Here is a 138,683-nt window from a genome sequence, read left to right as displayed (position 1 = left end):
TACATAGTTAGCAAGAGTCCACTCTGTTTGGGCCTAAATTTGTTTATGCCAGTCATACATGCTAATTTTAATGAGGCAATTGAGTGAATTCACCCTTAAACTAATAAATGAAGAGTATAAACAGAATGATCCCAACCAATGGAATTTAACCAAAGAAATAAGAATGTAGGCAAAACAGGACTGTTATTTCTACAAAAATTAAATTGAATGTTTTGCAAAGATTCTATATAAATCCTGTAATTTTTTTAATGCTGTCAAATTAGGAATGGGTAAGGGAACTATAAAATAATGGGAGGAAAAACATTAAAATGAAGGATTTTGCAATTGGATTGCTTCATAAGTGGCTAGAATTTCTTGCTTCATGTTGAAGAACTGGAGCTCTAAGACAATAAAATGTGTGTACAGTTTATGTAAGAAAAACTAAGGTCTCATCTTTCATCAGACCCAGGAGAAAAGGCCTTGGAAGTCTACATCAAAGTATTAGCAGGTTACTACCATTGAAATATTTTGAGTCCAAATAAAACATATGAAGAAAGGATATACCTCTTTTATGATTCCCTAATTTAACCAAGTTTTTCAACTCACTGACCCATTACCAATTCCAATTATATTGAATAGGACCACTCCATCTGTCTCTACCAATCTAAAAAATTATTGTTTCATGAAATCAACTAATTCCAGTAGTCTGGCCTTTCCAAGCCTGGTGTATCAATAAGCTATTTTTCAAGATGTTAATCCAACATTTAGCTTGATTATCTATTTTTGGAGTACTTTTTTTTTACTCCCTCACTGACTGAAAAAAAATCTATCTTCTAAAAGTCAATGCCACCCAAACCATCCAATGTTCATCAAGTGAGATCTTTAAATATTAAATATTAATAATTCAAAAACCAAAAGAGGGAAACCCCAGCAACTTTGGACAGGCTATAAATAATCAGGCACTACTCCATCAGAACTGAGCACTTCAGGGGCCTGGAGCTGATTGTTGCAGAATGTGCTTTCCTGGAAACAGTACAGCAAGATGGTAAACACTACTCTCAGCCCAGAGGAACCACATCTGCCTTCTCTGTCTAATAATAAGTATGATGACCAGCACCCTTAGTGTGGAGCACAGGATATAACTGAAACTATACTTAGATACAAATCTATAAATATCATGAAACCCGTTTCCTTTCCAACTTCTTTATGTGTGCCTCCCTTCCCCCACCCCATGACTTCCTTAGCATCTTCCAAACCCTATTACAAAACTTGAACAAATCAGGCTGGGTTAGAGGCTAACTCCTGCCATCAAAACTCAACATGTCTTTTTTTTTTTTTTTGGCGGTACTAGGATTTGAACTCAGGGCCTCATGCTTGTTAGGCAGGCACTCTATTAATGGAGCCACTCCACCAGCCCATAACCCAATATATGAAGAACCTAGATGCTTCCATCAGGACTATCTGAAAACTACTCTGCCAGCTATGGAAGTAATTGGAGAGGTTCATGAATATCAGGAATTAGTCAACTCTTCTTTGAGATACTTTGCAGACAGCCACAAATCCAGCTGGCTGGAATTTTTGAATCAAAACATTTTATCCAGCAATATATCGGTCTGTAGACTCCTTTTGCAATGTTTTCCTAAAGCAAAATAAAAGTGATGATAATGGGCAAGTATTTCTAAGCTGACTTACCCCTCCTCGGTTCAGCCAGGAATGGAAGGCTACCAGAGCCTTCCACTTCCAGCCCACATTCACTATCTAGATAAAGGCAGAGGTAGTCAGATCCCTTCAGCCAAGGTTAAATTCTAGTTGTCCCTGTGTTTTGATTTGTGTCAAGAATTTCATGGCAGTGATGTTCACAAGGATCTGTAACCATGTGTCACCAGAAGAGATGAATTCCTTGCTATCCAAACGAACATGTTCCCATATACTCTGTTTGGTTCTGGCTGCTTAAAATAAACTCAATAATAAAGCCATGTTATACACAATAACTAAAATGGCACAGTGATGCACTGGCCCAAGGCTTTCTGACATGACTTTTATTCTTATACTTCAACTCACTCTAATTTTGCTCTGCTTTGAACTTTTCTGTTTAAAGAAGATCTCTCTGTAGGCACTTCTTGCTCTGTAAATCTTAAAACAGCCTGAGTTAAAAACAGTCACTCTGACCTGACCAGCTTAAATGACCAGCTCAGGAACAGTCAAGCTCCTTGGGTTCTGCAAATTTCCCCAGGATGGAAAAGCTTTTCAGGTTCCAAGAAACTATCTTTGGAGCATCAGACACAGGAGCCACCCACCAAGGCCACCTTGGGATGTTCACAACTGCAAGCAAATCTCAGGACTTTCTACAATGGTCCACTAAACACTTCTATGGCCTCTGTACCTGCTGGATTGCTTGCCTGGCTTGCTTAGCTTCCTGAGCCATGACACCTCTCCCTGACACTCCATCCCCAGCCCCCAATAAAATTCCCCCAATTGAAGCAACAGGCCTTTGTCTCCAGTCACAGGGTATCCATGGCTCCTCACCTGTCCCCTGGTTTTCAGGAGGGGAGGGAGAAGTCTCTCCACTACCTGCTTCTGAGAAGTCAATCCCAAAATTTCCTAGGTTATTTGGCCAGGACCCTTTCCTGAAGAGATGGTCACTGCTGTCCCTGGTCGTGGGAGTTTGCCCTTGTTCCCATATCTGAACCACCATGTTATTTATTCACAAATAAACATTCGAGAACCCACCACCTGCCAGCCCCTAACTAGTCAAGGGGGGTGTCAAGGACATGAGACAGCCCCCCTTCAGGCAGCATACAGGCTAGTGGGATGGGGAACAACAAACCCACATACCAATAACTAAGTAATTTCACAAAAGAGTGTGATGAGACCAAGAGAAATTGGAGGTGGTAGCAGGAGCTGCTGCCCTTAGAGTGGTCAGGGAAGGTCCCTAGAAGAGCTGACGCTTGAGCTGAGATGTGATGATGAAAAATAGCTGGTTATTCACAGATCTGTGGGAAGAACATTCCAGAAGGAAGGAAAAGTAAGTTTCAATGCTCTAAGAAGAAAATGAACTTTACTTGTGTGTGAGTCAGCTTTCCATTGCTCTGACAAAATACCTAACATAATCAGCTTACGAGGAAAAAAGAGTGTTTGGGCTTGTGTTTCCAGAGACACTAGCCTATGATTGCTTGGCCTCATTGCATTGGGCCTGTGGTGAGGCAGAGTATCACGGTAGAGAACAGATGGTGGAGCAGAGTTACTTACCTCATGGTGGTTGGAAATCAGAAGGAGAGAGGGGGGAGAGGCCAGGGTCCCAATACCCCCTTCAAGGACACACCCCAGTGACCTCACTTCCTCCCATTAGGCCCTACCTTCTAAAGTTTGCTCCACCTCCCAAAGCACCACAGACTGTGGACCAAGCCATTAGTATAAGGGACATTTCATATACAAACCATAACATCTTGTAAGAAGGGCAGAAGAAAGACTGTATGGACAGAGCAGAGCAAGGGAGAGGGAGAATGGATGAGCTTCAAGGGGTAGGCAGGAGCCTATGGATTCCCCAGAGCCTCAAGGGCTGAGGAAAAACCCACTGGAAGGTCATAAGCAAGGAGGAATTGGCTCTGTGCTTTTAAAGGATCACTATGGATGCTGGGAGGAGAAGGGACTGGGGTGGGGTGGGGAATGAGATGGTTGTTTGGATTAGGATAGTAACCACAGAGATGCCATGGGATTCAGGACATAATTTGGGGACAGGACTGCCAGGACCCTAGAATAAAGACAGTAAGACCAGCATCTGTAAATACTCTATCCCTGTGTGAGTAGCACTCTCTCTTTCTTTAGTGCTCTCTCTGTCTCTCTCTCTCTCTCTCTCTCTCTCTCTCTCACACACACACACACACACACACACAGAGTATCCTCCTTATATGAACTAGGCAGGTTCTGGAGCCAAATTCCCGGGTTCAAATTCCATCTCTTCGGCATACTAGTCATAAAACTTGGTGCAAGTCTCTGAGCCTCTCTATACCTGGGACTTCTTCCCTGTATATTACAATTGAATAATTGAAGCACCCTTGTAGAAGTTAAAGTAGTTACTATATGTGACCCATTCAGGGAAGGAGAGCTGCCACATAGCTTCCTACTACTGCTGCAACAAATCACCAAAAATTCTGTGGCTCAATTTAAAACAATACAAATTTATTCTCCCACAGTTCTGGGAGTCAGAAGTAGGAAGTCAGTTCCACTGGGCTCCAGTCAAGGTGTTTACAGGGCTGGTTTCTTTTGGAGGCTCCAGGGAGAATCCATTCCTTGCCTTTGGCCTCTGAAGGCAGCAGTATTCCTTGGCTTCTGGCCCCATCACTCCAATCTCCACTTCCATCATCACATTATGTTCTCCCCTTTTGACTTTCTTACCCCCTCTTAGAAGAATCCTTGCGATTCTGTTTTGGGCTCACCTGAATAACCCAGAATAATGTCTCCATCTCAAAATCCTAACTTAATCACATGAGTACCTTGTCTTCTGCCATACAAGGTACTTTCACATGTTCTGGCGGGGGAGGAGGAAGGGAGGATGCAGGCACCTTTGGCGGCCATTATTTAGCCCCCTGTATATGATAATAAATAAAGGTAAATTGCTATTATTATCATTATAATTCCCACGGCATCCCCAGTCTCCTTCCAAGCTATGTGGGAGAGGAGGGGACGTAGAGAGATCCCTAATTCTCTGAAGCCCCCGGTGACAAGGCCAGAGCTGGGGGCCCTGCTGGCTGACTAGGCAAAGTGTCAGTCACCAGTTGGTCCTGATCAGGGAGGGGACAGAGAGCAAAAGAACAGGAACATGTTCGCAGGCTTTGTGCAGGATCCAACAGGGATGTTGTAAGCACAGGCTAGAGCCTCCTGATGGCGCTGTATTGCGTGGGCTCCTCGTGACCTGTGCTGAAAATGTGGATGTTGCTGTAGGTTGACTCTTGAGCCAAAGCACCCAAAGACAGAGATGCATAGGAAATTTCCTCCCTTGGAAAGGGAGCCTGTAAGAGATTATCAGGAGGTCAGGGAGCCTGGCAGGAGCCTGTGCCCATGGAATGGGACAGAGGAGGCCTCAGAGGAGGGGGTCAGGCTTCTGAGGTCCACTCCCAAGCCCTCCAGCTTCCCTCTGCCATTCTCCCCAGGTGAGCTTCAGCCACAGCACAATAGGTTCCCCATATTTGCCCAAGGGCAGCCGGTCCCTATGGAATTCTGAGCCACTGGGCTTAGATGACGCTCTCCTGCTCAGTGTAAAGACCACATTAGTTGGGCCCCTGAGTCTCCAGGGTTGAGACCTGGGGCGGACACCCTTCTGAAACCTGCAGGTTGCTAATTTAGGGCAAGTCCTGAAATGAATACAGTTCTGCCTGGCACCCACCCTCCTCAGCTGTGCCCATGCAGGCAGGAGAAAGCCCATCCACAAAGGGAGGGCAGCCGCATTTCTGTCCCTCCCCAATCTCCAGCAGCTGCATAAAGGACACACCATGGTGATGTATTCCACTTCTGCCTGGCTGGCCTGGGCAGTGGAGGAGGGCTTGGTGGAGGCCTTTTTCCAGGAGGAGCCAGGGGAGGTTCCAGGCTGTTGCAGGGCCAGGTTTGCATAGCAGAGGTCATCCCCCAGAGACTGCAGCACCTGGAGATGAGGACACAGGGTATTAGTCACCAGATCAGCCTGTGAGCACACAAGACCTCCCCAAGACCTCCTCCCCTCTTACTATTTCCAGGCTCCCCATCCTCCCAGGCCCTGCAGAGGCCATGACTACATGGATATTGTGGCACATAGGGATCTTGGAGGTGGAAAACAAAGAAGTGGGCTGGTATCTCTGGTCCACCCTCTGGGACTCTTACCTGCTCTGGTGATGGCTCAACAGCTGAAAGACAAGAACAATCCAGAATTAGGAAGCTCATTCCTGAGGTCCACAGAGGTCCCCACATGCAGGGAAGAGAAGTGGGTGGGGGGATGGGGAGACTGTAAATGAAGTTCCTGACTCAGAGACAGGGGACCCGGTTCTAATTCTAACCCCTCAGACAACACATTCCAGGGCATGAGTCAAGACACCTCTCTGACCTTCCATTTATCCATCTTTAAAGGAGGAAGACCTGCACCCACTTGACAGAACTGTGGGACCAGTGGTCCTACCAGCCATCAGTTCCCATGGGGTTAAGTTTCTTTCTGAAATATCCTGGGCTAAGCCTATAACTTCTACCAGAAGTTCTGTCTGTTTCTCCACCTTTCCTCTACCTGAACCTCCTTCAAAGGTCGTCTCAAAGTCATGCCTGCTTCCTTAGCCACCAGGCCACCAAATCCCTCCTCCTATGGCACTTGCTTTTGTCTCTCCCCTTGCTTCTATCCCCCTGAATTCTAGCGAGACTCCAGCCAGGCCTGGGTGGACCTGTCCCCTCCCTCCTTGTGTCCTGATACTTGACCCTACCTGACAGGTGGGTGTTCAGTCAGAGGTGGGTTTGTCCCAAACTGTCCCTGAGTGGAATGCATGAACTGGTTTTCAGAAGGTTGCTGGCTCCTGTATTTCTTTCTGCCCTTGACCTTCCCCCCGCTACCAACACCCCCAACCCCCTCCTCTGGAGACAAAAAAAAAGGAAACAAAATGTTTTCTCCCCCATTTTTAGTTTCAAATGACTAGATGGCTAGGAGCATGAAAAGTGCTTAAACTTAGGTCATGGCCAACACACTTGGAAAAAAAAAGTGATGGATAAGATCCACGGTCAAGCAAAGTGGGATGGCACATGCCAACACCTGAGATGCTGAGGCAGGAGGATGGAGAGTTTGAGGCTACTCTGGTCTACATAGTGAGTTCAAGTTCAACCTGAGTTATATAGCAAGATCCTGTCTCGAAAGAAAAGAAACACAGAGTCAGGTTCCCCTTCTATCAGACAGAAAGACTCCTGTGGGAGGGGATTTGGTAAAAGTTCAGGTCCTGGGCGTTCTGAGAAGGGAAAGGGTGCAACTATGTGAGAATGTGGAAGTGAAGCCAGACAGGAGAAGGACTTGGTGGAGGCCAGACCTTGTGATCTGTGAACAAAGGCTCCTGAGCACTTTTTCAAAGACTCTTCTCTGAAAAGCAAGGTCACATGGGATAAGTAGGTCAAGGGAAAGTGCTGGTAGGCAGAGGAGAAGCAGCAGCAAGAGTCAACCCTTTTGATGAGACCTGGAGGGTTGTGTCTTGTGTACCTGAGTGTGGGTGAGAGGTGGGTGTGAGCATGCCTGTGTTACATGAACTCACATGCATGCATGTGCATATACTGACTGTATGCACATACTGGCAGTTTATGTGTTCTGTGTGTGTGTGTGTTTCTCTCCTGTGTCAGCTTGAACTCAGGGCCTCACCCTTGCTGGGCAGGCGCTATACCACTTGAGCCAGTCTACTAACCCTCACTACCTCCTTGACAGTCATTCAGATCTTACTGAAATGCCTAGTCACCCTAGACCGAACTGTTCTCCTAAAGCCATTGCCACCTTTACCTATAAGAGCCAAACCAGGGCACAGAAGGTGTGGCTCAAGTAGTAGAGTGCCTGCCCAGCAAGCACAAAACCTTGAGTTCAAATCCCAGTACTACCAAACCAGCCGGGCACCAGTGGTTCACACCTGTAATCCTAGCTACTAGGGAGGCTGATATCAGGAGGATTGCAGTTCAAGGCCAGCCCATAGTTCATGAGATCTCCCCATCTCCAAAATAACCAGAGCAAAATGGATTTGAAGGTGTGGCTCAGGTGGTAGAGTGCCTGCTTTACAAGTGCAAAACCCTGAGTTCAAATCCCAGTTCCACCAGGGGGGACAAAAAGGGCCAAATCAGGAACCATGGAAGGAAGTGGTTCAGAGAGAAGAGGGCAAGGAGGGATGTGCAAGACAAGCAGCTGACACCAAAACCTTGAAGGGCTCACCTACAAGTCTAGGCTACCGTCTATCCCCTTGGACTGCTCACTGCTAGTGGCCTCTGGTACCCTACGCCTTCCACCCTGGGTAGGTAAGCCCTTGCGCCAGTTAGTTCTCAGTCCCTTACCCCCACCCAGCCAGGCCAGATTCTCTCACCTTTCCTTTGTCGCTTCATCATCCACCAAGCCAGGAGTAAGGCCACCACCAAGAGCAGCAGCAGAGCAGCAAAGATGAGTGGGATGAGGGTACTGAGATCCATAATGCCACGCCTAGGAATGACAGATCAGGGTTGCCTTTTGCCTCACAGCCCTATCCCAGCCACCTGGTGGCAGGGGAGAGCCACATACCGTATGGCCTGCAGGACTGTCATCTTCAGCTAGGAAACCCTTGTTCCTGGGTATTCTCAAAGATGGTTTTGCAAACAGGATAGGAGGGCACTGGAAAGTAGTTCCAGCTTGTCTGGAAGCCTAACAGAAATCATACAGCAATGTGCTCCTAACAGGCCTGTTCTATACTTGTCCTCTCTACTAGCTTGAACAGTGTCCCCCAAAATTCGAGTCTACCCAGAGCCTGTGAATGTGCTCTATTTGGAAAAAGAGTCTTTGCAGATGCCATCAAGTTCAGACAAAGTCATACTGGATTAGAGTGGGCCTTAATCCAATGACTTATCCTTATAAGAGAGAAATTTGGACACACAGACATAGAAGATGCCATGTGATGACAGGGGCAGAGAGTGGAGTGATGTACCTACAAGCCAAGGACCCACCAAAGATCACTGGTGCATCAGAAGCTAGAAGAAAAAAGCAAGGTGGAACATGCCTGTAATCCCAGAACTAGGGAGGTGGAGGCAGTAGGATCATAAGTTTCAGGCCAGCCTGTGCTAAATGGCAAGATCCTGTATCACAAGAGAAAAAAATCAGAGAACAAGTGGGAGAGGGAGAGGGGAAGTAAAAGAATCCCTGGTAATACAAAGATTGGGGCGCTCCCTTGTAGATTTTATGGCAAGGTTTTCAGCAACAGAGGCTTTTGGCAGATCTAAAAACAGTCAAGAGAGCCAAGGAAAGCAAAAAGAGGAAGTAAAGGAGGTTTCTAAACTTCAAGAAGGCCCTTTGCAGATGGCAGGACAGTGCACTAAGAAGCATGACCCGAGTTCTGGGCTTGCAATCCAAAGACTTCATTCAAGCTCCAGGGCCACCCCTCACTGAGGAAGCAATTGAGGCTCAGTTTCAACATCTGTTTCTATGTCTGTAAAATAGGAACGTTTATACCTGCTCATTCCTTTTGGTTGGGTAGTCATAGGCAAGGTCAAAGGAAAAAATGGACAGAGAATCTCTGGTGAACTACTGCCCTAAAGATGTGAGGAATGTCACAACAGTCGAGGGGAAACAGGACTTCCCCAAGCCATCCTCTGCCTCCTAGAAGTTGGTCCAAGAGACCACCCTACAGCCCTGCATCCCTGCACCCACACACTCACACCACGCTGTTCTCATGGAGTACCTACCTATGGCTGTCACCCACCCAGCTTCACAGCTATGTCCCTAGAGCCAGCACAATGCCCATCATGAAGTTAACTTAATAAAAGTGGGATAAGTGAAAGAATGAAGACTAAATGAACCAGCAAAGCCTACAGACTGCACTCTGCTCCAGGGTGAAGGATCTGCGAGGGCGAGAGCAAATAGGAAGTGCCCCCCACACCCATGCCCTCATTAAGGAGCCTAAAGGTCCAAGGAAAGCTCTGTCTGGGGTCTAGAACTTCAAAGACTCCCCCAATGGAGGAGTCTGGCCCAAACAGGCCACAGAGGACAGCATTATTTGAGCTGACTTACCCACCATCCGAGTGGTAGCTGGTCTCCTCCACAGTGACTGGTGCTGTAGACGTGTTGTCCACAGTGACGACTGGTGCTATAAACGTGTTGCCCACAGTGACTGGTGCTGTAGACATGTTATTGGAGGAGGTGGTGGGGATGATGGCTGACACTGTAGTTGGTCCTTGGCATACAAACAGATTACACACTATTCTTCTTGCCAACCCACCCACAGCATGGCACCTGACTCTGAACCTGAGAGTGAGGCCACCCCAGCCAGACCTGGAGCAGTGCTGTATTGAGAGGCTATACCTTGGACCACTCATATCCCCTGGGCCTCTAGGAGAATCCAGGATATCTGAGGCAGGTGGAGCTGAACACAAATCCAGGAAGGATGCTAGAAGACTCAAGGACAAGGGCAGCTGGCATTCAGCTGAACTTCAAACAACTCCACTGCTGTGACAGTGCCTTGGACAGTCTTCCCTCCAGACTCCTTCACACAGCCAGGACAGGAGCAGAGTGGGGGCTCAGATGGGGGACTTGCATGTTGAAGACCTCCCTGAACAAGACCCTACCATTCAAGACGAGCCTTCACTTCAGGCAAGCTCTGAAGCTCAAGTAACGAGGACTCTTTCCTCCGGGGGGTGTTGTCAGGATTCAGTGAGACAATGTGTGCTCTGCACTGGGCCTCAGAGGTCCCACGGCAGTGTGGACCCAAGGATGTGGTGCTGTCATCAGGCTACAGGTGCCCTATGACCAGTGCCCCTTGTCTGAAGGATGGCAACAAAAGAGCCCAACCTTTTGAAGAGAAACTCCTTCAAACCAAGGCACTGTAACCTCTCAACAGCCCTCCCCAGAGTGTCTGCATTCTAGAAGGACTTGAGAAGACTGTCATTAAGTCAAAAGCACGAGTGGCTCACACTGGGATTTCAGGAACCTGGAATGAAGCTATTTGACTGGGAAGGCCTTTGTAGGCCTCAGGAATTAGACCACAGCACCCCCAATTACGTTGGGCTCCTTTCCCCTAGGGTTGGATATGGAATATAAGTGGGGGAAGGGAGTAAAAGCAGCAGCTGTGGAGGTCCTGCCCAGAGCTCTCCAAAGAGCAGGGCAGCCATGGGCCTTGCCAGGGACTGAGATCTCTGGGGGGTCTCTGGCCCAGGGGCTGGAACTGGGGACCCTCGCCTTATCCTCTATTAGCAATAGACTCAGGAGCTGTGCAAAGAAGAAAAGGTTCCTGGAAGGGTGTGACCCTGCTCTGTAGGAGGGCCTAGGAGCCAGGGGACATCAAGAGAAGTCCTTTTCTCCCTATCCCAAGAGGTCCATTAAAGTTGTACAAGACCTCCAGACACAAACTCCCCTGTGACAGGTCACTCTGAATGACACTTCACATGAGTGGGACACTAACACATCCACACTCTTACCTGGATCAATGATCACATTAACCTTGACCCCGAGGTCAATTCCAATTCTCTCAATCCCACACCAGTACATGTCAGTGTCGTCTCTCCTGAGATCCTCCATGGTCACCGTGAACAGGAACTTTTTCTGATCATCCTTGATGGACACACGGTCCTTCTTCACCTCCTGCTCTGACCCACTGGTTGTAACAAGGACCTGGCAGCTTCCCCAGTTAGCTCCTCGACACCACCACTTCTTGTAGGTTTTCCAACTTGAGGTATAATGACACTGCACAGTCAAGGAGCCCCGCTCCAGACCAGACACTTTCTCTGGACCAGTGATAGAACTCTGGGCAGTGAAGCAGCCTGGAAAACACAAATCCATTAAATGTCACCTCTCACTCCATGGGCAGAGCTACAGCATTCTGTGCTGGACAGAGCTCCCACGTCCAAGAGCATCAGGAAAGGAACAATGGTCAAGAAAGGACACACCTGCTGTCCTTCAGCTTCCACAGCTGGAGAGCACACTACGGTTCACAAAAGACATAAAGATGGTGACACTGAGCGCTAATAGCTTCCTGTCATCCACCCCTCTCCACCCCCAGTAACCAATATATCCATTTACTTCAAGGAGTGTCCTTTTGCAACCATCTTTGTGTTGCGCTGGTCTGGAGGGGAGGACACAGCAGAGGAGCCCGGTCCACAGGACATGACCTGCCTGGACTCAGTGCTGATGACCCTCAGGATGCCCAGGTGAAGCAGCTACATCAGAGGGCCATGCAGAGGCTCTTCCTGGTGGTTCCAGTTGTGTCTGGAGGCTCTGTAGTAAACCACCCTGGATGAATGCCTTGGAAGTTGACCACAAAGTGACGCCAACTTTGTCTCCATGTACTGTGGAGCCGACCACATACAGAAACAATTTTTCTGTCAATTGCTTTGGCACCTTCATCAAACACCACACTGTGAGTTATTTATGGATTGTCCATTCCATTCTATTGATCTACCTGTCCATTCTCACACTGATCACACACTGTCCTGACTGTAGCTTCAAAGGAAGGCAAGAAGCATCAACACTGAAGGGCTTTTTTTTTATTTTAAATATGTGTTCTTGGGTAAAGCAAAAAGGTCTGGTGGCATGGCTCAAGTGGTAGAGCACCTGCCTTATAAGCATAAGAGCCTGAGTGTAAACCCCAGTACTGCCAAAAAAAAAAAAACAGATAATTAAAACATGTGCTCTTGTTTGTTCTTTCATTTTCTTATCTTTAAAAGATTCAGGATACAGGGAATTATTTCTTTACATGAATAATTTTTTAAATGGCAAGTGACACTAGGCCATAGAGTCAGGGATGCTGGGAGGAGGGGAGAGGGCTTGGCAGAGGACAGTAGCTCGTGTCATGGCAGTTAGCAAGCAGAGAGAGAGAACACCTGCCCTAGCTGGCTTTCTCATTTTTCCCCTTTTTTTTCCATCTGGGTATCCCCAACCTACTGAATGTTGCTACCCCATTCAGGCTGGGTTTTCCCTCATCAGTTAATCCTCTCTGGAAAGGCCCTCACAGACATCCCCCACAAGGTGTGCTTTACTAATCTCCTAGGTACTTCTCAATCTAATTAAATTAACAATCAAGATTAACCACCATGCCCACGGCATCTATGGCTCACACCTGTAATCCTAGCTACTTGGGAGGCTGAGATTGGGAGAGTGACAATTCTAGGCCAGCTGGGCAACTAGTTCACAAAACCCATCTCCAAAATAACCAGAGCAAAATGGACTGGAGGTGTGGCTCAAGCATAGTGCGCCTGCTCTTTCAGTGTGAAGCCCTGAGTTCAAACCCCAGTCACAGCCCAGATAGATGATCTCAGTGGTCTGCAGTGCAGGCTTCAAACCCCAGTCCCACACACAAAATAAAATTAACCATCACTTGAGCTGAGCATAGTGATATATGCCTGTAACCTCAGCACTGGGGAGGCTGAGTCAGGAAGATCAAGAGTTTGAAGCCAGCCTGGGATGCACAGTGAGACCCTGTCTCAAAAAACAAAAATGAAAAAAAGATTAACCATCAAAGTTGATAAATGTTATTGTTTTTATTTTATAAAATAACTTCTCATAGTATAGTTTTCTTCTTTTTATTAACTTGAGATTACTACTTGTTATCCTTTTCCAATTTGCTATGTTAAAACTGTGAGCCAGGCATGGTAGCATGCATGCACCTGTAATCCCAGCACTAGGGAGGCCAGTTCAAGGCTAGCCTGGGCTACATAGACCCTGTGTCAAAAACAAAATGAAACAACACAACAAAAACTGTGATCATTCTTCTTTCTAAAATTAATTAAAGCATGTTTAAAGCTAAGGATTTACTTTGGCCCACTTTTTAAACTAATACCAAAAATCTCTTTCTTGGACTGGCAGAGTGTCTCAAGTGGTAGAACACCTCTGCCTAGCCATGTGTGAGACCCTGAGTTCAAACCCTAGTACCACCAAATATATAAATATAAATAAATAAATTTCACTCTTTTAAAGTTTACAACTCAGTGAGTTTTATTTGTTTTTTAAGGCTGTCTGGATTATTCAAATTTTTTTATTTTTAAATTGTTATCTTTATTGTTGTGCTGGGTGGGGGTACACTGTGGCATTTACACAGGTTCTTACAATGTATCAGATATATCACACTTGAATTCTCCCCTCCACTGCTCTCCTTCATCCCTCTTCAGTGGATTGTAGAACATTGACTCAGGTTTACAGCCATCACCACAATGTAATTCCAGAACATTTCTTATTATCACAAAAAGAAATCTTACAGTCATTGTCAGTTACTTTCCTTGAGCTGGGTCTCCCAACACCCCCTACCACCACTCATCTGATCTACCTCCACGAATTTGCCTACTCTGGACAGTTCGTGTGAGTGGAGTCATACAGTGTACTGGCTTCTTCCAATTAGCCTTGTTTTTCAAGGTTCATCCATGTTGTAACATGTGACAGTAGTGTTTCAGTCTGTTTTACAGCTGAATAGTATTCCACTGTATGGATATACCACATTTATTTATCCATGTGCCAATGTGGGTAGGATGTTTTAGATTGTTCCCACTTTTTAGAGGTTATGAGTCCATATTGTCATGGGTGTTTATGTAAGTCTAAGTTTTTAAATGGACATGTGTTTTCACTCTCTTGGATATATACCTATGACAATAATTCTTGGGTCACATGGTAATTCTATGTTTTACATTTTGAGACACTACCAAATCGTTTCCCAACATGGCATTGTTCAGTTCTACGAAAGTAGAAAGAGGAAGGAGAAGGCAACATTGCAAAAATCCTGTCATCCTCTAGTGGATACATTCATCCACCCAACTAAAATTTACTATTTGTCTAGTTAGTACCTACTAGAGTTATAGGCTTACATTCTATCAAGGTGATAGGGGAAGAGACAATGGAGAAAAGTATTTGCAATTTTTTTAGGGTCATCAATGAAGGCCACAGTGAGAAGTGAGGACAAAGGAGGATATGAAAGACTGGAGCCTGTGGCTCCGTGGGAAAGAACATTCAAGGCAGAGAGGACAGAAAATAAAAAGTCCTTTCTGCCTAGTGTGTTCAAAGAACATCTAAGAGGCTGTTGTGGTGGGGTAGTTGAGCCCAGGAGAGAAGGGACGGGAAGGGGAGGAGAGGGGAGGGAAAAGGAGGGAAGGGGAGGGAAGGGGAGACTAAGGGAGAGGATAGAGCCAGGAACCAGACTATGAGCACCTCAAAGCCTGTGTCAGGACTTTGGGTTTTAACTGAGTCAGACAGGAGGTCATCTGACATAGACGCCCACCATGTTTGGTCTGAGCGCTGAGAAAGATGGAGTGGAGTTGCCAGACACAACAACGGGGAAGAAAGGGATTTGGGGCAAAGATTTGGGCAGGTCACATTAGAAATTTCAACATCCGAGGGGAGATGTTGAGTGGGCAGTTAGCTAGCTGGAAGATTCTGGTGTCTGAGGAGATGGCGATGTCAGAGGTATAAAAACAGAAGTCATCTGACAGTGAGTACTTTAAGCCAAGAGAAAAGGTGAGCTCAAGAGGAGAGTGACTCAGAAGAGGGAGAAACCCAAGGGCTGTGCCCCGGGGCCCCGCTCAAGTCAAGAAAATTCCCTTCCTTTTTAATCGAACTGCTACACATCCACTTAGTTCTTTCAGTTCTCTACCTGTGTCCACACATCAGCATCTCCTTTCCTTTTTTTTCACTGCCTCCTCTTCACCCTTTCAGCCTCTTGGCAACTTTTATTATTTCCTTCTGCTCCAAATGCCTGAGTCATCTCTCCCTCCTGTCTGGCAAACTCCCGCTTTCCTTCCTTCCACCCTCCACCTCCACCTCTCCCCTTGCTCATAACACACTCATGAAGGAGACAGTCCAACCCTAGATGAAGGACTCTCCAATCCTGAGCAACCAGGGCTCCTCTGCTTTTCCCCTGACCAGTGGCCATCAATCTGTCCATCTGAAATATGACCGGCCTAAGTGGCAGGAATTATGCCCTGGACTGGCTTCACAGTAAAGGGCTCAATATTTTTGCCTTCCAGGCAATCAAACATTGGGGGAGGGAGCAGATAAAACGCACAAGGCTCTCCCTCTGCTAACCACTTTCTTTACCTTACTGAGCCTTACCCACAGGTGCAGCCCCAGGGCCCACTCACCTGGGAGCCAGAAGAAGAAGGGAAAGAGTAGCAGCAGGTTCATCTTCTCTTCATACCAGTCCTCCTTTGTGAATCCTTGTCAGCAGGAACCAACTGTGCTCCACTCCATCTCCCAACCCTCTGCTTTCACTCACTCTCACGCTGGCACTTCCTCCTTCAGCCACTTCCCACTGATGAATAAAACTAAAAGGGGAAGGAGGTAGCATGGGTGAAATTTCAACGCAGTTAGCAATACAAGAAGTCAGAGAATAAAAAGCTTTTGAGAAATACCACTCCGTTCAGAGCCACATGCTTCCCTGAAAGGAGAACTTGGTGGCTCTTCTCTGACCTGTGGATGTCTGCAGAGGTGGTACCAGTGGGTCTGGACAGCCTTATCCCACCCTCCTTTCACCTCAGGGGCAGAGGCGCCTGGCTCCACCAGATGGGCCTGGGAGAGTCAAGGCTGATGGACAAACACCCTGAGCCTGGGATTTCAGGTGTGGTCAAATTCTCAGGAACCCAGAAGGTCACAAGTCCAACAGGGGTGAGGGGGGTTGGATCAAATTCAGAAGCCAAAGGAGAGAGGTTGGAATGAGGGAATGAGGAGGCTGAGTTGGTATCCAAACCCAGACTACACCCTGGTATGGTAGGGCTTGTCTGAAATCCCAGCATTGGGAGGCAGAGGCAGGGCTACATGGAGAGTCCAAGGCCATCCTGAGATACATAGTGAAACCCTGTCTCAAAAGAAATGGGGCGGGGGGGGGGGGGGCGTTGCCCAAGAGTCAGGAAATGAGAGCAGGGATCTACCATCTCAGGTCTCAGGTCTCAGCGGCAAAGGGATTTTGTCCCAAGAAAACCCTGGAAGCGCTTCCAAAAATTTTTAAAATGTAAGCCAGGCACTGATGTCTCACACCTGTAATCCTAGCTACTCAGGAGGCAGAGATCAGAAGGCTCATGGTTCGAAACCAGCTCAGGCCAATAGTTCGAGAGACCTATCTCAAGAAAAAAAAAAAAAAAGTAAAGCTGGAGAGTTTATTGAGATAGAAAAGTGTAAAGTGGGAGAGTAGAGCCCACAGAGAGGGTGCCCCTGGAAGCTCTTCTTGCTAGATGAGACCCTGTGGATGTCTGCTCAGCCTGAATCCTCCAGAAACTTACCAATTAGACCGGGGCTCCTCCCTGAAGAAACCAGCTCATTTTTCCTCGCTTCCATTCCCACCTCACAGAAACTATTTGTCCACCTAAGGAAGAAAGAAAGTTCCAGCTTTGTCCATCTTGCTTCCGTCATTCTGACATGGTGTCCAGGCCCCATCTCCCCACCCCCATCAGGATCCCAGCAAGCCCCCAGGATGGAGCACAGAGCTCATGAAAAGGTCAGGCTCTTCTCATATTTTGCACACTGGTATGTGTTACACACATCCTGTGATGTCTTGAAGAGTGAGCTCCAAGGAGGGACCTGACACCCTCAAACCTCAATCAGAAGTAAGGAGATGTGTAAGAGGATTATTTGCACTGAAAAACTCAGAAGCTGATAAGCCATAACTTTTCCAGGATGTGGCCAGACATGGTCTCTCATTTTATATGTCTCCAGACCATAAAGTATGGGCAACGAGCTGTGGGCAGGACATTGCCCACAAAGAAGGTCTCTTTTCAGGGTACTCTACAAGGCATCAACTTTGGCAAGAGGGGAACACTGCCTTGCAAGGGAGTGACCAAGAATTGAGCAGGTTAGGGAGGCCCTGAGAAACAAGAGATAGCAGCCTTAAGGGTGCATCTTAAGGGAAAGACATCCCTGCCTTTCCTTTCTTGAGCCTGGCAGTAAGAAGTGAACAGAACTGTCAGTCAAGAGCCCTGCCTGTAGGCAGACTCTGATCCTGGCTTTCAAAGACTGGCCCACTCAAGGAAAATTCTCTCTTGGAATCAGAACACAGACTTATCCAAATGGCTGAGTGGTGACAAGACTCTTAAACAAGGGTGTATGGGGAATATGGGAGAGTCAGACTATTTGAGGAGCCTTGTATCCTCAAAGATCCATTGGAGGCCCCAAGCCTCCCTGTGTCAGCCACTAAATTCTGCATGACTCAGTCACCTTCCCAGCTTCCATTTCCCCACTGGTGAAAGAAGGGGTTGAAAAGATTGTGCGAGATTCCCCCTGCCCTAAAGTACCTGTGTTTGTAGGTACATGTGTGTGTGTGCAGGCAGGTGTGTATACACATGTTGTATGTGCCTGTGTTTATGGAAGCTGTGTGTACAGTGTACATTGCATGAGTGTGTACTGGTAAATGTGTGTTGTGTGAGCATGTGTATGTTTGAGTGCTGTCGTGCCTGTGCATGTGTGCATGCATGCATATGTGTGTGTGTGTGTGTGTGTGTGTATGCATACCTGTGTTGATATAGCCATTGTGTTCTTCTGGTTATCATGACAGACACTTGCTCAAGACACTTCTCTTGGTCCCTTTGGACTTGCAAACAGCAGACCATCATTTTAGAACCCAACAATTCTGAATGGTCATGGGCAGAGGAGCCCCTGATGGAAAAGCCAGTGTTCTTGGGTCTTTCCCACTCTGCAATAGAAGTCCCCCTAGAAGTGTGTTGCAAGACCCTCATAAGAAGTACAAAACCCACAGTGTAAGCCTGGTAGAAGTGAAGAAAGGCACAGAACCAAGCCTCTCAGTAGAGCCACAACAGGAAGCAGCATTGGGCCACACTTCCCTGAGCAGTGCAGCTGGGGCTCCTGTGCTTTGCCCCCCCCCTGCCCCCCACACCGCCAGCTCCATTCAGAGGAACTTTAAGGGCTTCACCACCAAATTGATAGTGCTAAAATGTTAACACCCTCACTTGATAGGTCTCCTTTCAAAGCCCTATACCAAATTTTGTAATTTCTATTTTGAGGCCTTTTTCCTTAAAAGGAATTGCATAAACTCCAGGCCCAAGTAAATTGATAGGTGTTCCCTCCCCTTAGATGCACACCAGAGTTCTTCACTTCAAAGTTCTTCTCCCTAAAGAATCTGGGCCTGACTTTGCCCACTAGGAGCAGCAGAAGTGAAGTGTGCCAGTCTCCAACCCTAGCCTGGGACTCCCACATTTGCTCCTGCTCTCCTGTATCTCTACACCTGCCAGGAGTTCAGCTTGGCAACCTGCTGGGTGGATGTCAGAGACACACAGAGCAGAGCCAAGCTGCCTCAGCTACCAGCCAGTGGACCTCAGACATGTGAGGGAGACCAACTGAGAGCAGAACAGATACCCAGACACCCAAGGGATGGACTCCCACTCTGCCACTGAATTTTAGACAGTTCACTGCAGCATTACTGTGGTGACAGAAAACTAAGACCCTGGAGCTAGGCGTGGTGGCTCACACCTATAAACCCAACTACTTGAGAAAACTGGAGATCCTATCTGAAAAACAAACTAAGAGCAAAAGGACTGGGGGGGCCTGGCTCAAGTTGTAGATGAAGTCCTGAGTTCAACCCCCAGTACTGCAACAAAAAAAAAAAAAAAAAAAGGAAAAACTATGGAAACTAGATTTGCTCCCCTCCCCCAGCCCCTATCTGTTTTCCTCTCAGCTCTTCCCCTGGCCTGTTCCGCCTTCCTCCTCCAGACCCCAGTCCTCACCACTACCCTATACCATTCAGATAACAGCCAACCATGAGCTGGTGGAGTCTTCTGAAGCTTATGATTCAAAATTAGCACATTTGTTTAACTTTAAAAACTAGGCACATTCTTTTAAGAAAAAAATAGATTATGGAATACAAGAAGAGACAGAAGGAAGAGAGGGAGGGAGGGAGGGAGGAAGGAAGGAAGGAAGGAAGGATGGAAAAGAGGAAGGGAGGGAGGGAGGAATGAATTTAATTGCCCCTATTTCACCACCCTGAGGAAATTGCTTTTAATATTAATGTTTACATTTCACTCATCTTTTCTCTGTGCAGAAACATATGACTTGTTGCAGAAATCAGAAAGGGGCACTGGGGCTGGGGCTGGGGCTCAAGTGTTAGAGTGCCTGCCTAACAAGTGCAAATCCCTGAGTTCAAACCTCAGTATCACCAGAAAGGGGCACTGATGTGTCTTATAAGCTTATATCACTCCCTGCTCAACAGATTTCTATCGTACACAACACTGTCTACTGTGGGAAAGATGTCTTACAAACAAACACCACCAAGTGTGGTTTTAGAGCATTTGCACACTCCTGTTGGGTACAAACACATGCAGGGAAGACAATTCTGAACTCCTCTGCGTCCCTTGGATTTACACAGTACAGATAATCTTTTTGGAACCCAACTTCACAGGTGTAGGAGTTCCTGTCCCATAGGACTGGTTTGGTTGGGTCTCTCCCACTCTGGAACAGAAGTCCATGAGTGCTGTGTCACCAGTGACTAGATCTGTACCTGGCATACAGTAGGCGCTGCATAAACACTGACATAATGAATGCACTACTTCTACTGTATCAGTGTTCTGCCCCTGGCTGTATGAGCTCTACTGAGTGCTGTAAGGATCAATTGTAACTCCAACCTGTTCTCAGGAACCATTCCTGAACCTTTTGAGTTCCCCTTGGACCCAGTTGCATTTCACCTTTTCTACCCACGTGTGTTATGTTCTGTATTTGACATAATTGCCACACTAAATCCTTACTACAAATCTATGATAACATTCATGCTATTCCCACTTTTCAGGTAAAGAAACTATGGCTCAAAGAGAAAGTAACTTGTCTAAAGTTGCATAGCTAGGAAATGGCACAGTTAGGATTCGAACCCAGGTCTGGCCCATATAAGCATGTTGTCTGCCTCCTGTTGGGTATAGGAGGGAGGGAAGGATGAAGGAGAAGAGGGAGAGGAGAGAGAATGAGAGAGAGAGAGAGAGAGAGAGAGATCCTATTTGATGCTGACCATGAAGGAACCAGAAAGAATGATTGTCGTCAGTTGTCCACACCAAAGTTGTTTTTTCCCAAAATGAAAGAGTGTTTTATCAGGAACTGGAAATAAATTTAACAAGGTCAGTAACTAACACCTTGAACCTTGAACCTTTTCCAAATGTTCTGCAGTCTACGGAATGGAAAACTGGGTCTGAGCCAAGTTCTGGTCCAGGAAATCAGGCAGAGGCAAAGCTTATGTTTTAGAAAAATGTGGGTCTCCTAGAGCATGCACTATGGTCTAAATGTCTGTGTGTCCCCAAAGTTCATATGTTGAAGCATAATCACCAATGTGACCTTTATGGTCCCAAGGGAGCCTTCAGGAGGTGACTAGGTCATAAGGTGGAAGTCCTCATAAAAGGGCCCCAGAGAACTGCCTTGCACACTCTACCATGTGCAGATATAGCAACAAGGTATTCTCCAGACATTAAATGTGCCCATGCCTTGGTCTTGAACTACCAGGCCTCCAGAACTGTGAGAAATAAATTTATTTTGTTTATTAGCCACCCAGACGATAGTATTTTGTTACAGCAGCCAGAACAGGCAAGACAATAGACTGATCTACAAGAATGAGAAGACAAAAGGGTTTTTGGTTTTCAAAACAGAGCATCTGTCATTTATACCACCTGCTCCTCAGTTACCTAAACAGTGTAATACTTGCTAATATTGACAAGTAGAGCAGCTTCAGTTCAGGCTCCATCTGCCCAGAATTGATCTTTTTTTTTTTTTTAACACACCAATTAATAAGCTAGATTTATTTGGGAAAAGAAAACAAGCCATTTGTTCAGCAAGAGCTGGGCTGTCACTAGCATTTGTATGTGCCTTTCCCAGAGTCATCCTGGCACTGTGTCCCTCCCCAAATTTTTTCCAATCACAAAATAACTAGCATATGTTTATTACAAGAGAATAACAAATCACAAATAAGCACAAAGGATGCAATCAAATCATTTCTAGCCCTACCACAGAGGGTAATTGCTGTTAGCCCCTAAGTGTGTATCCAAGTATGTATCTTCTGTAGAAAAGCAATTTATTCCAAGTTCAATAAAGGACTACTCACATATGAACTTATCTCACCAACAGAACAATTACACTTATTGGAGCTTTTTAACATAGGAAAAGTATAAAAAGGAGACAAGGCAATGGGAGGTGTTGAGAATTCTGGAAGTGATGCATGTGTGGGGACCTCTATGCTTTCCACTCAATGCTCACTTGAACCTAAAACTATTTTAATACATAAAGCTTTTTTTTTTTTTTGGCAGAACTGGGGTTTGAACTCAGGGCATCATGCTTCCTAGGCAGACATGCTACCACTTGAGCCACTCCACCAGCCCTATTTTTTGGGGGGTCCTAGCAAATTATCCACCTGGACTGACTTCAAACCGTGATCCTCCTGGTCTCTGCCTCCTGAGTAGCCTGTGTTACAGGCATGAGCCACCGCTGCCCAGCTATAAAGTCTATTATTAAAAAAGAAAAAGACATAAGGCACTGAGTTCAAACCCTGGTATCACCAAAAGAAAAAGAGAAAACATGACTAATAATGCTGACTCTGAAATATTTCCTTTCCTAGTTAGTAGTTTGTCAGTCACTACTTTTTTTCAAAAGAGTGATCAAGCAAATGATGTTAAAAAAAAAAAAAAAATAGAAACAAGCCAGGTGCCCGTGGCTCTTGCCTATAATCCTAGCTACTCAGGAGGCAGAGATCAGGAGGATCATGGTTCGAAGCCGGCCTGGGCAAATAATTCTGAGAGACCTTATCTCAAAAAAAAAAAAATCACAAAAAAGGGCTGGTGCAGTGGCTTAAGGTGAAGGCCCTGAGTTCAAGCCCCAATACTGAAAAAAAAAGAAAGAAAGAAAAGAAAGATAAAATGAGAAATAAAAATCTTCTCTCCATTCCCTACCTGTCACCCCCAAAGCCTCAAAGTGAACCCCTGTCAGCCTCTAAGGCCTCCCTAGAAAAATTCACATAACCAGAGTCCAGCATAGTCTCCTAAGCAAGGTGCTAGAACCTCACCCTGCCCCCCTTTCTTTCTCTTAATGAGTTTCTCCCAAATTAGTCTCCCCATTCTTTTCTTTTTTAAAACAGGGTCTTACTATGCAACCCAGGCTGGCATTGAACTCAAGGTCCTCCTGCTTTTACCTCCCAAGTGCTGGGATTACTGTCATGAACTACTACACCCAGCTGCACCCCCATTCTTTTATCGTTTTTGCAGTAATGAGTAGGATACATATTCTAGAGTTTATTTCTACAGTCCCTACATGCTGAAATATGTGTTTTTATGAGTAATACAGTGAGCATTGATAATTGATAGACACTGTCAGTTGCTCTCCAAAAACGTTGCATTCTACCACTAATGGTGTGTGCACGAGTGCCTGCTCCCCTAACCTAAGCGATGCTGACCATTTCCAAACTTTTATCCAGCTGCTACATATTACATCACATGTGTCAGTGTGTTCCAGAGAAACAGAAAGGAGAGAGAGAGAGAGAGAGAGAAATGTGTTCCAAGGAGTTGGCTTACAAAATCCAAGATCTACAGTGAAGGCCAGAAGCCTGGAAATTCTCAGGTGGAAACTGATGCTGCCATCTTGAGGAAACCAGTTTTGCTCTTAAAGTCTCAATTAATCAGTGAGGCCCACCCAGATTATTAAAGACTGACAGTCTGTGGATGTTAACAGCATCAGCAAAATACCTTCACAGCTGCATCTAGACAACACAGTAAGTGGAACTGCAGCCCAGCTGAGCTGACACATAAAATTAGCCATGTATCCACACTCTTTGATGGTGCGTCTGCAGAAATATTCCTCTGCACGGTTTGTATTCTGAGGGATACTAACCCTTCTTCATCGGTCTTGCAAATGTTCTTCTTCCTTTGACTTTATTTCTGGTATCTTCTGTCCACCAGAACATTTTTGTTTCTATGCAGAAGATCTACCAATCTTTTCCTTGATGGCATTTGAATTCCTTGTCTGGTTAAGAAGAGGACTCGGAGCCACTTTGGGAGCTACAGAACTGACCATTCATGGAGGCTTCTAAATGCTGCCCCCTGAACCTTGGAGTTACAGGAAAGCAGCATCCTTGCATTAGCCCAGCTCCATGGAGAGGCCTCCGATGAAGTAGGATTTACTGTGAGGTCCCTGCTTTTATCAAGGATTGATACAACAGGTGTAGGAAAAGCTTTGCATCTGGTGCAAAATGCCAATTGCCTATTTTGTTACTCCAGGCCCCTCACAGAGGAGTCAGCATAACAGAGAAAATAGCCCTTGATCAAAAGGACCCAGGCATTCTTTATCATACATCCAGTACCACAGCCCTATCTGGTTTCCCAGTTTGTCATGACTGCCAAGAACCCTAGAGCCAAATGTAATGGTCAAACACAGTAACAAGCAGTCACTGGGTAGGAGATTTGCCCCACCCCGACCCACACATACCCCCCTTTCTTCATGCACTTTCTTAGGTGCTACTGTTAACTGCCTCTGGTACATGTGGGTTTCATTTTAAGCTTCCTTGAATCCCATTTGGAAATGGAGAAAGCACAAACAGACATAAACAAAATCACTTCAGAAAAGCAAACACAGACACAAATCATGGCAAAGCTGACACAGACGTTCCAATCAAAACTAGATCAATTAACTTTTAATTAACTGATTAAACTTTCATAAATGCTCTGGGAGAGGCAGCATGCAGTGAAAAGTCTGGAGAAGGGACAGATCTAAGGGACATCTTAGATTTTAGGGAGAAATAGTTCCACAAAGCTGGTAAAATGATCAGCTCAGGACTCTCCATGGGACCCAGATTTTAAAACTCCAGGAGTCATGGCCAGTAGATTCCTGATGCTGCTATATAGACCAATACAAGAGAGCTGGAGGCGTGGCTCAAGAGGTAGAGCATCTGCCTAGCAAGCAGATGCCCAGTGCCATCAAAACACAATACAAGAGCATCACCTGCCCTTACCCAATCCAGGATTCAGCTGACTCTGAAATGTAGTTAAGTTCCCAAGATAGAACTATTTCCTACAACAAGAAAAGGGATGGGAATTCTTCACCCTGAAAAGGAAAAGAATAAAAAGCGAAAGAATTAGAATCTGTTATATCTTTCAGGAAAGGATGAGCTGGGCATGCCCTTCTAGAATATTCTCACTAAAAAGCACTTCTTAAAGCCTGAGGAAGTTAGATCTGAGATGCAAATGAATAAAGCCACTGATAAAGCCACTTCGTATAACAAAACAATGGTGCTCTGTAACCCAGGAGGAAATAAAAGCAAATGGAATTTGGTTCAGAAGCAGGGGCAGAGGGAAAAAAGTCACCATCAAGGGCATCCTGACATTCAACCTGCTCTGATACTGACTCCCTGTGATGATGCCACAGTCAGAGCCCAACAGGGGCTGGGCCCATGGGCCTGATCCAAAGAGGCCCTGGACACTTTAATGCTTTTACGTCTTTTCAAGTTCAGCTACAGTTTCCATCTTCTAAGCCTTTTCACCCTTCAATGCTTGTCACTGGAAAGTGGCTATTGTCTATCTTGAAACTGAGGCATATATCTACTCACTCATCCATTCATTCTCTCTTTTTTTTTTTTTTTCATACTGGGGTTTGAACTCAGAGCCCACACCTTGATCTGCTCCACCAGCCCTTTTCTGTGTTGGGTATTTTTGAGATAGGGTCTTATGAACTATTTGCCCAGGCTGGCTTTGAACCATGATCTTCCTGATCTCTGCCTCCTGAGTAGCTGGGATTACAGACGTGAGCCACTGATGCCTGGCTCATCCATTCATTCTTTCACTTAATGGACAGATGTATACAGCCTCCTAATGCATGTCTATTTCTTCTCTGTTGTCCAAATAGTTCACCTGAGTTTCTAGGCTAATTCTCATCTCTGCTTCCTCTCAGTACAGACCTCTCAGCAGAGTAACCATTCTCCTTTCCCTCAAATCTGTTTCTCTTTGAAATGTCCTCTCCAGGCCTTGCTCCATAGCCAAGTGTGAACTATTCCTAAGGCACACACCACATATCCCGATTTTGCTTTACCCCATGAACTAGTGTTTTTGAACTAGCACATATGGGAGATCCATAGACACTGAGTTAGTTCTGGTCCTCCAAGGAGCAGACACAAAAAGGGAATTAAATGTGCAAGGATTTTGTTAGGGGAAATACCTATGACAGCTCAGGTCACTTATGCCCCTGTGGTTGGAAGTGCACTAGGCACATTCTCATGGTCTCCCCAGATGTTCATTAACTAGGGATGGAAGGAGAATTTTTCTATGCTTTTTTGCCTTTTTCAGTGGCAATAGAAAATCAAGAGTTGGTGTGTGTATCTGTGTACTGTGTATACATGTGTCTGTGTGGTTTTTGTGGGTATTTGTGTGTTCAGAAAGAACCCCAACTCCCACAGCCATCATGGCATCTCAGAGGCCTAATCCAGCTGTGACCCTCACCTCTCTCTCTGTTGCCCCCTTTCAGACCATCCTGGTGGGCGACAGTGGCGTGGGGAAGACATCTCTGCTGGTTCAGTTCGACCAGGGCAAGTTCATTCCAGGCTCCTTCTCAGCCACTGTGGGCATCGGATTCACAGTAAGCACTCATCGGCTAGGCCAGCTCTAGGCCTGGACTCTGGGACCCCCATGTGTTTCTGTCAGGGAGCCTGCTGGAAACAGGTGGGCACTCAAGCAGGACCATTAAGAGGAAGCTGAAGGAGGAGACTATTTCCAGATGTGTTGGGAACCAGGAAGGCAGGGGCCATGCTCTTAGATGGTGCAGGGACTCCATTCCACCTCAAGCCTAAAGATCAACAAAACTCAGGAATAAAGAGGGGTACTGGGCAGGCCACCTGGCAGGAGCTGCGTGACCATCAGTGGAGGGACATTGGAGCCCATGGGAACCCCTAAGAGCCGTCCTCACTCTACCACCCACCCTCACTGACTCACCCTGACTCATACTGCCCCTGCAGCTGCTCTCAGACTCCCTTGAATACCCAGGAAGACCTGGGTCTTCTGTTAGGTCCACTGAATCCTAATGTTCCAGAGTCAGGAGCGAGCAGATGATGTTTCTTGGGCAGTGTAGGTTTTTGCTAGCCTCCAGGACAAATCAGAGCCCAGGGCCTATTAGGTCGCACTCAGGGCTAGGATGCAGTATGTCAGCATGGTGGGAAGAGAGAAAGGGAAAACCAAAAGTAGGCTTGTCCATGGCTTTAGTTGACTGTCTAGGAGGTGAGTAAAAAGGGAGAGCTGGCCAGTACCAGGAAGTCAGCCAAAACAGCAATGTCCAGTTGTACCCAAGACTGAGACCACCTGGACCTCAGGGAAGGCTTAGCTGGGTGGGGCTGAGTCCCAGGAGACCTGGGACCAGGCTGCTGAGAAATGAACCAGATATACTGGTGCTGGGGGCTCACCCACCCCAACCCATGCCTGTCTGTCCTCAGAGTCACACCCCCAGCTCTTCACCCATCCTTCCACCTGTCTGGGTGGGCAGAGAGTAGGTGAAGGTGGGGGTGGTTCTGCAAACTCAAATACACAGTCCACGGACACACAGGTGAGATCTCTGAGTGTTGCCAATAGCTTGGCAAGAAAATCGAGGCCAGTCTCCTATGAGAAAGATGAAAGCATGTGATCAGACCGAGGGCCCCAAGCAGCCTGGGTTCTCACCCTGTCCTCAGGATAAGTCTCCTATACCCTCAGCTGTCTGCTTAGCACTGGTCAACATCCAGACATCAGCAGCTTACACTGAGTGAAGCCTGAGACTAGGGAACACATGGGTCAAGGGCATGACCTTGAACCACAAACAAACCCAACCCTGCTCCACAGCTGATACCCAAACCCAGGGAAATCCCCACTGGTGATGGTGGGCAGGGTAACCAAATTTGACAGGAACCACACAAAGGATGATTGACAGGGGCTCAGCCATAGCCCTACTTGCATACAGAGATTTCCAGCTCTGGCTGTAACAATGTCTGTCCCCCTGGACTACTTTCCCACCCCTCTGTCTAGTGCTAGGGACCCCTCCATTCCTTCCCTATCCATCCCTCTGCTTGGAACAGCTGGGTCTTCATGGCTAGTCTCCCATGTCCTGCTGAGCAAGGATGCTGGAGGACATTGAGGCTCCTTCAAATGTCACTGGTCTGAGGGTCCCTAGAGAGTCTCCCCATACAGCTGACAATTTGCAAGTGCCCTGGGCCTGGGCCTGGCTATCGAGTGGACTAAGAAGGGGTCACCAAGCTCCCACTGGCCCTGCTCAAGAGGTGAAATGCAGCATGGCAGCAGGGAAGGGCATGGGGTGACTATCTGGGACATGTCCTAATCCAGAAACAACCAGGCCCATCACCTCCTGGCTGTTTTGAAATGAAGATCCACTGCTTCAGTAGAGCAGGGCTGGTAACCCACGCTGCATCCTGTCACACACCTGGGGGCTCATGCAGGTGCTTCATGAGCTGCAGGTGGTCCATGAACCAGAATTTGCAAAACTCAAGTTTAGGACTCATCCCTCTGGCCTTGGCCTTAGTCTCCCCTCCACACTCTGACCCTGCACTCAAGGGGCTACATGGTTCCAAGGGCTGAGGTTTTCTCCAGGCCACCTGGACGTCAGGGAGCCCACACACACACACACATGGCTGTGGCTTCAACTGCTCTCCAGGGCCCTCAACTGAATTACCATGCAAGGCTCCTGTGCCAGTTGGCACCTCCTCTCTTAGGAGACTGTGTTACTATATGAGCCATGACTGTGATACAGAAGGGCAGGGGTATTTACTAGCACAGTAATTAGGGGTGCATTTCAGATCTGGGGGTGGTGGGAGGGGTGGGATAAGTTGTGGGGTGTTTATATTTTTATTTTTTATTTTTGCAGTGCTGGGGATTGAACCCAGGGCCTCTTGCCTGCTAGGGAAGTGCAGGACCACTGAGCTACACTTCCAAGAAGTGAGCTACACTTCTTTATTTTACCTTGAGACAGGTGTTTGCTAAATTACCCAAACTGACCTCTAACTTGGAATACTTCTGCCTCAGCCTCCTGAGAAGCTGGAATTACAGGGGTGAATCACATTGCCCAGTTTATGGGGTGTTTTTTTTGGAGGTGATATGTGTGTGTGATGATGATGTGAGGTGTGGGTCACTTTGAGTGGTGTGTGTTTGTGCAGTGATGTGTGATCAATTTTGACTGATAGTGTGATGTGAACAGTATCTGTGATTGCAATGTGATGACAGGTATGTGCCTGGGGAGATGTGAGGTATGTGTGAGTTGGGGGTGTGGAAAATGTCTTGTGTATATGATTTGAGATGTGTGTGCAGCATGAGGTGTGTGTCTATGCAATGATACAAAGCATGTGTGTGTGTTTGTGGTATGAAGCATGTGAGTTTATGGTATGAAATGAGGAATATGTGTTGTATGTGTGGTATGATGTGAGGTGTGAGTGAGTGTGGCAGGGGGAAAGGCAAGCTTCCAGGGTGCTTACTCAACATTACAGTGGACGTCAGGATGCCTGGGTGTTGGGTTCTAGATCAGCCCTCTCCTGAAGGCCACATCTATAGAGAGCCCCTACCTTTTAGTGAGTACCTCTTCTGCACTGCCCCACTCTGAACATCCCTGAGCCCCCTCTGGCTTCTGACTCACTCAAGACTCCCTTTGAACATGCTGCAAGACATTAGAGTGCCCCAGGGGACAAGTGTGGCTCACTCCTCTTGTGGTGCTGCTCACACACCACACACAGACCCAGCATCGCCCAGAGGAAAGCCTGTGGCGCCTCTCCCTGCATTCCTGGCTTCTTCCTCAGTTCAATCAATCCATTCAGACTCTAGCACTGCAATGTGGTACGAGTGCTCTTATCTCTGCTGGTTCTGGAGAATTCCCGCTGACATGTGACCTTCTCCATTCCAAACCCACCACAAGATAAACAGGGTCTTGGTGGAACCCACAACACAAACCACAGCTTGAGGTCAGAAGTCCAAAATCAAGGTGTCAGCGAGGCCACACTCCTCTAAAGGCTCAAGAAAAGACCCCTTCCTGCCTTCTTTCAGCTTCTGGTGGCCCCAGCAAGTCTTGGCATTCCTTGGCTCAGATTTCTGGGAGCCACCAGAGAGATCCCAGTCTCTGCCTCTGTCACCACATGGCTGTCTTCTCCCTTGTTCTCACTTCTTATGACACCAGTGGAATTGGGTTAGGGGCCCACTTTACTCCAGTATGACCTCATCTTAACTCATTATATCTGCAGTGGTCCTATTTTTAAATACAGTTGCCCTGTGGTGTACTGGTGTTCAGAACTTGAACATATCTTTTAAGGGGACACAATTCAACGCATAACAGCACAGTCTGCAGTGAAAGTGGACAAAGGGCAAGCCACTTCCCTCTCATTCCTCCTGGGCTATCACCCTCTTGCACTGAAAAGCCTGAGCCCTGCAGGGCTCCTGCATTCGCCCTCTGGAGCCAGGGAGCTCATGACATTGAACAGACTGGGGCCTTCTTTGCAGCCAGAGTCTCTGGTGTCCACATAGCAATGACAGTGCACATCTGTAGAGGGCTGGGCAGCTTCCACGCTGTTTGTATCTCATCGTATGTACAGATGCAGCTGTGGCATGCCCACCTCCAAGAACTCCTTGCTCAACACAAGGTCATCTGTCTCTGCTCTGGGGTCTTCTCCCAGCTGCCATAAAATCACTCCATTAAGGCCTCCAGCCACCTGTAAGTCAGGCCTGCCCTTTGTCCCTCACCCCCACACCTAGGTGAAGAAGTGCAGGCTCCTCCCTTCCCTCCCCACACACCCCTCAAACAGTCCCTTTGTAGTGCATCCACCTGTTCCCTGTATAGATATTGAGATGGGGGTGATTGTAAGGTTGGTGCAAGCCAACCTGAACTCTACTATGGGCAACCCAGACGCACCACTCATCGTCTGTCACCAGGAGCTGCAGGGGGCGTCCTGGGATGGAGTGGAGACTGCTCAAATGATCCACGACTTCATGAATTCATTTGGCACCTACTGGGTGGCAGGGTGAGGGTGATGTGGATAAGACTGGTCCTGCCTAGGAGGGTGTACTGCAAAGCCCACCTGCAAACGCTTTCCCAAGGTGGGACATTCTGGGATCAGCCCAACAAATCAGGGGGAAATGAGAGGTGATACATAACAAAAGGACAAGGTCTTAGCGCTGGAGGTATGGCTCAATTAGTAGAGCGCCTTTCTTGCAAGTGGAAGGCCCTGAGTTCAAACTCCAGAATAGCTAAAACCAAGCAAGTGTGCAAAAATATCGCAGCACATATGTGCTTCAGGGTGAACATCCGTAAACAAAACTACATTCAAATGAGCTGAGGTGGGAGTGCATTAGCAGAAGTGAAACTGCCTTAGCAATGTTTGCAGAACGCAAGTCTCAAGTCAGCCTCCCCGCGGCTATCGGTGGCCAGCTAGCCGGCCGGGCTCGAGCGCCCCCTGCTGGCTTGGCTACGCAGTGGCAGCGCAGCAGCCCGCGGGCAGTAGCCACAGCTAGGCCAGAATTTCTGCAGCAGGCTGGGTGCGGAGGTGACTTTAGGTGACCGATCCTGGGACTGGATTTGGCCTTAAGAACACGAAACCAGGCCAGTGATTCTCATGGAGCCCGGCCGCCCCCTGGGCACGGTCCTTGCAGTTCAGCGCGCCCTCGTAGGACAGCCTACGAGGAAGGGTAGTGGGGGAGCCTAGCGGGGGCGGGTGGGGGGACGGAGGGAGGAGCCTGTCGGGGTCCGGGCTGGTTAGTGGAGGGGAGGAAGGAGTAGGTGGGGCCTGGGGCGGGGCTATTCCGTGCTGTCCCTAACCAGCTGTCCCGCCCCAGCTCACCTTTCGTCAATCCGTCAGTCCGGGGACATGACTGGCACGCCCGGCTCCGCTGCCGCTGGGGATGGCGAGACCCACGGGAGCTCCCCTCCCTGCAGTCCAAGCTACGATCTCACGGGCAAGGTGGGTGGGCACTGTGCCTGGCCCTGGGGATTCGTGGGCCGGCTCTGAGGGACATCCCTCCCTAAGCCCTTTGCCGTGGAACCCTGGCCTCCCTCGGCCCACGCCTCTCTCTGGCTGCCTGTGGATTGGATTCAGCCCTTCCCCCAGTCAACCAGAAGGAGGGAGGGAGGGTCAGGATATAGCCCCTGGGTCCTCGTCAACCTCTAAGATCTGGGCTGGCTGGGTGGGCACGGGGCAAAGGAAGATTGGAAGGTCTGAGAGACTCCCCACCCCATGAACCCCAACCCAGCTTTCTTCTGCCATGCTTTGGAATGCCATGTCTCTTCGTAAGGACTAAGTGGACGCAGGCTAGAAAGCGCTAGCCTGAAGACTCAGAAAGGACGCCCCCTAGCGGCAAGGCAACTCGCAGCTAATGCTGTTTTTCAGCTAAGTTCTCAGAGACCGACATCCTTTCAATAACTTAGGCTTGAAATTCTTTAGGTGCCTATGCCTTGGCAAATCCTAGCCCCAGGCTACAACACTGCCTCACACTTTCCTCCCAGCAAGAGAGCCACCAAACACCAAACACCATCCTTCTAGGAGGCTGTTGCTAGCCAGAGTGCAGGCCCACCTGTGAAATTTTAGAACCTGAGAAAAATCAGAGATTAGTCACAATGTCCCCCACCTGAGACAGCTGTAAAGGCAGCAGAGGCGCATGCCCTCTGCAGGGGTGACCTGTATGGAAGCAGGTGGGGACAGCGTGGACACGGGTCTGGCTCATCCCTATCCTTGGAGCAAGCAAGGTCCAGGAACACTGAGCATTCAAAGAGATGCTGAGAAGCCCTATAACTTGCACTTTCCTTCTGCAGGGTTGGAGAGAGATGAGTGAGGGCTGTGCTCCACCCAAGGTTTCAGGGGAAGCCACTCTGCCAGCTACCCGCCCAGAGCCGTTGAGATAGGCGCCCTGTGTGGGCTTGTGGCCGGAAATGGGCCCCTGCACCCTCAGGGGATGGGGAGCGGTTGATGGCCAGCCCCCACGCTGATGGGGACCTTCTGACCTTATTGCCCTACAAGGCGGCTGGGCTGTTTGCCTAGGAGGTGGCGAGGCTGAGTGGCTGTTTGTGTTTGGTGGACTTGTCTGGCGGGGTGGCTGGCTATATCGTTTGCTCAAGGCAGCTGTGATCTGTAAAGTACACAGGCACCAGTCCTGCCTGCCTCCTTTCTCAACTGGGGAGAAAGGCTCCCGGGAGCCAGGGAGGAGTGCGGGATCCAGAGGTCCCCATCCCCCCATCTGTCCTCTGAACAGACATCTGCAAGAGAGTTGACCCCCAGTCTGCCAAGACTTGTCCCAATCTTGAGCCCAGAACTGTCTAGGAGAAGCCTAACAGGAGAGCTCCTCAGCCAGATTTAGGAGGGTTGGGGGCCACAGGCAGGCAGCACCCATCCCTGGGCCAGCTTTCCCTGAGGCCCAGGTGGTTCCTGCCGACATGAGTATTCCTAGCATTTGACAAACTCTAGAAAGGCCTCAAAGAAATGGCCCTTCCTCCCTTCCACCTACTATGGAAACCAAGCCACAGGAAGGTTAAGAATCTTCCCAAAGTCACATAGTAGGCCATTTACAAGCCAGCACCCCAGCCTTATATACCTTATGCTTAGCCCCCACCCCCTACACACACCATCTCTCCACCAAAGTTAGCTGATCCCAAGACCCCACAGCTGTAGCAGGAAAACTTTTGGCTCCATTGTCAAATTCAGAGTCTCAAAAATAAGTTAAACCTGGTTAGCAGTCTCACCAGGCAGTTGGGAACATTTCAGCATTGAGTCTAGACTCCAAGATGGAAGAATGACAGAGAGCTCCCTTCCACCATTCTTAGATGCCCCCTGCAGTGACCCAAGGATGCCAATTTGCGACCATTTGTCTCACTGGGAGGTTTCTGCAGAAAGAATTTCAGACCAACTGTTTCCCCATCTCAGTGTAAATTCCAACCTTCCCTAATGCAAGCATTTATAAACATAGACCCTCACTAGAAACTTCCAAATAAATGCTTGACCCAAAAAAGAAACCCAAACAGTAGTAATTTTAGAACATGCCTGTACCAGGCAGTGCCCCGCCCATCAGTTCTGATAGGCTCCCTGGGGTGGGATCCCGTTGGAGACTAACCACTTCCTTTTCCCAGTGCTGAGGTCCTATCCACACGTGTATGCCTGAGTGGTACATACAGAGAAGATGAAATCCCTGCACCATGTGGCAGTGGGCAATTGTGTCAACTCTAGACCACTTGAATGTGAGGTTCTCTGGGGCCACCAAGCACATTTGGAGGTTCCAACCCAGGATTCCAGGTCATTGCATAGGGACAGGGGGGTCAGAGGGAGAGCTGGGAAGCCAAGGAGAGGTGTGTGGAGAGGAGAGACAGTGTGGAGGCAGGTGCCCCTCTATCCTGCTGGAATCCTTCCCAGCCTCCACCTCCTCTGATCCTCTTTCCAGGATGACGTCTCTCCCTGGAATCCCAGAGGCTCCCCCTGTTAACTGCCTCTGCCCCCATCTCCTAGGTGATGCTTCTGGGAGACTCAGGTGTCGGCAAAACCTGTTTCCTGATCCAATTCAAAGATGGGGCCTTCCTGTCCGGGACCTTCATAGCCACCGTCGGCATAGACTTCAGGGTGAGGTGGCTGCAGACACCTCCTCCAGGCAGTGAACCTGGGCTGCAGCTCAGGAGGCTGCTCTCTCCTTGCCTACCATGGCTTTCGAGGACACCTGTGCTCACTGCCTGGAGGGCCCCAGGGGTGCTCCTCTCCTTTCCCATCCCACCCACACCATGGAGGTGGCAAGGTTTGAGGTATCTGGGCAGAATTGGCACCTTGCCCACATACAAGCATGAAAAACAAGACTGAGTCTTCCTCTCCTCCACTCCTGGGCCCAGGAGAGGGTAGACCCATCCCATGGCTTAAGCCCTGAGGGCCTGTTGCCCTTGGACCTCACCTGGGCGCCTCTGGCAGGCCTCCCAGGTCAGTCTTCTCCAATTGCCGGGAAGCACAGCACAGCACTAGGCTAGGCTGGCTGTGTGTGGAGGGCCCAACTCGCAGGGCTACCAGTCTGTAGCAGGGGTGCTTAGCCCTGCACAGCAGAGGGCCTAGGAAGCGAAGTGGAAGACCATGAGGAAGTTTGGTACCTCCTCTGAGTGGGTGGGGTGCTAAGAACTGTGATAGCTAGTGCAAAGGTGGCCCTGCAAGTCTAGCCTCTGAGAGCCCCAGGTGCTAGTGGGCACCTTGTCTCCCAGGGCTCCATGACAGTCATGGAGCTGAGTTCTGGGAGGAGGTGCAAGTGGGGAGCCTCTGGTGCCTCACCCTGTGCAGCGTACTGAATCCTGGAGAAAGCAGGGCAGGTGCTCAGGCTCCCTTTGCCCTGCTGTGTATGAAAAGAGCAGATGCAATCCCCAGAAGGTTAAGGTGTGTGGGGGCAGGGTCCCTGCCACCTTGATGGGGTGACCTGTCTGGCTGAAGACCTCTATGGGCTCACCACACCTGAAGACAAAGAAAAAACATTGCCAGAGCTCAGGTCCAGCTTCCCTGACTTCCCCATCCTCTGCCCTCTTCTATTTCAGAACAAGGTGGTGACTGTGGATGGTACCAGGGTGAAGCTGCAGGTGAGACAAGAGGCTGGAATTGGGGGAGGAGTGGAGGAGCTTGCCTTTGATCCTCACCCTGAACCACAGGAGGCCTGCAGCCCTGCCCTCAGCCTGGGGTAACTTCCTGTGGGGCCCACGAGAGGAAATGGTTTTTCTTTGTTTAATGTCTACAGAAAAGGCAGTTCCCAGGCACCCTCTCTCCTAGCAAAGGCAACTCAAAATGCTTTTAGCCAAGCTTAGCCTTCCTCCATCGTCCCAGCTTTCTGGGCCTCTCTGGGGATCCCCACCCAGGGCTGGGAAGAAGAGACAGCACAGAACGGGTCTGAGAATCTAGTGACTACCACGGTCCAGGATGGCATCAGGATGGTGCTCAGGAGCCCAAGAAGCGAGAGAAGCCCCCTTCCTGCAGACAGCTCACTCCACAGCACGGGCCTCCAGCCTACAGTCTCTGCACCCTGCCTCCTTCTGACCTTTTCTCCCTCCCTTCATAGATCTGGGACACCGCAGGGCAGGAACGCTTTCGCAGTGTCACCCATGCTTACTACCGAGATGCCCAGGGTAAGTCCCATGCCCTCCAGCCCCTTCTCCCCGACTCTCGGCAGCACCCATGTTGCTGCCCTAACCCTCTGTCATCAATCTGTCCCCCACCAGCCTTACTCCTGCTGTATGACATCACCAATAAATCTTCCTTCGACAACATCAGGGTATGTCTTCCCTCCCTGGGTTCCCCACCCTCACCCCCATAAGCAGCCAGGGATGGGCCTCTGTGGGTCAGATTGACTCCTGCTCTGTGGGAACAGACAGACCATGGAATCCCGTCACTTATAAAAAACACCCAACTGTGACTGGGCATTTCATTGCCAAGTGGGCATGGAGACCAAGGAGGTTATTGTGCCCCATGCCACCTGCATAGCCTTGACCATGATTCATGAGTGTGCTTCATGTCAAAGTGTTCAGAACAGTCCTGGCTCCACCCTGGACAATTATCCACATGGATCCAGGGCAAAGCCCAAGCAGAAAAGTCCACCCATACATCCAGCCCAAGTTGCAACTCAGGCAGACAGAGTGGCTGGGTCCTCACAACCAAACTACTAGAGAGTGAAGTAATCATCTAATAAATACAACCACCGACTCTGTGCGCAACAAGTTATAGCTTTCACGTGCTCTCTGACATCAAGGACAGTGTGCTGAGCTGGTGCCCATGGCTCACGTCTATAACTCTAGCTACTCAGGAGGCAGAGATCAGGAGGACCATGGTTCAAAACCAGCCAGGGCAAATAGTTCATGAGACCCTACATCAATAAAACCCATCATAACAAAAGGGCTGGTGGAGTGGCTCAAGTGGTAAGAGCACCTGCCTAGCAAGTGTGAGGCCCTGAGTTCAAACCCCAATCCACCAAAAAAAAAAAAAAAAAAGGACAGGGCTGACAAACTGGGGGGATAAGACATAAAGATATACAAAGGATGGAAAACTCATGGCCCTTAAACTGTCACCTCTAATCTCATGCTCATTACAGACATCGGTAATCAATCACAGTACTTTTTTTTTTTCAATGCTGGGAACGGAACCCAGTGCACATACTAGGCAAGTGTGCTACCACGGAGAGATATCCTCAGCCCTTGGAGGGTCTGCTGTGTAACCCAGGCTAGTCTAGAACTTTGTGTTCTACCTGAGCCTCCATGTGCTCGGGTTACAGGTGTGCACAACCACACCCAGGCAATCTCATCACATTTGATCACTGACCCCTTTTATGGTCTTAGAATCCTCAACAGGGCGCTCTAAGAAAAGAATGGCCTGGCCAAATCTTGGCTTAGCTCAGCTTCCCCTCTCCCACAGGCCTGGCTTGCAGAGATTCATGAGTATGCCCAGAGGGGTGTGGTGATCATGCTGCTAGGCAACAAGGTGAGTGGCTTACTGGCGGGTCCATTCACCTTGCCCCTCCTCTCTCCCAGCCTTAGCATCAGCCCTACCCAACTGATGTAGGAGTCAGATGTGTCTGATGGCTTCTCCTTATCCCATTGCCCTCTTAAAGTTTTGTAAATAGTCCCTTCTAGGGAAAGTCCAAGCCGCTGCCCGGCCACCATTAGATCATAATGATCAGTGTCAAGGGTCAGGGCCAAATGCTGTCATCCCACTGAGGCTGGGTTGTCACACCCTTTGCCAAGGAGAGTTACTTATCTTCCAAGGTCAGAGGTGAGATCCCAGGGCTGGAAGTTGGGCACACAGCCTGAACAAGGGAGAAACCTAGGTCCCAGGCCAATCCCACCTGCCTTCAGTCCCTCAGGCCACCAGCAGAGGGCAGGCAGTGCCTGCTCCTAGGGCTAAAGAAGGGCCTACTGGGGTCAAGGCTTCCTTCCCCAGACTGACCCACATGGGCTTAACAGGCAGATGTGAGCAGTGAAAGGGTGATCCGTTCAGAGGATGGAGAGACACTGGCCAGGGTAAGTGACTGCTGATGGAGGGGGATGGAGTGGGGTGGTGAACCAACCAGAGGCTGGCCCTAAGAACACTCTCTTCTGAGCAGGAATACGGCGTTCCCTTCATGGAGACCAGCGCCAAGACGGGCATGAACGTGGAGTTAGCCTTTCTGGCCATTGCCAAGTGAGAGCTAAGCAGGAAAGGGAAAAATACGGGTCATGGTGGCATCATCTGGGAGTCCAGTAGGCACAAGCCCCTGGGCCCACCTGCATTCTGCATTTTCAGCTCCTTTTGCTCCTGGCTATGGGAATGGGGTTGGAGAATGCCTGATCTGCACTCCCAGCCTAGCCCAGCCCAATCTAGCCCATTGCTTTTCTTCTTCTAGGGAGCTGAAATACCGTGCAGGGCGGCAGGCCAATGAGCCCAGCTTCCAGATTCGAGACTACGTGGAGTCCCAGAAGAAGCGCTCCAGCTGCTGCTCCTTCGTGTGAATCCCAAGGGGCTGAGAGGAGCAGCTGTCTCCCCCGCACTGGCTTATTCTGAGTGACTGAGCCAATGGAGAGAGAGCTGGGGACCCAGTACACAGTCTCTGCCTACAAGGAAGCTGTACCCCAGCTGCCACCCTAGTTCCTATAGCTTCCCTACATCCCAGGGGAGGGTAAAATACTTATGTCTTAACTTCATTATCCATAACTTAATACCAAAAAAGGAGCACCAAGCGTGCCCAGAAAACCAAGATAGATAGGGACCTGCTGGTCCTTTTCCCTTCTTGGGACTAGGACCTAAGAGGCTGAGGGGGCTTCCCTCCTAGCAACAAGGGTGATACTGCTCCAGCTCAGCAACAGGGGACACTGATGTACTTCCGGGGTGTAACAGCAGGTAATGACTCCATCTCCACTCTCACTTCAGCTGGAGTGGCTGAGCAGACCCCAGCCTTCACTTCTTCCAGCTCTCTAGGGAACAGTCTTCCTCATTAAGATGGGTCCTCACACTGGGAGTAGACCAAGGCCAAGGGGAAAGTAAGATTTGCAAGGATTGTGACAGAGAGGAGTAACAGAGAGTAGGTAAGGTCTGCTTGTTCTGCTACCTCTGGCCTTCCTAAACACCCTCCTGGAGGCATGCCCTTTTTCCTCCAGCTGCACACAAGCACATGGAGGCACCTGGAAACTGGTTTCTATTCTCTGCACCTCAGAGTCCAGGCAAGCCCTCCTACCCCAACCTCCTCAATCCCTGTCTCATCTGCCTTTCTGCCTGTGCCTCTGGACACCTGGGGTCAGAACTAGGAAGATCATTTTTCCCTCCCATTGCCTTGGCAGGTGTGAAGCCCCACAACTACTTCTTCAAGCAATTGCAGTGCTTAGCTTAACTGAGTTAACAGCCAGATGGAGAGAAACCCCTGACTTCTGGAGCAGGTGGGAGGCAAAGTTGAGCAAACCTCCCCCCAAATTTATCCCCCTAAACCCAAGCTCTCCCTCCTCCCTAACCACTGTGCAGAGAGCAGGGCCAAAACTGCTTTATCTTCCCTCCTATTAAGTGAGGTTAATGAGTGGGAAGTCATCTATTTCTGGTGAACTAATGTAATATGTGCAAAACAAGGTCATGTGGTCTGGGGAGAGGGGCAGTAAGGAGTTCCTATAAGCCCAAGATCACACGCTCCCAAAATTCTGCCTCAACCTTGGGAGTGATTGGCAGTCATGCGGGCCAGAACCTACAGGCACCTTTACTCCAGCTGTGCAGGCCAGGGGTGAGGAGGCAGTGAGAAAGAAGTACGCACTGCACATTTCTGCGGATACTGCATTTGCTTTCAAGGCAGAAATCTTGCTCTCTGAGAAGAGTCAGCAGCTCCTACTTGGGCGATAAGGAAGCTCTCAGTGGCCTCTCCCAGGCGGAGCAGGGAGGAGCCTGACCTTGCCTGCCTCTTCTGGGGCCTGTGGCAGGTTGCAGGACGTCCAGTGGCACAGACAGCTCTGGGCCTCTAGCATCTGTGTTTTTCAGAATTAAATTGCAGTATTTTGGAAAGTACACCCTGTCCGCTGTTTGTTTGGAGTGGGCCTGGAGGAGGGATCATGTTGAAGGGGTTGTTATTGCATGTTGGGGGAGGGGAGGGGACTGTCATTGCCAAAATCATTTGATCCTCATTCTTCAGTGTCCTCAAAGGGTCACCTCACCCTTAATTGGCTGCTCCCCAGCCTCTGAGCAGCATCTCATCTGGCAAAAGGGAGCGGGAAGGCTTACTTTACAGTCCTAGTCATTTTACTTTCCTTTCCCTCTGGAGTATACCCTGAGATTGATTACCTGACTCGGCCGGCCTCTCCCCACCCCACCTCCCTAACCAAAGGCTGACGCCAGTGTTCACGCCTTTGTCCTAAGGGGCGTGCCTCAGGACAGGTGGCCTAGCCTCGGGCTCTCCGCTGAGCTCTCGCTCCGCCCCAGCAGTGATCAGAGCCTTTCCGCAGGTCCTGGAATAGTGCAAAGTGACTGCACACGTAGAGAAGCTGTTATTCAGACAACATCGGTCTAGTTCTTACGACCACCCGCCCTCGGGCCCCAGTTTCTCGGACAACAGTGGCTCCCTTCTCGTTGTCCACCAGACTTTGACTGAAGGCGATTAAAACAGGAGGGTCCTTTACCCAAGGGCTGGTTGTCTTCAATCTCCACCACTGCAGGGGATCGGGGGAGGGGGGGCGGAGGAACCAGAACTCAGCATGAGGGGCCCTCGGCCCAGTACCTGGAACTTGCCCCAGCTCCGCCCCGCCAGCCCCACTGGGCACTTCGTAACAAACACTTCCACTTCCTGAGTCCTCATTCTTCGCCCGCCGCGGGGCGCCTTGCGAAGTTCAGGCTCCGCCCTCGCACCTTCCTATTGGCCAGTATCGTTCACCCGGCCCGAGCGCCCCCTGTCTGTGGATCCTGATTGGTCCGCGGTGGTCCACACCCTCCGCGCGGCTCCGCCCTCGGCTTTAGGGGGCCGAGCGGGTTCTGGAAAGCTCAGACGCCGCGCGGGGTGGGGATTGGCTCACGTTTCTCCATCGGTTCTTGGGTGTTTGCTGCCGCCGTTCCCCGGACACCCGCTTTACTCCGCCGGTCCTGCCTCGCTCCCTCCCGCCTCGTGGTTCGGGGAGAGAGGCTGGGCCGTCGCATCCCCGGCCCCCGACGGGACCCCGCGGAGCCGTCGCAGAGCAAGATGAGCGCGGGCTCGGCGGCCGGGGCGCTTCTGCCCCGGCTGTGCAGCCTAGAGAAGGGCCCGAACGGCTACGGCTTCCACCTGCACGGGGAGAAGGGCAAGGTGGGCCAGTTCATCCGGCTGGTGGAGCCCGGCTCGCCGGCCGAGAAGGCGGGGCTGCTGGCCGGGGACCGGCTGGTGGAGGTGAACGGCGAGAACGTGGAGAAGGAGACCCACCAGCAGGTGGTCAGCCGCATCCGCGCCGCGCTCAACGCCGTGCGCCTGCTCGTGGTCGACCCGGACACGGACGGGCAGCTGAAGAAGCTCGGCGTCCCGATCGGGGAGGAGCTGCTGCGCGCCCAGGGAGGGCCGGGGCAGGCCGAGCCGCCGGCCGCCGCGGAAGCACCGGGGGCTGGCGACGAAAATGAGCCGCACGAGGCCGAGAAGAGGCAACCCGAGCGGGTAAGAGCGGGTCCGGGTCGGGGCTAGAGGGGGCGGAGGGGTGATCGAGGGGAAACTCAGGCACCCCGGACATCGAGCTCCTTCTAAAACGTGAGTTATGATGGATGGGACCACTGCTTCCGCCCGCCCACCCGGGGCTCTCGCAGTTTCTGGGTGCACTTGGGGCAGTGTCCCGTGACCCCATCCCTTTGCCTGTGCCGGCCTGGGAGCCTGAGCGTCTTTGCCGCCTTCTTCTCTTGTCCCTTGTCCTTTGGGAGGGCGGCGCGAGGAAGCCCAGTTCGTTTTTTCTCGGCTCCCGTCTCTTGCAACCCTCCAAACCCGTTGCTCCCCGAGTCTCTTTCCTGGGCCACCAGGAAAGAGATGTCAGCTTCCCCCGCCGTCCCGGAGAGTGGTAACAAGCTGGAGTAAAGGCGAGCGCGTCCCGACCTGAGAAAGCTGGAGGAATAACAATCTCCTTTCTGTGCCGAGCCCCTGGCGGGGACAGAAGATCCCTGGGAGGCTCTCCCACACCTACCCGCATCCCTTCAGCCCTCTGGTGTGTTTAACATTAACTTCACCCAGTCTGGACTTCATCCTCCTGAAGTGCAGTGTGGCGGTTTTTTGTTTTGTTTTGTTTGTGGTACTGGGGCTTGAACTCAGGGCCTTCACTTTGAGCCACTCCACCAGCCCTATTTTTTGTGAAGGGGTAGGGTCTTGCTCAGGCTGACTTTGAACCGCAGTCCTCCTGACCTCTACCACCTGAGTAGCTAGGATTACAGGCGTGAGCCACCAGCACCCGGCCAATGTGACTTCTAAGAAAGAAAGGAAGCCCCAACGTCTCTAGGCGATGTGTGGGGGTGGGGTGCAGGGAGGAGGAGGCGCAGAGGCGTCTTGGGGGTGGTGGCTCTGCCACTCTGGAGGATTTATGATTCTCAGGAATGTGAGGAGTAAGCGCTAGCTTGTATCAGGGAACCGGAGGGAGGACCTTGGAGGAGGAGGAGAAAGATGACTGGGGGAGGGTACAGGCACACTGCCAGGCAGTGCCAGAGGAGCTGACTGTGGGCAGGTGGTCTTGTCCTGGCATTGCCATTTCTTACACTGGTACTCAGACAGCAAGCAGGCTGCATGCTTTTTGCTGGTGTTTGGTGTTTCCCCAAACTGTCCCAGTTTGAGTCGGCCGCATGGAGGGGCAGCTGACAAAACAGGAGCTGTTGTGCTGAGCTTCCAGTTCCCAAAGAGCAAAGGGGGTGGGAAGGCGGTTTTCTTGTGCAGACTGTGGGAGCAGGGTCTGTCAACAGGTACCAGCTTGCTACCTGATGGCAGCGGGTGGCAAGGGTGCCCGTGGGGCTGGGAAGATCCTCCCTGGACAGAGAAAGGGTACAGTTCAACATTAAGGTAGAAGGTGGAGCCTGAGAAAACCAACTGGTTTGGTGGAAGTGAGGTCATCAGGAGCCCTGTCCAGCCAGAGCTGGGTGCTGGGAATGCCAGGGCTACCAAGCTCCCACTTCCTGCCACTGCCAAGCTGGCATTGGTAAGCAGTGGGGGAGAGGTACGAGCACCCTGGCAGGAAGCTGGAACTGATGACCTCTGCTCCCAGGCAGAAACCCAGCTTGAACTTTGCCCTCCATTGATTTGCTATTCCCCTTTATTTTTCCTCTGGACTTTGACACCAGCACAAATTACACCCCCCCCTCCCATCACTTCCAAGTTGCTGTTCAGCTCCTCCCTTTGCCCTTTTGGTTGTGGATGTAGGGAGGCTAGAGTAGAGGATTGACAGCACACATTCCACCATGCCATCTGAAAAGGCAGTGGGCTGTGTTTCCTGCTCTCTGGGAAGTCCTCTGAGCACAGAATCAGGTTCTCCCAGGCACCTACATTTGTGTGTATTTCTTAGGCCTGGAGACAAGACATCATCTTGGGGATACCATCACCAGGCAAGTCAGTTGTCCTCTGGACTTTGATTATCCCATCTATAAAATAGGAGCAGTGTACAGTTGTGATTCCTGCCTTCTCTAGAATTTTAGAAATAGTGGGAAGTACTTGTGCCCCTACTGCCCCTACAAACTGCTAGTTGAGTTTTGTGCAGCCAACTCGAGTTTTACACATAGCTATTTATTTATATATTTATTTAGAGACAGTTTTTTGCTATGTAGCCCAGACCGATTTTGAACTCAAGATCCTCCGGTACTAGTATTACGGGTGGGATTATAGGTGTATACCACCACACCCTGCTGTAAGAGTTTTTTTTTTTTCCTAAAAGGCATCCCTGTTGTGATGAGGTGGTGGAGTGGTTAAGGCCATGAATTGCTAAAAGGCATCTCTTTCCTACATAAAACAAGTAACTGAGATCCCCTCATTAGTTGTAGCCTGAGTTTGTTTGCAGAGTGGGGTCTGTTATTTCCATTGGTTCTCATAAGGGAAGGAGGTGTAAATGGAAAGGCGCTGTGCCAAGATTTGTTGGCTAGGTGGCATCTTGTGGGGATGACCAGCCTGGGTCAAGAACAACACAGGACAGGGGATGATGGGTGCTGGAGCACTGGCACTCCGTGTTGGTCAGTCAAGGCCTGAGGAGTTGTAGGTGGGCTTCCAGCTCTGCCCACCTGCTTTCTTGATGGCTTCCCTCCCTCCCCCATTCACCAGCAGTCACAGGAAGAGGCCTATACCCTCGAGCTTCGCCCCAGACTGATGGGTGGGTATGCTTCCCGAGCCAGCTCAACTGTACTAGCTGCGCTGCGTTAAGCCAAGTTACTTCACCTCCCTAAACCTCCATTTCCTCTTGTGTAAGTTGGGGGTGAGGCGGTGACCTCACGAGGCTGTCAGGAAAACATAAGGATGTGTGTACGTCACTCAGTACCTGGCACTAAGTAAAAGCTCAGTTAATGTTGGTTGTTGGCATTTGAATTAATAAATAGTTCACAGTGATTAATTCACCCACCATGGGGCAACTGGCACTGATCTGCCCGCCCTAGCTGGGCAGGTGCAGCTGTGGCCAAGCTCAGGGCTCAGCAGTGCTCAGAGGTTACATATTACATGTTAACAATAACCTGTTAATAGTTATATGTTGACCCATGACCCTCCACAGTCTGGTGGCCTGCTCTCCCTATTGCCCCGTGAGCCCCCAGCCACACTCAGGGTCTGAATCCCCTTTAGCACGCCATGCCCTCTGAGCCATCACACCCTTGATAGCCTCAATTTGGTAATCCTGTTCCCTTCTGCTCCAGGACCAAGAACCTCTCATGGAGCCTTTCCTTGATCCTCAGAGGCGAGCTAGCACTTCCGGTTCTTCTGCTCTTTGTCCTCCTCTATCTTTGATCCCTCTGAATATGCAGTACTTCAGTCATGTGTTCATGACCTCCTCCACTACTTGGAAAGCTGAGGAGCAATATCCATGGCTTATTTGTATTGCTATCTCCAGGACTGTGCCAGGCCACTGTAGGGAGGTGCTCAATAAATATTTTTGGGTTGGTGAATGAATACATAACAGCTGTAAAAGACCTTTGTCCCAGGTCATCCCAGTCTAGCACACCTGGGCTTGTTTGTCCCCTCCAGCACACCCAGAGACTGGAATTCCAGATAGAAGCAACCCACTCATTCTTTCTTGCCTCCTGGTAGCTTCTGTTTCAAGGCTATGAAGTCAAAAGTCTAGAGAGTGGTGTCAGCTAGATCAGTTTGAATTCCAGCTCTACTGCTTCCTGGCTCTGGAACCCAAGGACCTTTTGTTCTCTGCAAGCCTTAGCTTCCACCTCTGTGAAATGGGGATACCAGCCCCCAGCCAGGAGGAAAGACTCAATAAAATGACAGGTGTGAATGAGAAGGCACCCAGGTTCCACCAGCCTTGACTATGACTCCAGAGGCAGAGACAGTGTAGGCACCCCGGGTGTGGTGGTGGGTGAGTGGGCATGATAGAACAGACCTCTTTTCCAGGGCCGCAGGTCATTCCCACTGGCCAGGATGGAGCTTTGGAAGGGCAGAAGCAGCCTGGAGTTGCTGTTTGCTTGGGTTTGGAATGCACAGGCCACGTGGTAATTTGTGTGTTGCTTCTTCCTTTTAAGTCACATGCTTGGGATGGATTTCTCAGCAGAAGCCCTGGTTCTTACCTTTAGTCTCTTCTTAGTGTGGTCATTCTAGAAACGATTCTCTTGAAGGTAGAAAGGGGTTTCAATCTCAGGGAATTTCCTGAGCCCAGATGAGGATCCTCCCCCAGACTTCCCATCCCAGGACCCCTGGAAAAGTGAGGCACTGCCTTGGAATTAGAGGAACAGGAAACTCAGCCAAGGTCAGTAGTGACAGCCACTTTGCTGGGAGAAACTGGAGCTCTAGACCCCAATAATAGATGTTCCTCTGCTCTGCCCTTCTAAGGTAGACTGGCCCAACTGGGGTAGTATACTCAGATTTGCATCGTGCCTAGTTCCCCAGCCTGGGCCATAGGATAATCAGTAGACGTCCTTGACTCCCCCACTACAACCCTGCAAATTAGGTATTGTCTTCTCATTTTGTAAGTCAGTAGTGGGTGTCCAATACATGATAGCTGTTATTATTTGTGTCTGATGATGCACTGAGTTCTAAACATGCCTTATCCCCTTGAATGCACATGACTACCCTCTAAGGCAGGTATTGGCTCCATTCTCTACCTGAGACTGAGGCTGGATCAGTTAAGGTGGCAGTTAGGTGGCTGTCACCAGGACTCTCAGTGATTGCAAAGCAGCTGTCTTCGTCCCCAACCCTGATGCCTCCCTTCAGCCTTACCGTTGGGTTGCACTTCAGGGTGTGGTTCTCCAGCTGAGCATCTCTGCCCATCATAACCTGGACCACACCAGGACTATCACTGTGGCATAAATTCAGCTGCTTGGGGCTGAGGGTGTAGCTTAGTAGCAAAGAACTTGCCTAGCATGCACAAAGCCACAAGTTCAATTCCCAGCACTGGAAAAAAAAAAAAAAATCAAAATCAGGCTGTTTGATCCCTTCATGGGCTGAGCTAGGCCCAGAGTCTGGAAACCAAGTCTCTGCCCCCAACCTGTCCTTTCTGTCTCTTGGGTTCCCTTGCAGCACAAAGAGCCCCCATGGAGGTTGGCCCTGATTGTCCACTGCACTTTGCCCTCCAGGGGCAGGGCAGGACAATTCACCATGTCCCCAGACTCCTAGGCAATGTTTAGGTTCCTGTGTCCTGGAAAAGGACAAGTGCAGTGATAGATAGTCCTGGAAGTTAGGGTCACTTTCAGGCAGCATGGTAACATACAGAGAACAGGTTCAAGTCCCACTCACTGCTCAGTGGCAAGGGCCAGAGATATGACTTCTCAGAGACAGAGACTTTTCTCCCTGTGCTTGTCAGATTGTGGGAGCCTGGTGCCTGCAGCAGAGTTCTAGGTGTGTAGAAGGAGGGCATAGTGGCCAGAGAGTGAGGCTGCTAGGTCTTTGTTGTCATGTGGGGCAGCCATGGGCCACCTGAGGCTCTCAGACACTTTTAAGTGCCCAGGTGGAGTGCCCAGTAGACATGTGAAATGCACACCCATTCTGAAGACTTGGTGCAAGTTGAGTCCCTTGTAGCGAAAATGCTGGGGGCTAGAAATGTTTTGGATTTCAGATTTTTTCAGATTTTGCGATATTTACAAGGACATAATGTGTTTTGGGGATGGGGCTCAAGTCTAAATACGAAATTCACCTTAGGTTTCATTTCCACCTATGTACATGGCTTGAAGGTAATTTTATACACCATTTTAATAATGTTATATAGGAATAATATGGAATTTTCCATTAGTGGTGTCATGTCTGTGCTCAAAAAGTTTCAGATTTGGGGCCAGGCACCTGTGGTTTACACCATAATCCTAGCTACTCAGGAGTCAAAGATCAGGAGGATTAACAACAATTGGCAACAACAATTGCCAATCCAGGCAAAAAGCAAGACCTTATCTCAAAAATCTCCAACACATAAAAGGGATGGTGGAGTGGCTCAAGTGGTAGAGCACTAGCCTACCAAACATGAGGCCCTGAATTCAAACCCCAGTACCGCCAAAAAACAAAAAAAAAGTGTCAGATTTAGAGCATTTTGAATTTCAGATTTCAGGACTGGGGTGCTCAGCCTGCACAAATAAAGAAGGTAAAAATATCTCAATTTTTAAAAATTACATGTCAAAGGGCTGGGGGCATAGCTCAAGCAGTAGAGCACAAAGCTCTGAGTTCAAACCCAAGTACTGCAAAAAAAACAAAAGTTTATATTTTGGATACATTGTTTTAAATAAAACAGTAAACTTAATTGATCTTGTTTATTTTTGCGTTTTTTTTTTTTTTTTTTTGTGGTGCTGGGGATCGGACCCTCAAATATACTAAGTACACCCTTTGCCACTAAGCTACACCTCCAGGCCCCCTTCTTTTTAGTTTTTAATGTGGTTACTAGAAAATTGGAAATTTCACATGATTGGTATTATATTTCTACTGTGCAATGCTGCCGTAGATTTGAGTTCAAATCCTGCCTTCAATCAACTGTGTGTACTTGAGTAATTTATTCCATCTCTCTAAACCTGGGTTTTCTTATCTGTGGAGTGCAGGTAACTTACAGAGTTAAAGAGTTAAATATAATTGGGCTTTAAAAACAAAATATACATAAAGCCATTAGTGCACATAGACAGTGTTCAGGAAGTGGTAGCTATTTGTGACTTCATTATTGAACCCCAGTTTCACAAGCTCCTTGAATGTCCTTGTTCTGCATCTAGGACAGCTCCTAGGAGTTAAATCTGGCAACTTCTGGGAGAAGGGTGAAGGATGATGGTTGAAGGTGGGAAGGCATGGGGCAGCTAGTCCTGGATGGTGTCCAGCCAGGCAACAGCCCAGGTACCAGCCTGCTCCATCCCAGGCTTACCCTGCCTGGGCCAAACTTTGCTTCCCTGCGTGTCTCTCTGACTTGCACTAAGAGAAGACGCCATTAGCCATAAGGAGAACTGGCACAGGGCCCCTGTCCCAGGGGTGTTGGTGTGGGAAAAGCAGCCCAGCCCCCACCTTAGCTTATGTTGCTCTCCTGGTTCCACCCTTGCCAGGCTCCAGGAAAGGGCCCTCCCATTGGGAATCAGGAATACAAAAGGGCTAGGAGTAGCTTTTTTTTTTTTTTTTTTTTGTAAAGATGTCCTACTTCTTGGTCTACACAGATGCAGGGGGAAGGTTCCTGTAGAGAGCATGAAGTGACATCAAGGCCATGGAACTCATGACCAGTTGTTGACTAGCCCACTGTGCCTCATGTGTGGTGAAGAGAGGACAGCCTACAGTGGCAGAAGTGGCCCAGTGCTTCACTTCAAGCCCAGGTCACTGGAAGGATAGTGTCCCATGCTGCCAGTTAGATCTCCTAGGCAGGGCCAATATCTCCATCTGGCTTCCTTTAAAGAGCACACACCAGGCCCAAGCCTGTGTCCCAAGAGACCTAGGAATAAACCCAGCTGCCTCCCAGAGCAGCCATGGGTCTAACCCTAAACATACTTCCAGCCCCTCCAGGACTCCCACCTGTCCTGCCCCTAGCCCCTTCTATATGGGCAGTAGGGTGCAAGTCTTAATTACATAATGAAGAGCCCTGAGTTGGGCTGGGGGAAAGGCAGTCTTGGGAGGCTGGAGTCACCTCTTTTGTTCCCTAGCTGCCCTGGTGATCTTCCTGCTCCCCTAGTCCACCCCTCTGGGGCGTAGAGCTGTCTGGCTTTCCTGGAAGAGGTGGAAGCTGCCTGGCTGTTTCTTCAGGGCCCATCACCATGGCATCAGCCAGGGAGGCGCTGGGCTCAGTGGGGTGTTGGCCCCCAGCTGCCCGTAGTCCTCCCCCAAGGAGGGGCAGGGAGCGGTCTTGGGCCTGTTCCCCAGAGATGTCACCAGGATTAGAGTATCGACTTTCCCCAGCTTTCCAGGTGGCTGCTAGTGGTGCCTATTGAATTCCGTGCCCGCTGTCCGCTCCCTGGGCTGTGGAGTGCGGGTGGAGGTGATGGGGCGGTCACGTGGGGTGGGTCTTCCAGGCTCCCTGGAGGGGAGGAGAGAAGGGGCGCCTGAGAGAACCTGAGGGAGAATGAAGACCCCACAAGGAGGGTCTGGAGGCAGCTTTTTTGGCAGGGTGTTCTCTGGAAAGCCAGCCACCATTGTTTGATAATAAGAAAGTCAAGCCCCTGCATCCAGTTCTGAGCCACCCCAGCCTATCCAACCTGTCCTCACCGCAGTTGCTTCCTCTAATGTCTGGGGGTCTGTCATTCTTATCGCTGAGTAGATCCTGATTTTTACTTCCAGCCCAGGGCCATGTTCCCCTTTATTCCCCATGTGTGGACCCCTCTAGAGTTAGCCCCTTCTGAGTTCCTGGGGTCCGCACACCAAGTCCAAGATGGCTTGGACTTTGTCCTCATTTATTGCTTCCTCAGAGGCAGAACCCAAGCCCTACTCCAACTAGTGGAGATGTGAGGACCCAGGTGCCTCACTGCCCCTCTTCTTGTCTTCTGGGTGCTAGGCCTGGGAAACACAGACCAGACCCCACAAGTTTCATGGGCTTGCCCCCAGGGAACTTCTCCTGGCTCCACCCAGGCTGGGATGGGCCAGCTTACTCAGCAGCTGTGCTAGGACACCTCCAGGACACAGCTGGGTGACACCTGGGGAAGATGGGGGGACAGGTTGATATCCCTGGAAGCATAAGAAGCACAGGCCTGCCCCTTATGAAGGGTGGAAGCCTCCAGGGACTTGGGAGGGAGGGACTAACTGGGGAGCTGTAGGTACCTGAATTCAGCACAGCACTTCAGGCGGAGCCCCTATGTCTCCACGATCCTTATGTTGACAGGAAGAAGCAAGGCAGGCTTCCCAACTTTGATGACATATCAGTCACTCGGCAAAGGTACTAGGGCACCCTTGCTGAGACTCAGTAAGGGAAGCTAGGATCACAGAGACCTGGACCAGAATGTGGGCATCACAAATGCAGCTGGCCCAGCCCTACTAGCCAAGGAACACCTGGAGCTGCCTGTCCCCACCTGCAGCCCAGTTCCTGCCACAACGCCAGTCCAGGCATGCTCATTTCCCAGCACCCAGGCCAAGCTTTATCCCTCCACTCAGGCTGGAGTGCTGGCTGCAGTAGGTGCTGAGCACCCGGAAGGAAGGCTGTGGTTTCCACAGCTCACAGGCCTAGGGCCGAAGCCAGTGGGGGGGGGGGCGGGGTAGACACACCCCACTACAGTTCCTGCTGGGGCCCACCTCTGGGGTCAGCTCCAGGAGGCTGCCAGGTTCTGGACTTGGATTCTTAAGGACCAGCCCACAATGTGGTAGAAGGAGCATGGGTCCCAAGTCAGAGACCTGGGTTAGAGTTCTGGCAATGTGATGTCAGATGGCAGTGGCCTTAACTTCTCTGAACCTTAGTTTCTCCATCTCAAAAACAGAACTGAGAAGCCCAGCCAAGTTGCTGTGCTGGGAAGATTCTTTGGAGCAAGGGGACCCTGGGATGGGAGGGTAAGACACCATTGGATCTGCTCCTGCTCATCCCTGAGACTCACCCCCCCAGTTTCTCAGAGTGCATTGGGGAGCTCAGTGTGACTGAGGCAGAAAGCTGAGCCTGTCCTGGTGGTGGCAACTGGTCAGACCTGTTCCTGCTCACCTCAGTAGACAGCCTGGGGGAGGGCTGCTGGCAGCTTTGTGGAGGGATTAGCTGGAGGGAAGCTGAGCCTCTCTCATTCCCGGAACTCGACCACTGGTGCTGGGGGGCTGCAGGAGGCAGCCAGGCAACAGCAGGGAGGCACAGGAACTCAATGGGTAAGAAGAATTTGGGGCTTCTGGGTACCCCAGCAGTCCCTGGAATAGGGATGCCTGTGGCTGCCCACTGTTTGCTACTTAGTTGTGTGTCATTGTTTGAGGTGAGGGGCTCCCTAGTCCAGATTTGGCTGCCAGGCAAGTCCCAACTGACACCCCTCCTTCTGTCTTGGCTTCTCCACACCCCCATCCAACATTCTGAAACAGGCACAAATGCCCAAGCATTTAAAGGAAGGCAAAGCCTCCTTCAGTGCCACCCCCCACACCAGTGGGACTGAATCTTCCACAGGTGGCAGCTGTCTCCTGGGGCTGGCAAGTTGGGACAGGAGGCCCTTAACCCTCCCTCCACTCCTTCCCACCCCTCCCTTGCTTATTCCACTCCTAGCCAGGGATTTTGGTTTCAGAGCAACCTGGTACACCATCCTCCCCTCACGCATCCACTTCTCAGCTTTATGTGGCTGTGTATGGCAGTAAGGACAATGGTAAAGTCCAGGTGTGTACCGGGACTTAACCATTCCAGTGTTTCCACTCTGTAGTTATCTCATTGGGCCTCATAGCCACCCTGGGAGGCAGGTGACGGAAGAATGGACTATAAATGAGAACCCTGAGGCTCAGAGAAGGAAATGGCTTGCCCCAGGTCACAGAGTTAGTAAGCAGGGGTGTTCAAAGGCAGGGTGACAACACCAAGCTAGCAGGCTGGAGAGCAACCAGTGGCCCTGCGCCAGGGCAGGGGGTGTGGGGGTGGGTAGGCGGGGTACTGTTTGGGCTCGGGCTCAGGCTTCAGCTCACTCACACCCATCCTCTGTCGTTCATCTGTCTGTTATATGGGTGACCTAGGGCTGCAGTTTCAAAGTCAAGCTGCCTTGAGTTGGATGGAGGATGTTGAAAAAGTACTGAAAAAAAAATCTGCATGTGCCTATGAATAGGTTACTCTTCTTCCTTTGACCTAGCCCTCCTTTTCAATGCCCTCCCCTCATTCAGACTCTGGTGCTGTTGCCATCTCTGTCCTTAGCTGGACATAGAGACCCTGAGGATGGCCACGCCCAGTCCAGGGCCCCTTGCTGTGCCATCCAGGTTTTGGATTATCTCGCTTCCTTTGGCTGGGCCGTTTGGCTCTGTGAGGGCAGGAATGGAGCTATGGATGAAGAAAGTTTACTGTAAACATGCTGGCTAGCTTTCAGTAAACACCTGTCCCTGCCTCTCCTGCCTAGAGAACAAGTATGGAGGGCTGGGGTCTCTACTCCCTAGCCTCAGACACCCAGCCAGGCTGACAGGGTGTCTTACTCTCCTCCCCCTAGGAGGACCAGAGGAACCATTGGTGGGAAGGAATGAGACCAAAACAACATGTGATAAACCTTAGAAGGCCAAAAGGGGAAAGGGTTTGAGAGCTAACCTCTTCCTGCCTCTCCTTTGCCAGAAAAGGAAACTGACCTTGGGCGGGGACAGTGTCCTGCCCAGGGCTGCCCAGGCATTTTGCTGCAATGTTGGATGTCCACCCAGGTCTTCTAAGCCCTGGGCCAGACTCTTGCATCGCTATGTGAGATCAAAGCCCAGTTGCAGCCCCAACGCTGGTGGCTCAGGCCTATAATCCTAGCTACTCAGGAGGCAGAGATCTGGAGGATCACGGTTCAGAGCCAGTCCTGGCCAAATAGTTCGTGAGACACTATCTCGAAAATACCCAACACAAAACAGGGCTGGTGGAGTAGCTCAAGTGGTAGAGCGTCTGCCTAGCCAGCGTGAGGCCCCGAGTTCAAACCTCAGTACCAAAAAAAAAAAAAAAAAGCCCCCATTACATTATTCCAGCTCTTCCTTGGCAGGGAGGTTGGTTAGGCAGAGGATCTGGAACATTGTGGCCTTCCTTCATCCCCACAGCGTGAGCTTCGGCCTCGGCTTTGCACCATGAAGAAGGGTGCCAACGGCTATGGCTTTAATCTGCATAGCGAAAAGTCCAAGCCAGGTCAGTTCATCCGAGCAGTGGATCCAGATTCACCAGCTGAGGCCTCTGGGCTCCGGGCTCAAGACCGCATAGTGGAGGTGATGCCCTCACCCATCCCCTCCCCCAGACTCTTCCAGATTTTTTCTTCCTGATCTTTAGACACTTGGCAGCCATCACACCATCTTCTGCTTGGTTAGCCCTGGGGTAGGGGGCCAGGGGATGTAGTCAAGATGCTGGGTGGGTGGGCAGATGGATAGGAGAAAGGGAAAGGAAAGGAAGAGTGGTGGGTTGTAAATGGATAAACAGGCTGACTGATTTCTTTCCCACCCTCACTCTCTTAGGCTCTTTTTCACCAAGCAAACACTTTGCAGTCACGATTCACTCATCAAAATAGGTAGATGCCAGGGGCTCCCCAGAGCTTCTCTGCTACCTGAGTACCCCCTGCAATGCATGGGGGGGGTGTGTATGCGCGCGCGCGCGCGCATACGTATAAATCCTCTCTCCTTAGTTAGGCTTTAAGACACTGTGCTCTTGGACTGTGCTCACAAGAGAGGGAACGTGAACTGAATGCTTGGGCTGGTCCCAGAATCACATTCTGAGAACCTTAGAGCTGCCAAGGATAAAACTCTCCCAAGACTTCTCATTTTACACGTGAGAAAAACCAAGGCCCAGTGGGGAAGTCAGAAGAGCCTAGCCCAGGCCTCCTAAACCTCTCCACCCTATCTCTCACAGCTGTGTTTGTGTAGTCCCTCTATATTTTCTTTGGTTATTCCCTTGTGTCTTGTCTCTCAGCTGATTGTCAAGCAAGAGGACTGCTGGCCTCATTCAGAACTCTGTAGGCAAGGGGGCGTAGTATTTCTGGGTGGGCCCTCCTTCATCTCCAGCATTGAGACCTATGCTGGTAACCCCTGCCCTACCCCACAGGTGAATGGGGTGTGCATGGAGGGCAAGCAGCATGGGGACGTTGTGGCTGCCATCAAGGCCGGAGGGGACGAGGCCAAGCTGCTGGTGGTAGACAAGGAAACAGATGAATTCTTCAAGAAATGCAAAGTGATTCCGTCTCAGGAGCACCTGAATGGTGAGTGGGGTGTGCAGCTGGATGCCCCAGGCCAGGGATATGGCCAGTCCTCAAGACTTTGCTGTGTCCCAGGTGGGTGGAGGCAGCTTCCTAGCTTGGACTCGCCCTCCTTCTCCTTTATGGGAGGCCCAGCGGTGCGGGTTGGTGAGAGTGGGGCCCAGTGGATTTCTGAGATGGCAGTGACAACAGTCAGCAGTCGTGAGGGATGAATCCCCAGCACCAAAGGCAGCCTGAACCTCCCTTCCAACTCCCAGCATGTTCTTAAGGCAGTGCCTAGGTGAAGAAAGGGTTAACTCTGGGGTGGCCTCCAGCCATTGCTGGGCAGATCAGAGTCCAGTGACAGGGGCCCAGTGCCTCCCCCTGTCCTTCTGTCAGGTTGTCTTGGAAACTAAGGCTTGCAGGCTCTGGAGAGCAGTGGGTCCCCCTTCGGTCTCTGGGCCCGTCCTCTCCCCTCCCCCATCCTTCCCCTGCCAAGCCTGGCACCTTCCCCTGTCCAGGCTGAGCCAGAGGGGGTAGGGCTGCTACCTTAGGGTAGGGAGGGGTTAAGCAGCCTAGACTCTTAATCTGGACTTTCTCCTGGGGAAGATGGCTCAGGGAGAGGGTGCCTGCTGACCATACCAAGGGTGAAACCTCTTTGCAGTGGGTGAGGCCTGAGGGTCAGAGTTATATTTGTAGGAGAGTGTCCATATGACTCAGATTACCAACTAGAGGGGCCCAGGGCAGCCCTGTCACCATCTGGCCTGATCCAGGGCCCCTGGAACTCCCGGAGCATCTAGCAGCTTTTAGGTAGGTGGGTGGGGCACCCCCTTAACTTGTCTCCAAGGTTCATGAAAACTAGGCAACTCAGGTATAACCCCCTGCCCCACTGAGACTGAGGCCCAAGAAGCCCTAGTCTTGCTCTTGAGGACCTGGTACAGGGAACACATAGCTGAAATTTGGATTCTACTCAACTCCTCCAATACTTTTCCCTGCCTCCAGCATCATTCCCTTCCCATCCACTCCACAGCAGTTCTACCTCTTCCATCTATCTCTCTGAGAAGTCCAAAGCCTCTGGCTAGAGGACCTGCCCAGGGAAAGGCCTAGTGGGAGGGGGAGGTTAGGTATCCCAGAAGTCCCCTGCCTCTCAGCCATGGAAAGGCTGGGGGTGTCAAAAGGAAGGAAAAGGTGAGTCAGGTAAGCTAAGAGTCAAGAGGAAACCCACCTACATTGACGAGGTCCTGGAGGTAGAACAGCCCCCTCGAAGATACGTGATTGGTGACCCCAAGCCAGATTCTCTCCCTGTCCCCTTCCTCTCCCCCCCTACCCCCCTCCATTCTGCACCACTAGGTTTCCCATTGGCTGGCTGGGAGGACACTGCCTCTGGGCCTTGTCCCCTCATTTCCAGGTGGCAGGCAGGGATTGGGATTGTTTTCTCTCCAGGCAGCAGGTGCCACCTATAATCTGGAGTGTGGCCTCAAGTCCTCTCTCATAGCATCACCACCTGAGTTGCATGTGAAAATGTTGAGGCTTAGACCCACCCTAGAATTCTGGTTTTAACAGACTTGCTAGGTAGGAATCAGGTACCCAGCCTCAAATTTCACCCCATCTAGGACAGCGATTTTCAAACAGCTTATGACCCATCTGTGGCTTCAGAGATCAGTTTGGTAGGTAAGAGACCAGCACATTGTTTAAATAAAATTGAATAGAAAATACCAAAGAGCATTGCACTGCAGTAAGGGTAAGTATTGTTTGCTGGAACTTTTATCACACACAGTCTTTGTGTGTACTGGGTGATCAAAATGCCAAATGTACTTACAGTGGGTTGCAGTCAAAAAAGTTTTAACCACTGACCTTGGGTGTGAAGTCTGATGGTGCCTATGCCCAAACTGTAGCTCTGGCCTCCTCTCGGTGTCCCTCCCACCAGACTTTTTGATTCATCTCTGCTCTCTCCCTTCCCTAGGCCCCTTGCCCGAGCCTTTCATCAACGGTGAGATACAGAAGGTAAGGGTAGCCCCCGTTTCTCTGTCATCCAATTCCAGGGATGAAAGGGGTGGGCCAGAAGGTGGCATGATTGGAAGGACAGCTCTCTGGCTCAGACTGAAACCTCAGGGCCAGTTCCAGCTCCTTCCTAAGTTCCAAGCTATGGGACTGCCAGAGTACCCCTCGCCCGACAAGGGGTAAGGCTGTTGCGGGGGAGAAGCCTGGCTGGGCCCCTTTGTAGCCCGCCATCCTGGGTGACAGCCCCGCCTCCAATTCCCCACCCAACAGAAGAGGCTATTCTTCCCCCCAAGAACAGAGCCTCAGTGTCTGACTGCATGCTGCTGTCCCTGCTACTTCCAGTCTGGGTTGGAAGAATAAAGCCCCTCCTCCCTGGGCAGAAGGGAAGGGGCAAGGCTGGGTGCCAGCCAAAGCCATAGAGGGACCCAGGAAGGGTCTGAGCCTCAAGCTGATGCCCCAGCCAAAGCTTTCTGTCTGGGATGGTCTGGCTCAGTCAGGCCACAGTGGGAGTCTGCAGGGTTCACTCAAAAATGACTTCCCAAGGGGCTCTTGCTAGGGGACCCCAGGGAGGGAAGGTCTTATGACCCACGATCTGAACTTTCAGTCAACCCATCTGTGGGTCTAGAACTCTCCATCCTGCTTGGCTACTTTAGGGTTAAGGTTTAGAGAGGGCTGCAGGAGGTTCGGGACCATCACATGTGTTCCCAATGCCAAGCAGAAGTCCTGGTGTCCCCCATGCTCCAAGATACCGCTCCTGGGTCACTGACCCAAAAAAGCAAGTTAGTGCTCAAAAGCCACATTGGGGAGGATGAGGAGAGAGCAATTCCACTAACCCCACTTTGGGCTCCCGCTCCCCCTCCCCCAAACCTTTCTGACTCATTAGGTGATGGATGGAAGCAGGGGACCCTCTGATCCTTTAAGGAATGTAGACATGCAAATCTGGAATTTGGATGGATGGCCAAGGCCTGAGCTGCATTTCTCAGACTGAGGTCCCCAGCTTCCCTGAATGGAGTTTCCTACCCCATTTTCCACCAACCTATATCTCTTGTCTCTGTGCTAGGAGAACAGTCGTGAAGCCCTGGCTGAGGCAGCCTCAGAGAGCCCCAGGCCAACCCTAGCAAGATCAACTTCCAGCGATACCAGCGAGGAGGTAGGCTGGCCTGGCCTGGTGGGGGTTGACAACTAGATTACAGGAAGTGATTCTCAGGCCACTCTAGCTTCTGGCACACAAGCTTGCCTTTGAGGTCACATGCTGAGTTGCATTCTGTTCTTGTGACCTGGCTTCTCTAGGCATGGCCCCAAGGGATCCACTCCACCAGGGCCAAGGACTGGGGAGCCTCAATGGGCAATGACTCCTAACTCTGCCTCTCTCTCCTCTTTACAGCTAAATTCCCAAGACAGCCCCAAGAAACAGGACTCTATAGAGCCCTTATCTACCTCCTCCTCCTCCTCCAATGCTGTCCTGGACTTCAACATTTCCCTGGCAGTGGCCAAAGAGAGGGCCCACCAGAAGCGCAGCAGCAAGCGGGCCCCGCAGATGGACTGGAGCAAGAAAAATGAACTCTTTAGCAACCTCTGAGTGCATCCACAAGCCAGGGCTGTGCCAGCAGCCCACCCACTCTAGCTCCCTTTCCCTGCACCCAACCGCCCTCCAATCGACATTCAATCAGCACCAGCATCTCCCTTCTTGACGAAGCTGATGGTCCTAGAAACTTTGTTCTTCCCATACTTTAGGGAAAGTGGATGCTTTTCCTGTCCTGTCCCAATCCTCTGAGGGCTTTATCCTACCAGGTATCTACTGGCTACCCTGCCTGGGACATCTCTAGCATAAGCAGGGATCATGGGGCCAGACAAGAGGTCCCCCTCCCTCACATTTCCACATGACTGGGGCTGGTCAGGAAACTGATGTCAGCAGCTACCACACATAGTAAACAGGGTATTCGTTATCCTGAGAGCCATGGCTTGGGCTTCCTTGGTTCATTTGATTTTTAAAAATTTTTTATTTTTAGTGTAGCACCACAAGCTTTAGGGGAATTCTGTTTCCTTGATTCTTATGATTTTTCTTGGTTGCTGCACCCAGAGCATGGTAATGGCCTCATCCTCAAATTTTTGTTTTCTGTTCCCATCCTTGGAGCCCTGGACAGCATGGGAAGGGCTTGGCTACCCCTGCCCATCCTGAGCCAGGCACCAGCATTGTAAGGAAATTCCTTCAGAAATTCAGCTGTTCCTCCAAACTGCATTGGCCTCTGTGTCTTCCTTTGGATCTTTGTCCTCTATGCTTGGGGCTTTCCAGGTGGGAAATGGTGAATCTCATCTTTGGTGAGATGGCAGGGTACTACTGGTGGATCATTAGGGCTCCCTGACCCCAAGCCTGGCTGGCTTTAACCAGAGGTCCTGGAATCCAGCAACATGAGCTTAGCCTCAGGGTCAGTGTGCCCGTGACACATGGGCTCCTGTGCAGTAGGGATGTTTATGGGGACCGTGGGAAGTGGGAGCTGAGACCGGTATTCTCAGAGGGCTCAGAGAGGAAGTCTGAGTCCTAGAACAGAGCTAGTTTGGGAATGCGAGGACTTGGCTTGACCCCTCTTGCCCCTGCCAGTGGGGTGCAGGACTCCCAGAAGGAGGCTGGGCTGGCTCCAGATACTCTATCTTATCTGGCCACTGGCCTGATTGGAGGGCTGCAGTCCAGCACTGTGGAAAACAGATTGGTCCACTGAGCTCCCGGACATGCTGTGTGGCAAGGTGGGATGGAAGGACTTTGCAAGAGCTAAATGTGCTGTTCCTCCACAAGAGGCCCAGGTCCTTTATACCACTGGCACCCAAGGCCACATCCTGGAGGTCTGCCAGGGAGGCCTGCCAGAATTGAGGCTGCAGAGCCAGGAGGTCCCAGGGCACGTGCTCAAGGAGAAAGAAGGGAAATTGGCCCCGGGCTACTTCCTGTCCACCCCACCTAGAGGGAACCACTCAGAACCAGGTTCTTGGACTGAGAGGAAGGTACCCTCAGGGAGGGAACCCATGAAGTCCTCAGCGTTCAAAGGCCAGTCACTATCTGGCCTTCTCAGCTTATTAGGGTTTGGATTCCACTAGCCTTAAAAGGGATCATCCAGAACCCTTATCATAGCACCCATCGTCCTATGTCAGGGTCAGCTGGGCCTGACCTGCTGTCACCCCACCCTCATCTCTACCCTTTGACCTCTGGTGGAGCCCCCTCCCACACACACACACAGGTGGAGCAGGCAGATTGCCCCACAGGGCTTCGAGGGGCCCCTCCCTACCTCACCTGCTGGGTGGAAAAGCCCCAGGGAACCTTTGCCTCTGACTAATCTGGAAGCAAGGACAGCTGGCTCAGGGAACTCCTACTGCTAAGTGGCTGGAGCAGAGTGCAGGAGCCATATAAAGCAGACTTTAAAATTAGGCATTTTAGACTGCAGTTTTTTGCCCCAGTCTGGTGCAAGATGTCAGGAAGGGGCTAGGAGGTCTTGGGCAAGTCACCCTTTCTGGGGCTGTCCGCCACCTTCCCCCCCCCAAAAAAAATGCTCTACAAGCCTCCCAAAGGCTATTTGAAAAATATGCCTGGCCTTTCTTGTTGGCCACCCCTGATGATGACAGGACGTGGGGACAGGAGCCAAGGGGTGTCCTCCCAGGTAGAGGGGACCTGGAAACAGCTCTCCCTTACTAGAGGATTTTGCCAGCAGCCTATGCCTCTGCTGCCCTCTTGTGGTCAAGTCCAGGTGCACCTGGCTCAAGAGGTGGAAGGTGAAGAGTTGTAATGGGAGCACCAGAGTGACAGAAGGCAGGGTGGCTTCATGTGACTCTACAGCAGAGGAGTAACCTCTGCTTCCACCCACAGCCTGGCAGCAGGTTCTGAACTTCCTTGACAGGGTGCTCCCCAGTCATGAGGAGCGATAGCCAAATCTCGTTCCTCTACTGTTAGTGCTATCTGGCTCCAAGGAGGAAAAGGCAGGAGCAAGGACACAAGGCGGACCGTCTGGGCCACTCACTCCCTCACTAAGTCACCTGTGCTTCCAGAGTTGCGCCCCTGGGGTCATGCTGGCCTGCTGCTGACAACAGAGGACCAAGATACTCCTGAGTCCCACCCCTCACACCACCACCAGCACAACACAGGACTGATACCAAGTGGGCTTCTGCTAGCTCTTCTCCAATGTGCTGGACAAATGAGAAAACCAGGGAAGCTGGCTAAGCTGGGTGCTTTACTCTCAGCCAGGCAGCCCTAGGGAAAGCCCTGCCCAAGAATGTTAGTTCTCCAGGCCTTTCCAGCTCCCACCTCCATCCTGATCTTACCAAGGGATTCCTGCCATTACCCTCGCTCCAGTGATTCTGAGTCAGTTTGGCTGGGAGGAGAGTCTGCTCAGTCACTGCCAGGCACAGAAGGCCACAGCAAGCCCAGAAGGGCCTGAAAGGTGAGTCCTGTCTTGAAGCAGGACTGAGCACCATACATGCATCTTCCCTGAAGAACTCTGGTCTTTAGAAACGGGAGGGCTCTGCCAAACCCTCTCTATAGGGTTTCTCTTCCATGTGGCTGGTCTGTTCCAGAAGCCACTGCTGCTCTGATTCATTCATTGTCAGTCTGAATGTCACCTCCTGGAAAATGCTGTTCACAGCCACCTGCACAAGCCAGAGCAGGGCCTGAGTTAATCGCCCCAAGTCACAGCATCATTAGCCTCACCACCTAGACCTAGGCCTTCCCACTGACAGCCTTACCTGCTCAAAGTGAAGCTTCTGGAACATCCGGATGCTCGGTTCATTTCCTTGCCCGATTTTAGCCTCAAACCTGGTCAGACCTAGCTTGGTCACTCCTCCAAAGGGGTCAGAGAGAAGAGCAAGCATCAGGATGAAGCCCCCCATAAAACCCCCGTCCTTCCTGTCCCAAGTAAAGGTACCTGTCACCTGCCCTCCCCCTCAAGGCATAAGCAGGCTCAGCTCAGCTGCGGCTTGGCCACTCCTCCCCACTAGTCTGCTCAGGCTGCCTTACCATAGGACATCATCAGGAGAGCGGCCTCAGTGCCAAAGCCTTGGCCCCTGCAGCTGGGCTCTAGGAGAAAGAACACATCTCAGTTGGCACCAGGGACCAGGCTCCAGTGTAGGCACCTGACAGTATGAGCTTGCTCAATCCTCACAGCTCTGTGAGGCTGGTGCTACTGTGAGTATTCTGCACACAAGGAAGAAAGGCGCACTGAAGTGAAAGGCCATGCCCGAGGCTCCCAGCTTGCAACAGGGCAATCTGACTTCAAAGCTGATCCCTTCACCTCAGTGCACTGCCTCGAGGAGACAGGGGCCAATAGGGGAAGATGAGGACCAAGAACACAGAAACAGGAGGGGCATGGTAGGATGCTCCAGAGAAGATCATTTATTTTTGGAAAGACCTCTGCCCACCCTAATGAGGGGAAGACAGAATTTTAAAGACCTCAAAAACTAAGGGTTGGTTGGATGCAATGATTCAAGCCTCCATTTTTAACTAGTCAGAAGGTGGAGATCGGGAGGACTACAAAAACTCGTGAGACGCCCCTCTGATCTCAACAAATGGCAAGTCGTGGTGGTGTGTGTGTGCACCTCTCATCTCAGCTACCCAGGGAAGCGCAAATAAGATGATCATGACCAGGCTGGCCTGGGCATAAATCGAGGCCCTAATCTTAAAAATAACCAATGCAAGGCTGGGGATGTAGCTCAGGAGTAGAACACACTTATCTGGCATGCAAAGGCCCCGAGTTCAATCCCTGGCAAAATAAAAAAATAATACTAATAACCAATGCAAAAAGGGCTCGTGGAGTGGCATAAGGTCCTGAGTTCAATCCTCAGTACCACCATCAAAACCAAAACAAAACAAACAAAAAACAAATCAAGGTTGAGTTCATACCAAAGTGTTAGTGACAAATCCAGGTGTAAACAACCAAGCTAGGAGTAGTCACAGGGCAGTTTGCCCCAGCCAGGAACTGGCTCACCAACACGAAGCCTGCCACAGACTAAGGTTATGGTGGGGGGAGGGGCCTGGGCCAGGTGGAACAAACCTGCAATCATGACCTCAATCTCCCCCAAGGTGGGGTCGTCTAGATCTGTGAGGAAGAGATTCACATCTCCTGTCATGCAGCTCTCTTCAGTGAGGCCTGCCTGGGCCTGCCACTTCTCTGCATCCAGCACAATGAAGGTGCACTCTAAGGGGAGAGGTGACAGGGTTACCACCTGTGTCCCCCAGGAAAGAGAGATAAGGATGTTTGGTGTTCCCACCCAAGCCAGAGAACTGAAGGATACCATCATCTCTGAGCCTGGCAGCAGAAATAGGACCCAGAGCTTTTATGCAGCTCATTTCAAATTTCCAAACCTGCCTTCAGTCTGAAGGAAAAGACAGTCTTCTCCAAATAGTATCAGTACTCTCAAAGATCGGGAAAGCCAAAGGAAGACAGGAACTACACTAGACTACAGCAAAGGACACAAGGGCAGGGCCTAAATTTAGTTACAACCCAAAATGCTTTCCTTCCAAGCCTGGTGATTGCCAGGGGAAGAAGACAGAAGAGTCAGCCACACAGTCTAATCTCAGGTGGCAAGAGAGTACAAAGGTTTCCAACACCTTTCAAGCTTTTCCTAATGCTTTTGTGGCCCCAGAGAGATGAGAAAGGGAGGGAAACTGGAGGCTGTCTCTGGAGACATCCCTCCTGCTACCAAGGCCAGGGCCTCAGCTCCTCACTGTCTGCATCTTCCCGCCAGCTGCACTGCATCGAATACTCCTGCTCCAGGGTCAGAGGCTCTGAGGCTGTCAAACGCTGCAGTTCTTCCGATTTCATCCACTCATGGTATCTGTAGGTGCAAAGGCATAACCTTAGACATGCAGGACTGATTCAAAGACATAGATTTGCACTTTTTAAGATGTATGATAGGGAAGCGGGTCCTACAGGGTTGACAAAGGGCTCACAGAAGACCCAAAGAGAGGGTTTTGATTGCTCCTAAGATTGGGTCATAGACACAAGACCCTAGGCAAGGTAGTCCTATAAGAGAATAGCTAAAGCGGACACAGTGATCTGCCCAGCTTTCCAAGCTGGCTCGGGGGTCAGTGTGGAGGAGCATTGAAACTAAACATTCCTCAAATTCCTGATGGCAAGCAGACCTCAGCAAAAAAAGCTGGACAGGTCTCCGCAAAAGCAAGGTGCCAGGGACCCAAAAGGAGAACTACAAGTAGAGGACACCCCCCCATACCATCACTTTCCCAACCTACCAGACATTTGCCAACTGCCCCCACAAGAGTCCATCCTGAGACTCAGTCCAGTCTAGTCCTCAGCTAGCCCATCAGCTAAGTGTTTAAGGAAAAGCAAACCTTAAGTTTCTAAGACCTGAGAATATTCACTGACACCAGAGAATGTCGCTAATTTGTAATTGGGTGAGAAGATAATCTCTTCTTTCTTTCCTACATACATTTACTTGACAAAATAATTCCTTACTGAAAAGTCAAAAAAAGAAGTTGAGAGGTGAAAGGGAAAAACAGGAATGGACAACTCCTTCCAGCTTTTTTTTTTCTTTGATGTTAAAACCAATGTTTCTTCTCAGGAAACAGCCTCTGAAATTAGGTCTAAAGACGGCCTCCTCATTATGCTGCAGAGAGTTAACCCTACATGGAGCTACAACTGCACCCCAGGTCAGGTGGGCAGTTACCTAGGCACGTGTTCAGAGGTGTAGGGTACCAAGACCACCTTCTTCCCCAGCAGCATGGTGTTCTCGTTCAACCTCATGATAAAAGCCTGCAAGAGAGGACAGCAAAGACTTCAGGACCCTGAGTTTCTTTCACTTAGGGTGGGAACCCAGGCTCTCCTGCTGCAGGGGTGCTAAGATGACAGAACCCCCAACTCCCTAAGTTGACACTCCCCTCCCCATTCTTCTTTACTTCCAAACACTTCAGAGAACGCTGACTCTATAAACCTTCAAGAGAACTCAGCTGATTAAAAACAAGTATAATCTGTGGTTATGGAGAGTTTAACAGCAAACTTATTTTGGCAAATATAAATTTGGTTCTGAGTTTCACGAGTCGAAAATTAAATCATTTATGAAAATTAAATCATTTATTAAGCTCGCCTCTCAGAGGCCACGTTTTTGGGAAGCCATTCCTGCCTGTCCCTTCGATCTACCACTCGAGAACTTCGATCCATCAAATCCAAGCAACAAATAGCCAAGATTCATACTCAATGCTCCCATCACTTGACCCAGTCCAGAACTCCAACCCAGGATCAACTTTCAGCCGGGTCTTAAACCTATTTCCAACCCTTCACTCCAATGTCCCTACCACCACCCCCCACCTCCTGCCACCTGGCTCAGGCCATTCTAGGTTCTCAGGTCCCTCCCCTTTGCGAGGATCCAGTCCTCGACCCTCTAACCACCCAGGTCCGGGAACTGCTAAAGCCACACCCATGCCCCGTAGAGGAAAGCGCCTGCAACACAGCTGGTGGTCAGCCTCTCCCAGCCAGCCACGCTTCCCCGCCAGGCCGGCGGCCACCCTTCTCGCATGCGCGTAAGCATGCACCGCCCACTTCCGCCACGCAGACGGCAGCCGCCAGGGCCAATCCGGCCCCGCCTCCTCACGGCGTCCAATTAGCGCTCTGCGCCCCGCCTTAGGCGCGCGCCGGGAAGGTGGGCTCGGGAGCCAGCGCATGCGCGCTGCGGGCTCTGGTGCGGGACAGCTGGCGCCGGCAGCAGCAGAGGAGCTAGAAGTGGCGGCCGTGGCAGCCGGGAGCAAGCTGTGCTGCAGGTGTCGGGCCGGCGGGAGAATGGGATGAGTTGGAGGTGGTTGCGAGGCTTGGGGCTTCTCCTGGAGACAGGGCTAGGGAGAACCTTGGAGGAGAGAGGTTTGAGGGTGGGGAACCCTAAGGCAGGGCAGAAGTCAGGTGAACAGGCGGAAGGGGGAGGCCCCGTTAAGAAGGAGAAGCATTGGGGCTTGGAGTTGGCTTAAGGGGCAACCTAGGAAAGCCCCAGCTACCTGCCATAAGTGAAGAGGTGGACAGTTCCGTGGACTGCTATTTGGTGACGAACTCGCAGTTCTTGGATTCAAAAAGGCAGTGAGCACCGCAGAGAATATTAAGGGGACTCTGTTGGTGGATGAAACTTAGTGACTTTGGAAGTCTCTTGAATTACTTGGAGCCCGAGCAGCATCCATGCACAGAGCAGTGCCTGGCACAGCAAGGGAGAAGTTGGGAGAAACTGCCCACTAGGCTGTCTGTGACAGATAATCGAGGCCGGAAGTGTCTGTGATACAAGGTCAAGAGATGAAGGTTGCGGAGGGGAGACTGCTCCCTTACCCTACCTCATCTCGGTCCATCAGAAAACTGAAGTCTGCTCTTTTTTCCTTAGGAAGCTGCAGCAGCTGCTGCCCCTGCACAGAAGGAAACTCTGCTGCCTTTCCTTCCTCACTTTTGAAGATGGCAGGAGAAATCACAGAGACTGGGGAGCTCTATTCTCCCTACGTAAGTTTAACTTTTTGAATCTGTTTTGCTTGCCACAATGCTCCCAGCTTTTAGAGAAGCAAACTGCTTCCTAAGGGCTCTAATAGTGATTGCACTGGTGTGAGTAGACCCCGGTGAAAACAGGATGGGAGCTCCATGTAGCAGCAGCCTCGTTGCTGCTGTCGTGGCTCAGAATATGAGAGTCAGGTTTATTCCCTTATTAGATGCTTATCAGAGAGCACCAAGCCAGACAAAATTAACTTGCTAACTCTTTATAATGTTTATCTCAGGGCTCTTACCACTTGCACATGGTGCTGCCCTTCAAATGGTCAGTGATTTGACAGCTGTTGATTTGGGTTTCGCTGATCTCAGCAGTTTAAAACTGCTTTGGTCTTCAGCTGAATTTTACGTTGCACAACTTTTATGGTCTGGGATGGCGAAAGAGGCAGTGAAATGTAGAGACTTCCAATTGTAATTTGGTGGAGTCTGCAATTAAGACAATTAGAATGATTGATTTCTGTCTTGAGTCTGTGTTACCTTTCACTCCCCCTCACATTCAGTTTACCTTCTCAGTGTAATATCCAATTAGTCACGGTTGTTACATCACAGAATCTTCTTGCCTGGATAAACAGCTGGAGGATAATCATTTAAATAATCAGACAGTTGTCTCAGATTGCTACCAGTGTTGTACTAACAGAAAAAGGTAACAGTGCCCTGAGTAGCCAGAGCCTTCTTTCTAGAATTTACCTGCCTTAAACAGTTGGATTACAGGCATGAGCCACCATAAAGTCTTCAGAACAGCCAAGCCTCACAGAGGGGTTTGGATACCACACCTTCTTAAGGCTGGTGATGGACATAGTTACATAATTCAGGCCTACATGTGTTGCCATGAGTGGTCTCAGGACAAGAATATCTTTCCCCCAATTTGGGGGGGGGTCAGGACTGACTTGGAGCTGAAGTAGTGGCTGTGTGATCAGAATACAGGTGGATTGTGCCTAACAGGGTAGCTGCTGAGGATGCCTCTGCTGGTTGGTTCTTGCTGAAGATCATTGCTGTGGCTTTTTTAGGAGACGGCAGTGACTTCATAGCCATAAATCCTAGTTGGTGCTTACACATCATTGCTGGTTTCTGCTTCCTTTTTCACGGGGGAAGCCACTGAGAAACACTAGTAACCATTGTCTCCTGGATGTCATGGGGTTGCTGCTGGGTTGGAGGTGAGGCAAAGAATGCTGCCTAACCTTCCTAGAGCACAGGGGCCAGGGCAGCGTCCCAGGGAGCAGGGACTGTGCTTTCTCTATTTCAGCCACAGAAGATGAGTTGGGAAGTGGAGGAAACTCTGTTTAGGTGCTTGTCTATGGAGATTGTAATAGGCCTTATTCCTCTGCTTCTTGCCACTCTTCTCCAGAAACTGGCCCCACAGAGCTGTCACATGACCAGCTGAAGGGATGTCTCCTTCTTTCCCTCCCACTCCTCTTGACCCAGCCTGTGACTGAGCTAAGAGTTGCTTTATTTATTTACACCTTGTGATCTGTCCTTACTGAGTACTTTTACTGAAAGTAGAGTCCTGTTCTTTAGGACTACTGAGGCCCTCAGAAGGCAAAGTCCTGCTTTATACCGTGGGATTCCCTGAGCCCCTACTAGGCACATAGTGCTTGCTTTGGAACTGAAAAATAGCAACAAAGTAAGGCAAATGTGACTGCCCATTTCTGCTCGAAATGACCAATAGTTTATCCTTAATTAACCTCTTTATAAAGTTGTAAATGCTTGTTTCTCATTGAGGTTTATTTGAAATTGCTGTTGATAAATGTCTTGTGTAGTTGTGACACTGCCTTTAGCATTGGTTCTCAGCTGGTCCAGGTGATCTTGCCACGAGGAGGCATTTGGCAATGTCTGGAGACAGTTTTGATTGTCAGGACACCATTGGTAGGAGGACAGTGGGGCTACTGGCAACAAATGGACAGAGGCCAGGTTTGCTGCTAAACATCCTAAAATGCCCGGGGTAGGCCCTACCACAAAGAATGATTTAGCCTCCAGATGTCCAGAGTGCCCAGGCTGAGAAAACCTGATCTTTAATTGGCCTTTGAACTTTTACACCCCAAGACTTTTAAGCATCCCTGAATTTACAAATACTTCTTGTACTGTCTAATTTCCTCATAATACTTTTGCCTAAGTACCATTACTTTCTTAAAGCTTTCAGTCTTCTCTTTACTTCCATTATGAGAGCCATTACCAGGACCATTTTCTATAAAGAAATAAGGGTTTTTATCCCTTATTTGTGTTACTGCTCATAGAACTGAGGAGCAGAGAACAAAGCTGCAGAGAGTTCAGATGTCAGGTGATCAGCTGGGGTTTGTTCTGTTAGTGCTCTGCTTAAAACCTAAAAATATCAACTGTCACTTCCAAAAGGGCTATGCAGTCTGACTCCAACCTCTTCTGCCCTTCACTGCCTGGCTTGCTGGGCCTCGGCCACCCTGGCCTCTTGAAAGCTTTGTAGACAGTTCCACCTCTCTCCCACTATAGGCTTTTGTACCTGGAAGTCTCTTCCCTGGCCCACTGCCTGGCCATCTCATCCTTTAGGTCCCAGCTTAAATATCATCACAAGACTTTCCCCTTACTCTTTGTCACAATACCCTGATTGTTTTCCTCATTATGCTTCTCTCAAGCTATAATCATTTTCTCATTGTCTCTCTTCCTTCTTAGGATGGAGATCTGTCAGGTCAAGGGCCATGTCTGTCTTCTTCAGATGTATCCCCAGCTCTAAGCACAGACCCTAGCTCACAGAAGGCTGTTGGGTGAATATGTGAGTGAATGAGCAGAACAGACATTCACCCTGGTATACACACCAGCCATAAAATGCCAGTGATGAAACTGACCCCAGCAAAAGTAAAACTTAGTTTGTTATAGATATTCACGGTCACTTGTGAAAAGCAGAAGGTTTCAATTCAGAAGGCCAAATGTGGGCTATCATGTCAAGGTAACTTCAGTGGGGTCTGGCAAAATCAGATGAGTGCCCATCTCCAGGCTGTCTGCCAAGCACTCTGGGAATATAAAGAGATGTGAGACATGGTCCACTGCCACAGCAAGCCTCAGATTTAGGGGAAAAGATAAATATACCACCATTGAAAATGCAGGGTAAAGTATAAGAAGCTGTATTGCTCCAAGGATTCAAAGGTGGGAAGCAAGATGAATTTGGAAGACTGGGAACAGCTTTGTGGTAGAAGTAGCAGTTGAATGGACCTTAAAGGCTGAGTAGGAATTGAGAGGCTGTGAGGAGGCAAAAAAGAGCTTGGTGCCCTGTACCAAGCACAAATATGCTGAGGTTAGAGTTCTTTCCTCTCAACAGGATGTCCTCTCATTTGTCCAGCACTAAGGTGTTCAGACAACACCTGCTGGGAAGCCTGATCCTCTCTATCCACTGCCCTCCACCAAGGGCTCCAAGGTAGTAATTGACCTTATTTCTATTTCTTAGTGGATTTTGTTTTTGTTGTTGTTGTTGTCATTGTTTGCATGGTGGCGATTAAACCCAGGGCCTTGTACATGCTAAGCAAGTGACCTACTACTAAGCTACATTCCCAGGCCTTGGTTTTTTTGAGACAGCATCTTAATATGTAGCTTAGTCTGACCTTGAATTTGTGATCCTCCTGCCTCTGCCTCCCAACTTCTGGAATTAAGCATGTGCCATCATACCTGGCTTCTTCATGCTTAAAAAAAAAAATCTGAGACTGGGTCCACTTTGTGTATTTCTAATCACAAGTTTAGTAAATGGCTGCCTTAAAAAATCTTAAAACTAGGAAAATGCATCTAAGAGTGGGAATTGAAAGGAGAGATGAGTGGGGTTTCCAGAGAGGAGGTGTGTGTTTGCCTTTTCTAAATGGTCAGAAACAGGTGGTAAAACAAATTGTAAGACAACCAACCTAGTATATAGGAAGACCAGCTAGGAGTCTACTATAGTGGGCCATGTTAGAAAGAATTCATTCACTGGAAATGGAAATAAGAACAGAAACCCAAGGAAGACACAAAAGGCTCTTTAGGAATAAAGTCAGTAGCTTTGGAATACCAGGAAAAGGAAGGAGGCCAAGACTACTGCTGGGATGTCCAGGTGAAAGTGACTGGCAGGCAGTTGGTCTGCAGGAAGGCCGACACTGTGAAAACTACAGTCATTTTCTGTCCAGCAATGATATAAAGCCAAAGGGTTGGACTGAGTTGTTGAGGAAAAGAGATGCAGAGGAAAAGAGATGCAGAGAAAAAGAGACAGCTAATGTCAGACTGTAAGAAAGACTAGGAAAGCCCTTGCGTTTGACAGACAGGAGGCCATTGGTGATGTTTAAGTGTGCAGTTTCAGGCATGGTAGTACAGGCCTGAAATCCTAGCACTCAGGAGGCAGAGGCAGGAGTATCGCAAGCTCAAGCCTGGGCTACATAGTGAAACTGTCAAAAAAAAAAAAAGGAAAACAAAACAAGAGTGCAGTTTCAAAAGAGCGCTTGGGATGGAAACCACCAAGGACAGACACTTGGAAATGAACGCATAGGGGATGGCTTGCTTCCTCCATGAGTTTGGTATAGAAGACGTGAAGGGCCGTGTTTTAAGGTGTCAAGAGAGTATTTGTTGGCAGAGGAGAAGAGCTAGTGGGAAGAGAGGATTCCAGGCTAGGATGAGCCCAGAAGTTCTGGTGCTGGCTTGGCTTCAGCAAGGAGGAAAGACACGTGTTCCTCAAAGGGAGAAAGGGAGGGAGGAAGCAGACACTGATATTTTGAGCTAGGAAGGAGTGAGGATTTGGGAGCACACATCAGATGGCCTTAGTCCCCTTCATCAAGTAGGGGATGGAGCCGTCATCTGAGAACAGCACGGTCATGGGAACAGTGAGTCTGGGAGCTTGAAAAATGAGCTTTGGAGCAGTTACTATGGGAAATGCCAGGGAGTCAAATTGAGAAATAAATAAAATCAGTGTTGCTGACCCTAGGTGAAGGTACCACTTGTTTTTTGTGAGACCATCCTCTGATCCAAAGAAAACACCTCAGGGCCGTTCAGCAGCTTCAGCTCAGTGAGGAGAGGAGAGCAGGTGTAAGGCCTCATCTTAGCAGGGGATAGACCAGTTAGAACAGGGAAGAGGGAGGATGAGGGAGGCCCAGCCATGTTCCTGAAACCAACTGGCCACAGCAGGGAAGGAAGGTAAGTGGTGCCCAGTGAGGTGAGAGGAGCTTTAGGCGAGGGGGGTGGGCAGAAGTAGAGACAGCTCAGAGAATGGAGAACACTGGAGAAGAGTCAAGGTTCAGCTCAGAAAGGAATTTCACAGTTGATGTCTTGGGAAAAGAAATAGTTATAATTAGCTGATCTAGCCTGGAGGTGGCTGAATTAGACTTAAGTTTGAAACCTGAAGTCAGTGACGTGACAAATTGGGGTGGGGGGGGTGCTATAAAATGGTGTTGCTTTGAACCACCTTGTATTACTAACACACATTCGATTGTGGGTTTTTTGGCAGTACTGGGGTTTGAACTCAGGGTCTCATGCTTGCTAGGCAGGCGCTCTTAACACTTGAGCCATTCTACCAGCCCTTTTTTATGATAGACTTTTTCTGATTTAGGGTCTTAAGAACTATTTGTTTGGGGCTGACTTCGAATTGTGATCCTCCTGGTTTCTGTCTCCTTAGTAGCTACCATTGCAGATGTGAGTCACCAGCACCTGGCTCAATTGTGTACCTTTTTTTTTTTGTGGTACTTTTTTTTTTTTGCGGTGCTGGGATTTGAACTCCAGGCTTACACCTTGAGCCACTCTGTCAGCTCTTTTTTATGATGGTTTTTTTTGAGATAGAGTCTCACTATTTGCTGGGGGCTGGCTTTGGGCCATGATCCTCCTGATCTCTGTCTCCTGAGTAGGATTGCAGGCATGAGCTACCAGCGCCTGCTTGATTGTGTACTTTATTTATTTGCAGTACTGGGATTTGAACCTAGGGCCTACACCTTGAACCACTCTGCCAGCTCTTTTTTGTGATGGGTTTTGTTCAAGATAGGGTCTCACAAAGTATTTGCCTGGGGCTGGCTTTGAACCATCATCCTCCTGATCTCTGCCTCCTGAGTAGCTAGCATTACAGGCATGAGCTACCAGCACCCAGCTCAATTGTGTACTTTAAAGGGTAAATTTTATTGCACATGAATTATGTTTCTTTTTTTTTTTTTTAAACTCTGAAGCTGGTGTAAGGAGAGGAGTGGAGTAAGGGAAACATGAATGTGGATGTCTCAAAGGATATTGTCAAGGATTGGTTTGGAGGAGGCTTAAATCACATGACTAGCAGTCCTGGAGGTTTCTTGGAGGCCCATTCTGTGTTCATCCTTGTTCATCCTCGTTCATCCTTGTGCCCATGCTGCCCTACCCATGACTCTCTGTTCTCAGGAAGCCTTCAACCTAGTTGAGCAGAGTGCTTCTATCTATGTCAAAGTTTTGAGTAGGTATGAAATGATGACAGACAAACAGAGACTAAAACCAAAAAACTAACAACGGGGCTATAGTCCTGAGTATTAATGTTTGGTTCCCCAGCACTGGGTTGCAGAGCCTGGCTTCTTAGGGCTCCGTTTCTTGATCCCTTCCTGCCTGCCTTCCTGTCAAAGGTCTGGGAAGGCCTCCAAGGTTGTGCTGTCACTCACATATCAGAGCCATTGAGGAGAGAGGTTCATTTTTGGGCATGAATGTTGCTCCTCTTCATTCCAGGTTGGGATGGTGTACATGTTTAACCTCATTGTCGGCACGGGAGCTCTCACCATGCCCAAGGCCTTTGCCACTGCTGGATGGCTTGTCAGCCTCATCCTCTTGGTGTTCCTGGGCTTCATGAGGTAAGATGTGGCTGGATGCTGTCACACGGGGGCTAGGCAGGGCTGGAGGAAGTCTGCCCAAGAAACCTGACTATCTCATAATCAATGGGCAGGTACTTGAGAGATGGGAAGATAGCTTTCTACCTTATATGTGAGTCCTAAGCTGGGTGCCTGGAAAAAAGAAAATAGATGCAAGGTCTTCCGATGCCTCGTGCTAATGGAGCAATTGCACAATCCCAAGCAGTTATGTCAAGACACTGGACCAGGCCTTGGAGTGTTCACGTGGTGCTGACTCTCTCATCCCAGCAGACTCACCTTCCCTCCTCTGTACTCTGTTCCTTTAGCCATCAGTCCTTGTCCTCTGAGAAGACACTACCTAGCCATAGAAGAAGAATCTAGTAAGCATTAAGGTGATCTGGGGAATATATTTAGAACTTAGAATTTACTTAATATAATTAAATATCCAGGTACACACACACACACACACACAGTAAGTTGTTTAACAACTGGTCCCTTAAGGACCTGCCCTGTGTCTCCCTGGGCCTTGGAGGGTATGTGCTCTGTGAGCCAGGTGTAGGGGTTCACCTGCTGGTGCTTCAGAGCGGGCAGAATCTACCTGAGATTCTTCTCAAAGATTCTAAAGTTGGTACACAACTGTCCCAGACAACTAAAAGGATTTAGGACTAGACATGTCCAGCATCCCCTGGACCAGGTAGGAATCCCCATAAAAGAGGTAGGAATGAGCACCTGGAAACACCTCCAAGGGGCACTTCCCCTGAGAGGGGCAGCAACCCTCTGTACACCAGGTACTGCTCTGGTGTTTGGGATGCTTCTTCATTGAACAAAGCAAAGATCCCCACTTTTGCAGACTTGCTTGTGTGTATGGGGGCAGATAGTAAATTGGAGAGTGAGTTGGAAGGTGGTGAGTAATATGGAAAAAACACAAAACACAGCAGGGAGGGAGGTTGGAGAGGGGGTTACTGCCGGCTTAAGTAGGGAGTCAGGGGTCATGAGGAGCAGACTGGAGTATAGGTTTGAAGGAGAATGCTGTAGGCACCATAGAAAGAATGAAACTCAGCAATTGAAGTAAACTGAGGACCAGAGCATGGGATGGAAAGGCACATAAGGCTCTCAGTGTCTATGCATTTCTTTTGGGGGTTTTTGTAGTGAACCTTGGAGTACTGTTGGCTCTCTGTACTTCAGGCTGTGGCTACCAAGAGCTCTAGATGTCCTTGTCCTTGTCCTTAAAGTGACTCTGTACTCTTTAAAGGGCCTTCAGCATAAGCAGCCATCTGAATGGGAAGTGATTATTGGGGCCCCCTCAAGTAGGGTGCTGCCATGCCCTCTCTGTGCTAAACCCATTTATGTTTGAACATGATCAATGAATTGGCTTTGTACAATCATGAGCAGTCCCTTTATGCCTTAATTAAGATTGATTTTAGTTTCACTTCCAAAAAAGAAGGGAAATGTAGAGTCCTTAAAATGGTCAGTTAGACAAGATAATGAGAAACCTTTCTCAGAAGTGCTAAGACAATTGGAATGATGTTAGGCCTGGCTGCCCCACCCCCCAAGATAGAGGGATGTGGGTTTAACTGCTGTGGGACCCATTCACTCCTCTCCCACCTTCCACCCGACTACAGAGCTTGAGTGGTCACTCCTAGCTTATGTCAGCACTTGAAGTTGCAGGAGCATAGCTGGGCTGGCCTTGAGAAAGAGGGAGACAAATGTTCACCCCAAGTTGCTTCATGGCAGGAATAGATTCAGGTTTCACCAGCAGGCGGGCAGCACTCTGTATGTCCCTTTAACAAGAGCAGCATGTTGTGCTGGCTGCCACGAGTAGTCTCTAAGTTTCTATAACAAGAGGAGAAAAGATGATTTCCAGTCCAACTTCTTGGCAAGCATCTGCCAAGAAGTCTCTCTTTAGATTTGGGCTGTAGTAATGCAAGCTTATTTTAATGTTACCCAAGGAAAAAAGGGAACAGATTCTGGAGCCAAGTTCCATTTTCAGTTATCCACCCCTGTGTCCTACCAGGAAGAGGTGAAACTGCATTGTCCTTCCAGAAGCTCTGGAAAACCCCTTTGTGAATCAACCTCTTCCTCCCTTCCTAGCATCATTTAGTGTCTGCCCTGTCTGGGTGTGCAGTACCATGTCATCCCCACATCACTTCCCTCCCAGGTCACACTCTCCCTGAGTAGTGTCCTCTCATCAGCTTATTTCACACCTTCTGTCCCATGCACAGAAATGCATCTTAAATGTGAGCAGTAACTTTAAGGTGAGCACACAGGGTGCTGGGTGTGCACATGAGCACTTTTTTCACCAGGAAAGCCCATCTCAGATAGATCTCAGAGGCAATGCTGTGCATTTGTTAGTTGGATCACTTTGTGCCTCCTGCAATCTCCTCCTTATAATTAACACGTGGCTTCCCTCAGCTTTGTGACGACTACCTTTGTGATGGAGGCCATGGCCGCAGCCAATGCACAGCTCCGTTGGAAGAGGATGGAAACCCACAAGGTGTGTGTTGCCTTTGTCTCCAGGCAGTGCCTCTGTTCAGTTGTGTCCCTGAGATGTTCTTGGCAGCCCACTCTTCCTTCCATTGCGTGGAGGGCTCCATCCACAGTGCTGCTCCTGGAGCCTAGTCCTAAGTCCCTGAGCTGCAGCCTAGGCAGTACAGAGAACAAACAGGGTCTGCTGTCCTAGTGTCACTGCGTTGGATGCCCACCTGGAGCTCACACCCCCACCTGAAGCTAAACTTAGTCATTCTGAACCTTTGTCCCCAGGAACTGTACTGAGTGTCTCCACCTTCTAATGTGACATTGAGGATGAGTTGAGAGCTTCCTAATCAGATAACCTTCTGGAAAGAAAGAACAAAGGAAGTCAGTTCACCATTGCTTGGGATTTCTATAGAGTTATTCACTCATTCTCTTTCTTTGTGGTTTCCTTCTCATCCCACCGCCTCTCAGGAGGAGGAAGATGAGGATTCCTCCACAGCCTCAGACAATGACATCCTCACCCAGGACAACTATGAGCAGGCAGAGAAACAGCCCATCCTTTCTGTGCGTAAGTCCTGGGCTGCTGGGCAGGCTCCATGCCTCCCTCTGGTCCACAGAGTTCCATCTCTTTGTGAAAGGGCCCTGGAGACTCCCCTGGCAGATGTCCTCTGGCATTTCCTGCCTGCAGTAATGCAGCAGGGGAGAATAAACAGAGCACAGACTCTGAGGACCCAGGCACAGGCCTGGCCCCTGCTGGCTCTGCCTCTTATTAATGTTTGCATCTTGGCACCTTACTTGAGCTCTGTGCCTCAGTTTCCCACCTCTCCTACTGTTAATTGAAATGACTGAATGCCTGGTTCTATGCCTTTTGCACACTAGAAGTTTGGGTGGACGTGGGTCTCTGGCTTCATCCTCCCACCTCACCCACTCAAACATACATGCCTTTGCCTCTCTGTCCCTGCTCCAGCCAGGCCAGAGCTAAGGGTACCTGCTCTCCCACTCAACCCATAGGGAGCATCCCTGAATCCTCTTTAAAAATATAGACTTGGATCTGGTGGTGCAACTCAGAGGTAGAGCATGCACTAAGCCCTGGGTTCTATCCCCAGCACCACACACACACACACACACACACACACACACACACACACACCACCTTACAATGCTTCAACAGGAAACATTAGGAAAAGTTTGCTCAGAGTTGGAGATGTTTGGAGGTTTTCTTATTCTGCAGAATTCACAGAACTCAGCAACATCCTCTGGGAGCTCTTCCAGCAAAAAATCACCATCCCTTTCCAGGTTCTATCCCCAGCACCACACACACACACACACACACACACACACACACACACATCCCCAGCACCACACACACACACACACACACACACACACACACACACACACCACCTTACAATGCTTCAACAGGAAACATTAGGAAAAGTTTGCTCAGAGTTGGAGATGTTTGGAGGTTTTCTTATTCTGCAGAATTCACAGAACTCAGCAACATCCTCTGGGAGCTCTTCCAGCAAAAAATCACCATCCCTTTCCATGTTCTTTTGGTCCCACAGAGAGGCGTGCATTTCCCAACCTTTTTGAAATCACAGACCGGGTGGAGATGGGACAGATGGCCTCCATGTTTTTCAGTAAAGGTAATAGTTCTTTTGGAATGGGGCATGGGGAAAGGTCAAGTTAAACCTTACCTGCAGACCTGGCCCGTGTCATGGGTTACCCACATTGACTGGTGTGGACCATGAGGGGAGCAGATTGTCCACCGCTTCCAGAACACCCGAAAAGCCACCTTGCCAAGAGGGCCTGTCCTGCTTTTTTGCTTTTCTTCCTTCCTGTCCATTAGCATGGAGAATAAAGACCTAGTAGAGGTCAGGAGTCCTAAGTTGCTTTCCAATGAAGGAAGCTGATGGAGGCCAGCTGGAAGTTTTGTACATCTCACTGCTTGCTTCTGACTTCACTGTTGTCTTGTGGCTGTTCTGTCTGGGACCACACCGACAGTGGTAGGATCTGCCACACACAAGCCTTTGTGTACCTCCAGCAGCCAGCAGAGGGCACTAGGAGCCCATGCCAAGGTTGCCATGTGGGCATGGTGTCCTGGAGAGCAGAGGTGACATGCTCCCTCCTCACTCTGCCTGTTCCTGGCTGGCATTTGGCTACAACCTGCAGGGATCCACCCACTGTCTGTGGTAGTTGGGCCTGCCAAATATACCTCTGTGACCAATCTTGTTCTTTTGAAAGGTGAGCTATTTAAGAGTTTAGTTTTTAAGGACTACACCTGTCAGTTTCTGGCTGTCAAGCACAGTCTCAGTTAGTCCGTCTCCTTATAGCTGTCTTGGAGGATATTCTGCCCTTTTGTCAAGGCTCCCATTGCTGAGTGGGTATCTCCTCCAGTTTTTTCTAGTCTTGGATGTGACTGTGCCTAACTTAGAAGCAGGGGAAACTGCAGACACTGGAGTCAGTTCTCTTGGCTGCTCTTTGTAACACTAAGCATTCAGTTTGTCATCAATGGTATGTCTTGATAGTTGGTCCAGAAATTGGCACAGGCAGCCCAAGACTTGGCTCTACTTCCCTCCTGGACCAGCCTTGTGGAGGATTTCCAGAATTCATCAAAACCAATCTGGCCTTGTTCAGCCCACTTGTGTGCTTTTCTTTTGTTCCCCCTGCTCCCCATCCATTATACTAAGAGCACTTCCTCCTGGCAGTTCCACAGAAGCCCCTTCCAAATGCAAGCTTGTTGAAGAAATGCACATTGGAGGGAAAACATACACCTTTTAAACCTGCTTTGTCATATTTATGTTCTGCCGTCTGCCTTGCTTTCTGTAAGAAGTCTAGGAGTGAGTGCTTTGTTTTGTTCCCCCACCCCATAGACCAGCTTCTAGTTTACCCAGATCTAATAGGAAATGGCACATTTGTGAGGAGAAAGCCTCACGCTCAGAGGAGTCTCCTCGTCTTTTCCTGCAGGGTTTCTCAAGCTCAGCACCAGTGACACTGGGTCACATAACCCTCCACTGTGGGTGTCTGTCCCAGGCACTGTAGGATGTTGTACAGCATCCTTGGCCTCTAGTTGTCAGAAACACCTCCTGGTTGTTACCGTCAAAACTCTTCGGATATTGCCAAATGTCCCCAGTGAGGGGTGGAGCACAGACCACCCCTGCTCTGCACTATTCATAACTCAAGCTGTCACCTTCACCTTTGGCAGGGTGTCACCTCTACAAAAGGCTCCCCTGGGCTCCCCACTCATTTCTTGTAATTAGAAATGCCAGGCCTAGTCATTGATGTCCTCTCAGGAAGTTCATCGATCCTCCCACTTTGTGTCTAGTAATGAAATTTTATTGATCAGGGAGGGCCAATGGCAGTTTATAAACTGCCAGCACTGGAACTGTTGGCAGGTGGCAAGAAGGGAGTAGGGAGGGGACAGTCTTCCTCACAGAGAGTAGAAGGGCAAGTTGGAGTGGGCTATACCTAGAGTGGGAGGCATGAGTGTCAGACAACCCCAGGGGCCCCTATGCTTGGATATGGAGGCCATCTCTTGATATATAAGGGAAGGACAGGCCAGCTAGCCTGTTTAAAAATCATGAGTCCTTTAGAAAAATTGTGTTTTCCTGGTCTTTTTTTTTTTTTTTTTTTTAATCAGTTTCCTAGGAGCAGAGCTGACCTCACATAGCCCAGGAGTAACATGTCCTAGGCTTTCCCCTGGGGACCCTGTAGGCTCTTCTGAGCCACCAGGATTAGAAGAGAACTGTCACTTCATTTTTCTTTCTATTCTCAGAGAAGCCAGCAGCTTGAGACCAATGACATAACTTAAGCAATTAGTGTGAACAGAGTTTGAAACTGGCTGTCTGTGGCCATAACTCTAAGGTTATAGAGAGGTCCAGCTGCTGTTTTCAGAGCTTCTGCCCCGATCCTTGTATCTGGAATCATATATGGAAGATGGCTCGGGTGGACCTCTTCTCACCATACAAGAAAAAAGATGTTCAGGGACTTGCCAGGTGGAAAAACAAGTCTGATGGAATTACGACAAGAGCTTTGCATGCCCAACTCCTAGCTCAGGCTCCTGCAGTGAGTGGGGTGAAGGTTCACCTCTGCAGGAGGAGTTTGATGCTGTGCAGTTTCCAGAGACCCCTGTCTGTCCCTTGCCAGCACTTGTGAGGAGAGGGAGCGTGTCTTGTGAACTGTCTCTTGCCAGCACACCAGGCCTCTCGGTCCTCCTAGTGGTGGGTGGTTAGTCAGATTCAGCAGAGCCATTGGGTCTTTGGAAATGAGGGGTGTTTTACACTCTCAATCACAGCCTTCCTCAGCGCACTGCACCATTTCACATAAGCTTCTCCACGCTTCCCTTTAGCAGCAATTTCTCGTCCTAGAGCCCTGCATTGGCTGCAGAGGGCTCCTGGCCACGGTGTCTTTGGCTTCAGGCTCTGGACTCAGGATCTTCCTCCTCTTAGGCCACAGCCTGTCTTCCAGGCTGGCCACGCCTCATGCTTCCCTTGTTCCTGTCTAGATTTGAAATCTAGGGCTGGTAGAGTGGAAGGAAAGGTGGTTTAAACTGTAAGGCCCTGAGTTTAAACCCAGTATTACCAAAAAAAAAAAGAAAAAAAACCTGAGTCCCTAGATTTGTTGAAACCTCTCTGATCTCCAAGCTTCACTGAGCCCTCTCAGGTGCAAGTCCCAAGCTGATGAACCTCCTGATGACATCACAGTGTGCCAGCCAGAATAAGAAATAGGCCTTTCGGGCCATATTTCCACTTTTTGTAGAAAGCAAATGACTTGGAGAACTGAAAGTTACAGAAGATGTAACTCTTAGGTGGAGATTTAGTTAACAAAAAAGAATGCAGACATCTCTCTCTCTGACTCCCTGACCCCTGGCTTTGTTGCTTTTAGTGGGAGTCAACTTGTTCTATTTCTGCATCATCATTTATCTATATGGAGACCTGGCCATCTATGCTGCAGCCGTTCCCTTCTCCCTCATGCAGGTAACCTGGTGAGTATCTTCCTCGTCCCCTCTTCTGCATTGGCTATAGCCCAGCGGGCCTCCTTAGCCAGTCAGGGTAGAGGGTCCAGAGTAGAAGTACGACTCCAAGTGAGTCCATAGCCTAAGAAACATAGGCACCCAATGCCCTTTCCTACACATGCCACAGCCAACTGTGCCCTCTGTTCTCAGGAGCCATTCTCTATCCTGCTGTCCTCTTCCCTGCCCTGTTGGGAAGATGGCTTGGATTCCCACTGAGGGCTCCTGAATCATCAGGAAATGGTGCTTCAGAAATAAGTGGAATGCATCCTACAAGTTAGTTTATGAAAAGTCAAATTGTTGGAGCTGAAGCCCTGTGCAGTGTGGGGGGAGGGTGACTTCTGCCTCTTCCCAACCAAGTGTCCATTCTGAGCCCAAGTCCACCATTACTCTCTCAGCAGTGCCACTGGCAATGACTCCTGTGGCGTGGAGGCAGATACCAAATACAATGACACTGACCTGTGCTGGGGTCCCCTGCGCCGAGTTGACACCTACCGCATCTACCTGGTGAGTGTAGAGTGCCCAGCTTGGAATGCACCAGGCCAGCCTGAGTGGTGCTGAGGGTGCTTGAACCACCTCCCCTTTGCAGAACCTTTTCCCCAGAGAGGAGAGCCTACACACCTCCACATTCTGGCTGAGTACTGGAGTTTTGGCTCCAAGGAAATAGATTGTGTCACAAAGACTCTTGCCCCACAGTGTCCTGCTGACCATGCCTCAAAGTCAGGTGTGGTTTGGAGTTAGCATCCAGGATCTTGTCAGCTCAAGGGCCGTGGAGCATTGCAGACCTAGATCAGGGCTCGAGGAACACTCTGCAAAGGTCTGAGAATGCCATATCTTACATTCCAGAGACTTCCATGTCTTGACCTTACTCAAGGCCAGAACAGAAGTATATAGGCAGAAGATGGGTCGCCTGATCAGATAGGCAATACTGATCCATCTTACAGCTGACCCTGACTGCAGACAGGGAAGGATCAGCCCAGGCCTCTTCCTGTCATCCCCGCTCCCTGTGGACAAGGGAAGATGAATCTCCCCACTCAGTCTTGATTGCTTCATGCCATGGTGTGGTGAGGGGGGAGCTGAATAATATGCCAGATGAGCCACTGATAATAAGACAATACCAGAGACAGTTATTTATCTCTGCCTGCTTCAGGGGTGGGACTCAGAGATGTTTCTCTTCAGGTTTTGCCATATCTATTAATATTTTCTACCTCCTTTTGATCCTTCTCAGGCATAGCAGAGATTCAGGTGTGCTGGGTGACGCACAGTTTTTGACACACGGCCACTTAGCGGATTTGAAGCGGCGGGGGAGGGGCTAGAAGAGAGCTAAGCCTTTTTGGCAGTGGCCTCTTGGTGATCCCTATCCTGGCAAAGGTTCTACAGGCCCTGCTAACTACGTTTTGGGGGTCTGGACTTGTTAACCCCAAGGGCTACTGAATGGGTTTTGTTTTCTGGGTCCTACCCTGTGGACTCTGAAGGAGCCTAGCAACCAAAGCCATGGAGAGATCTGTTTCCTCTCTGCTCTCTGTATTTCTGAAGCAGTCCGTTAATGGTCTTTGTTTCTTCCCTTGTGCATTCAGTTATGGCTAGGAGTTTGTCTTGTAGTAGAATTGCATCTCTGATCTTCTGATTGCAGGCCTGGTAGAAATTTGGGAGCAAGTTTAATTGTCCAGTACCCTGCTTTACTTCTCTGGCCTTCGAGGTGGACACCAGGTGTGGCAGCCAGGAGAACTGAGACCCTACAGGCCTTTTAACCACTTAACATGTCAACAAACTGTGACTGACAAAATTAGCAAAAGTATAAGTACCTTCTGAATCTCTCCTCCTGCCCAGGGACCAGGGGGAGGATATGGAGGAAGGGATCCCAGGGACTCCAGGGAGGAGCAACAGCATCCAAGCCACTAGTGGGTCCTTGCCCAGGAGGCTACCAGAGTCTGTAGACCCTCCCTGGCACACTCCCCCACCTACCAGCAAAGTGGATACCAAGTGCTGGGAGTATTGGCTGCTGCCATTTGCTTGGTAAATTATTCAGAAAGCTTATTATTGTCTTGTTAAATTGTCCCTTGACTTGTTCCTATAATCCTTCCACATGATGGAAGCCTCCCTCCCCGAGCCTCAATAACTCTGACCGAACAGAAGGAACCCCTCAGGAAGCAGACAGGCATTCATTACTGCCTTCATCTCCCAGATATTGCACTTATAACTCATGGAGCTAATTGTCCCAGTGCCTGCAAATGCTCCAGACCTGGGAGGCCAAGGTTGCAGCATAGGAACAGGAAGACTGACTATCCCTCAGGAGCCAGCTGTCTCGGCTATGGGTGCTATCCCTCCCCTTGTCCCAGTTTACCCTGGAGCTTTTGCTGTGCCTCTGCTTTTCTACCTGGTTCCAAGGAATTTGAGGCAGACAAACCTGGGCATCGTCTCAGAGGTTGCTTTACAGCTTTGCTTGTGGCTCCCACCATTCATGTACCGCAGAATAACAGAGCCTGCTGACCCCAAGCACTGGGGCTTGCATCTCTTTGTGGCCTCTCCTCTTCTTGGTAAGTTGGAAAGGGAGGTAGCAAAGAAGTGAGTATTCTTCCTCAGACCCAAGTCCCCTTGCAGGTGACAAGGGCATCTTCCCCTCTCAGCTCAACTTGCTGGACTCCAGCAAGTGGCCTCTTTGAGTTCCTGGAGGGCCGTCCTTTCCCCTCGGCCGTAGTCATTCACATTTAGATCATCCATCCCTTCTGGAGATACCAGCATGCCTCTCACCACCAGCTGTTTCTGATTTTGCTGCCAGCCAGGCTCCACCCAAAATGTTCAGCAGGGCAGTAAGCAGGTGGGGGTACATTAATAGTTCCTTCCATTGTGCACATGTCTCTTTGTCTTAGGTAAATGATGCTCTCCCCGGCCTGCATCTTTAAAAGGGCCTAGTAATAACTGCGTCTTCATTGCTATTCTGGGATAGTATGTTCTGTGGGATAAAGATACAGGCTTTTATATTATGGCTTAATTTTCAAAAAGTCCTCGGAAACCATCTCTGCTGTTTCTTCCCAGGAAAGCTCCTGAGAAGCACACACAGAATGAGAATATCTGGGATATTAACTGTCCATGATTATGTCCAAGAAGGGAGCATTCTCCATTAACAGCTACTAGTCGCCTCCCTAAGCCCTTGACTTAACAAATGGAAAATTCCTCCTCCCCTCCTAGCACCCTCGACCCCTGGCCACTTCCTGTGACTCCCTGTGCAGCTGATATGAGTCATTTTCTCCTCCTTTCCTGCAGTAGCCACAGAGCAGGGTGCTGGGGGGCAGAGGGACCCTGAGTCACTGGCTGCTTCACACTAACTCTTGGGTGTCTATGCAGGCTGTCATAGCTGGAGCCAGCAGTGACCTAGGCCCTGTCATTAAGGCCCATGAGAGTTCTTATCAGGATCTGCTTTCAGCTGACTGAATTCTTAGGCCCCCACCACCCAGCCCTCCCACTCCTTTGAAGAATGAAATGGGAAAGGCCCCAGCTCTGTCAAACTGGTAACCTTGCCTCCAGACTGGAGAGCACCTTAGGATTCTTTCTACAGAGTTTCTCTGGCTGTGGTAGGGAGCAAAGTCAGAATGTGGCATTTCACTCCTTCCTGTGCTGCAGTGCCAAGGAGCCAGGGACCCCTGTTAAAGTAGGACTATGCATGACTGAGTTCTGTGTCTGGGCCTAGGAGGTGTGCTGCTCTTCCCTGTGACAGGCACTGCCTAGTGTTCTTACTGCCCTGGGACTGACATTACCCCATCCTGTCCTTCTACCCCTTGCCAGAATCCGTCCCTTCTTCCAGAGAGTGTTAGAGGGAAGCTCTGAGGGAACAGTGGAGACTCCCTGAGTGCCGAAAGCTTCTCACTTTTCAAAAAAGTGGGTGGCATCCACCACTTACAGGTGGGCAAATGCTGCTGGATTACCAGCATCACAGTGGGCACTGACCCAACTGAGTGAAAGTGCAGATGGCAGAGCGGAGCTTATCCTGGCTGGAGACCCAACCCCTGCAAACTGGCCATATTGAACAGAGAGCCCCTTATTGGATGCTTTGGGACAGGACAAGGTGACCCTGGTTTGCTCTCCTGCCTTGCACTCTGGAACTGTGATATCCACCTCTGGGGCACAGGTGGCTTGGAAGAGAGATGCTGCCTGTAGGTACATGGCAGATGCCCTGTACCATCTATGGACAGAGGTTGTCTTTCCCACTCTCTCTCCAGATATCCCCTTGAAGAAGGGTTGAAGTGCAGGGGAATTCTGTCTGCCTGCCTCTTCCTAGAGGAGTGGGTCATCCTGATATTCAGCTCGGGTTAGCATGGGAAGGGTCTTTCCAGGCATTCACCAAGAGCCCTGTCTGCTGTCTTCTGATTGCCTTTTGGCTCTGACTCACTCTGTAACATGACCTTTGCCCATGTGCAACACTTAAAACAGCAGGCAGCCCTCTTTTTGAACCAAATGTATTCTTCCTAAAACAGGCACACTCGAGGAGAAAGTATCCTCTTTAGAAAGGATGGAGAAGGGAATACAACGTCTATGTGGCCCAATCTGTGAGTGTTCCTCCCTGCCTCAGTTCATCTTGCCTCAGTGTGGCATGTTCCAGTGACTTTCAAATTTCTGCTCTTGATCTCCTAGCCACACTGCAGATTACACAGCATCATCCCATCTTACAGTGGGGAAAACAGAGCCTTGGAGACAGTGGTTTCCCTAGGGTCCCAGAGCTGAAGCAGACACCCTGGCCGTTTGGGCTCTTAGCCAGGTGCTCTTGCCCAGCTAACACAGACTTGCTCCCCATCACAAGGCTCAGGTCCATGTGCTCTGCTCGAAGGGCAGTCCTGGCTGCAGTGTATAGTTGGAGGGCAGGGAGAACCTGTTTGTCAGCCCTGAGAGCCTGGCATTTGCAGGAGTTTGGGACGATGTGCCTGAGCACAGTGTTGGATGAGTAAGCTGCTTTTGTACATCCCTCCTGTGTGTTTGAAGGCTCTGTCTCTCTCATTGTCCCTCACTCCCAGGTAGTGAAGTGGACTTTTCCTAGTGACTCAAGTAGGGTTAGAATTGAATGCCTCTTTCCAAGGACATTCCTTTCCCGTTCCATGGTCGGTCTGTACTTTCAGCATCCTCCACTGTGCCCTGGGGCTATGGCATCTGCTAATAACTGGGTCACCACTGCCATCACTTGAATATTCATTCTTAACTAATTCTGGGGCAGGAGGTGGCCTAAAGGCCTTCAGGACCAGTGAGGAGGGAAAATTAACATGAAGCAACAAGTCTGAGGAGCCACAGGGACTTGGCAGGGCTTGGACACTCTTGGGTGTCTGTGTTGCACACCTCCATAGTGTTGTACACTCAGGCCATTTTCTCCAGCTGTGATGTCCCCAGAGCACACCTTCAGGAGAATATGGGTTAATGCTGCCTCTGGATTTGTACAGTGCAGACCCTGGCTAGAAATGGGAACTGGTGAGGCTGGAAGGGTGGGCCCTGGCTTGGCAAGACTAATCAAGGGCTCTGAGGGGAGCAAGCAGTCTGTGGAGGCATCCTATAGGTTGGTCCCTCCTGGAAACCGAGAGCAGGGCCTTCTGCCCAGAGAACAGGTAGGCCAGTGAGCATTCCCTGCCGGGCAGCATCCCCTCCAGCTCCTATGATTTAAGTACTTGGCCCAGCCCCACACCAGAGCAAATCAGGAGAGGGTTCCTGGTGCCTGGGATGGGAACACCCAAAAATTACTTTACTGGGTCTGGGGCACCCAAAAATGCCTCCTTGGAAGGATGTTGACCTTGTGGGTCTGGGGCACCCAAAAATGCCTCCTTGGAAGGATGTTGACCTTGTGGGGCTGGTACTGACAGGGCTGCCCTCCTCTCTCCTCTCCTTTCTTTTCCTTTCCAGCTGCCTCTTGTTAGCGCCTCTTCATTCGGTTCTGAAGGTTCTGGATAGTTGAGTTTGTTTTGCCAATGACCAGCAAAAGGTCACCTTCCCCCAGCTAGTCCAAGGAAAGGTACCCATCAAAACTGAGTGGCTCTGTAGGTGCAATGAGTGGGGTAGTTCTGACCTAGGTCTGGGCCCCACTGCTGCCCAGGGTGTGACTCAATGCGGGTGCTGAGGTGTTTCCATGTGGCCCCCAGGTCCCCAGGTCTAGTTGGTCTCCAGGTCCAGTTGGTCTCCACATGTGCTGAGCCCTCTGCTGTCATCCCAGGAGTTGGGGTCTCAAGGAAGAACAAATTTCTTCCCCACTACACAGAAATGATGGTGCCTGCCACCTGTGTAAGAGCTAGGTACCTAATACAGAGGGAGCCCCACCTCCACAGTGACCTGCACTCAAGTGCTCAGATTGAAATGACATGGAAAGATTAGCTTGACTCTTTCTTTTTCAAGGAAATCAACAACCCAGGGACAGGCCTGTGTTTTTCCTTCTTTCTTTTTTCCCCCAAGGAGCTGTGTTGTCTCTTATGAAAGTGACCTCTTGTTTTTTGGTGTACTTACCCCACACATACACACACACTCCCTCTCTAAATGAAATTTGAGCTACTTGTCAAATTTCAATCCAACATAGGCTTGTCTTGCCTACTTTTGCCTAGGAACCCCTAAGCCCCCACTGTGTTGCCATCACCCCACCAGTGCTGCTATGGTCCCGGGATAGCCTCCAGTCCTCCCTGTACCTGCCCAGCTGCTGCCCTGCATTGTTCTAGACCAACACCCTTCTTTCTGTGGACACCCAGGTGACACCTTCCTGAGCTGCACTGTGGCCACCTCCTCCTTCCCCCATCCCCTGGCCTTTGGGGTTTGGTGCAAGTTCCCTCCTCCTGTTCAGGGGAGAGGATTGTTGTTTTTATTTTTAATGAAGCTCTTGGGGACATGGGCTCCGTCAGCTGGCATTAAGCCTGCCATCCATCATGCCCCTGTCCTGCTGCTGCCATAGCCAGTACCTGACACTCCAGCCTAGAGGACAATGTGAAATCCCTGTGCCCTCCTCCATGGTCTCCAGCAGTTCTGCGACTGGGGATCACCAGGTAGCAGGGTGCTGTTTTCTGCACCATCCCCACCACTTCCCACCTGCTAGTTGGGGTTCTTTAGGGGGAAAGAACCCCCTGTTTATCTAGCTCTAGCCAGATAAACCACTCAGACCCCCTGCTCATCCTAGCAGGGTGAGTAACTCTCTGACCCTGCTAATGCCTAACCCAGCTCCTTTGTCTAGAGAGTGACGAGTGCAGCCTTGCAAATTCCACATGCCCAAAGTGAGCCAGTTCACTCCCAGGTGCTTGGGGAGAGAGCAGCTTGACTTCCCAGGTGTGCATCTGTTTCCTCGCCCCATTCCCCAGGTCACTCAGGGAAGCCACTGGAGATGGGAACAGAGATCTTGTGTGCCATAACCTTGTGTTTCCACCCCCACACACTCCCAGCATGCTCCCATTACATGAAAATTCAAACGTGTAAAACAAACTCAGGAGGTGGTTATTTGTTACACAGTGATTCCATACCTCACAGAAGTACTCACTGCAGGTCTCCCTTACAAGTACGTAGTTTCCCTCATGCATTGAAAACGTTATTCTGTGAAAATGAAGCACTTATAAATAAAACTTCAGGAGCCCATCTGCTGTGTAAAGGGAGGCAACTGAGGATTCATGTGCACAGTGCAGAAACCCAAAGCCCGCTTCATGCAGTTGGAGAACTGACAGGTGCCTGGTTGGGGTGGGTATCAGAAACAACCCACCAAGGAGCAGTATGAGGGACATCCCCGCCCCACGCCACACTCATGCCCCTGAGCTGGGAAAGCTCCATGAAACTGGTGTATACTCACACCTACACTCAACACACAGGCCAGTTTGGTTGGGGAGCTTCCAAGTAGGTCTCCATGGGGAGTGTTCATCCCTGCCGGGGACCTTCTGCACTGTGCCTCTTCAGGACCATTTTTATGCACACTTCACAGCAATCCCAGTCACCCTGAATGTGATGCTTGAGCCCTCCTTGTTTGTGAGCCCACAATCGGGTACCTGATACACCTAACTTCCCAAGTCATTGTACTGATCCTACCTCTGCCCTCATCTGCATGTGTTCATGTGTACATTCGGGAATGTTGCCATTGCCCTCCAGGAGCTGGACCCCAGGCCGGTCCCACAGCTCAGTAGCCCAAGCCGCTCCACACCTCCGCACTACATCCTCTGCTTCCAAACCTCCTGTTGCAGGGCAAAGAGCTAAAAATAACTTTATAGTCTCTCTCTCTCTCTCTCTCTCTCTCTCTCTGTGGGGGGGTGGTGTGGCGGGCGGTGGTACTGGGGTTTTGAACTCTGGGCCTTGCACTTGCTAGACAAGTGCTCTATCACTTGAGCCATGCCTCCATCCCAACTCTGTTTTTTTTTTTTTTTAGTGGGACTGGGGTTTGAACTAAGGCCTTCATGTTTGCAAAGCAGGTGCTCTACCACTTGAGCCACACCTCTTCCATTTTGGTCTGGTTATTTTACAGATGGAGTCTCGCAAACTGTTTGCCCAGGCTGCCCTTGAACCTCAATCCTCCCAATCTCAGCTTCCTGAGTAGTTAGAATTACAGGTGTGAGCCACCAGCACCAAGATCCAGCTTTATACTCTTTAAGAAAATGTCCCAGTTATTGTTTTCAGATCCTCCTCCTACCTGTCCCTTTTCTTTTTTGCTTTTTGGTTTTTTTCCTTCATTTCATGAAAAAAAAAAAAAAAAAGCAGAACAACCTATCATCTACAGAACGCACAGCCTTCCCATAGTCCTAGAGTATGGTGGAGTGTGCCTCAGTATTTTGGGCTAACTCGAAGGAAAACTGTGCCAAACTATTTTCCTTCTCCTCTTTCTGTTCCACAGATCTGTCACGTGGTAGCCCTTCTGGGTTTGGAGAGGTTGGGCTGTCCTTGAATGAAGCTCACTTTCTGTATAGGGAGATATTATAAGCAGAACCTGGCGTCCTTCTAAACAACACCCCAGGCTGGCAGTAATTACTTGAGGAAAGCACTCACTCTAAAGTAATAACTGTTCCTCCATATAGTTAGCATCCCGGCTCTTGGCCCTGACCCTGCTCAAGAGCAGCCTGTGTACAGAGAAGAGCCATGTGCGTTCTCCAGTGCACCCAGGCCTGAGGAACGGAGGAGCCACAGACGCCCGGAGGGTTTACAGGCAGCAGAAAGGTGTGTGGGACGTGGTGCAGAACTGAACAATTAGGGTGCATACTAATGATGCCGTGTGATTAATTAGCATGATCTCAGGAAGTCTTGTGGATTAGCTGAGGAGACCAAGGTACATCTTAATAAGCCTTCACGCGCAAAGGGAGGTGTGCTGAGGGTGTTGCTGAGCAGATGCCGTGTGAGAGTGTGACTCTAGAAGGAAAGGGTCAGAAGCCACTGAGGGCATGCTTAGTTTGCCTATGGCAAAAACTTTCTTAGCAGGGGCTGGTGGAGTGGTTCAAGTGGTAGAGCACCTACCTAGCAAGTGGGAAGCTCTGAGTTCAAACCCCAGTACCACCCCCACCCCCCCCAAAAAAAAGAACTTCTTTAGCCACAGATCAAGATATTCCCTGAAAACCTCAACAAGCACACAGGATTCAGGGCTGTGAGTACCCTCTGACCTGTAATGTCCATGCAGTTCTGGCACTTTCCCCCTACTACTGAGGGAAACCATCTGCTGCCCTTCCCCAGATCAGGAACAAGGACTTCAGCGGTGCTTCTCCCCTTCTCTGGCTTCCAGACCACTGGCCAAGAATACCTCAGGCCCTCCTTAAGAATACAGATTTTGGGGACTGGGGATATGACTCAATGGTAGAACACTTGCCTTTCATGTGTGAGGCCCTGGACTCAGTCCCCAGCAACACATTCACAAGAATATGGATTCTGGGCTGGATGGTGTAGTTCAATGGTAGTGCACTTGCCCAGCATGCAAGAGACCCTGGGTTCAATTGCCAGGCCTAATGTAACAGATTCTAAGGCCATGAGACCAGAAATCTGCATTTTTGCTATATAATGGCCTTGCCAGATTCCAGACCCCTGGTTGAATCTGAGTCTTCCTTATAGAACTGCTTCCCAAGACCCATGTGGTGGCAGCAGTCAAGAACTCCAGGGAAAGGGGGATGGCAAGAGCATCTACAGGTTTCCAGCCTGGGGCCACTGGTGACACCCTGGAATGGACACGAAGGGTCCTCTGGGGCAGTCAAGGAGCAGCAGTACCCAGTTCTTCATAGGCTGGCTCAGACTCTTGAATGTCATCAGGAGAAAAGAGGCACCATAGAATCTGTTTGCCAGTGGCTGCTATTACCTGAAGGTGACAGGTACCTCACATGTCCCTTTGGGATGGTATTCTTGGCTTCCTGTGAATCTGCTGCTTGAGGGGGGCTCCAGACCCATAGCATGCCAGCTCCCCACAGAGGCCACTTCATGCTGACCACCAAGCGGGGAAGCTGGGGATTGCTAGCATAATTTCTTATACCCAGGTCCACAGAGCTCGTTAATCAGCCAGCTTGATGTGCTGTCTTCCCACCTTCCCTGCCTCCAAGGTTACTCAGTTCCTGGTCTATTTTGAGGTCAGACGTCAGCAGAAAAGAGGTGGAGCCAGCTTGGCCTGTGTGCTCCTCTCTGCAGGGCTTTTATGCCCTGGGCATCTGACTTCCCTTCCTCCCTCCAGCATGGAGCATTCCCACCTCTGCTGCTCTTTCTGCTCAGAGAGCATGGAATGAGGAAAGGAAGAGGCAGAGAGCCTCTCAAGAGATCACCTGGCACCTCTTGTAGAGCCTAGCATCAGTGCCAGATGGTTCAGTCACGAGAGGGTGACAGCCCTTCCTGCTGCTGTTCCCAAGGCAGAAGATCGAGGGCCAGACCCTAAACCCAAGAGCAGTGGTGTTTTAGCTGGTCAGGGAGATGCGAACAGCCATTGATGCAGGTTTGAGACACCCACATCTTTCACCTGCTGTACCTATCAGGTTGTTGGGATGTGAGTACCTTTCCCCAGGGGATCCAAGGGGGCTAGATTGATGGCTCAGAGAGTCCCCCTCCCTCCATCACTCCCAACATGGCCCACCTGTTCTTCTGAAGTCCTCTTGTTCTTAGGACTTCAGAAGTCCAGTCCAGGCCCCACAAAGATTCCTGGCCAACAGTGGTTTGGGGCCAGTCTCTTGTATGTGAGAGATCTCAATGCCCATTTTCTCACCCTTTCTAGACATTCAGCTTGGATAGAAAGACTAAGGTGGCTCTGTGGAGGGATTTCAGTAGTCAAAAATTGAGAGCCAGTAACCCAAGTCCGTGGTGCCCCAGAAGTTTTGGGTTTTGCACCTATTGCCTTGACCTGGGAAAAAAAGAGGGTATTGCTTTCTTCCAAACCCTGCCACCCTTCAGAATGCCTGACCTCCCCCACAGTCCTCTCCTCTTCTCACCGTGTTGGTTTCTCTGGAGTCTGTGCTAGACAGGTGCATCCCTTGCTTGCCTCCCAGCAGGCTCCTGGGCTGGCATTTTCACTCCTTGTCCACACAGTTCTGCTGTTCTCCCCACTGCCCTATACTCATAGTCCACATAATTAAAGTCCCTTTTAATCCTTTTTGGAAGAGAGAGAGTCCCACCTGCAGTCCAGAACACAAAGCCCAGGTGAATGCTCTTGTCCATGTGTGGGGTACTGTGTGTCTACCTCCTCCCCACGTCCAAGCTGGTGTCTCACAATGTGAACGTTGTCCCAAGGTCATAGAAACTGTCCGTTTCTGTGATTCCAGTCTTTCAGGCCTGATTTTAGGTAAATCTGACTGCCCCTTAGAAGCACCTCTCCATGAGGCAAAAATCTAAAATCCTCCACATGGCATGCTCTGCCCCAGCCTCCTATAGCCTTCTCTCCCATCCCTGCCCATCCTCACTGGCCAGCGTCCTCCAAGGATGCTGAGCACTGTCATGGCTCCTGGGCCCTTGGTGTGCTTTGGCCTCACTTCCCAGTCCCATAAGCCTCTTCCTCTGCACTGAGATACTTCTGTGACCCGCACTTTCTCTTTCTTTACCCCCTGCCATGGCAGCCATAGCGCTAGTTGGACTTTTAGTTACCTGGCTCCTATATCCAAAGCCCACAGGAGACCTCCTGCAGAGTTGTTCTGTGAGTGTTCGAATGACAAGACCACTTTCAGCTAGGATGTCTTTGCAAGGCCTGTGGCCAGACATCACAAATTTCACACAAAATTCCTCCTTCATCCCTTGCTGACACTTGATGGCCACTGCCCCAGCCAAACCAACTGCATGCACAGCTGCCTTCTCCTGTCCCCAAGGGACAGGTTATCCTCTGGTCTTCACCGCCAGAATAGAAGCTTCCCCTGAGCAAGGGCTAGGGTTTCCCTGTCTGGGGACTGAGTAGAGAGGATCAATCAGAAACTGTCTACATGCTGTGTTATGAAGTCACAGGTAAACCCTCCATCCATCTCCTCTGCACCTGGCATGAGAGCAGGGAATTAGGTCAGGTGCTAGCTCCAGGTCTGTTCCTCCAGGAAGAGCTCCCAGCTCCCCACTTCCCATAGCCTCACATGCTTAGCCCCATTCCACCACAGCTGCCCACATGACACAAAGCCTTCCCTCCTAATTCAAGATTACGCCTCCCCGTCTGTTCACCTGGACCTGCAGGTGCTGATTCCATCTCTCTCTGCCACACATATAAGGAGCCGGCTGTCCTTTATAAATCCTGATGGTTTATAATCATTAAGTAAATGACTGTGTGGGTTTTCCGCAATATTTATCTTTCCCCCAAACCACAAGGGTTGTAGCTCTGGCATCAAATACTTGGAACTCAGCCCACCACTAGGTACCATCTGGCTTTTCAGCTAAGAAAGCACAAGGGAAACAGTGGCCATGTCAGGCTAAGGCCATTGTAGCAGCCCAGCCCTCCTCCCCCAAGAGAACCATTCCTGAGAAGGACATGGAGGGGGTCCTTTCCCTAGAGCATGATCATGGGAGTCAGTTAAACGCTCTAAATAGGAAATGAGCTGTGTGTGTGGTGCTGGGGATGGAACCCAGGGCCTTGCACATACTAGGCAAGCACTCTGCCACTGAACTACATCTTACAGACTTTAGGCTTTAGATCAAGATGACCTGGGTTCTAATCCATGCCTGCCTTAAGTAGTGAGATTTTAGACAAAATATTTAATCCCTCTCAACCTCAGTCTTCTAAAGTGGAGGCAGTAGCCAGTTCACTGGGTGTTGGGATTCATCTGCTGATTTTCTGAGCCCTTTCTTCCTGTCCCTAACACCAAGCCTGTCTGAAGTGATGGCATCAGCCCCAAGGGAGTCTTAGGAAACCTAGAGAGCTTGGGGGAGGCTCTGGGTAGAGAAGAATGGGCAGAGCTCTTCCTCCCTGCCAAGAGCATCCCCTGAGAATGCAGCCCCTGAACCATCTCCCAGCTGAGGGCTTGAGTGTTTCACCCATGCTAGGTGTGTGGGATTTGTCCCAAACCCAAAATCTAGGGCCAGGAAGAGATAGGTGATGGTGGAGTTGGCTGCCTGAGGGCCCTGCTTGTGTTCTGGGTAGATACAGGCTCTGGCAGGGGCACATGGCATGTGGAGTTTCCAGGTGGTGCACTATCAGACTGCCCACCTGGTACTGCAGGAGCCTCCACTGCATTGTAACCTGGGCCCCTCCCAGGTAGCTCCCTCTCCACCACTCTGCTTGGTAGAGGTTTGGAATGAGTTTTCTCCCACTTTCTGCCCCCTTTTCCCATCTAGGGGCGAGGGAAAGAGATGTCATTATTTTGCCTCCCAGAGCTACCATAAAGACAGTCACAAACCTTGGGCCACCAAGTAGGAATCTCAGTATCTCATTTAAATGGGGCTGGAGGTGGTCAGAGCAGGTGGCTCAGGAAAGGAAGTTACAGCTGGGGTATAGCCCAGTGTGAGTGTTTGCCTAGCATGCTCCTCAGGAGTCATCCTGGATGGTGCCTGCAGCCCTGGACTGCCTATCAGTTTTTCCTTCCTTTCTGAGAGCTGCACAGCCTGCCTCACCGCTGCCCTGGGCCACCAGCTTCCAGAGTATTTGCTCCCTTGAGTCTGTGCAGGAGGCCCTCCTCTGTTCTCTCTTCCATGCTGCTCGTCCTCAGCCACAGCAGACTGGACTTACATCCTTGTAGTGATGTCATGGGCATGCAGCAGTGATGTCCACATACAGGGGCTGCTCAGGAGCCCTGGCCTCCCACTGCCGGTGTGTCCTGAAAGAGAGCAGCTACCCCTGGAATCATTCTCCCTGGTTTCAAGAGAAATAACATTTCCACCAGCATCTTTGCAAAGGCTGCACTGTCATCTCCCCAAAGCCAGTCTGTGCACTAAGTCACCGAGCAGGTGTCCAGTGACCCTCCCCATCTCACCGGGTAAAGGCACATATCTCTCCTGACTGGCTCCTGGTTGTTGGACTCTTACTTATCAGGTGGCCTTTTTGTTGTTGTTGTTCTGTTGCTCAGCAGCTGCTTTAGAACTCCCTGGGGGCTGGGATCTTTATGGCCCATTATTGCCCCTGCTTGGACCTTGGCATCCTCCAGCGAGCATAGACTTGCCTTTGATCAGAGCTGCAGATATTTTGCCTCTCCACTTTCGTGTACAGAGTGTGCTGGATGGCTCTGCAGCAGGCTTGATTTTCTGCTGACGGATGTGATAAGAGCAAGATTTATAGAGTTGACTCCTAACGCTCAAGAAGTATGCACTTGTTTAGAATAGCCCAGGCATCAACTGTCTGATGTTGTCTCAAGTTATTACCTGAATCTTTTAGTCTTCAGGTCCATTCTGCAGGCATCTCCCGGTACCTTCTAAGTGAGGGATTGGAGAGGGCTCGGTGGAACTGGGGACACTGAGACATGCACTCCTTTAAGGGATCATTCTGAGTGGGCGTCAGTACCTCACACCTATAATCCTAGCTTACTCGGGAGACAGAGATCAGGAGCTCAGAAGGACTGAGGTTCAAAGCCAGCCTGGAAAAATAGTTCATGAGACCCTATCTCAAAAATACTCAACACAAAAAAGGGGGGGGGCTGGCAAAATAGTTCAAGCAGTAGAGCACCTACCTAGTAAGCGTGAGGCTCTTAAGTTCAAACCCCAGTACTGCCAAAAAAAAAAAAAAAAAGGGGGGATGCATTCTGGCACAAACTGAGCAGACAGTCCTGCCATAGAGTGTGTCAGTGCTCTAAAAGGTGCCCCAGCCTCTGTCCTCATTACTCTTCCCGCACCAAATAAATGTGACTTTAGGATTGGTGGAAGCAAATTTGACAGTATTTCCATCATTGGTTGGGTGTCTGCAGCACAAGTTCCACAAAAAGACTCCTGTTGTCCAGGTCAGCCTGTGGCTGGGCTGGTCTTCAGCAGAGTCACTGATCATCATCTGCCCCAGGGATTGTTCCTGAAAACTCCTCACACAGTTTCCTGTAAACCACGGCACAGTCTTTCTGCAGAGCACAGCGCACTCTTCCACATGGCACAGTGCCTCTTGTCCTAGAGTTTTGGCAAATACGCTGCAACAGCAGTTCACCAGCATACACATGGCTGATGCTCTGTCCAGCACGGTACCTGTTCTCTTTCTCTGGCAGTCATCTTCTGCAGGGTGACTGGTCTCTTGTGTTTGGTCAGGAAGTACTTGAACTCTGAACTATTGTTGAACTCACATAAAGGCAGTCGACATCAAATAAAAACAATGTGGTGGCCAGGCATAGTGGCATGCACCTGCCTGTAGCTGCTCAGATGGCTGAGGCAGGAGGATCATATGAGTTCAGGGGCTTGAGGCCAGCCTGAGCAACATGGCAAGACCCTGTCTCAAAAAAACAAAAACAAACAAAACAAAAAACCCAGAATAGTATTGACCCAGGTTCTTTACGTGGAGGTCTCACTTGGCTTTGGTAGTGCCATATTCCCGGACCTGCGACGTTTGGAGGATGAAGGGGCTGGGATATGATAACTTGGTGTGGGGTCAAATAGCCAGGGCTTATGTCTTCTGGATATCTGTCATCTGTGCATATATGATGTGCTTTGAGAAGTTCAGTAACTTGCCAGGGCTCACACTTAGCAGGGACATTAGGATGAAATCCCCACCCTATCCCTGTGACCTGAAGTCTGCAGCCCTTCCATGGTCCCATGTCCTTTCCAGCTCATCTCCCTTTTGTGGGATGAATCCCCAGACACTGTAATTCAAGTTAGGAAAATAAAATCTCCTAAGCCAACGTGTTCACAGCCACTTGAGAAATAAAAATAGAGTCCTTGAGCATTTCTTCGCTACATTTCAAGGGCATGTTGCAAGTTCAATTAGTGATGGGTTCATGCTGAGTTGCTTTCAACCCCAATTAGCTTTTAACCCCTAGCACTCAACAAGGGCAGCCTTGTAGACCAGGCATCCCTCCCGTTATCACTTGAAATGCCCGTAGGGTCAGTCCAGATAACTCAGCTGAACAGTTGGCATGTAGCCATCTCCACCTGTACCCACTCCCCTGGGCTTCCTGTGCTCCAAAGCCCTTGTATTCTGCCAACAGCCCCCACAGATTCCCCTGTTGAGGTTGACGCCACTCAACCTTCCAAGACTTGCCTTGTAAAAGGTGCCTTTGTAATCCATGCTAAATTAAAGAAATCTCAGTTACCCTCCAGCCCTAGAGTAAGAAGGCACTGACTTAACCTTTTATGTTGAGACGCTGGGGGCTGACAAGTGAAGTCAGTCTCAGGAGAGAAAGCTGCTAATGCTTGAATTTGTGTGTGTGTGTGGTGGGGACTGGGGTTTGAACTCAAGCCTTCATGCTTGTAATGCAGGCATTCTACTGCTTAAGCCATGCCTCAGTCCATTTGGCTCTGGTTATTTTGGAGATGGGGGTCTCACAAACTGTTTGTCTGGGCTGGCCTCAAACCGTAACCCTCCCAATCTCACCCTCCTAAGTAGCTGGGATTGCAGGCATGAGCCTCTGGCACCCAGCAAAAATCTTTTAATTCTTAGCTCTTGGAAGCTCCTTCCCCACTATTCTGTGGGTATCACAAACTTTACTTTTAGAGGGAAATAAATAAGCAGACATTTAGAGAACTGCCATCTGGTAAGGAAGCAGCTCAGTATCCAGGTAGCATTCATAGTGGCCTGCAGGGCACAACACACCCTTCTTAGTCCTGAGCCTTCTCAGCTCTAGGGATGAAGGACATCACGTGAGCAATGCCTTTGTACTTCCTCTGGCATTCACAGCCAGGGATGCTGCCCCTGGGAGGCAGAGCTGGGGCACCCTCCTCTGGGAGGCAGGTCTGGGTCCTGCATCAACAGGCAACTGGCTCTTCTGCCTCCTTTCGCAGTGTTTCCTACTATTGCTGGTTGCAGAGGGTAACAGGTATGTCAGTCTTTGTCCCAGGGGTTGGTTTGGGATAGAGCTGCTTAGAAGGGTCTTAGGACATTTGTCTTGCATTGTGGCCAGCACTGTCTTTCCTTTCCTCCAAAAACAGATCCCCCTCCCCCACCACACACACACACACCCCTCCCAAACAGCCTTCTCCTTTTTTGCGAAGAGTAAAAAGGAACTGAGTGTTGTTGAATTTCACCGGTTAATGTTCTAATTCGAAGCTGCAGGAGCCATTCCGCCGCATCTCAGCAAGGGAAAAGATAACAGCAAACAGGGTTTGTTTTTTATAAGGAAAGAACTGGCTGGTCTGTGACCAGGAATTCTTTGGGAGTCCTATAAAAAAATTGGCGTGGGCTGGGGAAGCGGCTCAAGTGGTAGAGCACCTACTTGGCAAGCACTAGGCCCTGAGTTCAAATCCCAGTACCACCAAAAAGTAGTTGTGGGAAGAACCACTTCTTTGAAGACCTTTAGGCTCTCCATTTTAGATTTCTTCTCAGATGTCACTTCTGGGGGCCAAGCAGATTCACAGCATGGTCAGTCCATGGGGAACTCCCCCCTTTATGGGGGAGCTGAGTGCCTCAGGTTTCTCGCAGATGCACCCTTTCTCCTTCCCAGGGGTGAATGTGATGCTCCCTAAAGACCATGGGGAAACTCAGCAGTGCTGTTTCGATTTGATTTGCTCTTTTTTAAGTATGTTGATTTCCTCCTGTTTTTCTTTTGGCAGTGCTGAGGATGGAACCTAGGGCCTCACATATGCTAGGCAAACACCCTGCCATTCAGCTACACCCCAGGACTTCTGAACTTTTTTAGGGGAGGGGTTTGCCCTGAAGAGTGGAATGTTTTCAGGCAGCAAGGTTACTTCTGCTTTGTGTCTGCTCTGCTTCCTCAGCCCAGGCACTGCCCTTGGCTGGAGGGATGGTGCTGTAGGGGAGGCATGAAACAAGTTAGCAGGCCTGGGGTTGGTCCTTTCCCGATTCCAGGATGACACCTTTCCCCCAGCTCAATGTGTTCTGCACATACTTGGTGCTTATGCATCTCGTGTGCAGAGTCCTGCTGGCAAATAAGGATGTATTCTTTGCCCTTAGAGTGCCTACACTGCTGGGAATGCAAAGTCAACCCATACAGAGGAACAGCTCTCTATTCCCTGCAAGAATTAAGTTGTGTGGTGCTGACTGTGTGCTGGTAATTCAGTCAAGAGCCCCAAGGAGAACTGAAGTAACTGCAGACGGGGTTGGCACATGAGCAGGCTTTGAAGGTGGGCTAAATAAGGTGAAAAGGGAGACTCTGCCACAGAAGAATAAAGGCATAAGACTGAGTACTAGTTTGATGGGGGGCAGGAGGCCTTAGAGAAGGGAGCAGCTAACATGGGATGGGCACAGCCTACAAGGCTCAAAGTGAAAAGAGGGCCAGGTCAGGAGATGTCTGTTCTCCGTCTGCCACTTTCTTACTCTGTCACTGAACCCTTCCAGTTCCTCCATCTCCTCAGTAAGATGAGGGCATTGTCACCTGGTGACTTCACAGATGGGCGTGAAAATGAAATGAAACTGTATATGAGCACTTTGTGGCTGCAAAGAGGCCTGCAGCATCAAGCGATGTTATCACAGGGCAACTTTGATAGAGTAGGACAGTGAAAAGGACCAGCACTTGGGAGGATGGTGGGGTTGAGAATGGCTGTGATGGGCACGGACAAGTGGCTGGTCCCAGAGATTTTGCAACCTCATGAGAGACTTCATTTGGTATTTCATTCCTCTGGCCAGGCTAAGTATGCAGAGATTTGGGGACAGGGAGGTAGGTATTTGCTTTTGTGCTCTGATGTCAACACTCACTCATGCATTCCCACTTAGGACAGCTAAACAAAGGACAGAATACGTTGCCAATCCTGGGCCTGTTGTGTACATGAGCCAGGGTGGAGTTGAGTTAAAGCCTTTCTTCTCTGAGTGCTGAGAGTATGCAATCAGACCAGAAAGATATGGGCAGATCACGAACAGCAGCTTGGTCTTGGCAGATCTGAGCCGAGAATTCTCAATTTAAGTAGCATAGCACTTGTTGCTCTCATTCCAGAGCTGGTAACTGAGACTAGACCACTTCAAGAGGAAAGTGGGGACTGCAGTTAGTGGCTGAGCCTTCAAAACATGAGCAGACATGAGCCTCGGCACTTGTAGGCCTCAGAAAAGCTACCTGCAGTCCAAGGAATCTCCAGGCTCAACCCACCCCGTCCCCCATGAGACTGCCTGATGACTTCTCCACATCCTTCAGTCCCTGGTTCTGAAGAGCGGGTCTCCCTCCAGTCTCTGGAGAACAGAAAGCTGGGATACACATCAGGAACTCTCTATCCTATTCTGTCCTTGGGTCTCGCCTCTGGCAGAGACTGGGGATTCATGGCTCCTGCCAGCCCCATACTGGTGCATGTACTGAGGGTGCTGTACTTTGCCTTGCCAGATTTGGGACTTTTGGCCATGGAGACAATAAACTTCTGTGGTTTGAAGCCACCGAATTTACAGACTTGGTACAGCAGCCACAGAAACCTTACCTGAAATAGCTGGAAGTTTAGTGCCTGAGCAACTGGGCTGAACAGTGCATTTCATCTGCAGTGGGGAAACAAGAGGGCGGGCAGCTCTGTTAAGCTGTAGGCTCCAGAACATTCTAAACGAAAAGTGGCCAAGCAAGTGCTGCCTGCAGCACTTTGGGAACTGAGCTGCCTTGTATCCATCAAAACTCTAGCAGGGCTGCCGTGGGGACTTTGGGGTATCAAAGTGTTGCTCGTTCTTTTTTTTTTCTTTTAAGAAGCATGCTTGGTTGCTGTGACTGGTGTCCCTGCCTCTATAATGAGTTGGGCAACAGGAGTCCTTGGAAAGAGACTGAATTTGCACAGATCAATGGCATTTGGGAGTTAGAAAATTGCTCAGGAGCCAGCTAATTTATTATGTCATATGGGCTAGACTGGAAAACCCAAGAGGATATGCTGTCTCTTGGCTTTCTGTTTTAAGAAGGAAAAAGAAAGCACAAGGTGTCACATTTGACTGGTGAGCGGTCAGAGATGGCCTCTGTCCAGCTAGACCTTCAGGAGCCTGAGGCTGGTCCTTCTGCCCCAGCCCCTCTCTTTCCAAAGACCTCAGTAGCCACCACCACTCCTCTCTGTTCTGTCACTTAGATGCCCACTCCTGCATTTGCCGAGTTCTGGCTCTGGCTAATTTGCAGGGGACACCTGTTTTTAATTATCCTTGGCTTGAGGCCTGTCTCTTCCTCTGGACATCCTCTGACATGTGGGCTCCCGCCCCTCAAGGGTGGCTGTTGAGCAGTCTGCGAGTGCTGGCTGCCTCCTGGTGGGTCCTGAGCTTCCCCAGGGGCACGGCCAGCCTGCTCCTGAGCTTTTTAAAAAGAAAAGCAACACCTCCCAGCCACCATCCAGCCTGAACGCTTCTCTCTCCACCTTTTGGAGGTGTGTGTGGTTGGTCTCAGTACATAGGGATGCCCTCAGGGCTAGGATTCTGTCCCACAGGGTTTTATAAAATGGGCCATGTGCTGAGGAGGAGGGTGAAAGATAGACAACACTTTGCGTGAGGGCCCCTGGAAGACAGGGCACCTTCAGCAGCAGATTCTCTGTTGTCCTTGGGGATAGTTCTGATATTTTTATGGAATGGAACCTTCTAAACAGCAGTCATTAGGTCCCTGAAATGAAATCTGACCTCCCTCAAGACCACCCCAACATGGTACTCTAGCTCCCACAGCTGGAGTACCATGTGTCACCTGGAGGCCTCACAGGTCTGAAGCGAATCACCCACGCCCAGGGCACAGGGCACACCAGGAGTCTAGTTTCCAGCAGGCCATGGTTATTTGGAAACAGTTGTGGCAAGCGGCCTTGTATTTATTGTTCCACCTAACATTCACTTCTCCATCCTTCAAAAGAGAAATTCATCAGTGGAAAGTTTCCCTCAAGTGGTAATTTTCCTAAATGACTTAGTGATGGTGCCACATCCAGACTGGCTCGGCTAGAGGGGGTAGCTGCACATGTGTTCGTTCCTGTGTAGGCACAGCATAGCTGCCTCTGCTGTTGCTGAGAATCCCTTCCTCTGCCTTCCCCTGTCACCCCAGTCTGAGGAAACCAAATGCTTCTTCTCCCCGTCTCCCCCAACAGAAGTTTTACTGGTTCTGAGGCCCCCAGCAGAAAGCTCTTCTTTCCAAAAATCTCCCAGCCCTGGTGACTGCCAAGAAAGACTCACCCTTCCCATCTAATTAGAGCCTTTTCCTTAAGCGGCATTTGAGTCCCTCTGTCATTCATTTTCACAGTGATAATGGACTTGGATAAGAGGTCACAGCCTCTCCCATATCCTGCTTTCTGTGCAGAGGGTGTGGGGTTGCTCCTCCCCATCCTCCCAGCCCCTCCCCAACTGCCCGCCTGTCACGGAGACTGGTCCCCAGGCTCAGCAGCTGTGATGGAGTCACCCTGCTCACAGGGCCAGAGCCCAACTCCCACAGTTGGCCCCTCTCCCCACATTCAGGCTTCAGCACAGTCTGCCACATTTCTGGTGAGTGTCATTAGCATTAACGTGATAAAATGACACAGTGTAAATGTTAATAAGGTCTGATGCCTCGCCTCCTTCTGAGTGGCAGTTTGGAAATGGTACCATCATCTTAACTCCAAGAAGCAGCTTTTAATTCCTCTGCTCCCTCAGCAGCCAATTTGGCATGGAAAGCCCAGCTGCCCCCAACTCCTCCTGATCTACCGTGCCTCGCTCACCCCAGTTTCTCTTGCAGAGAGGGTCCACATTTCCACAGACCAGTTGCCAAAGTAGGGTTTAACTTCTTTTTTAAAACCTTTCTCCTGTTCTCCAAAGAGAAAAGAACTGGGCGGGGGGGCAGTGCCGCAGCACCTACCTCTCTAACCAGCCCCTGTCTCCACCCACAGACTTCACCCCAGTTTTTTCTGTACATGGCACCTTTCCTTCTTAATCCAGGACATTTCTGAGTGAGTGGCCCTGGCAGTGCCACTTGCTCTCCGGATGTCCCTTCCCTGTAAGCTGAAATGTGGCTGAAGAATGACATTCTGATTAATCCTTTCCTCTGCGCCCTTCAAAAGGGGCATCCTTTCCTCTGCCTACCTTATCAGAACCCCTTGTTCCCTGAACCCTCTTCCTTTTTTTGTAGTAGCAGTGAAGGCCTGGCTGGTGTGTTTCTTGTGAATCCTTTTGTACCTAACCCATGCTCGCAGCAGCCCAAGGCCTCCATCAGTACTAAGAGCACATGGTAGAATAGGCAGGGTCCCCAGGGCAATGCCTGAGCCTTGCCTAGAAGTGCAGAAGCATCCGAACAGGAAGCCTGAGCAGTGGCGGAGAGGTGGGGCTCACGATCTCCTATCTGCCCCTGACCCCTGGCACCTACCCACAGTGATGCAGTTGGACCACATGGAGCCTTGGCCAGTGCCCATGTACAGCCTCTTCAGGCAGAGCTATATATGCATTGTGTTGTCCCCTGTGTGGGGGCCTGCCTCTGAGCACTGCTCATTGCTGTTTTCATCCCCCAGGCTGTGTTTACCCTCCTCCTTGGACCTTTCACCTTCTTTGACGTCCAGAAGACCAAGTACCTGCAGATCCTGACCTCTCTGATGAGATGGATCGGTAAGTCTGAGAAACATCACGATTCTCTTCCCTTCCTCCCCCCAGCCCTTCCTCCACCTCTTCTGAGAGGCTGAGCAAGCTCCTGGCTACACGGGGGATGTGGATGTTGCTCCCCTTGACAGGGTCTGCCTGGACCTCCAACCTTTCCAGAGGGCATGGTGGATGCAGTGCTCTGTCTGCCTTTCATTGCCAGGGAAATTCAGTACCAAAAAACCAAGTGACTTTTTCAAGCTGGACTGCTAATTCTGGAGCCAGCCTCCTTCACATGCCCACACTGGGTCCTTACCCACACAGCCTGGTGGTAGGCTCCTGAGAGCCTAGGTCAAGCTGGGCCCTCTGGAGGGGACAGGAATGCACCACTCTGACTTCTCATAGGTGTGCTATGCAACACAACCATAAAACCCCATGGGCCATGGGGGCAGCTACTCTCTGCCTCCAAGTCCTGGACCATGAGGGTGTGAAAAGACCCCATCCATGATGGCTTCTAGCTAACTGATACCTGCTGAGGGAGAGCACTGTTGTCCCCAGCTAGAGCTTAGGGGTCTCTCCCACCCTAAACCAATTGGCTGTAGGAAACTCGTTCACTTTTGCCACACCATCCAGCTCCAGCCACCTCAGGGAAGGGGCCAGCTGCTGATCCCCCTAGAATGAGAGCAGGAGGTTGTGAGGTTCCTGCTCCTTCCCCCTTCCCCTTCAGCCACTATGTGCTCTGGGACACTTGTTTTGCTTGCTCTAAAAGCAAAAAGGGGGCTGAGGGTAGAGCTCAGTGGTAGTGCAATTGCCTTTTATGTATGAGGCCCTGGATTTGATCCCCAACACTGCAGAAGGGGAAAAAAGGCTGTCACTGTTCTGATAGAAAGGCCTGGACCAGTGGATCTCTAGCCTCCAGGAGCTTCCTCGCTCCCTGGTGGAGTTTCCAGAGGAACCCTCACTAGCGGTCCTCCCCAGCCCCCTTTCCTACTATATTTGCCTCTTCCACCTCAACAGGACTCTATGCGTGTCCTGCTGCTGTGCTGGAACCCAGCAGTAGATGACACTGAGGAGTTTCTCCTAGCTACTTCGAGAAATTGTGGCCTCTCCAGGCCCCTGATTCCTCCGACTCCATGCAAGGAGCCGGCATACCTGGGCACCCTGGCATCCTCAGTTGGAAGGGACTATGCAATCAGGCAGCCTGGCCCACTCTGACTTGCAGCATGGGAGTAGAACAGCCCCTGGGGCTGGGAGCTTGTGACAATGGGGTAAGACTTCCCTCCTCTAAGAAGGCTACATGTTAGTGCTAGAGCATTCTTCCTTATCTCAAGCCAAACTGGCCAGCCTATACCTTCTTCCCACTCTTGGTCTGTGTAAGGAAATAGAGCCAAACAAGATCAATTATAAGGCATTTATGAAGCCCCAAGAAGGAGTGTGTGGAGTGTGAGCACCCAGGCCTCTGTCACTAAGGAGCCTGTCTTTCCTCATCCACCCAATATGCATGCACTCAAGAGACAGGAGGATACCTGTCCACAGCTGGATATCAGTGAATACACATATGTATCCACCAATGGGGTACTGTCCCCAATGTCATCTCCATGTTCCAGAACTCCAAAGCCCTGGGTTATTAACATGACCACCTGGGGAGCATTACTTAGAGCCCAAGGTTTATGAACATAGCCTCAGTAGGGAGGGTGTGGAAGTTGGAGTCAGCAAGGACCAGAAATACATGCCATCCACTCTTCTTATTTCTTGTGGGAAGTATTTTAGAGTCCTGGACTTCTCCAGGTGTTTTCTCAGTGAGCAGAGTCTAGAGAAGAATGTTCTCTCTCTTCACCTCCCTGGCCTAATTCTGTTGCCCCAGCTCCTTCCCTTGCATGCAGGTCTGAAAGTCTAAGCCCTGCCCTGCTAGCACTTGGCTGTCCTCCACTGCTGGGACAGGGGCTTGTTTAGCACTGGTCCCAAAACTGAGCCCTGCCTCCTCTCTTTCCCCAGCCCAGGAGGCAAGAGCAGGCAGCAGAGGTGGGAGGGACATGTGTGTTTTCACTAGTATGATGGATTCCTGTGTCAGCCCATGAGGGGAATACCACCCAGATAATGATAGTTAACTATCCTTGTGGACCATGAGAAATTCCTCTCTGGCAAGTTCTACATCCATCTCAAGAGGGAAATGTGTGAAAGGAAGAGGAAGCTGATGGTAAACACCCAGACCTGGGTCGAGCTCCTGCTGCTGGCAGGTCCAGGTCCTGGAAGGCAGTTGCCAGCAGTCCTTGCTCCATCCCATTCTCTCCTCCCCCCAGAATCTGGCTGAAAGCTGGGCATGGTGGTACAGGCCTGCAATTCTAGCTTCAGGAGGCTGAGGCAGAAGGATCTTGAGTTCAAGACCAGCCTGGGCTATATACTAGGATGCTGTCTCAAAACAAAATAAAAACCTGGCTTATAGAGTGGAACTGACAGCTCAGGAGCTTTAGAAAATCAGCTACTGTTCCCCTATGGGAAGCTGCCATTGTCTCATGAGCCCATGAGGCCATCTTGCTTCTTTTCTCCCACAGGGCAGCCAGGCAGTTGCAATAAGCCCTAGGTCTTGTGGTTGGACTGTCACCTGTGGCCCCTTTCTCTAGCATTCTTCTGTGAAGTGGCCCATTCTGTCCGCCCTGGAGACAGCCTCTGCAATGCTGCAGAGCCAGGCCACAATGGCTCTGAGAGGGTCTGGGCAGGAAAGTGACCCTTAACAGAGTCCAGCTCATGAAGGTCGTGGGCGCTTCTTTTGGTGGCAGCGCTGCTATCTTGACCCCTTATCTTTGCTGCTGTTTGCCTCTTCTTTGTCTTGGATCTCAGAGCTAATGAGATGTCAGGAGTTTCTCAGATAAGTGCTATAGGTCACTGCGCACAGGCAGTCATTTTTCTACATGAGAACCTCAGATCTCTGAGCTTGAAAAGCAGACCTCCCAGTGATAGAGCCCACCCAGGAAAAAGAAAAATTGCTGTTAAGTAAACTGAACATAGCAATCCAGGGTTCACTTCCTAGCTGGGGAGTTGAGTCACCTAGGCATTTCTCTTAGATCAGGATCAGATCAGGAGGGGCTGCAGCAGGTCAGGAAGGGAGCAGAGGTCATGGAATCCCCCAGGAGCAGTCAAGCAATAATACCAAATAGGCATCCCTGTTTGTGAGCCAGACCTCTGTCTGCCTGCTGAATACTCACAGGCCAGCTCAGAGCAGGAGCTGGGCCTTTCTTTGTAGGCCAAGCTCACCCCTGCCAGTTTTTCTAGAACACCCTACAGGCAGTGATTTCAGAAGTCCCGTTTGTCCCCTCAAGCCTCTGCCACACTGTCAGATTGTAGTGAACTTCTTTTTCATTTTGCCTCTGAAAAGCAGCTGTGTAGCCCATCCCCACAGGACCCTCCTTTATACACCCCCGCCTGCCACGCACACTGCCTATCCCAAGATTAGGGCCATGCCTTTCCAAGAGCCAATGAAGGAGCTCAGGGTAGCAATAAGCTGGCTTGGGTTCCAGGAAGATAAAGGGGAAGAATGAGCACCAAAGGGACTGGAAAATCATGAATAAATGTGCTGAGCCGGAAACTTTCTCGTGCTTAATTAGGAATTTGTTCTGCCATCTGTTGAAATGAGGCCAGGGGCGGTCACAGGCCCAGAGCTCTGCCGAGGAGCTTCAGGCCAGCTTCTCTGAGGACTTTTGCTCGGCCTTCCCTGGTTCCTGAGCCCCAGAAGCCCTTCACAATGCCACAGTGGGATTTGTTGGTGTTTCTTTTCTGGGTTTGGAGATGGGGTTGAGAGTGGGATTTAAAGGGTTAAAAAGCCTTGCATGTAGGCACTTGTCCAGGGAAAATATCCAAATACAGGTGACAAGTGCCGATGTTGATTCACTTCTTACGTGCCCCAAATAAGTTCTGGGGACACTAGGCTGGTCAGTTTGGAATACGTGAATTGTTAATGTCTTTGAATTGAAGTATGCAAGGAGGACCTCACTTTGCTGTCCCTGGCAAGTGAGACGGTTATTCAGGCCTTAGCTGACCTCCCACCACCTCCCTTGGTCTTCCAGTCAGCTCCCCCCAGGTGCTCACTTCAGATCAGCTGCAGGTGCCTGAGCACAGCACCCTGGACTTAGCAGCTGTTTTGCGCTGGGTGCCACACCTCCTGGTTATCACACTCGCTCTGTTCCTTTTGATGTGGGTCAGACAATATCTGCTCCCACTGTGCACAAACAGGCCAAGCTCTTCCTACAACCCCGTGTCCCCTTGCCCCCCTGCCCCCACCCCCAGGCTTCTTGTCTGCAGTGTGGCAATGAGGACGCGCCTCTCTGAGGCTGTGAAGATGCAAAGAAAGTGTGTAGAAAGTGTTCATTAGCTCTGTACCTGGAACCTGGTTAGCATGCAGACATGAGTTGCAGTAGCCTCGCCCTCATTGTCATCTCAGCCAGCTGTTGCATCCTGAGAGGCCTCAGAAGGAGCCCTTCTTGGCCTGACTGGAAGATGAGCGATACAACCTCAGCCATGTCCAGAAAGAGCCATGGCACTCAGTGTCCACATTGGGTGTCCATTGAGAGATCTGTACAGCCTTTTCTAGCCAAACCCAAGCCTCCATCCCCACCACCTTCAGGGAAGCTCAGCTTGAGAGAAATGAGAAGCAGGCTTATCTCATGGAGGGAAGGAAAAGACCTCTCCAGCCCCAGGTCTCTGTCAGTAACCGGCGGTCCAGGGACACAGGAAGACAGGCAGCCACAGCAACACCCATAGGACCAGCTGCACCCATAGGACCAGCCGTTGTGGCCTTAGATCCTGATCCTTAAGCAACAACCTCAGTCCTTTTGGCAGCTCCCACCCTAACTACCCAGCTGACTGCCCCATGGGGAGCTCTCAGTCTGGAAGGGGCCACAGTGGCATTTATTACTTCAGTCCCATTACTTACTTCCCCTGGCAGATGCCTGCGGATGCTTCCCACTTGGGGACACAAACAGCTGGCTCAGCTCAGGGTGCCCCATTTGATGTTATTAAAAACACGATTCTTTCTCATAGTGGAGTGCTGCCGACCTCCTCGGGTCTGGCTGTCGAGGACCCACAGGACTTCCTCCCCTCTGCTTGTGTATGCAGAGCAGACACGCACACACACTCAGTCTCCGTGTTCCCCTCAAAGTGGGTCAGACGCCGTCCTCCCCAGGCATCCGTGGAGAAGCTGGCACTGCTTCAGGAAGTTGCTCATCCTTTCTGTCCCCACCCTGCCCCTCACAAGTGCCCCAGATTTGTTTTCCAAGCCAGAGGGGAGGGGTAGGACTCAGCAAGGCAGGAGGTCCCCAAAAGGAGACCTTCACCTGGGAAGAGAAGGGCTTTCTGTTTTCACCTGTTCTCAAGTCCATGACTGATCCCTGTGTGGGGGGATGGGTCTCCCAGTGGGACTGCTCTGATCTGTCACCACCAGCAGCCAGGGGTCTTGTGAGCCTGAACCATCTGTTGCCCACTAATGCCAACTGGCATTTGAATTCTTTCACAGCCATTCAACTAGTTCTTCTCAAAGGTCCAGGAAGGACTCTGTCTCTTAAAATGAAGGTGGCACATGCTGTCACTTGTCCCCATCCCTCACTCTGCATGCAGCTATCCCTCCTGTGCTGGCACCAGCCTGCCCTGCTGTCTGCAGGTCTGCCTCACCCTCCTGTCTTTGGGTTACTCTTCAGGGTTCAGCTGTCACTTGTTCTACAACCATTGGAGAGAATCCAGGAACACCTTTCATGTACATTCCATTTTGGTCTTCATTTTATTCTTGGTTTTCTAGAAGTCCTCTCTGAAGCACAGAAGTCAGTTTTAGAAAGGAACCGGGGTTTCTGTCCTAAGGCCATTAGGATAAAGTGGACAATTCATTAACCTTTGCTGGAGAAAAGTCAGCCATGCCAACTTTGGTCATGACTGACCAGAGCACTATTCTGGGCACCCAGCAAAGGAGGCTGTTTCTCCTTTGGCTGTACCTCTCCTCCAGGCAGCCCTAGTTGTCAGAAAGAAGCCCGATGTGTATGTGGCCAAGACATGTACAGATCCAGCCACCAGATGGATCCTCCTGCTGTTCCACCCAGGAGGTTGGTGGGCTGGCTGCCTAGGCACATACAAAGCTAGGGAGGACAAGTCTTCGATCAGCAGAGCACAGTGTTTAGCCCAACAGTGGCTACATACATGGCCTCTGCACAAGATTGGCCTCATGCAGGTGGATTCACCATGGCCTCGCAGTTATCAGCAGTCACACACCTGCAGAGCTGATGTGAGCCACAATGGCTCTACAGCTCCAGAATGTAACATTAGACCAGGGGAATTCACACACCCTTGTCCTCATCTTCCTCACTCTTCTCTCCTTCCTGCTTTGCATCTAGCTGGCTGCTCTGGAGGAAAGGCCAAGTGGCCTTCAGAAGAGGGTGACATGCCTGAAGTTTTATGTTGCAGTTTGCAGGAAGGAGATTAGTCAGCTGGCAGTAGAGGCCCCCAACTCTGCCTTCCCCACAGTCACAGACTGAGCTGCTCTGACAGCTTAGAAATGAAAAATTGAGACTTTGCCTCCCAGGCACCACCTGCATGCTCTGAGGCAGGGAAAGTTGAAGGATGACAAGGCCAGAGCCCTTGCTGTACTGGAGACTTGGCTGCTTCGGAGACTCAGTACCTGCCCTGTACCTGCCATCCCCCCTGCCACTGCTCCAAGTCCACCAGGGAGGAATACTTAGCTGTGGGATGGAATCTAGTCCTGCAAAGTGGATGATTTGAACACTCTTCTGCTCCCGGTTTGAGGGGTGGGCAGAACATGAATCTTCTGGAAAGTGCAGGGACCAACTAAGCCTAGGAAGGAGCCACATTGCCCTTAAATTCCCTCCTTTCAGCAGAAACCAAAGTGGATTTGGGGTGATTTGTTATAGGCACGGCCAGCACATTGTGGAGGACAGAGGGAAAAGTCTGACCTAGGACTCAGAAGTCTCCTACTCTCCCCAGAGGGACCTTCTCCCAGGTGGAGACCAAGCATGACCCTGTCCTCTCAAGGCATATACCAGAAACCCACAGCCTGTGCTCAGGTGAAACTGTGATGGCCAAGAAGGAAGGACCGACCAACTCGGGCTCCAAAGAACCTATACGGAGAGAGCACACACGCAGGTGACAGTGGAGGCCACTTGACCTTGTATGGCCTTAGGAACATTGGGTGGGGCAAGAGGGGGAACCGAGGATCTGTCTAGTTCATAGAACAGCCTTCCCAGGGACCGCCTCACCCCCTGCCCCATCCAGAACACCTGGATCAGCCAGGTGTTCTGGGAAGGCTTCTAACAGCAACTTGACCCAGCTGGGAAGATGAATTCACCAGTGTGATTCCAGAGCACAAGGAGAAGCAGAGAGAATTCAGGACTCACGGGATATTATTCCCTGCATGCTAGGAGCTGGGCTTCAGAATGGGAATGAGATCCTGTGATGATAAAAGGGACTTTGACTTCAGGGCTCTGCCCACACCTGTTGGTGCACCACCTCATTTCCACCCCTCAGCACCCCATGATCATCTTACTTTTTTTTGTAGTACTGGGGTTTGAACTCAAGACCTCGCATTTACTAACCAGGCACTCTTACTGCTCGAGCCACTCCCTTTTTTGGAATGGTTTTTTTCTGAGATAGGGTTTCAGTAACTATTTGCCCAGGGCTGGCTTTGAACCCACAGTCCTCCTGAGCTCTGCTTCCTGAGTAGCTAGGATTATAGATGTAAGCCACCAGAGCCAGCTCATCTCTACTTTTAAAGGCAAGGCAGCAGTCTGCCACAAGGTTGCTTTGTTAAATAGCAGAGTCAGGAGTTGAAGCTGGCTTGAAAGAACTGGAGCTTGTTTGGAAACAACATTCCCCCCCCCCTTCAGCCATTTTAAAGACAAGGCAGCTTCCTTGTGAGTGTGCGGCACTCACTCCCACGTACAGACTTCTGTCTCCTGTCTTGGCGTAGCTCCTTTCGTTCTTGGTCAGTCCCATTATTTAAGGAACAAATGCTCAGTCACCAACTCCTGCTTTAGGGCTGAGAAACTGCTTGGTCCCCAGTGGTTCTCAGCTCAGGCCAGTGTTGTCCAGTCAGCTCCTCTCCATCACCCGATGACCCAGCTTCAGGCAGAATTGGACCTAAAGCCCTGCACCCTGGAAAGACAGTGCAGTAGTAAAGAATGAAGCTGTGGCTAAGTCTTCCCCAGGTCCAGCTCTCGGCCTGGAACACTGGAGCCTGAGCTGGTGATGGGCACACACTGGCCATTTGTTATCATTAGTCCTAGAATGTTGGTTCTGTACTTGGAGAAGTGTGCCCTGGCCCTCTAACAGCCACCTTGATGAATGGCAGCTGCCTAATATGTGTAAAACTGGAGCTGAAGCCAATAATGAGCTCAAGGAACAGCCAGGGTCTGGGACAGTGCAGGTTGGAGCCTATCCCACCCTCTGGGGTGTCTGGAGCCAGAACCAGAGCTCATAGAGTAAGAGACAGTGCTCTAGGATGCAGCCCTGCCAATGAAAGGCACAATCCCATAGCTGGCTTATAGGAAGATCCTGAAGCCGTGGCGCTGGGAGGAAGTTTGTTAGATTTATCCTTGGCTCTTAGAGTCTTGGCTCCAAGTATTTGTGCACAACTCAGGCACCCAAGGATTAAGGCAGAAGGACTATAACATGTGGTCTGGCCTTAGTGGGCATATATCCCCTCTGTCCACCACAGCTGTATTCCTTGCCCCTTCCAGGCCCTGCTGAGGAGGGGAGTGGGCTGGGAGAAGGGCCTCCAGTTTCCAACTTGCACCTTTATCAAGATATCCCTGTAGCTCAGTGATTCAGGATCACAAGCCACTTCAAAAGCACCCCAGGCACTACAAGGCAGGCCTCACTGGCTATCACAACCTGAGGGGACTCAGAGCCTGCTTGTCCTTTAGCTTGCTAAGGATAGATGACCATCACCTTTGTACTTTGGCAGGTGTTCAGGAGGTTGTGACTCACCTGTCCTCTGCCACAGAGAGAGGCTCTGAGAACAGACAGACAGCTGTGATCCAGACAGTTCCCACAGGGACTTCTTATCTGGCTCTTTCTGGCAGAAAGGAGAGACATAAGTTGTCTAGGTCCTGTAGGTAGGCAGGGCCACCCTCATTTAACTCTTGCTTTTACTCTAATCTAACAGAAAGGGAAGGGAGTTGCCCTGTCTCTGAGCTGGACTCTCAGGAGCTGCACCTGTTTTTGTCTCACCTCCTGAGATAATGACTTGCCTTCTGTGCCTGTCTTTCTCTCTCCTTCCCAAGGAGTTAGATGTAGGTGGAGCAGGCTGCGCTTCAAGGTGAATCAATATGGTGAACCCAGCTTATTGAACTTAGATCAGCTGCCACAGTATCAGGCAGAGTCAGGGACAGGGAGGGTAGAAACTGGAGGGGCAGCCAGACAACTCCTTGTCACCACCCTGTCACTCTCATAACCCAAGAGCATGTTGTGGCAGTCACAGCCCTGGGAAGTAGAACAGCCCAAAAGATCCTTGTAAGTTCCTTCTGATACTTGGCTCCTCTCTGTGACTCCCTCCTATCAGGTTGTCTACCCTTGAACTTGGACACTTCCCACCATAGTTATGTCATCTACCCCGCAGCCAATGTGACCACTAACCAGTTCTTTCTTTTATTGTAGTGGTCTTCGGTAGCTGGTCCCCTGGACTATAGGCTCCAGGAGAATGATACCCCTGTCTGTCTTGGGCACTATCCCTGCCCTCCTGGCCAGGATAGTACTGGCACTCAGTGGACACTCAGTGCATCATTGTTTAATGAACGAGTGAGTGAGTCGCCCTGGCTCAGCCTTGAGTTACACAAAACCTACGCAGCTGTTTCTACCATATGCTGATGCTCGGGTATTAGAAGAGACGTCCCCTGTCCCCTCATTGCTCTCCAGCTGCGCCTGGCCAGGCTTGACAGTCCTCCTAAAACAGTGTCAGTACTCTCGTCTGAGCCCCTCCAGCTCCTCAATGTTTTTCCTCACCCCTTGGACTGTGACTTCTGGTGTGGAATGCAGAAGAGTGCAGACATGGTTTCTCTGAGCCTGGCCTGTGATAGAGCAGAGACCAAGCCAGCCCTGCCCCGACAGACCTACAGGCCTTGCCCAGGGACAACTCCCCTGATGGGAAAGTCCTCACTGGGGAATGCTTGGTACCTTGTCTCACCTCCGTCCACCCACGCCTCCTACGCAGCCTTGCGGTGAGCACGAGCCCTGAGCGCTAGTGTGTGTACTCTGAGCCACACCTCCTGGCAGTATCTGTCGCTCACGAGCTGTCATCCTCATTTCACCTTGATTTATGAGCAGACCTAATGAGTTTTTGGAGCAGCTGTCTCCCAGGGATGGAGCAATCAATCTAGGAGATAGCTGTTGAACTCTGTCCTCCTACAGCCTACAGAGGGAGGGAGGTGCCAGGGACAAAGAGGTGTGGTACCAGGACAGTGAGGGGTAGGCCTTGGATCCCTGCAGCCCTGAGCCCATGACCCTCCCGCCTCCTTCCTTTTCTCTATCTAGTGGAACCCAGGCTTAGCCTTGTACAAGTTTCTTTTTAACTTACCCATTTGTAGGCCAGACCAAAACACCTCCCTTCTCTCTCCCGTCCCAGGGATAGGCAGCACTGCCTGCATGTCCTCAGTGTCCTTATGGTGGTAGAGAGCCGAAGGGCCTGCCTTTTCTGTGGTCAGCTGAGGCTTGCTCTCAGGCCTCAACAGTGCTTCCTTGGTGAGGCAGGTCCTCACCTGTGTCAGTCTCGGCTATTCTGTGGGCACATGCTCTTGGAGAACCACCTCCCTCCCTCTGGTTTGACAGTGTGTGCCCCATACTTTGTCAAGCGTCAGAAAACAGAGCTTGGCCTGGCACACAGCAAGGGTACACACCCACCAAGGGCTAGGGTGACCACCTTACTTAGTCAGAGGTGCTATGGTGTGCTCTTTGCAGAGCCAGAGACATTTCCTGTGTCGCACACAGCTGAGTTAGCTTCTGACAGACCATGTGACTAATGGGAGGGAAGGAGGGAGTGAGGCTGGCTTGAGGAGACTACAAGGCCACCAGTGAGCCTGTCCCCACCAGCTGCTTACTGAGGAGTCACTACTCCATGGAGTAACCACTTTTCAGCACTCCTGGAATCGCTTCCAAGAGCTTCTGGAATCTTTTCTTCATTTCTGAGTGGGAAGAAACACCTGACCTCAAGGGCAGATTTGGTTTTCAGAAATAGACTTTTTAATGAAAAGGTTTAAGAGAGTCAGATAGGCTGGGCACCAGTGGCTTATACCTGTAATCCTAGCTACTTGGGAGGCTGAGATCAGGAGGGTAGCAGTTCCAGGCCAGCCCAGACAACTAGTTCTCGAGACCCCATCTCCAAATTAACCACAGCAAAATGAACTGAAGGTGTGGCTCAAACAGTAGAGCCCCTGCTTTGGAAGCACAAAGCCTTAAGTTCAAACCCCAGTCCCACCAAAGAGAGAGAGAGAGACAGCCAGATGAGTGACTAATTTAGGTAGTAGTGCTATCAGATAAAACAAGTTATGGCTAAAGAATTGTGAAATACATCTTATTGCCTACCTATGTAGGCCATCCTGAAAGTTCTAGAAAAGGCCCCAGATGCTCACTGACATAAAAATGCAACCCCTCAAGACAGCTACTGTAGGGACCCCAAGCAGGGGGCTCAGTCCCTGATTCAAGGTGTATATGGAGGGGCCACTAGTGTGTGCTTTATGAAGCAAGTCTCATTGCTGTGGGAGTGTGCTTCATAACTTGGCTTACTGTCGGTAAGGAAAGCCCCCAGTCCGGGCTGTCCAGACCACTCCCTGAATAAGCAAGCCAGTTTCCACCTGCATTTCCTTAAACCCCTGGAGACTTAGGGCTGGTTGCGGAAGGTGAGCAAAAAAGCACCAGTGGCTGGCATCAGGTCTGAGAGTGATAATGAGGCACTCACATCCCAGCAGCCTGCTTCTTCCTGTCTTCTTTTTTTGGTGGTACTAGGGTTTGAACTCAGGCCTCATGCTTGCTAGGCAGCCACTCTTACTACTTGAGCCACTCCGCCAACCCCTTCCTGCTTTCTTGCTGCTGAAGAACCAAGGGACCCAAGGCCAAGGTCAAGTAACTGACTTGCTAGAGGATTTCTCCACTGGCTTTTTTCCAAATTCTTGCCAGCTTTGGCCAGGGCCTAAAGCAAGGCAGGTCACAGGTGGTGCTCTCAGCAGTGGTGACAGAACAGAATTTGAAACTTTTTTTTTTCCTGTTCCTAGGGTTTGAACTCATGGTTTTGCAGCATGAGGCAGGCACTCCATCACTTGTGCCATGCCTCCAGTCCCAGAATTTGAAACTTGCCCTGCAGTAGCTACCCTGTGGCAGGATACTGACCCAGTATCCTGCCTATAGTGTCACAGCTGCCTGCTACAGTCTCTGGAATAACTAGCCACCAAATGCCCAGGCTCCTAGTCTGCCAGCTGCCCCTGCTCTGTGGCTTTGGTGCCCTTCCTGGTACATGGGCCTCTACTTCCATCCAGCTAGCCAGTTCTCCCATTTCCTGCCCCAGCATACCTCCTATGAGGCTGGTCTTCCTCACAGACCTCTGCCTCCCCACCCATCCCAGGAATCTCTAGGACAGACTCAGGGAGGAGAGCTAGGTCGCTCTTCCCCGTGACTGACCAGGGCTGGAAAGATTTGTGATGCCCTGGAGCAGCAGGATGGGCAGCTATGAGAAGCAGAAACAAATCATCTTCTTTATTGGCAATTTTCACAGGCCTGTTCCTGTGCTCCCTCCTCCCCTCCTATCCCCGACAGTGTCAGGCTGATTAAAAGTAATAGATGCTTCCATCCCACTCCAAGTGTCATTGTGGGAAGATATTGCTCTGGCTTCTTGTGGGTCCCAGCAGAATGACCTCTCCCTTTGTAGGAGCCAGGGACCTAAAGGGGACAGTGAAGGTCCCCCAGCCTCACACCTGGGGAACAGCCTGAACTTCTGATGGGGCCAGCAGGCAGCAGTGGCCAAGCTGCACACTGGCCTCTCGGCCTATTGCTCCTTCACACTGCTTACCAAGAAGTGTCATATGTCCTCTGGCTTCGTCTGAGGAATTGGGAACAGGCTAGTGGGGCTGTCAGATCTATTCTGAGCAGACAGCATGAATTATAAATCCCAATGCAGATGGAGACCCCAGCGGTCTCTGTGGTTAAGTAGCTAACAGTGGTTGTTGTGGGAAATCTGCATAAGATACCAGAAGCTGGAGAAACACCAAAAGATCTAGAAATGCATCTTCTCTGCATGCTGGGAGTACCTTTCTGTTGGTTATACAGTTCTTCCTAAACCTGGCTGTATGAGCGCTATGCTTGGCACCACCTTCAGCGAGCTTCCATTCTGGGGATAGGCCGCTGCGCCAGCCTGCTGTCCATCGGTGATGTAGCCTGATTGCTCTGAACATATAGTGTCACAGGTCCTCTTCTCTGCAGCAGATCCCCTGTCCCCAAACTGTACCACCAGACCCCAATGTGCCATTTGCCTATAGCCTTGGTACCATTTTTGCCCTGGGGTGACCACTCTTCATTTACTGCCCACTGTTGGCCCTGGGCACCCACCTTGCACAGTACTGAGCACTCTTACCCTCAGCTCATATAGCAGATGCCCTGGGCCCAAGAGGACACCTCCCAGTGTTCTGTGCTCCCTCTGCCCTCTACCTCCCCCTCCCCGGCTCTCCACAGATACATCTTTCAAACCACTGGCGAGAGAAGCCCTAGGTGCTGACCCAGCCTGCTCCCTGGCAGGATGCTGGCAGAATTCCCAAGAGAGCTCTGAGGGGCTGAGGAGGAAGCTGCTAGTACCTGACCAGAGTTGGGCCACCCTGCTTATTAACTAGCACCTTTCTCTGGATCATGCCCAGACCCCTGTGCTGGGGAAGGGGGGGTAGGGGGAACAAGACATGGAGAAGACTGTGTGGGACATACAGAAGGTCAGCAGCCATGGCTGACCTGCCCCCACGTGACTTTGGGGTCATGTGATGGTTCCTTCTTGCAGGGGTCAAGTCCCTCCACAGGTCCCCCAGACCAAGAACTGTCACAGTGGGGTGGTTTCCAGCCCCTGCTGACTCCCCTTCCTTGTTTTCCAGCCTTTGCCATCATGATTGTGCTGGCCTTGGTCCGCATTGGGAATGGGCAAGGGGAGGGGCATCCGCCCCTGGCTGACTTCTCAGGAGTCCGGAACCTGTTTGGGGTATGCGTCTACTCCTTCATGTGCCAGCACTCCCTGCCGTCCCTCGTCACCCCCGTCTCCTCCAAGCGCTACCTCACTCACCTGGTGTTCCTAGACTACGTGCTTATCCTGGCCTTCTATGGCCTCCTCTCCTTCACTGCCATCTTCTGCTTCCGTAGTGACAGCCTCCTCGACATGTACACCCTCAACTTTGCACGCTGCGACATCGTGGGCCTAGCTGCCATCCGCTTCTTCCTAGGCCTATTCCCTGTCTTCACCATCAGTACCAACTTCCCCATCATCGCGGTGACCCTGCGCAACAACTGGAAGACGCTCTTCCACCGTGAAGGTGGCACATACCCTTGGGTAGTGGACCGTGTAGTGTTCCCCACTATCACCCTGGTGCCCCCTGTGCTGGTGGCCTTCTGCACCCATGACCTGGAGTCCCTAGTAGGCATCACAGGGGCCTACGCAGGCACCGGCATCCAGTACGTCATCCCTGCCTTCCTGGTGTACCTCTGCCGCAAGGACACACAGCTGGCCTTTGGCTATGGAACCGTCAACAAGCACAGGTCCCCATTCCACCACACCTTCTGGGTGGGCTTTGTGCTGCTCTGGGCTTTCTCCTGCTTCTTCTTTGTCACAGCCAATATCGTCCTCACTGAAACCAAGCTCTGATGTCAGGACATGTTTGGTGACAGGAGGCTGGGAGTCAAGCCTTGGCCTCCCTGCCACAGAGTAAGATTTAGTGGCCACACAGGTCTTCATGAGCAGGTGAGGCTAGGGGTCTCCTTTCCACCCAGGACTCTGCCCAGTCTGTTCCCAGCCTCACCCACCCACCAGCGCAGCCCTTCTGCCAGAGACAGTATGTGGCTACTCCCAGGTTCCAGGATGGCCCCTCTGTTCTACACAGCTCCTCCGCCCCCCACCACTGGAGGATGGCTTCTCCCTCTGTGGTGGGAGATGCAGTGCTGGCACTGCTGTTATTTATACCAGACACATATCCCCTCCTCCTTCCTCCTCATCCCCGTCCTGCATCCTTGTCTGTCCACTGGCAGCTGCTGTCTCTTGAGAGATGAATCCCCGGCCCTAGTTATCCTAGTCCAGCCTATGACAGGTAGGTGCCACCTTCCTGCCAGGCCTGATAGTCGCTAAGTGCCACTCCTAGGGGAGGACCTAGCCAACCCCAGTGACAAGAACAGAAAGTGCTAATTGGCACCGGGGTCTCTAGACCAGAGCTGTGAGGGCCCTTGCTGTGGGCGCCAGCTCTGAGGCAGTAAGCAAATGGAACATTCTTTCCATGTATGCCCAACAACCTGGAAGCTGGCCTTAAAGCTCTCGGCTTACGGCCCCTCAGAGAGATCCTCTGCTTTCTGGCTGCCCCAACACCACTCCCCATGGCATACTGGCCTGAGCATGTGGCAGAGCGAGGGCTCCATGGCTCCCACCTGTAGAAGGTCAGTCCAGCTGGCCACCACACTGTACTCCAACACTAAAGTGGGGCCCTCAGGAGCAGGGCCATGGGTGTTCAGTGTCAACACCCTGTCCATGTCCTGGCTGCCATAGGGTCAGATGGGGCAGCCACTGCTATCACCATGGAAAGAGGCCAGGCCACCAGCCACCTCCTACTCAATCATGCATGCATCTGTGGGGCTCGTGGCCTCAGAAACATGGGTGACTAATGAACTCTGCATTTCAATGTGCCTTCTGCTTCCGGCCCCGAGGATCTACCTGACCCTGGCTTGCCCCGGCTCTGGGCCTGGTTCCACCTGTCCTGGAGCCCAGAAAAGCTGGCCTTAGAGCTGCCTCTGGGGTTTCTGGGTCCTGCCGCTCCCTCTTGATTTCAGTGCCTTGCTCCACCCTCATGAGGGAACCTTCGCCACTTCCCTTCTGTGTCTCACCATCTTTAAAGTTTGACAACGTGATGACTCTGGGTGTCTTGGGGCCCAGAGGATGTGCAGGACCTGCAAGGAATGTGGGGTCTGCAGGCTGCACCCTCCACCTCTGGCCCTGGCATCCCTACCTGAAGAATCCCTGGGTCATGATCAGCCTCAGTCTGCTTTCTCACAGCTTTCCCCACATATCATCATTTCAGTCCTTCCCCATTTGCCACTGTAGCATCTTCCCAGGAGACCTTGCCCTGGGGTGGGCCAAGCAAGGTGGATACCATGGTGGCAAGGCCAAGACAGTGGCAAGAGCAAGAATAACAAAGACAAGGCCGCCGTCTCTCTGTGCTCAGGCCCTCCCTGAAGCTGCCCAGTTGTTGGCTGAGAACTCAATTAAAACATCTGTGCTTACCCTTCTCCAGTTGCATTCCCTCTTGCTTAAGGACAAAGCAAATTAAATCATCCTGCTGCCTGGGCTCCAAACCAAATTTTGGACACAAGTTTATTAGCATCATAAAGCCCAGGTTGATTTATGTGACAATCTGGAGCCACACACAGCAATGGAGTCAGTGTCTGTGTTTCCCTCTACCTCCAAGCCAAGCTGGGGCAGCCCTGGCCCTGGAGGGAACTGACCCGAAGTGACCATGTTACTGATGCTGAGCCAGGGCCCTCCTCACAGCCACTGTCTGGTTTCTTTGCTCCTGGGTCTCCACCTGCTGTCTGTCCTGCTAGAGGTCAGATGGGGTCACCTTTGCTCCATGCCAGGCATGTGTCACTGATATGAGAGTTGAAGGAAAAGGGGAGAGGACCGTAACAGGTAGACATGCCCAAGTGACGGTCAGTCCTCATGTGTATCGAGCATAGTCAACTGCACGTTTTTATGTCAACATGGTGAGGTGGGCAGGTGGGTCATGGTTTCCATTTGCAGAGGGGCCCTGGGAGTCAGTGTGGGCAGGACAACTGAAGAGGCCTGCTCAGCCTGGTCCCAGGCACAAGTGTCACCATGGAGATGTTAAACTCAGCCACTGCCACTGTCATCCCCACACAGGGCCCTGGACACTGGCCCCTGAGGCCAGGCCAGGTCAAGGTGGTAGCGAACATTCTTCCCCTCGCTCCCTGCTGAAGCACCAGCCCCACCTGAGCATTGGAGCCTGGTGCCAACAGCTCTGGCTGCTCCTCACCTAAGGCTAGTAAATGGGGCAGATGGCAGGTGACAGGCTGGGAGGCACTGCTGAATGGTGGAAGGTGGCAGCAAGCACTAGGCCAGGCCCCAAGCCACACAGCTGTTCTCACTACATGAGGCCAAGAGAAGCCTCAGCAACAGGCAGAGGCTAAGGCCAGAGTGGTGGAGAGCATAGGCTGGTCCCGCCTCTTGGGAAACCAACTGAGCAGGGCCTGGCACAGCCGGCCACTTCCCAACCATCATGATGTCCTCAGCCAGGACCCCCAACATCATGCTGGTTGGGAAGTGGCTGGCCTGACCAGGGGTTAGAGGCTTAAGCAAGGCTGGCTTGTACTAAGAGCCACTGAAAAGCTGGCTCTTAGCACCAAAATCCTGGCTGCAGGCAAGCCCTGTCATCCCTCCACCCCAGGCCTGGGACACAGTGCAGAAAAAGACAGAACCTGTGCAAGGGCCTGCTGTATGCCAGACATGGTACTGGGTTCTTTGTGAAGATCACGCAGTTAGAACCTGCTGCCTGCAAGCAGTGAGCCTCTGTGAGTGCTCCCTCTGTGAAATGGCTAACGGCACCTTTGTGACCCACGGTCGTGGGGAATAACAAATTGAGCTTAGTGCCTGGCACAGAAGTGCTCAATAAAGCTACTGTTTACCAATGCCCGTCTCTTTTGTCACTTGCCAGTCATAACTGCACTCATAGCCCAGGACTTACTTAGGACTCCAGACACCTGAATTGGTTTCATAGCAACCTAATGAAGCAAGGATCTTGTGGCCACTGCCTGCTGCGATTCCAGCCAAGAAATGAACCTGAATTTTCAGGGTCTAGAGGGAGAGGGTTTGACTCTGGTTCCCCAGTCCCCTGGGAAACTTGAGAACAGGCCTCGCCTTACAAAGAGCGAACAGGTAAGGGTGGGGGCTCCTGGATGAGGACATCATGCTGGCCCTTGTGCAAGTTCTGTCCCCAGCACCTCACCTGGTACCCTGGAAGAGGCTGATGTGAACTAAAGATAGAGGAGGGAGAACAGGGCAGCAGCAGAAGGGAAGCAGTCAGACTAAGTTTCCTACTGGAGACTCATGATAGGGTGTCTTTTCCTGTGTCCCACCAAAAGGGAACAAGTACAGTGAGGGTCTAGGTCATCAGGCCTGTGTGGGATGTTTTCATATCTATGGCCTCCCATCCTCCCTGCTGGCCTTTCTGCCTCCCCTGTGAGGTGCAGGAGGCAGGGACACTGCCCCTCTGAGCAGAAAGCCAGGCCATCCAGCTCTGAAACTCAGGGAGCGTCCTTCCTGCACCCTCTTCCCATATGTTCCTACGCAAGGAAGGAGTCAGCCAGCTCCTGGCCCGGCAAGCAGGAGCGGCCCCTCCGAGCCAGCAGTAGGCTCTGCTCCACATTCGGCTCTTAATTATCTTTCCAGTTCTTGGTTATTAATGATCTTGGGCAGCGAGCAAAGCAGCCTAGACCTCACACCTCCCCCAGCCTCACCTCTGTAACCTTTCCCCATGCTGAGCTGCACGCAGACCCCGACTCAGGGAGAATGAGGGTTCAGGTCCAGGTACCGGTGGCCAGCGGTTAACCTGGCGCTACTTTGCAGCCAAGGTCAAGCTTCTGTAGTGCTGCCCTGAGCCCTCACCTAGACTCACACTCCCACCTGTTGCTGAGCCCTAATCCTGAGCCTGGCTCCACCCTGTGAAAATTCACAGGGCAGAGATGGTGAACTTGACTGTATCAGATGGGGCCACTGGTTCTTGGGGTGGTCAGGCTCTGGCCATGAATGGAGTTATATCCCACCCTACCATTTTGGCTGCTTTCATCCCTAAAACCAAACCTAAAAGATCCTGTTGTTATGATTCCCACCCAAGCTGTGAGGTCTTTGAAGACTAAAGAGAGAACCTGGCTTCCTACCCACCATCAAGGAACTACACAAGAAGACCCTGGGCAGAGTCTCCAGTGGTCTTTGCATCAGCACCACCCCTCCCTGCCTTCCTCTCTGTCACACGGAATTGGCATCTGCAACTTCCACCCAACCTGTAGAGGACACTGGGGCCTCAGCCTTGGGAAAGGGGTTGACAGAATCCATAGTGCTTGCCATATTTGTGGAACGAATGGATGGATGAATGCTTGCTCACAGAATCATCGTGGGGGAGGTAATTAATTAAAGATGTGAAAACATCAAGGACTGTAAACGAGCCATCTTTTCAGATGGCCCACAGCCAATGATATGGAACAGTGAAGGGAGGGTGGCTGGGGGCCTCAGAGGGAGGATGGAGGGCCAGAAGGATAGGCAGAGTCTCCCACCTGAGAAGTCTAGGCCGGGCACTGGTGGCTCACACCTGTAATCCTAGCTACTCAGGAGGCATTGCGGTTTGAAGCCAACCCAGCAAATAGTTCTTGAGACCCTATCTCAAAAAAAAAAATCACAGAAAAGGTCTAGTGGAATGGCTCAAGGTGTAGGCCTAGTTCAAACCCCAGTACCTGCAAAAAAACCCAGGTATCACTGAAGCTGAGCCATGCCTGACCCCAGAATGCCACCTGCACCAGGCTTTCAGAGCCCACAGAGCAAATGCAGCCAGCTAGGCCCCAGGCAAGCTTGGCAAGCTCCCCACAGGACAGTCACAGTACTGGCATCAGCCTCCCTTGTCAAGGAAACTGAGGGACAAATTCCACCCATCACCACCAAGGCCTCCATGCTGTGCTCATTTGTCACACTGAACACCAGTGGAGCTGGCCCTGAACACCAAGTTGCTTCTGCTACCCTGAGCCCCTCCCTCGCCTCCTACATCCCTCCCAGACATGTGAAGCTCCCACGTCCTCCAAATATGCCCACCTGGGAAACTCCCATGATGCTCCTGCCACCTACAGGTTGTGCTGTGCCCCCTCCATGATGCAGAACGAGGCAGTCAGCACCAGTGGGTTTTAAAAGGTTGGTTTAATGTCCCAGTATTCCACTAAAAATGAAGTCCACCAGTTTGGAACAAGGGGCAGGATGGAATCCCAAGTTCCAGCCTCTTTGCCCCCATTCCATGGCCACAACAACCATGACCAGGTACTGGCTAACACCAGGGCAGGGACACCCTCAGGAATCCTACCCCTCTGCTCCCTGCGAGTCCAGGCTGAGTGGACAGGACTTTGTGTAATGAGGGGACAATAGCAGCCAGCCTATGGCCAGACCTGAGTCCACAAAGGTCACTGAAGACTTTATCTGCCACTGGGGTCCCATGGCCAGAAATTCATGGTAGGAGCTAGAAAGGCCCAAGCCTGCCTGCTCTGTAACCCTGGCAGTGCCAGGAAGAGGATCCAGCCCAGAAGGAACCGGAAGAGGCGGTGACCTCACACCTCCGACTCCAGGCTGGAGATCCGCCTCCAGGTGCAGGGTCCCTGGAAGCCTTGAGTCCCACAGGCTCCGCAGCTGACCTCTTCTAGCACTCTACTGTCCCTGAAGCCTGTACTCAGCCCCAGGGTCCTGCTGCTGTGTGCCTGCGACCCCCAGGCTCCGGAGAGCCAGGGGCCATGGCTGGCACAGGGTGGGAGGTAAGGGCATACAGCTCCCCAGCAGAACGGCAGCGGGGCATGGGTGTGCAGGCAGACGTGCTGTCTGGGCTGCCAGGTTGGCACCCCCGCCCGCACGGCCTCCCGGCAGGTGGGCAGCTGCAATGACTGCGCCTGCGCCGATCGCCCGCAGACAGGCCTGCGGTGAGGACAGGCGCAGGCGTGACCCGTGCACCCGGCCGCCAGGGGGCCTGACCGAGCGAAGGCCTCGGCCACCGAGCTGGGCAGGGAAGCGTGGCGTGGGCGCAGACCTCGGGCCCAAGCCGCGCGCAGCAGGGCCTCCCGCCGGGCCAACTGCTCGGGCCCGAGCAGCGGGAGATCGTCTGGCTCCGGAGGCTCCGGGAAGAGTGGGGGGAAAGGGCGCCCGGACCGGTCTGCTCGAGGGAAGGAACTGTAGTGACAGTGTGCAGGCGACAGGGGGCGCTCTGGGAGCGCGCGCCGCTCAGAGGCAGAGAGGTGTCGCCCTCTGTGCCCGGCTCGCACTGGCCACCGTGCCTCCCAGGCGGCCGGGCGCGGCACCCGGGAGACATCGGACAGAGGCGGCCCAGGCGTCGGGGGGCGCCCCGGGGGCTGCGGGACCCTGCGCACCGGCGCAGCGTGGCACCCGCCAGGCGGTCCCCAGGCCCTGGGGTTCGGCTCCTGCGGCGGACGAGGGGTGGGCGGGCGGGGCCCGGGGCAGGCGGGCGGGGGCGCGCGGCGGCTGTTGCCCCAGCTCTCGATGGTGCGCGTGGCGCGGTCCAGGGAGCTGCTCACGCCCGCCGTGGACACCATGTCGCGGGCTGCCTGCAGCATCTTGAGCACGCCGGCCTGGGCTGAGCTGGCCGTGAGGTCCGGGCTGGGAGGCCGTGAGGGGCTGGCGAGGCTCTGCACCCCGTTGAAGCAGCTATAGATGCCCTGGGCAGGAGGGAGGAAACAGGTGGTGGTGAGCCGCGCCCCCCTCTAGAGGACGCATGAGCATTCTAAAGTCCCGGAAGCAGCTACTTAAGTGTCCCCTATGTGCCAGGCACTGTGCTGCTCTGTAGATGAATGACGTATCTGAGACTTTGGAGGTTGATTCTTTCTCCTAATCACAGTCACTGGTAAACGATAGGGAGGATTCCAATCTGTCATTCTGGCCAGTTGTTCAGGACCTCTGTCCCTAAAGGTGGGGCCTGTGTGGGGAGGCAGGGCACCTACTCTGCTGAAAGCAAGCAGGAAGTCCAGCTGGGATGTATTGGTCACCGAGTGGCGCAGCTTCCAGTAGACCAGGTGCTCCCAGGCAAAGACCAGCAGGGCCAGCCCCATGGCCACCAGCAACATGTAGAAGACCCCCGCCATGTTGTCAATATCCAACTTGCTGCTCATTGCTTCATTCTTCTCATTCTGGCAGATCCCCGAGAGCCACACTGTCTCCAGTTTCTGTGTCTCTCCTGGGGGAGAGGGGACACATGGCTCAAAAATCCTCGTAAAAGACCCCCACCAACACTCACTCCAAGCCTGGATGGAGGAAGGGTCTGGGGCCAGGGTCTACCCCCTTGTCCCACAACTGTGAGCTCACAGGGATCCAGCCCAGCAAGATTGGTGTCAGCCACTGAGCAAAGAGAAAGGAAAGCAGAGCTGAGGCTGGCAGGGGCCATGCCAGCCTTTGGGTGTCCACATTCCCACCCAGTAAAGACTTGGTGATAAGTTTTAGCATTCATTCATTTATTCATTCCCATCACACATTTGATCACATGCCAAGCCTGGAGCTGGTCCCCAGGAAATCATTGATGCTGTTAAACAGTATTAGCAGGAAATCAGGCAGCATTTTAGATTTGGTGAGATTGGAGGGGGCAATTTTTAGTGTCTCCATACAAAGCCCAAACTGGCCTTGACCTCATGATCCTCTTGCCTCAGCTTCCTGAGAGCTGGAATTACAGGCATGAACCACTCCCCCCCCCACCCCACCCCCGCTCCATCAGTTTTATCTAATAAGGTTGGAACTCTTCAAAACTCAAAGCTCCCTCTGGGTTAGGGGCAAGCTGGGCTGGACCACTCACACCCACGAGCCCTGCTGCCAAGGCTAGCCTGGTCACGGCTCTGGACTAGCCAGGTTCTTGGCACTACCCCCAGGAAATCTCAAAATGGAAATGGGGGAGCAACTTGGCAAAGTAGGTGCTCATCTGAGAAAGACATTGGGAGGGGTCTTGAGGCAAAGGAAAGCAGCTGAGCTACCCACAACTCCCACCCTGTGGCCTAAGTATCTTCTTATCTTCCCTGATCTTTGGGGACTCCCCAGCTCTGGTCCTCACTCCCTCTTGCAAGTCCACCCTTTCTCTGGATCTCTATCCAGCCACTCCTGCTACCTGCCCCAATCTCACCCCCAGAGGCCTCTCCCTACCCACAGCTCTGTGCACACAGAGGTGAATGTGGAGATGCTCAGTGGACCCCCAAGACTCTTCCCAGCCCCTCCCCCCACAATGGCAGCACCCACCGTCCCCCAGGAACTGCAGGAGGGCCAGGTCTATGGCCCGCTTCCAGTGGGAGTCCTTCTGCATGGCGATGCCGTAGCCAGTGGTGGCAAAGACCTTGCCAGACCCAATGGTGACCAGCTTGCAGCCTTCATCCTTGCCCGCCATGTAGTTGAGGACAGCCGCGTCATAGATGAAGGCGTCCAGCTTCCTGGGGACAGGCTGAGCCCTCAGAGCCAGGAACCATGTAGGTGGAAGGGGCCTGAACTTGGACCCTGACAGGCGTCTAAGCCCTTGAGCCTGAGGGACACTGTCAGGAAGGGATGAGTGGACAGAACCTTCTCTGGCTCCCTTGCAATGACCCCTCCCACCAAGGAACTCTGACCCAGAGGATGCACACCCCTCCACCCAGCCCCTTCATGCCCCTATGACCCAGAGAAGGTCCCAACCCCCAACAGCACATATTGGGCATCACCTCCAAGCTCCACTCTGCCCCCAGACCTCCTCACCCCTCCCTAGGACTCCAGCAGGACGAACTAGTTCCACTGTCCCTACCTTGGGTCTCTAAGGAAGGGACAGAACTAAGGCTGGTCACTGGGGAGACCTGTGGTTGGAGACAGAGGGCAGGGGGGACAGGGCTGAGGACCCACCCCATCTTCAGGCTGGTGAGTGCATCCTCCACCGAGCGCTGGTTGAACTTGACCATGTGGACGTGCATGTCACGATAATTACTACGGATGTTCCTCTCTGTGCTGCCGTTGGGCACCGTGCCGAAGCGGAAGGGTGGGTACTGATCTTGAGGCCGTTGGAACTGCAGGTAGATGGTAGCCACTCGCACCCCTCGTGCCAGGTACCAGCCCCAACCCCAAGCCCCAGAGCCCCACCCCCAGGCTGCACCTGCATAATCAGAATACAAGGACCACTCCTGCATCTTACAAATGGGGACTCAGAGGCCCAAAGACAGGGGGAGACATAACCATGACCACTCAGTCAGTGGGCCTGAGCAATCACTGCCTCAGCCCCCAGTTCCCTCCTCACCTGGCCTCACTGGCTTTATCCCACTCCAGCCTCCAGTTCAAACTCCCCGGACTCCAACTGTCCTATGTCTGTTCATTCAAGGCCTGTCCCCACCTTCGGTGTCCCCCCACCCTCCACTGGCCATGGTCCAGAAACCTTCTTGTCACTGAGGCCTGACACGGTGTCAATATATTGCTCCTGGATCATGAAGGCGGCCAAGTTGGCTGTGTAGCTGGCCAGGAAGATGACGGCAAAGAAGGCCCACACCAGGACCATGACCTTGCTGGTGGTGCCTCGGGGATTCTCGATGGGCACTGAGTTGTTGAAGACCAGAGCCCACAGCAGCCAGACAGACTTGCCAATGGTGAAGGATGGGCCCCCGGTCTCTGGGTGGACAAGAGGGTGGACGCTGGGGACTTCATCACTTCCATACCACCATGGCCCTCCACCCATGCCAAGGTGAGAGCTTACTCTTGCCCTTGGTGAGGTTCTGGTTGTAGCTGACCGGGCTGAAGTACTCAAACATGAAGACAGTGATGGCGACCACCGTAAGACACATGACAAACATCATTACCCACACTGCAGGACTGTAGGGCTCTGGGGATGGAGGCAGGTGGCTCAGAGACCTTAGCACACTCCCCCACCAAGTCCCAGCAGCACAAGGCGATGACTGGTGAGTTTCACTTGTCAAAGTAGGGGCCCTCCAGCTCTGCAGATGGAGCCACGGGGGCCCCTGGCTCTCAGATTGGCAGAGCCCCAGAGGGACTCCACAGGAAAACAAGGCTCTGCAGTGTCCAAGGTTCCTGCCCTGGGCAAGGCACACATCACCCCACCCTAAGCCTTCCTTTGCCCTCACATCCCCTGCCTGGTTGCTCTGGGAAGGCAAGGAACATGACTGTATCCCCAGAACCTAACTGGGGCCTGGCACAACAGGGCTACCCAAACAATGCTGAATTCCTAATTGAGTGAGAAATTAGTATGGCTTACCATAGCGCTTCATCCCTGATCCATGGTCCAACCCAAAACACAGCCTGCAGCCAGCCTGCCAGCCTGGCTTCCATCCCTCACAATGGTGCCATCACCTGTCTGACTCTCCCCACCTCCACCCAGGCTCTGACCCCAACATCTACATTCCTCCTTCCCCTCCACTTCACCTGCCTCCAGCCAGCCTCCAAGACTCCCAAGGTTTTATGCTAGGTGCCTCTGAGAATTCACCCCAAACTCCCCACCTCCACCCATGCCCCACTCACCCACCGCTGGGCCCCTCTGCCCAGAGCCATCCCTGTCCACACAAACCTCACCCAGGAAAGCAGATGGGGAGACAGTGCCATTGCTGCGAGCAACCATCACGCTGATGCCGGTCTCCACGAAGGGTACGGAGAAGTCTACAATTTCAGAGCGCTCCTCATTGATGGTAAGGGAGCCGATGGCCATGTCTGCCCGCTTGTAGTACACCTGGAGGCCATGAGGGCATTGAGAAGGGAGGGCTGGCGCATCCTTCCAGTCCCCAAGCCCTTCCAGCCCACACCAGCAGATCTGGTTGCTCCCTGATGGGGACCTCAGAGCTCAGCTCTCAGAACTGACCCCTCCAGGGGTCATCACCGACAACAACCCAGGCTTCCTCATCCCAGAGCGGGCTGAGAGATGCATAGGGCTGGCAGCAGACAGGGCAGCCTGGGCTGGACCTGGGGAAAGCCTACCTCCCCGATCATGCCGTTCCACACACCGCGCACCCTCTTGCCATGCTTGCCATTGGTCACCAGGTACAAGTCATAGGAGAATTTGACCACTTTAGCCAGCTTCTTGAGGATGTCGATACAGAAGCCCTTACAGCAGAGCTTGGTGTAAGGGGCCACGTCCCCACTGCTAAAGAGGCCACCAGGAGTCAGAGCACATTGCAGCCTGCAGCAACCACAGCTCCTCCCAGCCTGGTGTGTGGGCCTCACCCTGCATCCGAGCATCACCCCCCCCGCACACACACACAAGGCAGCTATGCCTCCCAGGCCAACACCCAGCTCAAGTCAGACCTGAAAGTGTGGTTGCTCTGCCTGCGGCAGGGCACGGTGTTGGGTACACAGCCACCTGTGCCAGGGTCTGGGCTCTCCACGATGACAAAGGGCCGCTCTTCTAGCGTGGCCACTGTCAAGTGCCGGCTATCCACCACAGGCTGGAGGGAGGTGCTATAGCGAGGCCACACTGGATACTTCATATAGAGGACACCATGATCCCAGCGCCCCACCTGCAGAGGACAACTGGCCTCAACCTAGGACCTCTAGCCTTACTACTCCCTGCTCTAGGTGGGGCTTCTGGGTGCCACCTCCCAGGGCCAAGAATTCCCCCTTCTTGCCTAGGGACATGTATGTGGAGTAGGGTCTGAGTTGCAGGATTTGGAAAACAGGAGAGTCTGGGAAAGGGCTGAGCACAGTCAGATGGACAGGCTCCCCGCAGCCTCCCCAGGTCCCTGCTCTGTGTTCTCCAGTGTAGCCTCTCTACTGTTGTCAGCCCACGGCATCTTCCTAACACTCAGGCTGACCCGGTCTCACCATGCTAGTCCTCATGACCTCAGCACAAAGGCCTTAGCTGACACTAAAGGCCCTTCACACACTCAGGTCCAATATGTCCCATCATCCCATCAAGTCTTCACACCCCAAATACACCTGCCACATACTTAAGAATGCCCCTCTGTCTATACCAGACTAGCACCCCTTCCTGGTAGGCTCCCACTCAATCCTCGACAGCCCACCTCAAATGCTCTATATTCTGTAACACATTCTCCAGTTTCCTCCTTTGAAAGCAGAACTGATTCCTGCTCCTCTTCTCTGCTCCCATATTGTTTTGCACACATCTCTACCTACGCACTGAGCTCTCCATATTCTACTTATTTACTTTTCCATCTGGCTGGCACAGACATGGGTCACTCCCCCAGGGGCAGGACTCTGTGATAAAAGTGCTTGGTGAGTTCTGTAGTGCAGGCAAGTCAGGGTATTATGGGATCCCAGAGCAGGGTCACCTCGCCCATCCTGGGCGACCTGGAAGGCTTCCCAGTGAAAGATGTTTCAGCTGAGATCTGGAAGATGCGGGGCTGGACAAGGGACAGAAGGGACTCTGCTCAGCTGTGGGCTTGAGAGGGGCTCCTGGGCTCACCCCCTTCTCACCATCTCCCAGAGGCGGTGCCGGTTGAGAGCAATCACAACCATGGTGGGCTGGACCAGGTACCCACCAGGGCTGAAGGAGAAGTCTCGGCCCTCCCAGGTGACATTCAATAGGTGCCTGTGATGGGGAGAGATGCCAAGGTGTCCCCATACCCCAGCCCATGGCTCCCCCCCAGGGTCCATCCCTCACCACCACTGCCACTATCAATCGGGGCATCTGTTGTGTAATTATCCTTCCAAATGTTTCCCCATATGGACCCCTGGATCCTCACCCTCACCACATCAGCACCTGCTGTTTTATTCAGATGAGGACACCATGGCCCAGGGGGATGAAGTAACTTGCTGCCTAGCACATGCTAGTGGGTGGTGGAACCAGAGAGCCCAAGCTTACTGCCACCCCATGCCTGGGCCAGGTGCCCACCTGTAGAATGCCTCCCGGGCTGGACTAACCGGCCCGGGGTGGCTGTGACAGTCCCCAGCTGGAGCGGGCAGGATACCGTGCTGTCGCCGGTAACCGTGGGCGCCCAGGGCCAGTATGGCCACGCCGTCGCGGACCTTCTGGCGCAGGCTAAGGCGCCAGCTCTCGGTGACCACACTGATGAGACCCACGGGGAAGACAGCAGGGGGCGCGTCGGTGCTGCCCAGCGCCAGGTTGGGCACTAACCACACGTGGCCGGGTCCCACCAGGCCGGCCTGTGCCGCCTCGGCGAAGAGCACCTCAGCCTCCTCGCGCGAGCAGTAGGCCACCAGCACCGGTGCGTCCACCTGGCGCAACAGGCGCTGGGTGCGCGCGCGCGGCCCGCCCGGGCCCAGCTCCAGCGTGAGCACGTCCAGCAGCCGCCAGCTCAGGTAGCTGGCGTCGGCGACAGCGCGCACGCCCTCGAGGAAGAGCGAGTGGCCCGGGTGCAGGCTGGTGATGACCGCGAACGCGCTCCAGTCGTACTCCTCCAGGACCTTGAACAGCACCTGCAGCTGCTGCTCCAGGGACACGCCCAGCTGCAGGAAGGCGGAGCCCGGCTCCTGGGGGGCGGGACAGTGGGCGTGGTCTGAGGCGGGGCGGGGCGGGCTGAGCTCCGCCTCGCGACCCCTCCTTCCTCCGCCCCTGAACGTGGTCCCGACACCCAGGCTACAAAGGATGCTCGGGTTCCCGCAACCCCTGCAACGTCCTGCCCCGACGTGGCTTCTAGACCCTCTGCCCATCGGAATCTCCTGGGAAGCGTTGTAAACTACGCATGCCGGGCCTCCACCAGACCATGCTGGACCACAGACCAGAGCATCAACACCACCGTCTAGGCGCGTGTTAGAAAGGCAGATTCCCGAGCAGTCCCCCACACTGACTGAATCGGAATCTCTGGGGATGACGCTTGGGATCTATGGTAACAAGCTCTTACAGTTTGCCTTGAGCCCACTAGTTTGAGAAGCGCGGCCCCAGACCAACTGAATCTGAGGATCAGAGGTGCAACGCTGAGCATCTGTCTTTTGCAAGCACTAAGAGGACTGAGAACTTCATGAGAAGTGATGCCAGGCCTGCTCCCCACTGCCTCTGCCACCACGAAAGCTCACAAGACACTGCCAGCTCACCTATCACAGTCCCCTCTTAACCAGTGCTCTCCCTTGGGCCACTTACTTAAAAATCGAATCACAGGGTGAACTGGACAGGCTAACCAACCTATTTCTTCAACAGATGACTTGCCATTAAGAGAGAGATGAGGGAGGAGACTAGAGGTTGAGACTTAGAAGGCATATCTACCAGTTGCCACGTGTGAACCTAATTTGGCTTCTGATTCAAGCAAACAGACTTAAAATTAAACATTTGTGACATTTATGAGACAATGGGGAAATGTTGAACACTGGCTGGATAGTTGATGAAGTTAAAGGAATTTTTATTATTTTTAAGATGTGATACTGTGTGCTGGTTTCATTTTTAAAGCCCTTATCTGCTAGAGATACACACTGAAATATTCATGTGTAATAATAAAATCTCTGGACTTTTGATTCGGTTTAACACAGAAGAAGAAGAAGAATTAGGAGGAACGAGGATGGGGCATATTGGCCAAGGTAGACAAACGGTCATAGATGGGGATTCATTAAACTCTTATGTGTGCTCAGAATTCTGTGTGATAAAGTAGAATGAAATAAAGGCAAATCCAATCAGTCTCTTCCCTCAACACCTTCCTTGGATGCCCTCTTACTTACAGTAAAAACCCAAATGCTTCCCATATGGTTGGGACCCACCACCCACTCCCTAAACCAGGATTCCCCACCTGTCACCCAACTCCTATACTCCCTCTTAGTCTCAGAGTAGATATCATTTCTTGAAAGACTATCTCTGTCCAATGTCCTATCCAAATCCGACCCCATGAGCCTCCCTTGTGGCATCTTGTGTCTTTCCTACAGAACGCTCAGCCCCATATGGAACTTCGGGTGACTGTGTTGGGAACATTCTCCCCAGGAGAAGGCAAGTGCTGTGAGGGCAGGGCAGTGTCTCCCCCATGCCTGGGACAGTAACCTGTCTCTGGAGTGCTGTCCTACACGGGGGGACATGGCATCAGATCTAGTCCCCAACTGGCCCTCTGCCCCATATTATAGCCTTACCGAGAGAGCTAAAGAAACAGAGAGGAGGGCTGACAGGCCTTACCACCACAGCTGGAGGGGCACTGGCCACCCACCCACCCACCCCTCTGTCAGACATAAATGGGACAGTCCAGAAAGTTGATCTTTGGAACATGGACACATCCTTCCTACAGTATCCTCCCCCTGCCTTATATCACACCTTCAGCCCCACCTCCTGGCTGGCCCCACTCAGTCCCAGCTTCTCAGGACCTAAGCCACTTCCTAATCTAGATCTGGTCCCCAGCCCCTGACCTGGCCTCAGGCCCAAGATAGAAGGGAACATGAGTTGGATGGGCACCTTAGGAGTGAGGACCACAGCAGAGCCCCCACTGATGCTGAGGATGGGCACGTGAGTCTGGGAGGAGACGAAGTCCAGGAGTTGGGCCACTGCCTCTGTGTCTACATTGTCCTCAAAGACGATGCCATGGACACGGGCAGCACCCAGGAGCCCGCAGATCTGGGTGAGGAGGCTGCTGGGGTTGGTGTTGTTGACCCCCACTGTGAGTGGCTGGATCTCCAGGGGCAGGTCCAGGAAGCTCTGGGGGTTGAGGCGGGCACGGGCCTGGGCCTGCGGCAGCCCTGAACTGCTAAACACCACAGCCACTGTCACAGCCTGTTCGCCTTGCTCTGGGCTCAGTGCTGACCAGGCACTGAGGAGCGAAGTGAGCAGCAGGGCCGGCCCCAGGGCCCCACCCATGTCCACTGGAAGGTCCTAGGGAGAGACTAGAACAAGCACAGAGAGAGGCAGATGGACAGACAGGTGGTGAGGGCTAGGGTCAGAGGACACACACTCAGAGGACAGAGAAGACAAAACCTCCCTCTACCAGGAGAGGCGGAGACAGACAAACAAAGACAGAGAAAGAAAGAAAAAGGTTAGCAGAGCATCCTCAGGGCACCCCAGAGGGGCAAGGGCTGGAGAACAGAAGCCAGGACAGTCTTGTCGCTCTCAGTTCTGCTGCAGTGTGACTAGAAAGGCCAGGTGTTCCAAAACCCAGTCACCTGGGCTCACCGATCCAGGTGCACAGAAAATGCTAGTCTGTTGTTCAAGTATGGATTTGAGTCAAACAGACCTAAGTTCCAGTCCCAGATCTGCCACTTACTAGCTGGGTGATCTTGAGGAAGTCACTAGCTTCTCTGAGCCACTGTGCAGCAGTGAGGGCTTAGATAACAGGTTATTTGCTGTTGCCAGCACTCTTACCATACAGGCAACAGTCCCCTGGGTAAAAGAAGGAAGGCAGCTCTGTAACAGCCCCATGCCTCACCCCAGTCCCCTCTGCAACCAAAACTGGATCTTACATCTGTCCCTCATGAGGACATACTGCTCAGAGTGTCCTTCTTAGTGTAGAGCCAGCCCCCAGGCCCTCCCCTGTGTGGCTGTGCCTGGCAGGCCCCTCCTTCTGAGCACTGGACATCATTGCCCCCTCTTCCCTCAGTGGGCTGTTAGGAACAGCTCTCTGTAGTAGGGTGCAGCAATACTGACTTGCTTAGCTCAGGACACCTGAAACTCCAGGGTATCTTCCCAGCTATTGCTGGTGTGCAGGACTATCTAACCTAACCCAAGCCTAAGCTCATCTCTGCTACACATCTTGCATTAGGACCAAGAGCCAAGCTCCTGGGGTGCCCAATGACTGCAGTTCTCCCTCCCAGCTGGCTGTGGCCCCAGCATTGCCACCTTCTCTGTCTTCATCACAGCCCTAAAACCTTCTGACCAGAAGACAGTCAAAGAGGATTGGTGTGCACTGCCACTCCAGCCCCACTACCCATTGCAACAAAAATTCAGACAAAAAGCAAGCAGCTGCCGACACTCCTACCCCAGAAACCATGCAACTATCTGAAAGGCAAACGCCCTTCAAGGCTAGGTCTCTGGAAAAGGGCTGGGCAGGCTGTGGCTTTCTCACAGGCCCTTCCTTTGGTCTGTGTGCCACCAAATCTCTTTCTTTGTCCAAAGTCTAAACTCTTACTTACACAGCATCCCATAGGGACTCTCCTGGGTCTCTAGTTCTCTCTAAAGAAGACAGAGGGCAGAGAAGGGCAAGAGGCCATCAGAGAACATTAGAGAAACTTCCACTTCTCCCAGTGTTGTTAAAAAGAGAGCTCCACAGAGGACCGCTACACAGACTCTTCAATTCAGAAATTTAACTTGGCATATTTGTGTATTGGGTGCTGGATGGGGGAATGCTGACATGGGTAAGACATGTTCTCTGCCCTCCCAGAACTCAGAGTCAAATCTGCAGAATCTGCAGGCTGTTAACACTTCCAACCTCCTTTTGCTAAACTTATTTCTCCTTCCACCATATCCTGCCACCTTCCCCCCCAGGCTTCAGCCTCTCCCAGAAACCCTTCTCTTTGCTAAGGAGCTAGAGCTCCTTCACTGACAATAGCTCAACGTGTTATCATCGACAAGAGATGTAATTTAACAACAGTCAGAGCGTTAAGATAAAGCGCCAGGTGGTAGAATTGCGGGCTGAGAAGACAGGATGGTGGGCAGGGAGAGAATACTGTACGGGTGTTGGCACCCCTGAAATCTCTTCGCATGCACTATGCAGATGGCAGCCTGTAGACATGGCTGAGTCTGGGATGGGGCCCGAAGTCATGCCAATTCAGCAACTACCAACTAAGGATTTCAAAGCATGATGACAAAGGGCACTGCCATGCTCCCTGCTCCTTTGCACAGCCTGTGTGCTACCTCTGCCCACACCTCCAGTCCTTATAGGTACCCTGCCCTCAGGAAACCCTGGCCTTCTGTCACATCTGCTTCCTAGCAGTGAGCGCTCCATCTGTGTGGCCAATTCAGTAGCCCCAGGGGCATGTGACTTAAAACGTTCCTCACCCAAAGTAAAATATGCTCGGTATGAATTACACCCTGGATATTGAAGACAGTGCGCAAAAAGTACATAATTAATCAGAATTAGTAATCAATTAAAAATATTGACTACATGTTGAAATAACATTCAATGCCACTCTCCTCCCCCTGGCCTCTGCCCCTCCTTCCCACTGTCTCCACCTCACCAGCCTGTCCTACCAGGCTGCTGAAACTTTCCTCTGGCTCCTGCACCTGTCTTGAAGCAGGACGGCTGCTCCTCGGTGCCCACAAATGAAGTTCAGACACTTTAGTCCCGTGCCCAGCCCCCACCTCCAATCTTGACCCCAACCCACTGTCTTCCCTTTATGGACACCCAATCCTGCTTAGTCTGGTGGCCAAACCAGCCAACACTGTCCTGTCTCCAGCCAGCTCCTGCTGTTCCCCAGGCTGGAGTGTACTCTTCCCAACAACATTCTACTGTCCTTTAGGGCCCAATCTAAGTCCCCCTCCTCCAGGGTCCTGCATGGATCCTTCAGCTGGGGACCCCCAAGGAAAGACAGGGTCTATGTCCCACTGCCTTTCCCTCTGGGGTTGGGATCTCCCAGGTTGGCCTCCACAGTGGCCCCTCCGTACTCTGAGGCTGGTAGGCTGGAGGACAAAGCATGGTCTTAGAGCCCTCTTTCCACCCCCTGAGGTCACACCCATTTCCCAAAGGGCCATTAAAACAATCTTGACTGAACACCTGGATCTCAAAAAGGTCAAGGAGACTGGCAGTGGACAGTCCTTCCCCACACCTCGTGAAGGGCAGAGGGCCTCCACACGCTCGGAGTCTTTCTCTTATCCCAGCTTCCCACATCTCAGGCAGGCCCCCTGGCTAGAGCTGTGCATGCACCCGCATAGCCAGCCACACAAGGGGTCCTGACAGCGCCTCCTCTCTCAGGCCACCATCACCAGCTCTGGCACCACCCATCAGCGTCGCCGGTTCCTCCCGGTGGAGGGACCCCAGCTGCCTAGTTGCCTAGCGCCCCTCCTCTGCCGTCGGGTTTCCCTTCCTTCCTTTTTACCCCATCCAAAACCCGAACCCAGTCGACAGGGAAAAGGCCACCCCTCCATCTTGCCCCTAATGGCGGGGACTCCGAGATCTGGCTCCTTCGAGATTAAGTGCCCCCTCCCGGCTGATCCCACTTGGGGCTCCCGGGGCGCCCCGCCCCCTCCCCTCGCAGGAATCTCTTACACTCGGGCTGTGAAGTACGGGGTATTTTTAGGCCGGTGATAAATAATTCATAGGGAACGTGGCATCAGGCTGCCCCTGAGGGAGGAGGGGGCGCGAGCGGCAAGAGCCACCATCACTCGCAGCTCAAGGACACTCGCGATGCTGCAGCGGTGGCGGTGACTCCGGGAGAGGGGACCCGCGCCACGCCTCCTGGTGGCCAAACTGAGCATCACGCACTCGGCGCCCCCAGCCTTGCCGCTGCCCGCTGCGGGCGTCCCCAGCTCTTGGGCCCTCGCCTCGCTCCCCAAAACTGGGTCTCGATCTCAAACGCCCCAGAAAATGGGGTCGAGTTCGGAGGTCAGGTGGGACTGTGGGCCAGGTCCCAACCCAGACCACCCTTGGGCCGGAGCGAACCCAGGACTCGGGTTTTCTGCGTACCTGTCCCTTCCACGTTCTTATTCTTCCGAGTTTAGGAACTGGTTCAGAGTCAGCAACTGGACGGGCTCTGAAATAGAACCAGTGGAATTGCACCCTCTTCAAATAAAATCCTTTCCTCAATTTTCCCGTCGCAGGACATCCGGGACCCATCCTGGAATGGACCACCATCCGAGAGCTGGGGAGCCCAGCCAGAGCCAGAAGTACCACTGGACGAGCAGGACTGGCAAACAGGGTGGGCAAATGGGGTGAACAGGCCAGACAGGGATTCCTGATTTGCCCACCCAGCAGGACCTTTGAAGGGTCGCCAGACGCGCCCTTGGGGATTTTCAGGCTCTAGGTGCCTGGGTTTGTCCCCGCTCCGACTCCCTTCCCCTTCCCTCCTAGGCCCAGGCCCCAAAGCCTTGACATCAGGGAGCTTCAGCTTCCGCTCCCAGCCGTCGGGGGAATCCGGGCCAAAGCCCCTTGAAGACCAGAGCAGCTGGCTGTGCTACCTGGGCCCAGCGCACCGCTGGGGCTCAGGCTCTTCCAAGACCTTCTTTGCCCACTCTTCTCTTTGAGCCTTTGAGCCTGGGTCTCCAGGGCGCAGGGTAAGAGTTTGAAAGGGGCCACCACCCCAAGAGTCCACTGTGATTCCCTGAGGTCAGAGGGTGGAGTGTAATGAGGGACAGGGGAGGGAAAGGTGAAGAGCAGGGAGGGGAGGGCCTGGGGGACTCAGGAAGGTGAAGGGGTCAGGATGGGAGGCAGAAGCACACATCAGGTGCCAGGTAGACACGGGGGACCCGGGGACCCGGATCTAGGAGCCGCTGGTCCTCTTTAGGCCTGTGGTCTCCGTGTCCTCTCCAGCCCCCCTCGCTGTGATGGAGCCCAGCTTCGGCCCCAGGTCCCGACCCTTGCTCCGCTCCCTGCCCCTGCAGCTTCCAGCAGCAACAGTTGGACTCGGTGGCCCAGACTCCCGCGTCCCCGAACCAACCCCGCCAGGCGGTGCCGCGATGCCGCGGCGTCAGGGGATGGGGAGGAGGGCTCCTCGACCCCGAGGACGAACGACTTGGGCGCTCCGCCCGCGTCCTTCCCTCGCGTCTACAGCGATCGGTCTCCCCGGCTTCTTCCTCGCCTCCTCGCTGCCCTCCCGGGTCCAAACCCCAGGCCGAGTTCCCCAGGGTCTTGGTCCTCCCGGACGCCCCCTCCCTGACTCCCTGAGCAGGCCGGGTTCCCCCCGGGCGTCCCGCGTCTGTCTCCGCCGTCCTTGACTGCTCAGCGCCCGAGCCTACCCTCAAGTTGGCAGCGAAGTTGGCGCCCCCAGCTCGCCGAGCGCCCCCGGCCGCCACTCACCGGGAGGAAGGGGCGCTGCGCCCGCGTCCGGAGCCTGCGCCGGCCGCCTCCCGCGCGATGCCTGTCCCGGCGCCTCAGCCCCGGCGCGCTGGCGCGCTGGCGCGCTGGCTCCTAGCTCGGCGGGCGCCTGAGCCGGGCGCGGCGGGTCAGTGCCCACGGCGCGGCCTGGGGGCTGCAGCCCGCCCGCCCCCGCGGCCGACTCACTACCTGCTGGGCACCGGGCTCGTCCCGCGCTGGCTGCGCGCCTCCCGCTCCCCGGGCGCGCCGGCCAGTCGACTGTGGCTGAGCACTGTCACCCGCCCGCCGCCTCCGCCCCGCCCCGCCCCGGCCGGCCGCCCGCGCCCCCCAGGGTCCCCTAGGCCCTCCCTGCCAGTCCGCGAGCTGGTG

At 51.5% G+C, this 138,683-nt stretch overlaps 6 protein-coding genes across 18 annotated transcripts in view; 3 read left to right on the top strand and 3 right to left on the bottom strand.

Annotated features, from left to right (window-relative positions):
• Cd300lf (CD300 molecule like family member f) overlaps window positions 1-16,174 on the bottom strand; it is a 17,468-nt gene extending 1,294 nt beyond the window's left edge. Inside the window, exons 1-8 of one of the 3 annotated variants that reach the window (XM_020159517.2) lie at window positions 16,076-16,174; window positions 15,748-15,930; window positions 11,107-11,448; window positions 9,704-9,866; window positions 8,034-8,146; window positions 5,833-5,855; window positions 5,468-5,617; window positions 1-4,988 (exon numbers count right to left, since the gene is read on the bottom strand). The exon at window positions 1-4,988 is cut by the window's left edge and continues 1,294 nt beyond it. In XM_020159517.2, the coding sequence (XP_020015106.2) occupies window positions 4,848-4,988; window positions 5,468-5,617; window positions 5,833-5,855; window positions 8,034-8,146; window positions 9,704-9,866; window positions 11,107-11,448; window positions 15,748-15,790 (975 nt within the window). In that variant the 5' untranslated portion in view covers window positions 15,791-15,930; window positions 16,076-16,174 and the 3' untranslated portion in view covers window positions 1-4,847. Of the gene's footprint in view, window positions 4,989-5,467; window positions 5,618-5,832; window positions 5,856-8,033; window positions 8,147-9,703; window positions 9,867-11,106; window positions 11,449-15,747; window positions 15,931-16,075 lie in introns of those variants that run through there. The other 2 variants (XM_074045198.1, XM_074045199.1) reach the window with 2 other exon arrangements.
• The window catches only part of Rab37 (RAB37, member RAS oncogene family), a 54,536-nt gene extending 14,974 nt beyond the window's left edge, over window positions 1-39,562 (top strand). The window contains exons 2-12 of one of the 8 annotated variants that reach the window (XM_074045204.1): window positions 26,081-26,191; window positions 28,457-28,527; window positions 31,402-31,526; window positions 34,056-34,166; window positions 35,108-35,149; window positions 35,623-35,689; window positions 35,783-35,835; window positions 36,969-37,034; window positions 37,517-37,573; window positions 37,657-37,733; window positions 37,936-39,562. In XM_074045204.1, the coding sequence (XP_073901305.1) occupies window positions 31,434-31,526; window positions 34,056-34,166; window positions 35,108-35,149; window positions 35,623-35,689; window positions 35,783-35,835; window positions 36,969-37,034; window positions 37,517-37,573; window positions 37,657-37,733; window positions 37,936-38,041 (672 nt within the window). In that variant the 5' untranslated portion in view covers window positions 26,081-26,191; window positions 28,457-28,527; window positions 31,402-31,433 and the 3' untranslated portion in view covers window positions 38,042-39,562. Of the gene's footprint in view, window positions 1-16,949; window positions 17,097-26,080; window positions 26,192-28,456; window positions 28,528-31,148; window positions 31,255-31,401; window positions 31,527-34,055; window positions 34,167-35,107; window positions 35,150-35,622; window positions 35,690-35,782; window positions 35,836-36,968; window positions 37,035-37,516; window positions 37,574-37,656; window positions 37,734-37,935 lie in introns of those variants that run through there. The other 7 variants (XM_074045200.1, XM_020159538.2, XM_074045202.1 and 4 more) reach the window with 7 other exon arrangements.
• A 965-nt stretch (window positions 39,563-40,527) lies between these two features.
• Nherf1 (NHERF family PDZ scaffold protein 1) lies at window positions 40,528-58,122 on the top strand. Its single transcript, XM_020159610.2, has 6 exons — window positions 40,528-41,175; window positions 52,765-52,926; window positions 53,753-53,906; window positions 55,846-55,886; window positions 56,944-57,033; window positions 57,268-58,122. The coding sequence occupies exons 1-6, from the start codon at window positions 40,735-40,737 to the stop codon at window positions 57,460-57,462; spliced, it is 1,083 nt and encodes a 360-aa protein (XP_020015199.1). The 5' UTR covers window positions 40,528-40,734; the 3' UTR covers window positions 57,463-58,122.
• Window positions 58,123-58,211: 89 nt separating this feature from the next.
• On the bottom strand, window positions 58,212-64,419 carry Nat9 (N-acetyltransferase 9). Its single transcript, XM_020159557.2, has 7 exons — window positions 64,290-64,419; window positions 63,543-63,628; window positions 62,584-62,693; window positions 61,910-62,053; window positions 60,877-60,936; window positions 60,606-60,700; window positions 58,212-60,509 (listed from the first exon to the last, which is right to left on the bottom strand). The coding sequence occupies exons 1-7, from the start codon at window positions 64,398-64,400 to the stop codon at window positions 60,369-60,371; spliced, it is 747 nt and encodes a 248-aa protein (XP_020015146.2). The 5' UTR covers window positions 64,401-64,419; the 3' UTR covers window positions 58,212-60,368.
• Window positions 64,420-64,511: 92 nt separating this feature from the next.
• Tmem104 (transmembrane protein 104) lies at window positions 64,512-120,859 on the top strand. Of its 2 annotated transcripts, none has more exons than XM_074045196.1 (10): window positions 64,512-64,629; window positions 65,229-65,341; window positions 72,023-72,144; window positions 74,554-74,635; window positions 75,085-75,181; window positions 76,179-76,259; window positions 79,498-79,597; window positions 80,026-80,131; window positions 102,437-102,530; window positions 116,609-120,859. In XM_074045196.1, exons 2-10 carry the CDS (start codon window positions 65,297-65,299, stop codon window positions 117,367-117,369), a joined length of 1,488 nt encoding a protein of 495 aa, XP_073901297.1. In that variant the 5' UTR covers window positions 64,512-64,629; window positions 65,229-65,296; the 3' UTR covers window positions 117,370-120,859. The 2 variants fall into 2 exon arrangements, with proteins under 2 accessions (XP_073901297.1, XP_073901296.1); XM_074045195.1 differs by having other exon boundaries at window positions 80,023-80,131; window positions 116,609-120,857.
• A 2,224-nt stretch (window positions 120,860-123,083) lies between these two features.
• Window positions 123,084-138,337, bottom strand: Grin2c (glutamate ionotropic receptor NMDA type subunit 2C). Of its 3 annotated transcripts, none has more exons than XM_074045193.1 (14): window positions 138,297-138,337; window positions 136,968-137,187; window positions 132,812-133,333; window positions 130,322-130,920; window positions 129,904-130,018; window positions 128,776-128,987; window positions 128,449-128,614; window positions 128,050-128,203; window positions 127,220-127,345; window positions 126,905-127,134; window positions 126,382-126,542; window positions 125,755-125,942; window positions 124,479-124,711; window positions 123,084-124,196 (listed from the first exon to the last, which is right to left on the bottom strand). In XM_074045193.1, the coding sequence occupies exons 3-14, from the start codon at window positions 133,208-133,210 to the stop codon at window positions 123,084-123,086; spliced, it is 3,696 nt and encodes a 1,231-aa protein (XP_073901294.1). In that variant the 5' UTR covers window positions 133,211-133,333; window positions 136,968-137,187; window positions 138,297-138,337. The 3 variants fall into 3 exon arrangements, with proteins under 3 accessions (XP_073901294.1, XP_073901295.1, XP_020015118.1); XM_074045194.1 differs by having other exon boundaries at window positions 128,449-128,611; XM_020159529.2 differs by lacking the exons at window positions 136,968-137,187; window positions 138,297-138,337 and having other exon boundaries at window positions 132,812-133,528.
• Window positions 138,338-138,683: the final 346 nt, after the last annotated feature.

The sequence above is a fragment of the Castor canadensis genome, chromosome 11 (assembly GCF_047511655.1).
Source record: "Castor canadensis chromosome 11, mCasCan1.hap1v2, whole genome shotgun sequence".
NCBI lineage: Eukaryota > Metazoa > Chordata > Mammalia > Rodentia > Castoridae > Castor > Castor canadensis.
This window is presented reverse-complemented; position numbering and strand designations above follow the sequence as displayed.

Coding starts and splice junctions, on each gene's coding strand:
- Nherf1 (XM_020159610.2), top strand. CDS start 40,735: ATGAGCGCGGGCTCGGCGGCCGGGGCGCTTCTGCCCCGGCTGTGCAGC. Junction 52,927..53,752: donor CTCAAGACCGCATAGTGGAG/GTGATGCCCTCA, acceptor CCTACCCCACAG/GTGAATGGGGTGTGCATGGA. Junction 57,034..57,267: donor CCAGCGATACCAGCGAGGAG/GTAGGCTGGCCT, acceptor TCCTCTTTACAG/CTAAATTCCCAAGACAGCCC.
- Nat9 (XM_020159557.2), bottom strand. CDS start 64,400: ATGCTTACGCGCATGCGAGAAGGGTGGCCGCCGGCCTGGCGGGGAAGC. Junction 62,694..63,542: donor ACCTCTGAACACGTGCCTAG/GTAACTGCCCAC, acceptor TTGCACCTACAG/ATACCATGAGTGGATGAAAT. Junction 60,701..60,876: donor TCTCCTGATGATGTCCTATG/GTAAGGCAGCCT, acceptor ACCCCTTTGGAG/GAGTGACCAAGCTAGGTCTG.
- Tmem104 (XM_074045195.1), top strand. CDS start 65,297: ATGGCAGGAGAAATCACAGAGACTGGGGAGCTCTATTCTCCCTAC. Junction 72,145..74,553: donor GTGTTCCTGGGCTTCATGAG/GTAAGATGTGGC, acceptor GGCTTCCCTCAG/CTTTGTGACGACTACCTTTG. Junction 102,531..116,608: donor CTCTCTGATGAGATGGATCG/GTAAGTCTGAGA, acceptor CTTGTTTTCCAG/CCTTTGCCATCATGATTGTG.
- Grin2c (XM_074045193.1), bottom strand. CDS start 133,210: ATGGGTGGGGCCCTGGGGCCGGCCCTGCTGCTCACTTCGCTCCTCAGT. Junction 128,615..128,775: donor CAGAGCAACCACACTTTCAG/GTCTGACTTGAG, acceptor TGGCCTCTTTAG/CAGTGGGGACGTGGCCCCTT. Junction 124,197..124,478: donor TCCTGCTTGCTTTCAGCAGA/GTAGGTGCCCTG, acceptor CCTCCTGCCCAG/GGCATCTATAGCTGCTTCAA.